The sequence below is a fragment of the Mytilus edulis genome, chromosome 1 (genome assembly GCF_963676685.1).
Source record: "Mytilus edulis chromosome 1, xbMytEdul2.2, whole genome shotgun sequence".
NCBI classification, from domain to species: domain Eukaryota; kingdom Metazoa; phylum Mollusca; class Bivalvia; order Mytilida; family Mytilidae; genus Mytilus; species Mytilus edulis.
In genome coordinates, this window is record NC_092344.1 from 121,248,202 (window position 1) to 121,360,985 (window position 112,784).

Here is a 112,784-nt window from a genome sequence, read left to right on the forward strand (position 1 = left end):
CCATAGAGCAAATTACATGGATGATTAATATTGACCATTTGGTATATAGCTGTGTTCTAAATGATACGTACATGAAGGTCCTAAATTAATTTGTTGAATGAAATCAAATCTTTAAATACTAATGGGTGTCGTAGGAGGTCGACCGGAATTTTTAGCTCGGATTTCTTGGCATGTAACAGATAGAAAACTCAGGATTAGAATTCATAGAACAAAAAAGGGGCAGTGGAAAATATTTCATGTATATTTTGAACACAGAGAGAATTACCCAGGCACCCTTTGCCGTAAAACTTTCTTTTTCTTATTTGTGCCTTCGGACTTGGGCTATTTCTTTCTTTGCGGGCGTATACTCCAAGCAAACAACATGCATGTGTATAACGGCACTTTAGATTTTCGTATTAAATAAAGAAAGTTGCTGGTCCGGCGCATGAACAGATTGGTAAGAAAGCAAGGTTTTAATTTTAATTAGATTGGAAAGCTTAATTCAAGGGTTGAAAATAGAGAGCACAAAAGGGGGGGTAGTCCACAGGGAATGTTTTTAAAACAGTTAAATCGATTTCAAGCAGGGATTCCAGTGCTTCTTTGGGAATGAAAAACTTGTTATTACTCTTAGTCAAAATATTGTTGCTGAAATGAACACAAGCTATTCTCAATTCCATTATTTTTCTCCTGTCGTTCATACCTAAATATGCGAAATCTTGTAGCGACAACTTACAAATTAAGTCAGGAGTTATTTTTCCTTGTGAAAAATGCCAACTGGGGAACGTCAACCACACCGATTTAAAACTGCTTCCATTTCTTCCATTTTAATTCAATCACGTAAACTTTAAGGTGTTCATGAATAAAACGTCCGTTAAAAATATCCGCGTTCGTTTTTTTCCGACAATTTCCGTTATTGACTTCCCGACTTTTACTAAATCATCATAATGATAAAACCACTGAACATAAAGTTGAACGAACCGAATATAATACCAATGCTTTTACTGAATATAATGAATAATCTACTGAATATAAAGAAAGCGGGACTACTGAAGGTATTACATAATGTACTGCAAATAATATTGAATCTACTGAACATAGTGTCGAAAGTACTGAACATAATGAAAAATGTACTGAATATAACGTCAGAAGTACCGAACATAATTTAAATACCACTGCATATAATAATGAAACGACTGAACATAATAACCAAAGCACCGAACATAATGTCAAAACTACTGAACATAATGTAATAACTACTGAACATAATGTAATAACTACTGAACATAATATACATACTACTGAACATAATGCATAAAGCACCGAACATATTAAACAATCAACATCAGAAGACAGTCTATATTTATCTGCTGCTTCTATTTACAACATTGTGAGAAGATCAAGCACAACAAACGATGTATTTGATGAAATAAAAACAGGTTATATGTTTTAATGGTTCAATGTATCCAGAATATCATTAAGGTAGATACTACAAACTATAAAGATACGCACCAAATAAGGATTAATACCATATCTTATATGATGTCAACAAAACAAGATGTAAATAATCTGAAAAACTCAACATTAACAAACAAACCACAAATGTGAAATGTTCACAAATTATTTAAAATAAACGCAATATATTAATATCAATATATTAAATGCAATATCAATAAAATATTTCTAAGCGTTTGTACTTGTAACAACATTATCTAACACGTAACACATGTAAAACTGTTACATTCATTTTGATATAAGTTAACTTACATACTAACTGTATGTACCATTTTACAAATCAAATTATCACGTGATTATTATGCATCAATAAACTTTTTTAATTCTTCTGTAATAATCAGTAACTACTTTCATATTTTGCAAATCAACTACATTTTCTATCACTGACACAGCCTATCATAATTAATGAACAGAATGTCAGGCCGTTTTGATACTACTTTTAAAGTTTTCTCTATAACTACTGTCTTCTAACTATGACGGTAATAATGATATACTTGGTAAAAATAAAAATAATCTTTGGAAATATGTTTTTTGTTCCATCATACTTTTCAATCTAGTTTTAACATTTTTTTACTGTTGTCAAAATATATTAAAAACATATTACTTATAAACAAAACAAACCACAAATAGCAATATATTATGGATATTGTGTATAAGTCTTTTTAAAATTAAGTTCAATTCTAATATCAATTAAACAGAACATCAAACAGTTAATTGCACTTTGCAGTAAATTTGTAAATAGGTATTTATAAATTCATTTTATGACATTGCATGTGTTAAAATGATGCATGCATTTATAATCATTATCAATTGTTATTTATGACCTTTCATGATGAACATGGAACCTTTGGTTTTTATTTGACTACCTCTGAAATCATATTTGTATTCATTTAAATAATAGAACAAATACCGACAAATCATGATTATTTGTCGATGAAACCCTGAAACCTTACCCTGCATACATAATTAGTAAAAGGGGGACGAAAGATACCAAAGGGACAGTCAAACTCATAATAGTAAAAGTTTATACCACAGTGTCATTATCTGATATATTGCAAAGGTATACCTAATGATGCATAGAACTTTTCCCTATAGTATGAAACATTGCATTCGAATGGCAGTTGGTATAAAAGTATAAATAATATATAAAAAACCGGTTTGAGTAATATTGTTACTGTCATGTGTATAGAATTATAATGATACAATGTTATTAGTTTATTTATTTTTGCTTGTCTTTTTCAGTTTTCTTGAACAATCCCTTTCTAAATATAGAACTACCAGACGACTTTCTATCTCCGCCTTTTGCCAAAGGCGCAGTTTCAGGTACAGGCGATTTTCTATACACAATTAGATAGTTATAAACGTTTGAGAGATTCCTGGATTCTCCATCCCTTAGGCGAGCATATATTGCCAACATGTAATTGCCAGTCTCAGGGAGAGTAACTTTAAAGAAAGTTTTCTCTGGATTTGATTCTTGTCTTGCCATTGCCACTTGATCACGAATATCACCACCAGGTTCACGAAGAAACTGATGAGAAACGGAAACTGATCGTGGAACAAACACTTCAATTGTAATTTGATTTGATTCTGAACACTCTATTTTTGGTTCGCTATGAGAAACAGTTCTCATTCCAAGCTCTTCAAACATAGGAGAGGGTCCCCATTGGGAATCACGTTTCGGGGTTGTTTTCGGTCTAATCTTTGGAATTTCCACCGGTTCCGTCACCTTTAAACAATTCAAGAGATATTTAAATGCATGTGAAAGTTTTTTGTCGTGAGAATCAAGCGGTCTAGCGTACACATCTATTCCATATTGTCCCGTTTGGGGAGGAGATACTGTAATTCTCAATGTTGTACCCTTCTCTACTGTATGGTGTACGAAGGGATCCAAAGCCTTACTTTCAACTGAGTTCATTCTCAACTTGATTACAAATTGTAATGGCTTTGTCAACTTAAACACTAAATCCACTGTTTCATTGACATTAACAATTCCACCCTTCGGATTATCTGGGGTATCTTTTAATTGGGTATCAATTACTTCTGTGTCTGATTTCAAAGATGTTGTTTCGCTGGAGTCGTCTGAAATAGTTTCATGATCTTTGTCTTGATGCTTAACTGATATAGCTTTGATTCCAAAGTGCCGTTTTCCCTTTTTGGGACCCCATTCACCTGCAGCACATTCCGGTAATGGATGCATTTTACCAACAAGAGTTTTGCAAACGATTTTAAATTTACAAGCACACTTCAATCTAAATGATGATACTACACCATCAGAGGCATTACCTTTTGGACCTTCTGCTTCATCAAGTCGATTGGCAAACACTTCAAAGAAGTATTCGCCTGGCGTTGGCACGTGCACGCTAAACATTACTGTGTTATCAATCATTGTCATGTATACAAACCGTTCTAAGTAAGCACCACGGTAACCAGCCTCGTGTCGACGTTCCCTGTCCGCAAAGCGTAACTGGTAGAAAAATACAATATCATTTTCAAGTTTTTCATTGACCTTAAGTCTGACATCACATCCTCCTCTGTCCGATGTTTCAACCACTGCCTTCAATCCTCGGTCAAAATGCATCCCAAAATGGAAGAATACAGATCGGACAAAGGGAAGCTCTTCAAATTCCTCTTTGGTTATTGGTTTTTCCAATAATTGCCACTCTGGCTCATTAGGCCAGAATTCTTGAATGAATTCATCAGGATCTGTAAGGAAGTAGTGCTCGTCATACTGATATCGTATTGTGTCATTCACCTTTGTATCGTCACCTTTACCATTTTCTGTCGCATCTCCATTTTCTCCATCGTTTTCTCCATCTATCTTCTGTTTCTCAGCTTCTTTTCTCTCCTGTTCCCTCTTTTCAGCTTCCTTTCTTTCTTGTTCTTTTTTCTCTGCTTCTTTTCTCTCCTTCTCTTTTTCTCTTGGAGAATCTTGTTTTTTCTTATCTTTGTTCAGAACCAAGTGTCTATAATAACAAAACAAAATTATAGCTGTGTCATTATCGAAATTAGATTTTAAGGTTAAGGTAATTTGTAAAACGTAAGACGAAACTGCTTAATTGAAAATCGACCAGTGAAGGATATTTGTGTTAGCAACATTATTTCAAGATATTGTTACATTCACGCAATCAAGCATTTATTTTGGACATATTAATTGCATGGATATTGAAATATTATTGATTTCATAACAAAGCAGGAAGATATGAATTAATTTTTCGTCAATAAAGACAATAGTATTTCTAGCAGCACTAATTCCTTCATTAAGAGGCAGATCCATATACACTCAGCTCATGGACAACATTTTTTCTCGACCTTGGGTCCAATAACTAAATATGTTTGATTTGTAGTTTTATCGACTATGTCCTTTTCCCGATTGTGACGTTTTCACTGAGTGTGAACTCGCATTGTGGTTGATACATGCACAGAAAGATACACTTATCATGTCAACACATTTTGTCTTGATCTTTTTGGAATTTATACAAGTGTACCAAATTTTGTTTGTTTCTTTGATACGAATCTTTTTAATCAATTTAAGACGTTTGAACATCGGTAAACTACTGTTGCCTTAATATATCAAACTCGTTAAGTTGTCTGTCCACAAATTTTGAAACCATTATTTTTTAGAATATAGTAGAATAAGTTTGTATGAAACTATCATACTCTATGTTTAACATTGTGAATATGGAAAAATCTGTTTTAATGGCTGCAAATCATATTTTGATTTTAAAACACAAACTGTACTTGTATGTTTTTAATTTCATTTCTAATCCAACTTTAGACGAAATTACATCGAATAGTGTCATGTTGTAATGCAAATTGGTCTAATTTAACATCCCACGTACCTAGCACCCCAGTTACACTGTACTAATCTCCAGTCACCATCTATAAGCACAGCATTCCAGGTATTCTGAAAACTTTCTGGTTCTATTTTCATACCTGGTTCATAACCAACACTTTTAGAATGACCCTTTATCTCTTTACAGTGTAAACCCGCATAACTACAATGGACAAATATATAAACTTCTTTAGATTTTATTTATTTGTTTAATTCGTTCCTTTACGATCGGAGAACAATATATTATTGCAAATCAAATGCTGATAACAAATTAACTGATCTACAAAAATGTTCATGATAAAAATTGGATGAAAATATGTGTAGATCTGCATTATAGATGGCCTCCATTAAGTATTAGCCAGAACAAACGCATGTATTGAAAATATATACCTCGCTTTGATAGGTGAATGATCAATCCCGTTATGAAATTAACAATAGATTGGTTGTTTTTAATGACTCTTGCACTATTGGCTATTGACAGTCAGTTTTTATAAATAGAGGAAGATGGAGCACCAGGTTAAAACTACCGATTTTGTTGGGAAATACGAACATCCATTCAATTAATATCAGAGTCGATCGGAACTTCTGAAGAGCGGAATCCCTTTATTTTTGACATTTTTACCTGTTATGTTTGTTTTGTTCACACTTTGCTGTCAATAGAATGGAGTTATATGCTAATGTCATACAAGTAAGAGGTTACGCTAGCTTTATAATCAAGGATAAATCCACAATTACAAGTACATACCTATAACAAGTCAGAAATATGGCAGTTTTTGAGATTATATCATTTGATTAGGGACTTTCCGTTTGAGATTTATTTTGGAGGTCGGTAATTTTGTTATTTGAAAAATAAAACATCAAAGTTGACAGGCAACAGATCACTGTATAAGAACTACTACGACCACTGAGGCCAAGGTTCTTTATTAAATAATCACAAATATATCTGGTTTTGGTGATTGAATAAACATCATGTTATATTGGGGCTAATTTTTTTTAAATTAACATCAGTCCTATTAGACATATCAGCGACATTGTAATTAGCCACTCACCTGCACAATCGCATGAACAAAACATGGTATGTTTCTGTTCCAAACTTAATGCCCTTTAACAATCCCAAAGGAGTATTGGAATCTATTGCTTCTTCAAATTCCATGATATTTAAATCCTTCACAGTTATCCATCTATAGATTGCCCTGTAAGAGGAAAGACTTAATGTATCTTGATCCACAAAAAGAGATTTGTTTAACTTTATTCATAAAAAAACCTATGTTATCTTCGATAATAGTATTTATTAAAAGACCATACAGACTTGACTATGCTTGTCAGAAAGACTTTTGGCAATTTTTAGATGAAAAGGGGCTATGTGTGCTTGATATGATAAGTTTTTCTCAAATTAAAGGAAACAGTGGATACCAAGGATCTAAAAAGAAAATCAATTAGCAAATCAGTATGAAGGGAACGGAAAATGATATCGACACTGAAAAACAATTTTAGGTCCTTTAGCTGTGATGAGCTATATAACGATAGATACCTTGCTTTGTCGATGTCATTTGGTAGATTTCCTGTCATTTTCTCCATCATGTCTGTATATGTCAGATGATCATCTTTTGCCACCTAAAAGACGGGGGAAAAAAGAAGCATGAACCCCTGTTGTTAAACATGGTTGTAGCATAATGTCAATTAAAAAGTGATGAATTCTGGCATTACACTTGGAAGAGAAATCATTTTGAAACACATCTTTGCTTAGACATTCAGAAAATGATATACTAACAGTCACAAAACTATTGCTTAAATATTCAGAAGATATGCTTACTTATAAAACGAAATATCAAAAAGGATTAAACTAAATCTAGACTATAAAATTCAGAACAAACCTGAATAACTTGGTTGTCGATTTCGTTGAACACACTAACATCTGAAAACAGATCTTTTTTCCTACAACTTGGTGGATGGGGCGGTGGTAATTCTGTAGTTGTGACTTCTAAGTTTAAAGCTTCCATAACATTTTCTATAACATCAGGCTCAGAAATGTCTCCATTTGTAGGCTAAATTAAAAAAAAAACAAATGAATAAACTATGATTCAAATGAGATTGTTAAACAGAAAGATGGCATTCAGATAGATGTACAAGTTGTGTCATATAGTTAAAAATACAGCTGTAAATTCGAATTATGTACTGGTATGTAGCATTCCTATAGATGTTCAAGTTTATGAATGTACAAGTGTGTGACATTCAGATTGATATACAGGTGTGTGACATTGAGATGAATGTATAGGTGTGTGACATTCAGATGGATGTACAGGTGTGTGACATTCAGATGGATGTACAGGTGTGTGACCTTCAGATGGATTTACAGGTGTATGACATTCAGATGGATGTACAAGTGTATTACATTCAGATGGATGTACAGGTGTTTGACATTCAGATGGATGTACAGGTGTATGACCTTCAGATAGATGTACAGGTGTGCGACATTCAGATGGATGTACAGGTGTGTGACATTCAGATGGATTTACAGAATGTCACAGATGGATGTACAGGTGTGTAACATTCAGATGGATGTACATGTGCGATATTCAGATGGATGTACAGATGTGTGACCTTCAGATGGATGTACAGGTGCGTGACATTCAGATGGATGTACAGGTGTGTGACATTCAGATGAATGGACAGGTGTATGACATTCAGATGGATGTTCAGGTGTATGACCTACAGATGGTTGTACAGGTGTATGACATTCAGAGGGATGTAAAGGTGTGTGACATTCAGATGGATGTTCAGGTGTGTGACATTCAGATGGATGTACAGGTGTGTGACATTGAGAAGGTTGTGCAGGTTTGTGACATTCAGATCGATGTACAGGTGTATGAAATTCAGATGGATGTACAGGTATGTGACATTCAGATGGATGTACAGGTGTAAGACATTCAGATGGTTGTACTAGTATGTGATATTCAGATGGATGTACAGGTGTATGACATTAAGATGGATGTACAGGTGTATGACATTGAGATGGTTGTACAGGTGTGGGACATTCAGATGGATGTACAGGTGTGTGACATTCAGATGGATGTACAGGTGTGTGACATTGAGATGGATGATAGGTGGGTAAGGGAGCTACCATTTGATTTTTATGGGGGCCTAGGATGAAATTTGAAAAAAATAGGCAGGACAGGAGTTTTGAGTAAAAAAAAAAGGCAGGATGAGACACTTTGCAAAAAAAAAGGCAGGATGACAATTTAGGTAAAAAAAATCAGGATAAACTATTAAAAAAAAAAGGCAGGACCGAATAGAGTGAAAAATAAAAAGGCAGGACAGAGTTTACAACTAAAAAAAATGCAGGAATTTTTTTTTCATCCTAGCCCCCCCCCATAAAAATCAAATGGTAGCTCCCTAACATTCAGATGGATGTACAGGTGTGCGACATTCAGATGAATGTACAGGTGTGTGACATTCAGATGAATGTACAGGTGTGTGACATTCAGATGATGTACGGGTGTGTGACATTCAGATGGATGTACAGGTGTGTGACATTGAGATGGTTGTGCCGGTGTATTGGATTCAGATGGATGTACAGGTGTGTGAAATTCAGATGGATGTACAGGTGTGTGACATTCAGATGGATGTACAGGTGTGCGACATTCAGATGGATGGACAGGTGTATTGGATTCAGATGGATGTTCAGGTGCGTGACATTCAGATGGATGTACAGGGGTATTGCATTCAGATTGATGTATAGGTGTGTAACATTGAGATGGATGTTCAGGGGTATTGCATTTAGATTGATGTATAGGTGCGTGACATTGAGATGGATGTTCAGTGGTATGGCATTCAGATTGATGTATAGGTGTGTAACTTTGAGATGGATGTTCAGGGGTATTGCATTCAGATTGATGTATATGTGTGTAACATCGAGATGGATTTTCAGGGGTATTGCATTCAGATTGATGTATAGGTGTGTAACATTCAGATGGATATTCAGGGGTATTGCATTCAGATTGATGTATAGGTGTGTAACATTGAGATGGATGTTCAGGGGTATTGCATTTAGATTGATGTATAGGTGTGTAACATTGAGATGGATGTTCAGTGGTATGGCATTCAGATTGATGTATAGGTGTGTAACTTTGAGATGGATGTTCAGGGGTATTGCATTCAGATTGATGTATATGTGTGTAACATCGAGATGGATTTTCAGGGGTATTGCATTCAGATTGATGTATAGGTGTGTAACATTCAGATGGATGTTCAGGGGTATTGCATTCAGATTGATGTATAGGTGTGTAACATCGAGATGGATGTTCAGGGTTATTGCATTCAGATTGATGTATAGGTGTGTAACATTCAGATGGATGTACAGGTGTGTGACATTCAGATGAATGTACAGGTGTATGACCTTCAGACGGATGTACAGGTGAATGACATTCAGATTGATGTACAGGTGTGTGATATTCAGAGGGATCAATAGGTGTATTAAGTCAGACATTCTCGTAGTCATCTACCTTTGGTAAAGTAAATATAAGTATCACTTCATTTGTTCTTGTTATTTTATAAACAGACAAATACAAATAAGATAAACAAACACATACCAGTTCTTGAGCCACTTCCTGTTTTAATTCTTCTTGTTTTGCGGCCAACAGCTGTAACATTTGCTGACTCTGTTTTTCAACCAAATGCGCCATTTTTCTTTGTTCTTTTTCTCGTACACGTATTGTCATGTTTTGTCTCTTTTCTGCCTTTTTTCTTTCTATTATATTTCCCAATTCTCTTTTCTGGTTTTCAAAGTTAACAGTCATCAGCTATAATGAAAATATAAACATAATTGCTATAACTGTTGATAACGTTTATGTGTTCTTCTGAAAATATAAAAAGAAGATGTGGTATGATTGCCAATGAAACAACTCTCCACACGAGACCAAAAGGACACAAAATTAACAACTATAGGTCACCGTACGGCTTTCAACAATGAGCAAAGCCCATATCGCATAATCAGCTATAAAAGGCCCCGAAATTAAATGAAAATGTCTTAGAATGCTGTTCTCCTTTACTTATCTTATTTCATTTTCATTAGCAGTATTAACCTTTTCAAGTGATTGAAAAGGAACTGGAGAAAACATTCAGTTCATACTTTGTCAACAACAAAGTGCTTTAAATTTGTTTTAAATACTACTGATATTCAATATTGCTGTTTTATTATTGGCAATGACACAAGGGGAGATATCAGAAAGCAAATCTGTCTCCTAGGGGAGGAATGGGGTTATTGATGTCAATCCAAATATCCTCCTAAATATAACATTGAGAATAAAGAATGTGACGGGATCGCTTCATCCTCCCCTTTCTACGGGTAAACAAACATACTTGCAAATCAAATCTATGTATCTAGGGAAGAATTATAAGTATTTTGTTATCATATTTAGCCTATTTTGTGCAACAGACAAATAAACTCTTCAGGTCAAGTAAGGAATGTGTAATACACTAAGTAAATTGGATAAAAGGTTTCACTGTTTACTGTAGCCGAATCAAAGTGAATATCATTTTATTTTAAAGACATCTTATCTCAAGTTTTTATCTGAATTGTTGTTAATTGAATTCCTCTATATCACAGATACCGTATACATTTGCTTATATTAGTAAAAGGAGTTACTCTTACTGGGATCCCGTAAAGGTGAAAATAGACAAACAAATTCTCACGCTCTCTTGGATATTCCTGTCAAACTAAAATATGACAGCTAAATAAAATACCAATTTGTCATTTGGTTTTTGAAGTTCTTATCATATCAACAATGTTCATTCAATAGTTTTATTTGTTTATGTTTAAATGATATATCATTATGTGATATCCTCGCCTTGTAAGGCACTCCTAACCAGATGTTACAACTGTCCCTACCCTCGCAAGTTAAGCAATCCTACGCAAACTGTTAAAGCTGAAAACTGAAAACTGCAGCTTTCAAATGCCAATTACTTGCAATGCTGCAATAACATGTTCCTACGAGGGTTCGACTTTGGTGATCCTTTTAAAAAGTTTAAAAAGCTTACAAATATTATGTTCGAAAAAAAAGTTTCAGATCTACAGCTCCGTGAAGACCTCATGATCAATGTACATTTAAGAGTTAGTAGTCTCCCTCAAAATGTTCCCCTTTATACTTGAGGATTCTATTTATTTCAATCTTAAACATTTTAAAGTACCTTTTTCTCTGAATCTCTAAGCTTTTTACTTTTTTTGCCCATTTCTTTGTCAAATTTCTCCGTCAGCTCTTTCAGTCTGACTTCCCATTCCTTCTTTATTTCCTCTGAAAGCTTATTATTTTCTTCTGATCGTTTTTTCATCATTTCATCTATCACGGCATCTTCCTCTTTTCTCAGTTCTTCTTCTAATTTCTTCTGTGCATCTATGAGGCGTTGTCGCTTTTTGTACTAAAAGAACAAAAGTAATAAACCAATATTTAATTCAATTCGAAAGTGTTCTATGTTTTCATGTAGTTATATAGTTGCTCTATGTTGGTTATTTTTATCGTGCTCTTTTAATTTATTTATGTTTGGGAGAAAAAAAGTGTGAACAATTATTTATACAAAGGATAACACACTACATTTAGGTGTATTCTGCTTTACCCTTTTCCTATGCTATATTTGTTTTGGGGCAATACGAGTTTTAAAATGAACGATTGCTAGATCTTTAATTTTTTGATTGATTAATCCAAAAAACATCATCCTCAATCGTATAAGAAATTCGGCTGCCAAAATGATACCATAGCATGACATGGTGTATTATAACCAGCATTATACAATAGCATGACATGGTGTACAACAGGTTATAAAAGTTCTAAGTTACTGTTAACATTCTTCAAACAGAATTTTCTTTTTCAGCGATTGTAAAGTTTATATAGTTTTTCTTAACTTATTTTGTCTATTGGTCTTTTATAATCCCCTTAACATGTTAATGTACGTGGTCCTGTGTATGTCTCTGTAGTAATTATTTTTTGTAAATAACATCTGGAATATGGTGTTAGTCGCAGTTCAATCAATCATGGCGTCTGAAACTACTTTACAATTTTTCTAGACGGGGCGAGTCAGACTTTTGACATATTGATCAGACAACTCTATGTTTTTTGTAGACCTCATATCTAGATTTTAAAAACGAAATGCCAATACGACAGATAGCAACACGACGGGTGACACATGTGGAGCAGGATCTGCTTACCCTTCCGGAGCACCTGAGACCACCCCTAGTTTTTGGTGGGGTTCGTGTTGCTTATTCTCCTCTTATATTTAATGCGTTTCCCTCGGTTTTAGTTTGTTACCCCGATTTTGTTTTTTATCCATGGATTTATGAGTTTTGAACAGCGGTATACTGTTGCCTTTATTTATTCTATAGTTTTCTATGTTGTGTCATGTGAACTATTGTTTGTCTGTTTATATTTTTCATTTTAAGCCATGGCGTTGTCAGTTTATTTTCGATTTATGAGTTTGACTGTCCCGCTGGTATCTTTCGTCCCTTTTTTAGCAACCAAAAGAAACCTCTGAATAACAGGCTTCTCGGTGACTTGGGACAGGCAGATGAAGTATGTGGCGGGGGATGAGCTATATTATATTCAAATTCTTTTTAGTAATAGTACAACTTGGCAAGTTGCATTCAAACGAAATAATAGTTCACAATATTCTGGTCATAAAAAATAAATACTTTTAAAAGTGCGCGAAACACATTATTTAGCAAGTTCAAAAATTGTTTCTAATAGTACATTATCCTCTGTTATACAGCAACTACATAACAAATTATAATATGCACTGTTTAGTATTTAAATATCAACCTATTAAATTGTGGTCTTACAAAACTTATCATACGGACGAAATAAGGTTTTAAAAATGAAGTGTATTTTAAATTACATCTTGAATTATCGTCGTCTATCATTTATCAATTACTTATTCAACGTCTATACTGTGCAGAAAAAAAGTAAAATATACGTGATCGAAGATTTTTGTCTTCTGACATTATAAGAATAGCCTACACCTACCCACATGATAATAATCGGGAGCTTAAGTATATATAAATAATTTCAATATTTTACGCAAATGGTCTTTTATGTTAAGCTATTTGTTCATTTGATCTGTCTAGGTTGAACCGCCCACCCGTGCATGACAAGTATTTAAATTTTAAAAGACGTAAAATAAATCTCAGTTAACATCTCTTAAAATCTTTTTAAAATCTTGACATAGTTATGTAAAATTTAGCTCGAATCCGCCCACTACACATAGTTTTTATATTGTTATTATGATTAAGAGTATTACTAATTAAATCAAAATAAACGTTGTGTTTTCATATAATTATTTGACTCATTAACACACCCTAATATCGACTATAGCTGTGACAGATTCGATAGGATTTTGTCTTCTTATTCAAAACAATTGTTTTTGTATGTCGTCTACAGCAGCTTTTCTCTCCAACTAGTTCTGAAACCCTACTGTCAGACGTCTCAGTAAACCCAGACTAAAACATCTTTGGCAATAATAATCAAGTAATCCATTTTGACCTTTTTAAACTAAAAACGCTTTTTAAGAAATGGCCCTAGTCATTTCGGGACTTTTATATCTGACATAATATGGGTTTTGTTCATTATTGGAGGTCCTATATAGACAACGTCCTTTTTTCTCTGCTGTAAAATTTTTTGTGTTGGTAATCTGCATGTTAATACTGGTGTATATCAAAAAAAATATATATAAGGAAACTGATTCTACCTCATTGTTATTTGGTTACGTTTGTCACAAATTGTTTGGGGTCTCGTCTAAGTAGTCGAATATAAAAAAAAAGATGCGGTATGATTACCAATGAGACAACTCTCAACAAGATACCAAAATGACACAGACATAGTCATTAACAACTATAGGTCACCGTACGGCCTTCAGCATACCGCATAGTCAGCTATACCGCATAGCCAGCTACAAAAGGCCCCGAAATGACAATGTAAAACAATTCCAACGAGAAAAATAACGGCCTTATTTATGTACAAAAAATGAACAAAAACAAATATTTAACACATAAACAGACGACAACCACTAAATTACAGGCTCCTGACTTGGGATAGGCACATACATACATAATGTGGCGGGGTTAAACATGTTAGCGGGATCCAAACTCTCCCCTAACATGGGACAGTGGTATAACAGTACAACATATGAACGAACTGTATAGAGCAGAAGGCTGAACTCATCAGATGGACAAAAATACAAGTGGTCGTGGCCGGGTACTTGTACATCCCAACAACAAAAAGACACTAGGTATAGACATGCGAGTACTCGCAGTTAATTACATCTAGTTCAAAGCCACTAACTAATGAAAAAAATCATGCATCTAAGACCAAATTACCAATCCGTACACATCCAACAACCAATGGATTTAGTGTAAAAGACGTCATAAACAGTCAGAAAAAAAAACACGACCTTGTTATTTGTTATTCTCTGACTGTACTACTGTATTACTAGCCAGTTAACACTTCGGTTGTGAGTTCGAATCCCGCACAGGACAGGGGCACTCGACTCCCAATTTTAATTGACTAGGATTGTCATTTTTCCTACAGAAGGGCACTCCAGATTCCTCCATCAATAAAATTTGACAGCCACGAAAAAGCACAACAGTGATAAAAGTGACGTAAAACTCAATAATATATCAATCATAATTCATTTCAACTTTGTTATTCGTAATTCAGTTATAAAATTCTCTAAATAAAACTGTATCCATCGTGATAGAAAAAATAAGGATTTTCAGCGTTAAATTCTAGGATAAAACTGGAGAGAGCTTTGTTTTTGTTTTGTTCATTGATCAAATATAAAATTGTGCTATTTGAAAGTTTAATTTTCTCAAATGCAGTGATGCATTTCATTTTATCAAGTAATTAAACTTCATAAATTAACTTTATGCGCACTGAATAAAACAGATGTTTTAACAACATTTCAAGATATGTATTTTTGTTAAACAAGTTTCAACTAGAAAAGGTTTTGTTTGTGTAAAAATCATGCTCGTAGACTTCTTCTGTGCATGCAAGATTCGAGCCTAGATACAAGAGATCTAATATCACACAGCTAGTTTGTAAAGGGGATAGATAGGTAGCTGATTCTTTATTCAACCTTAAGTGTCTATCACCATAGTACATTCTACAAAGTTTATTGACTTATCACAAACATGGTATAAATGGGTCTCAACTTAACAACTAATTTGATGAAGAAAAAAATTATAAAAAAATGCCCACACCCACGTTCACAAAATATATATGTCAATAGTTCGACCCTTCAATAAAACCATTGACGAGGGCTGGTGAATACATATAATTTAGTGTTAGAACAACGAACTGTTTACCCATGAAAAGATCAGATAAAATTGTATCATCCTTTTCATGTCTATTCATTGTCCAATGGGTAAGAAAAAAGATAAATCCAAAATAAAAGAAAACAAATCGAATAAGTATCCTAATCTTTATCTTTGCACTAAGATTTACCAGTTTGAATGATACGACACTATAAGACATATAACAATAAAGACCGATTTTTAATTTATTGTCCGTCTTCTATTGTCGTTCTCTCAAAGGGGTGAAACTTAACGCGAAGAGAATAATAACTCAATCAAAACAGCCTTGGTGTCGAAAGATTATGTATGACTTACTGGTATACTAAACAATACCATAAAAGTTCCCAAATAGTTTTAACTCCTAGTAGTTTAAACATTTAATGAACATCTACAAATGGCCCAATAAATCATTAAAAATCAAGTGGTGGTCAAGAAAACGAAATCAGTATGGTTTTACTTGTTTACTGATTTTTAGCTTTTCGATCATTGTATATTCAGGCCAAAAAAAACAAGACTGTAATATGGACGACCGATAAAAAGGAACGACCATGGCGTATTTATCGGGCCATAAGTTCACCAACGGAACATTCCGGTGGGCCCCGACTTCTTAAATCCCAACACAAGCTTTGGAGTTATCTTCTCTGAACATATTTGAGATGCGCAACAGGGAAACTGGCTTCTGGAATGACGATGATAGCGAGATACAACACGACTGGTTGTAGAAATAGGCGATGCCAATGATAGAGACTGACTAGGACCTAGTCACTTGCCTTAGAGTGCTCGCTTTCACTCCACTTTTAGAATTAGGCACATATCCCGGTTTGCAGTAATAAAGAATTTAATGATTTCTGAATGGAATAAAAGTAATTTTACAAATATAGCGGATGTTGCCAGATGCCCCACTCTAACTGGAGTAAAAACTTCCGAAAACAGAATAAAATTAAGAGTTTTGCTAGGTTACGATTTCACAATAGAGACGAGATTATCGTATGACACTTAAAACACAAAAGATTAACAAAGGAAGTTAATGAATGGCGGATTACAGACATGTTAGGACTAAGTAATTCTGACATAATAAATAGAAATTATTTGACAATAAGAATGCTTATAATTAAAACATATATAATAAAACGTTTTATAAGGATTCTTAACCAACTTGAAAGTAAATGCAATTAAATTAAAGGACAAATATTGCAAATCAAAAAGTTTGATGAAATAATAATTAGTTTAACATTAAAAGTAGTAAAAATCTATGACCGATAGTTTATCTGGTACAGTCCAAAATTGCATTATACAAAAAACAATACTCTTCAGAACAGACAAACGGACCTTGTCTTATAGCACGTGGTATTCAGGTAAAGATGAAAAAAGAGTAGGGATACATAATCGTGTTCTTCGTACGGGTACAAGTAAAGATGAAAGGGGAGAAGGGCTACTAAAACATGTTTTCTGTACAGACACGGATTACGATAACAAAAAAAAGGTGTAAATATAGGCGGATCTAGGGAGCCCGGGACCCCTTTTCGTGAGAAATATTTGGTTGATAGTATATGGAATCACAGACTCATGACTGGAGCGGATCCCACTTAGGTCAGTCAGTGCCTCCCCCCTTTATAGAAAGTTCTGTATGATACATCCGCCACTGGCAAACACTCAAAAGCATGTTCTCCGTACGGACAAGGTAAGGATAAGATGGCAGTAGCGCATCAATAAGGATATATTAAGTAAATATAAAAGGTAGTCGGTTAACAAAAAGGATATAAACAGGTAAAGATATAAAGGAAGTATGGCTACTTCAAATGTTCTTCGCACGGTCCTTTGTGGTACAAGTACTTAGGAGTACAGAGAGTAAAAGTAAAACCTAACACATACATATCTAGGCATCGATGCATGCAAACATCTACATTTAACTAAGTAAACGCACAATCCACCTCAATTGACATTTAAGATAAATTGTTTATCCCCGAGCCATTATTTTAATGAACTTGTATTGCTGATATTTTACTTAATACAGTTTTGTACCTGAGACTGAGGTAAACGACATTAGGATATTATTGCAACGTTTAAAGAATGACTGCATTGAAATTCACATTAAAATTTTAGGTCTTTCATTTCTTTTCGTCAGTAAATGACATTGGTTTATGTGATTCAATCTTGCGGCTTGTCAATAAAATCATATTGATTTCAGATCATTTTAGGTCATGTAATGGACTTTTTATGTAGATTTAAAGACTTTCTAATACGGTTATTTTCAATCTATACATTAAATATCATTTTGTTTTATAAATGAAAATCGACATAATGTTATATGTCAACCTTTTTCTTCTTTGTGAATAGAAAACTACCTGTAAATCGGTCAAAAGGTGAAATTATAATGACACTTGTATGACAAAAAATGTCGAAGATTCTTAAAACGGTAGGATAACGATTTTAAGTTTTCAAAAAGTATGCTATAATTTTGTGGCTATGTACTAGACGACATTAACCTGATTTTTAATATGCTTTCTCACAGTTTTACAGCCCGTTAGAGGACACATCAAATCGAATAACTTGGTTTAAGTCTAAAAAGTTAAATCACAAAAATACTGAACTCCGAGGAAAATTCAAAACGGAAAGTCCCTAATCAAATGATAAAACACATCAAACGAATGGACAACAACTGTCATATTCCTGACTTGGTACAGGCATTCAAATGTAGAAAATAGTGGATTAAACCTGAGGAGCAGTCAAGATGACAAATTGACTCTTCAAGATGCGTCCTAAAAGATTGAACAAAAAGGGATGGCAAACCAAGACTTCAAGGCACCATCAAGAATATTGATGATACCGGATAGGATGGCAAATTGCGACTTCAGGGCACCACTGAGAAAATCAAATAGGATTGGATATCAAAATTTAACTTCTAGACACCACATTACATCTATGCTTCAAAATACCACATTTCAATTCAAGGTACCAATTAGAAGATCAAACTGGACAGGATGGTAACCCGATACTTCAAGACACCACACAGAAGATTTAACCGGACAGGATGGCAAACTGAGAATTCAAGGCATTACTTAGAAGATCAAACCGGACAGCATGACAAACCGATACTTTAACACACCACACAGAAGACAAAACCGGGGAGGATTGCAAACCGATACTTCAGACACCACTAAGAATATTATTCAACCAGACAGGATGACAAAATGAGAATTCAAGGCACCACCTAGATGATTAAACCATGTTGGCAAATTGCGACTATAAGGCACCGTGGAAAAAAAAGATAGAATGGAAATCAGAGACTTCAAGACACCACCAAAGTGATTAAACCAGTCAAGATGGCAAATCGTGACTTCAAACTGAAGCCTCAAATTCACAATGATAATATAAAAACTCCACAAAACCTTAACATATGTTCAAAAGGTGTTCCATTTCTTTTTTTCAAGGATAATCTTACAGGCATTCAATTAAACGGGTATCATGTGGCCTTTTTCACTTATTCAATAGAAGACATTCATGTGAGATTTAATATTTTATACCAACAGACGTCAGCTGATAAAAGGTGGAAAAACAAGTATTGAGAGTAAGATTTAAATGGAATGATATAATGCAAGGCCATTTCATACAATCATGTACTTATAACTGACCATGCATGGTCAAGAGTAAAAGATTTTAGATTTTAGAATTATAATAAGCAAAGTCGTGTCATAATAGTGTATTTGTAGCAGGTCACATTCAAAAATGTTTACTATAATATATAGAACTTGTGAAAACGTGTTACAATTGATTGTTGGTTGCTTAACGTCCAGTGGCAAATATTTCATTCATGTTCAGGACGAAAAAAACGTGTTAGAAAACCATGTTCAAAATGTATGATCTCAATTGCGTATTGATGAAAACCAATGTAACATCTGATTTATGTAATAAAACCAAAATCAGACCTTAACTCTTATGGTGTATCTCTCGATTTTTCTGGTGATAAACCTAGATAAAGACTAAGTAATTTTATGCAAATTAACTGGAAGATAACCCAACATCTATGGAGCAAAATATCTTATATATAAAAAAAAAGACTGTCTCTGAAAAAACTAAAATAGGAATTCTTTGTGATGTGAAAATGCATCAATTTATCCATTCCTGGTGCTTGTGTGTTTCTTGCAACTCAATTTTCTGTATAAGGGCATCTCTAATGTTTCATGAGTTACTGTCAATAATTAGGACGCAGTGTAGTGTGTAACACTAATGGTGTGGTATGTAAGTTATATTAGCTTACTCATTCTAGTTACCGGTTTTATATATTTTCGATATCATATTTAATGGATGAATGCACATCAGTTTTATAGCCTACTAACAATGGAAATATCATATGCAAGGAAGAAAAACATTAAAATACATACCCGGAACATATTACTTTATATACCTAAACGTAACTTCTGTAATATGTCTTGAACAATACAAGTCCATTGAGGAAAAGTTGATATATACAACATTTATAAATAATCGAAAATTACAAATAAGTTTGTTTGCTTTACTCTAAGACAATAATAGAGATATGTGAGTGTAATGTATTTTTGGTTGTGTGAACAATGTTTATTTTATCTTGTCCTACAGAATTAGACGCTACCAGAAATACTGACAGTTTACCCTTCTAAAGCACGTGAAATAATCCCAGTTATTAGCACTATTGTCTTATTATATTCGTGTTCACGTCTCATGTTTCCTGTTTGGTAATTTGTCTTTGTTTTTCCCCCCTTATTTTATCTTTCACTTCTTGGTATGATCTTTCTATAATGTTGTTATAAACTAAACAAGTAATGTATCTGTTAGTAATGTGGTAGTTAAAAGTTAGCTTTTCGGAAGCTACAAAGTGTCATTTGACATTTTTTACCTGTTTTCCTTACTGATGGAATACATCATGAAGTACTTGGTTGCTATTGACAAATTTTAAGACACTTCGACGGCAGTTTATGTTTTTCGTGAGTTGCACTTGACCTGTTGACCAATATTTCCATTGTGGGAAGATTATAGGTTGATAGTGTTGGACAAGTTACATGTATCTGTTTTTACTATTTTTGAAAATAAGTGAGGTCTGTCATAAAATTGTAGGTATACCAATGGTTCAAAAGCTCAATTACCGTGAAGTATTCGTTTTCTTTTTAGTGCATCACTCCATCAACATAAAGATAATAACGTGCATGGCAATTATTAGGATAAAACTTGTACACAAATGTGGTTTTAGATGTGGAGATGTATAAATATTTTCAATACTTACTATATTTGGAGGAAAGTGATGTTTGTCATGTGGGAATTGGTTGCCTCTAGTCAACAGCTGAGCATCTATGGCACCTTTGATATGCAATGCATTGGAATCGATATTTGCGATTGGTTCTATCACTTTAGAATTTCTTGTACTGGGTGCCGACACTGCTGTTCTGATGGCCATTGCTTGGTAATCAAAACTTGGATTTCTTATTGTACCCGCTTTTCTAATCTGCGGATTTAGTTTTCTCGAATGTTTTTTGTAGTTAGTCTGGACGTCCACTGCCTGTTTAATTCCAAGGGCATTTTTATCGTACTTCGCTGCGCCAACACGAGGAACATGTGCATGGCAGTAAATCTCACGGTCATTGGCTTCAAGCTGGTTCGAAAAATAATTTTTGATGTTCAGATGGGTGCCACAATCCACACATTTGAAACATGCCTTATGAAATAAAACGTCGTGGACAGGCCCCATTTTCTCTGCTTGATAAACTGACCCCTTGCACCTGTGGCATGATTTAGGGTTTAGTATTGGTGCCTGAAATATCGATGAAAGTCTGCGATATCCTCTTTCCTCCGAAGCAGTTGTCATTTTCAATTAGTTTGTAGCACCAGAACAGTAGATGGCAACGGTGTAAACGTCAGTGTAATCCAATATTCTATGTCCCTACCTGCATGAGAATAAAAAAACAATCAAACAACAGTATTTAACTTAATTCCACCACATGTTAATCCATTTATCAATTAGTCACATAGAAAATTTGACAATATATCTATCAGACACCCGTACACGGGATCCATGATTAGTAACAATGAATATACCTGTACAGGTATGACAGGTAAATAATTGAAGCGTGACGCTACCACGGTCGATAAACATCAAAGGTAAACAAAAAAATCGTACAGCATATACAAAACTGTTTACTTTCGATTATACTGTATGAACATTATAATTGTTCCGAATTAAAATTTGATTCAACGAAATTATGAAAATAAGTTTTCAACAGTTATTACCAGTTTCACAGTTGTAAACTGTTAAAAAAACAATATTAAAGTAAGTAACAGCTGTCACACCTGTCGTTCTACAGGAAAATGTATGAATAAAATACTTCTGCAATTTCACATCATAATAAAAGTTGAACAGCCAGATATCATGGTGACTTAGCTATCTACATACAGACTTACACCTAGAGCACGAGACATTCCGTTGAAGATTTCGTCCCTTAAGTACCTTGTTATAATCATTATCGACTATTTACAACACTAGTTGTTTTATACCTAGATTAAGCTACTTACAATACCTACTTCGTTCTGCACAGGGTCAGAACTTACACTTAAACGTTCATTGACAAAGAAAATCATAACTCGTAAACAGAGATACCAGCATGTCAATAAGAAAAATGGTTAATGTGCAATAACTCTCTCAGAATTACTAACAACTGTCTCAAAATTTTCATCAAACACTATGATAGTTCAGTCGATTAATTGTTTTGGAATTGGTACGCTATTTTCGCTAACTAGAAAATATGGCATGGTTTGAACTTTTATTCACCTTTTACTAAGTGCTAATCGAAAAAATATTGATTACTGTTTCGTCCCATTAGCGTAACAGGAATTATTCACCTCACAATTCACAATCGTTAGGACTAGGAATGCAAAAGTAAAATTAATTCTGGGTTTTACCGTATACTATTATTATCATTTTCGAAATCGTTTCCGTAAAAAGACTACAATAAACCTGTAATATCGGGTAAAAAGCAGAAGATTAAAACGGGAAGATAAAAGATTTATGTCGGAGAAAATCTGACAACAATATGTAAAAAAAACAGCCGACAAAAAGTATAAACACTAAAAAAAACCCAGAAAACAACAGTCTATAAAAACTACACAAAAAATAACAGTCTATAAACACTACACGAAAAACAACAGTCTATAAACACTACACACAAAACAACAGCATGCAAACACTTAAAAGAAAACAAAAGTCGACACACACAACTAGGAAAAAACAACTACAGAGAAAACAACAGCCTTAAAACACTGCAGAGAAAACAACAGCCTTAAAACACTACAGAGAAAACAACAGCCTTAAACACTACAGAGAAAACAACAGCCTTAAAACACTACAGAGAAATAACAGCCTTAAAGCACTACAGAGGAAATAACAGCCTTAAAACACTACAGAGAAAACAACAGCCTTAAACACTACAGTGAAAACAACAGCCTTAAAACACTACAGAGAAAACAACAGCCTTAAAACACTACAGAGAAAACAACAGCCTTAAAACACTACAGAGAAATAACAGCCTTAAAGCACTACAGAGGAAATAACAGCCTTAAAACACTACAGAGAAAACAACAGCCTTAAAACACTACAGAGAAAACAACAGTCTTAAAACACTACAGAGAAAACAACAGCCTTAAACACTACAAAGAAAACAACAGTCTTAAAACACTACAGAGACAACAACAGCCTTAAAGCACTACCGAGAAAATAACAGCCTTAAAACACTACAGAGAAAATAACATCCTTAAAACACTACAGAAAAAACAACAGTCTTAAAACACTACAGAGAAAACAACAGTCTTAAAACACTACAGAGAAAACAACAGCCTACAAACACTACAGAGAAAACAACAGTCTTAAAACACTACAGAGAAATAACAGCCTTAAAACACTACAGAGAAAACAACAGCCTTAAAACACTACAGAGAAAACAACAGCCTTAAACACTACAGAGAAAACAACAGCCTTAAAACACTACAGAGAAATAACAGCCTTAAAATACTACAGAGAAATAACCGCCTTAAAACACTACAGAGAAAACAACAGCCTTAAAACACTACAGAGAAAACAACAGCCTTAAAACACTACAGAGAAAACAACAGCCTTTAACATTACAGAGAAAACAACAGTCTTAAAACACTACAGAAAAAAACAACAGCCTTAAACACTACAGAGAAAACAACAGCCTTAAAACACTACAGAGAAAACAACAGTCTTAAAACACTACAGAGAAAGCAACAGCCTTAAACACTACAGAGAAAACAACAGCCTTAAAACACTACAGAGAAATAACAGTCTTAAAACACTACAGAGAAAACAACAGCATTAAAACACTACAGAGAAAACAACAGTCTTGAAACACTACAGAGAAAACAACAGCCATAAAACACTACAGAGAAAACAACAGCCTTAAAACACTACAGAGAAATAACAGTCTGAAAACACTATAGAGAAAACAACCGCCTTAAAACACTACTGAAAAAACAACAGTCTTAAAACACTACAGAGAAAACAACAGCCATAAAACACTACAGAGAAAACAACAGCCTTAAACACTACAGAGAAAACAACAGCCTTAAAACACTACAGAGAAATAACAGCCTTAAAATACTACAGAGAAATAACCGCCTTAAAACACTACAGAGAAAACAACAGCCTTTAACATTACAAAGAAAACAACAGTCTTAAAACACTACAAAAAAAACAACAGCCTTAAACACTACAGAGAAAACAACAGCCTTAAAACACTACAGAGAAAACAACAGTCTTAAAACACTACAGAGAAAGCAACTGCCTTAAACACTACAGAGAAAACAACAGCCTTAAAACACTACAGAGAAATAACAGTCTTAAATACTACAGAGAAAACAACAGCATTAAAACACTACAGAGAAAACAACAGTCTTGAAACACTACAGAGAAAACAACAGCCATAAAACACTACAGAGAAAACAACAGCCTTAAAACACTACAGAGAAATAACAGTCTTAAAACACTATAGAGAAAACAACCGCCTTAAAACACTACTGAAAAAACAACAGTCTTAAAACACTACAGAGAAAACAACAGCCTTAAAACACTTCAGAGAAAACAACAGCCTTAAAACACTACAGAGAAATAACAGCCTTAAAATACTACAGACAAATAACCGCCTTAAAACACTACAGAGAAAACAACAGCCTTAAAACACTACAGAGAAAACAACAGCCTTTATCATTACAGAGAAAACAACAGTCTTAAAACACTACAGAGAAAACAACAGCCTATGACACTACTCAGTTAACAACATAATATAAACACTACATAAAAAAATAGCCTACTACACAGAAAAACTGTATAGAAAGACACTACACAAAAAAAATAGCCTACTACACAGAATAAACTGTCTAGAAAGGCACTACACAAAAAAATAGCCTACTACACAGAAAAAACTGTCTAGAAAGGGTCTACACAGAAAAAAGTTTTCAAACACGTCACAGCCTACAAACACTGCAAAAAACCAGCCTATAAACACTGCACAAGTAACAACAGCCTACAACCAATACACAGAAAACAACAGCCTACAACCAATACACAGAAAACAACAACCTACAACCAATACACAGAAAACAACAGCCTACAACAGCCTACAACCAATACACAGAAAACAACAGCCTACAACCAATACACAGAATACAACAGCCTACAACAGCCTACAACCAATACACAGAATACAACAGCCTACAACCATTACACAGAAAACAACAGCCTACAACAGCCTACAACCAATACACAGAAAACAACAGCCTAGGCTACAACAGCCTACAACCAATACACAGAAAACAACAACCAACAACCAATACACAGAAAACAACAGCCTACAACCAATACACAGAAAACAACAGCCTACAACCAATACACAGAAAACAACAACCAACAACCAATACACAGAAAACAACAGCATACAACCAATACACAGAAAACAACAGCCTACAACCAATACACAGAAAACAACAACCAACAATCAATACACAGAAAACAACAGCCTACAACCAATACACAGAAAACAACAGCCTACAACCAATACACAGAAAACAACAGCCTACAACCAATACACAGAAAACAACAGCCTACAACCAATACACAGAAAACAACAACCAACAACCAATACACAGAAAACAATAGCCTTAAAAATCTACACTAAAACAAATCAGCCTACAAACACTACACAGACATCAACAGCCTAAAACATTATACAGAAACAACACGTACAGATCACTTAACCCATATTTTGTACTGAATCACATTTCTGAAGACGACAGCTAACTTTACAAGGAAATCAACAGTCTACAAGACCACATTATATAACAGGGCCTTGATAAATTGGAATTGTGGGCCAAAAACTGCAGTATGAAACATTTTGATATCTTGTCTATGAACGAAACACGTAGTAACTTTTACAAACTAATCAAACAAACGCTCTATACGAAAAGAAGTAAACGCCGACCCATACATTTATCGTTTCTCGTTTTTTATATAGATTAGACCGTTGGTTTTCCCGCTTGAATGGTTTTACACTAGTAATTTTGGGGCCCTTTATAGCTTTTTGTTCGGTGTGAGCCAAGGCTTCGTGTTGAAGGCCGTACATTGACCTATAATGGTTTACTTTTATAAATTGTTATTTGGATAGAGAGTTGTCTCATTGGCACTCACACCACATCTTCCTATATCTATTGGACTCCAAATTATCAGACGACCGAAAATGGAAAACACACATAGTAAACGCAAGCAAAAAAAGCAAGTTTCATAAGACGCAATCTAAAATATTGACCAGAATAATAATGCAAAAACGCATACATATATGTCTCTAATAATGTAAACCATGAAATATCGAATGAGACTATACACACAAAAGACAAGTACAATTGATACAAAGGGATTTACGTTACATCATTAGAAATAATAAATCAAGATGTGACAGATGCATCACAGAAATGAATCAAAATTAAAACTTCATGTGATAGATATTTTACGATTTTCAAGAGCATTTGGCAATCCAAAGACAAGGTACGGTTTGTCATATCTAGTGTTGTCACAATCTACGGCATAATTGTCTCTGTTTGAACAGTCATAATGTTTTCGATTCCCTGGATCCCTGCTTGACAATAGGTGTCCCGTGATACAAAGCAGAGATTGAGTCAGGATACCAGGCTATACGTATACTTCAAACGATAAAGCTAGGCAAAATGCATAACATTAAAATTTATCAAAATTGATAAAAATGTGTGATGATTAACAACGAGATATCATGAGAGACTTTGATCAGCGACATTTTATTTGATGTTGTCAACTTCCTGCGGGTCTGGATATACAAGGCAATACACATGATTTAACACTTTGACAATTTAATCATTTAAGGTAATTGTTTCTAGTTATGTTCACGAATAAATACTAAAAATATACATTTTGCAGGGGAAAATAAAAATGATAAAATGCCAAAATGCTCAATGATTTTTATAAATTTAACTTGTTTAGAAGTATACGGTAGTTTATTTTTGAGATATATATGTCATATATAAGTTTTGCATCAAGTACTTCAGATTTTGTCTACAACTTATCCTCTAATACGACAATATGATAATAAATGAATTATTATCACAAAGAAAATAAACCATAAGTTCAATTTTACTCGTCAAAACGGTTTTTAAGATAACGAGTTTTTAAATTAAGATATATGCTTCTTTTACTCAGCATGTAAACGTTATATTTATTTCAGGACGTATTAAACACGAAAATGCGGTGTGGTCTTTCAATTCCTGAATGATTAAAACTAAAATTATCAATATTAACCAGTTATGGAATAGTTAGTAAACCTTGATCAGACCGAATCTTATACACAACAGAAACCAGACTCCATCATGAAGTTTACTTTTCTTCACACAATAGACAAGGCCTATGCAGGGATAGCCATTGTCATGTCAACATTATCCATCTTGTCTTGTTTCATTATCATTGCCGTCCTCATATCTTGTAAATCACTGCGTACTAATGGACGAACTTTGTTAATATGTCTGACAGTGGCCAATTTTGTGTCCTGTGTCGGCAGTATTGTTGCTGCGGGGGTATCAGTGTTCACACCAGAACTAACATGGAGCAACTTTCCCGTCTGTGCCGCTGCTAGCGCAATCTCTATAGTGTCTAATGTGTGTGCCTATCTGTGGACATGTGCTATAAGTTTATATGTTTATCTGTGCATCAGCTGGAAGAAAGACGTTCTTGCCGACAAACTGAGAGGGGTTTTCCATCTTGTCTGCTGGGGATTTCCAGGTAATTATCCCAACATTATACTATTATTAGTATGATTCAATTTAGATTTATTGCTGTAATATTTAGTACACTTTCCCTTTATGTGAAAATTAAGTGCAAATGACAACAGATATGAGTATTCAAACGAAGTTTTAAAAATATTCAAATCAATATAAATTTAAGGAGAGGTGATATGATTGCCAATGAGATAACTATCCACCAAAGTTCAAATGAAGGCGACATAAACAATTTTAGGCAAACTGTTTAAAAAAAATGAAATCAGTGATGACTATGTTTGATATAAAATGATATTTCCATTACTATACTGAGAATGAAAATGTATAATATTGATATGATTGCACTTTTTTTAAGTCGCTGTAATGGTAATAGCCACTGCCTCAGATGTGATAGGATTTAACTTTGGCAAAGCAAAGGTTGAGCGTCGACCTCCATGGTGTTGGATAGACCGAGAGACAGAGAAATTTGAGATGTGGGAATTAGTTACAGGATTGGGGTGGAGGATAGCTACCATCATTATATGCACTGCACTTTACAGTTTTGTACAATTCTCGCTTTCTGTCCAGGTGAGCATACCCACATTTTAGATAAATACAAATAGAAAATAGTTAAAGTAATTTGGTTTTTTTTTCAAGGATCTTTTTATATTGGTTTTCGATCAGATTGACCTTTAAATATTTTTTATTTTGATACACAATTTAAAATATGCATAAGATTGACTAGGCCGTCATCGAAGTGATGGTTCTACGTCAAAGTTGCATTTTATAGTTTAAGTTAATAACCTTTTTATTTGCTCAAACAGACAAATACTTATGAAGTCTTCCCCTTCACATAATATAACAATTATAATAATTATTCAGGAAAATCCACAAAACAAGAAAATATTGAATTAATTAACCAAGATTTATAATGTAATGACGCTATAATGATAATTTAGAAATATTAGTAAAAGTGCAGTTTTCAGTCCATAATTCTTTTGTGAAACCATCTTGTACAGCCATAAAACTACAATATTTTTAGAGATGCTCTCTTCAATCTCATCAACTTTTAAGTTGTTTCCTTGTTGTTCACATAGTTTTCCAATACAAAAAATCTTAAAAATCGATACTTGTAAAGCAAAGAAAATCAAGCAAAATTGAAAATATAATGTTACTAATATGTTTCATTCTTGTATAATTAAACCAGTTTTTTGAGACGTTTCGGCCATTTGCCATCTTCAGTTCTTTATTTTTCCTCACAACTAAAAAAAAAGTTTTAGGTTAAGATGTCACTCGTAGTATTAGAATTGTGAAGTTAGCCAATAATCCATAATCTATACTAATACCTATTGTCTTTTTATGTGTTAAATTCCGTTTATTATCACAACAGACAACTATAATGCTCACACCAAGCGACTGGCATTGTCATAAATGCTGACATTAAGCTCTTACAGTGTTTTTTTTAACTTATTTTGACATCATGTTTATATATAAATCTATTGGTAATTGTTGCTAAAAGTGTTTTTTTTTTATTATAAAAAGTTGTTTTGTTAAAAAAAAAATGAGTTCTGGGTCACCCTTGAAATCGTGACACGTTTCTACACCGATATTATAGGTTTCATCTGAGACTACTATAACACATATGTGTTATAGTAGTCTCAGGTTTCATCGACTTTGACTTTTAATTGTATCAATGTGGCCTCTTTTGTCTCGTATTGAATTGCTTCACTTTGAAAACTCGGCAAATGTGAAATATTTATCTATTTTCGTGAACACCGTTTGACATAGTCATGTAAGGGCACATTTAAAATTATGTGTATGGTAACTTTGATGTGCATAAAATTTTGGGCCCAAAACAGCCAACTCTTCTTTACAACCGGTGTGCCTTTCGTATATATTTAAAAGATCAAGTTCAAATCAAATTTTAACAATATATCAAATTATAGGAGGATACTGTTGTATGTTTTGACCCTTGGGTACCTAGTTACATATATATAAGCTTTTCATAAAATACATTAAAACTGCACATATAATTTCCATTAAGCAGGGAAAACCAGACGAAGAACAAATCGATGAGTTTGAGGAAGACTTGACACTTAGAATACAGAAAGCAAACCGAAAATTAAGACATATACCGTTGATTTTTGTTGTGCTTAATGCATGGGGTGCCTGGCAAGAAATGGCGTCTGCCCTCTCTACAACGGCTAGTTGGCTTGTATTAATGCAGGTAATACGATCGTTAATTTTGACAGAACTTGACCTCTATTCGATACATTTTTTCTTGGCTTGCCTTGTGTAGCTAGCGAGTAATTAAACTTGCTCGTATCAATATGTCAAAAGAACACTTTTGCCAGAAGCGAACACATGACCATAATTGTTCTGACAACAAGAAATTATCACTTAAAGTTTTTGAGACAAGAAGTGTTAATACATCATACACATAATATATTTTTCCTCATCACCCGCTTGTTTTGCAATAAAAAGCATGCTTAAAGTGTGTATAGTGACAGTGTGGCAAGAAATGCCACCTGGATAGCCTGTATTGGGACAAACATTAAATTGTAGTGTTTCATAGTTGCAGTACCTTACGAGTCTAATTGATTAAGTTAGGGCGGACATTTCCATATGTACACGTTTGTTTGCAATAGGGGTGCAAGCTAAGTGTAAAGTAAAGGAAAGTGATGCAATCAATTGTTTTGTACTTTTAAAAGGTAAGTTAATGCTGATGACATATATTAAATGGTATCATATATGTTTAATTTCTTCATATTTTTAATAGACTCTGGAGTTTCTTTATCATTACCCAAAACTCAATAGAGGGACTATGCACTTTATACATTTTAGAAATATGATATAGACCCTATTTGTATACAATATTGACGTGCAGTAATTATGATAGCTGGCATGTATGTTTAAAATAAATTCATATTAAAAAAAAAAAAATAACCACCAATAATTGACTATCAACAATAACAACATATGGTCAAGATACACAGGCACTTGTCTCTGAAGAAAATACCTTTAACAGGCTATAATTATTTGAACTTGGAATTATTTTTAATTATGGAATTTGCATAATTTTTTGTGCTTGAAATTTTTAATAAATTCCATGTTTATTCTGTTCTGTGCTGTGCACAATACTTTCTATTACCAGTGGCGGATCCAGAAATTTTCATAAGTGGGGGCCCACTGACTGACCTAAGAGGGGGCCCGCTCCAGTCACGCTTCATTGATTCCCTATATAAGCAACCAAATTTTTCCCCAAAAAGGGGGGGGGGGGCCTGGGCCCCCCCTAAATCCGCCTCTGATTACAGAGAAGATAGTACCGATTTTGTAATAGAATGCACTGTGCCGTGCACAACACTATCTATACAAAATACGTTGTATGGAAAGTGTTATAAACCGCTTAAACCATTATAATACCAAATAAACATGGAATTTGTTAAAAATTTCAAGCACAAGAATTAATGCAATTTCCATAATTAAAAATATTTCCAAGTTAAAAAATAGCCTGTTTTATATGAATGATCCTATATATACTCTAGTAAGGTGATAATCCAGACATCTTTAAAAGGGGACTCCAACCTAGGAAAAAAGGGGTCTGGTTTCAAACCAAATGTCTCCATTCAAAATCATTGATCGTAAAAAAGGGGTTCCAACCCTCTGACTCCTCCGCGGGGTTCCGCCACTGATAAAAACAACTAGATTAAAGTACATAGGTAATTTTTTTCAGAGACAAGTGGATGTGTCAAAATAGCATCAAGTTTTATTATGATCGTTCAGAAACTCAAAATCTATGTTTTGTCACTATTGATGTGTAATTTATGTCTACATATTTTACAGGTTATAGGAGACCATTCTCAGGCATTAGTCAATGTTATTTTGTTGTGCTTCCTGTCAAAAGATGTCCGTACAAAACTGAACATAAAATGTCAAAGTATCAGACATTTGTTTTCAAAGAAAACATCAGGACTTCGACCATTGGAATTAGAAGAACTCAGATCAGATAGCAATCAATTAATGGATGAAATTGAACTAAATGAAGAACACGATCAGGTCCAAGGTTGACAAAACAACAGAAGAGTTATCTTTCCATACAATGAAAAGATGCATGACGTCAACGTTATTCTGACTATTTGCTTGTACACAGTCAATGATATGTATAACATGTTTGGCACTGAACAACCAATAAATCAACCAACCATTGTACTCTACAAAATAATCAACTCAGTACAATAAGCAACATATGCAAGATAATTTATAAAGATGACTTAAATTGTTCTGTATGCAAATTACAAGCTGACAATATAATTTAATGATTTGCTAATCAAGTCTATACAATGACATTTTGAATATAAAGTTTACCAAAGGAAGTTGAATGAAACTCCCTTGCATGGTGCAAACATTGTTAGATCTCCCTCATATTAGTGGTTGAGTTTAACATTGATGAGATATCAACACAGATTCAATCCCCCCCCCCCCCCCCCCCCCCCCCCCCCAAAAAAAACCAACCCCAAACCAAACCATAACAAACCACAACAACAAACAAATCCAAAACAAAACAAAGCTAGAGGGCAATATAGAGTCTTCAGCACTGTAATTCAGGTGTAGAATAGCAGTGAATAAAAGGTGTAGAATTTTAATTAGGCCAGCAAAGGAGAAGGTTCACGAAGGGTTAAAATTGGCCCTTAATTTTTAATGTTTTTTTTTAAATCAGGCCAAACAATTACAAATTTCAAATAGAAATACTTTTGATAATACAGTTAAGACAAAAATGTATTTTTGGCACCTTCCTTTGAAAAATTTGAAGCTATGACCCCTTAAATATACATTATTTGTATTTTAGGTCAAGTTTGGTCAATTTTGTCCAAAATTTTAATTGTTTTTGGCATAATTAACCGTGGCCGCCATCCACGATCCAAAAAGGTTTTATACTGATGAATTCTATATCACATTTGGAATCTTTTGGTTACAAAATATTTTGGATCGTAGGTGGCGGCCAAATTTTTCCTAAAGCTTTTAGGTCTGAAAATTGCCTCAAATCATCATAATTTGACAAAATGTCCAAAATGGGCCCAATTTGGAGAGTATTATGTACTTTTATGAAAAGAACTGATTTATTGAGCATTATACCTTTTGAAATAGACCCATTTACGTACCAATTTTTGAACTTTTTGTTGTTTTATGATAAAGTTGATGTTTTAGGTTATTTTGGGCCATAAGTAAACCCTGTCCTTTGGATGCATAAATTCAACTTATAAGAGAAATGTCAAATAATAAACAAATTAGTGTGATCTCAGGTTGTTATTACTCATGCATATTGATTCAATGATAGACTATAAATTTTTGATAGGTTTTTGATATTTTACAGTCATATATTAAGGGGAGATAACTCCCAATTTTATTATTAAGGAAGCTTGTAGCAGATAAAAGTCAGTGATACCGTTTTTTCCTTTTGATATTTTGAAAGCATTTTATATGAGCTATCTTCTAGATTTATTTTATTTTAATTTAAAAATTCTGTCATTTAGTTTACCGTCTATTCAAATTATGATGCTTCATCTCATTACTGGTATATTCAATACAAAATGTGAAATAACTCAGTGGTTGTTTCTTACTATGTAACATATTGTTTTTCGTTTAATATTTTGTACATAAATTATTTCTTGTTTAAATCGTTTTATACTTATCATTTCGGGACCTTTATAATTGACCATTTGGTATGGGTTTTACTCCTTTTTGAAGACCGTACAGTGAACTATAGTTATAAATCTCTATGTCATTTGGTCTCTGGAGAGTAGATAATCATACCATATATTCTTATTTTTATATTGACAATAAGGTAAACAGTTTTTGGTTTATTTCTTGAGATCTTGAAGATGTATTGGTATTGGAAGGTTTGTAGTGTATATTCTGATGTCTATTTTTTTATGGGCCTATTGAACAAGTGGTCTAAGTTGTTCATCCTTAGGGTCCCTAGTCTGTCAACACTGAGGTTGTGAGTTCCAACCCCACTCTAGGGAGGTGAGCTCGAGATTTTAATTGACTAGGATTGCATCTTTTCCTCTCACAACAAAATAAGGGCAACATGAAATAGACAAGAACCCTGTAATAGTGTCTCTTGTGGAGAGTTGTCTCATTGGCAATCATACCACATCTTCTTTTTTTATATTAAACACCCAAATCTATTTTTGGAATACAGAATTGTTGTGATATTTTCTCAATGATGCTCTATCTCTCTATATATATATATGTGATAACAAGATTACCAATGCTCTTAAATTATAGCATCTAACTGCTATGTGATAGGTGACTGATTTACCACATGGTTTAGAGAGATAGCACAGAAACTGCTGAAAAATGGTTGTAAAATTATTTTATTTAAAAAAATTCAACTTAAAAATATATAAAAAATACATTTTGAGAGATCATTTCTTACTTTCCTTGAATGTCAATTTATGCTGCAAAATTAGACATAAAACTTATTTCAGAAATAATAAAAAATAATAATTATAAAACAAGAAATTGAAAGAAACACTATATTCCACACACATTCTAACACACACTATGTAACTGACATACCAAAACAATAAATTAAAGGTTTCCTTTTAAATAATATTTGTTGAGTTTTATGTGTTCATCCAACTCAATCTCAAATGGAAATCTAGATGATGTCAAAATTCATTATACTACATAATGTATATGCATATAAAATGATCATAATTTGGTATGAACGACATTTTGATTTTTTCTTTAAATTATGAGGTATAAAAGTTTATAAAAATAATTCTATTGCATTTTTAGTATGCACAAGGGGAAATTGTTGTAAAACAAATACATTCTCAATTTTAAAATACCTAAAAAGATGAATAAAAGATGTGGACATTAATTCTATATGAGACAGTAACCTCAAAACACAAAACCTATAGGCGTCCTAAGTTCACCTTTAAAAACTGTATAAAGCCTTGTTTGGGACAGAAACTAATGAAGTGGATTTCTGATGTGAGGAATGAGTAAAGGTCAGGTAGAATATTAAATCAGATGAGATATACAGCATTATCATCCTATACCCCAAATAATATCACACGACAATTCAACTTAGCTGCCATTTAATGAACACATGTGCATAAAACAAATAATTTAAAAATCACGTATTTTCAACAACTTTCTCCCACAACTTACACATTACATAATATCTAAAGATTAACCAAAAAAACTAGTAGTTCACAGACAAGTATACTACATCATTCTTTAATTAATCTGTTTATGTGTTAATGTACCAAAAATCAATATGACCTTTTATTTAACAAATAAACACCATTATATTTTAGAATCAACTTTCATATTGACTTCTGTAAATGATTACGTCATAACCATGAATAGAAATAAACATCTAATCTCACTTTTATACCACATGTACTCAAAACTAAACAATTAACCTTTGAAGTAACTTCTCACAGCACATGTACATCATACAAATTTAAATATCAACCCTTAAATAAATTAACATTAATAATCTCCTATACTTGTCTGCATCATTCTTTTGTGTAGATCTAGTTTATGGTAAAACCTGAGAACTTCCGAATTAGCTTTCACACAACTTTTCTCAAAGTCCAATACTCGTAAACCTTCTAGACACTTGGCACGAGACAGTGCTACGTATGATTGTCCACATTCAAACACACGAGACAGAGATATTTCTACACAATCTAATGTCATTCCCTGCAAAAGAAAAAAAAAACTGTAGTTATACAAGAACTCAGAAAGTTTTCTATTTATTTTTTTAAAGAATAGTTCATTATCAAATATCAATATACAAGATATGTACCTGATTATGAAAAACTGATGACTTACAAATTCTAAGACATTTTGTACAACAAAAAATGCAAACTTTGTAGAAGCTTTTGCAAATAGAACCAAACAATAAATGACATTATAAAAGATACATGCATCTTCTTATTTTCTTATCCATTAAAATGTAAGGGCAATATTTTCAATTACCAAAAAATGGTGGTATTCTGATGATGATTATTATTTTGTTGATTTTGGTTTCCATATTTTATGTGTTTTTAGGTATTTTTTTGGTTGATTGCTTATTACAATTTTGGAGGATTTCTAAGAACACCACTGATAGTAATTACATGTGTATATAGCACATCAAATTATTTTCAGTTTCTTGAATGCTCCTTTTAGTGACCAATACTTACTTGACTTTTATGAATGGAGATGGCCCATGCTAATTTTAATGGAATCTGTTTCCTTGTAGATATATTTCCTCCACTGAACTTGAATGACCATCTTATAGGTTTAATTTCTTCCTCCATTCCACATCTAAACTTCACAATGGGATAACCTGAAAATAATGTATAATATTAAACTAATGAGTCTAATCTGTCATATAACAAATGATATATATTATCAAAATTAATATCTAAATGTGAGTTCAAAGAGTTTGTGTTTATGCAGAAGTGTTTTAGCTATGTGTTAACTGAGATATTTACCATGATGAATCTTTTGCTTATTATTTCGAATTTCTCATATTTTGACAATGTCTTGATGCTTTGTCATGAGTTAGTCAACTAGATATGTTCCTGGCACTTTTTCATATGCTAGTTAACTAGCTATGTATTTGACACTTTGACATGTGTTAGTTAACTAGATATGTACCTGTCACTCAGTCATGTGCTAGATATATAGATATATACCTGTCATTCAGTCATGTGCTAGTTAGGCAAATAAAAAAGTATGTGTGGTTCCAATTACATCTTAAAAAAAATTAAGGGTAGGTAGGTAGGGATTTTTTTTTAATTTTATGTTTTATTTTTACATTGACTCTATGTGAGCAACATTATGACTTTAACAGTGCTTAATGCCAAATGGCAAAAACAACTTTAGGGTAGGCTATTTTAGAAACTAAAAAGTAGGGTAGGTAGGGTAACTGGAACCACACATATTTTTATTTGGCCTTAACTAGATATGCAACTGACACACTTGTCATGTATTAGTTAACCCAATGTCTTGATGCTTTGTCATGAGCTAGTCAACTTGATATGTTCCTGATACTTTGTCATATGCTAGTTAACTAGATATGAACCTGACACTCTGGCTCTGTCTTGAGCTAGTTAACAAGATATATTACTGTCACTCCGTCATGTGTTAGTTAACTAGATATGTTCCTGACACTCTGTCATGTGCTAGTTAACTAGATATGTTCCTGACACTCTCTTCATGCTCAAGTTTACTAGATAAATTCATGACACTGTGTCATGTGCAAGTTTACTAGATAATTTTATATGTACTTGACTGTCTATCATGTACTAGAACTAATATTTTTACAGGTTACTGTAGAATTTAAAATTTATGCAAATCTTTAAAAGTAGAACCATGACTAAGAGGACCTGCCCATATAATCTCAATGGAAATGAAATGTGCCAATGCTAATACAACTGCTTAACAAATGCCATTGGATTATCATTAGTTGTTCCTCTTTAAGCTGACCAAATTACAAAATACAAAAACACCACCAAATCCCCAGAAACAGCACTTTTAAGTCACATCCATGACTTCATGGAGACAAGACAAATATTGAAGCTCCATTACTAATTTATCATTTAATTATGTTACTCGGTGAATAGATGCACTCTATCTGGAGTCATCACACATCATATTCTGTTTCTGTCTTAGATGTAATCATCTATTTCATTTAACAAATTCAAAATTTAATATGCAAAAAAAAAAATATTGAAGGTTGTAAGGCTATTTTGACAGACACAAAATTATCCTACAGCCAGACATCACAAGAAAAATTAAAACAATTTCACTAAAAAAATACACACAACTGGTTCTGTACTTGGTCAAACATGGCTTTTCCCTTGACCTAAATTTACATAATTCTTATCTTAAAGAACAAATTTTCTCATGACTTGTTAAGCCAGTTATCTTAACTAGGAACAGGAAACATCAGAATTGTACAACAAAACTGAATCCCTGCAATCAAATATTTACCTAAAGCAGTAAATGTTTACAGTTAATGATAGTATCATCAGTATGTTAATTACAAGGTAAATATATTTCAATCTTGAAACAAAATAAGACACTTTACTGTTAGATATTATACCACATAGCCAATACAGACAACGGATGGTAAATAACTTATTTCAACCACATGTCATGCTCTGAACCTTACTTGTATTTTAATCTTTGATCCTCCTTTAACACTCTAGATACTATTAAGATTTCTCATATTGTATACAAACCCAAGGCTACCATGACCTAATTGCATTACTCACCTGTTTTTTTACCTGGTAATTATGATATCACAGGTGAATGAATTAAAACAATGTTTTTATAGATGCAGCATTGTCATCATTTTTCTGTTATGTATCAGAATGCAATTTATTTAAAAATGGAAGAAGACATATTACATTTGTATTGATGTTATCTTTTTTTTTTACTTAGATTATATTAATTTAGATTTTGAGAGATGTTGCAGGATTAAAATAGTATCAAGGTTGACTTTCCTTTCCAATATTCATGTAATGAGAGTTGCATAAAAGTGAAATGACATAAAATTTCAAAGAAAATGTTTAGGAGAGTTATGATTAATATTGTAATAATAAAGTACAACTCCTAGGGGAGAACCTGATCAACAAAAGGATAAAGATTTAAATCTAAGATAGACAAGAGTGCACATTCTGAAATGTCTCGCCTTCTTTACTAACCATTGATATTATGTTGATAGTCCTAAATATAGAGTATCACATAAACTTAACATGATCGAAGAAAATAAGGTCAAGTTCATATAAACCAAACAAGAAATACAATGGTTCAATACACTAAATATAATTGACCTGTTGCTTATAGTTTCTAAGAAACAAATTAACCAAGAAAACTGAACATTGACCAATGAACCATGAATTTGAGGTCAAGGTCATATAAACCATGCCAGACAGACATGTACAGCTTACAATCCTTCCATACAACAAATATAGTTGACCTATTGCTTAAAGTTAAAGAAAACAGACCAAAACACAAAAATTTGTAAGGGTTCCGGGGAACTCAGTGTCTCGCCTACTTTTGCTGTTAATCGCAGGCTCAACAAAAATGAGAAAAAAAATTGATAAAAATATTCCTCTTGATACTATCTTTTGTTTGTAAGAAGCTTCAGTCCAAGTTTGGTAAAAATCAAGGATAGTTTATGAATCTGATAAATGTTTTAAAAACTTGAACTGCACTGTTTGTAATATTAATTGAAAAATAAAGTCCATTTATAAGTAAAATAGAACAACATTTTTACTAATTTTCCTTCTAGATACTAGCTTTTGATCATAAACAAGCTTCTGTTCAATTTTGGTAGAAATCCAGGGTAGTTTAAGAAAGTTATTAAAATTTCAAAAACTCTAACCACAGAGTGAATATTTGTGGACGCTGCCACCGACGGAACGTAGGATCGCTATATCTTGCTTTTTCAACTAAAGCCGAAGGCACCACTAAAAGAGACCAAAACTCAAAAACTTAACTTTGACAATGAAAATGAGGCCAAAATCAGGGGACAACTGCCATGTACACCTTATAATCCTTCCATACATCAAATAAACTAGATCTATTGCTTATAGTATCTGAGATAGTGACGATACTACCAAAACTTAACATTATTCACCGATCAATGAAATGAATGAAGTCAAGGTCAAGTGAAAACTGTTTGATGGACACGAGGACCATGCAAGGTATGCACATACCAAATAAAATTATCCTATTACTCATAATGAGAGAAAAATTAACATTACAAAAAAACTTCTTTTTTTTTTTCAAGTAGTCACTAAACCATGGAAACTTCATTACATAATGCATCTATATACAAAGTATGAAACATCCACAAAAAAAAAGTGGATAATTATCTATCAAAGTTTCCTAGTGATCGCTTTCTAAAATTTTTCCTTCCTCAGCTCATTACTGATGACCTTTGTTCTGCTTCACCATTGACCCAAACAGGAAGTTGCCTAAATGACTGGGTTTTTTTCCTGATTCGACTAAATAGCGATAAGCTGTATTACTGTTGCCAATAATTGCTACACTTCATTTGAAATTTAATGGATAGTTGTCTCATTGACAATCATATTACATCTCTCTGGTTCCATACAATCTGTCTGAGAAGCGGTTATAGTCCTGCATATAAAGTGCATGTTCCAATGATGCTCTTGATCAAACTTTGGAATGTATTCAATCCATTTTCAGACTAAGCAACAAAAAGCTTTGATCCATGTCAATGTTTTCAAAGTTTTAACATATTGCAAATAAAAGACATAAGGTAGAATCTTACAACCTTGGATATATACAGTATCTATTGTAATTATTAAACTTTCCTTCAATATTACAAAGTTATAATCAGAATAACTCTAATTCTCAATTGTTTCAAATATATGTAATTTAACGGTACCCAAATTGCACCAAGTACCCAAATTGCAACTATTTAGCAAAAATTGCAGCAGGAATTGTACAAGATTTCCTAGAGACTAAACAATTTGTATCTTTATGATTTGATACTATACACGTCTTTCAACATAGGTAGAAATATTTAGATATACACAAAACGTTCACAGTATTTATCAACAGATAGAGTGTTTACTGAAAAAGCAAAATGTCATTTTTTTTAAATTAGCAAATTCAATATGTGACAAGTATCCATTCCTTAAAAAATGAAGAGTAAACATGGACTAATATCCAATTGTTCAAAATATTTGAAGAAATTAAACAAAAGCTCCTGTTAATCGACCTTTGACGACCCGAATTTAAGCATGGATGAAATTTGGGTACTCCTCATTACAGAACCATTGATGGTTTGGAGGTCAGTTCAGACCAATTTTTCTATGATTCCATATGGATTCAAAATTAAATTGGTGAAACCATAGAGTAAATAAATGATACATCTACAAAATAAACACATAATGAAAACTTTTTTCTAAAGCATGAATAAATGTAGGTTAAAAAAATGTCAAAATATGTACAATTTGGGTACCCCTGCTTTAAAAAAACATACAACATGTTTTCATTGGCTACTGTATTTTCACAAATCAAACATACCATCATTATCTTTCTGATATCCTATAACGATTCCTCTAGCTCCATTTACAAGTCCTTTCTGTACATCTAAATTTTTTGTTAACATAACCTGAAAACAAAACTAAATGTGTGGGAATGAAATGAAAAGCCCCTTATCACAATGAAGAAAAGATTGATCTGTAACTTTGTAGAAGACTCACATACTAAAAAAAAGGGTCAATATGTGAAGGAGTTAGGAAACAAGAATGTGTCCTAAGTACACGGATGCCCCACTCACACCATCATTTTCCATGTTCCATGGACTGTGAAATTGGGTAAAAAATCTAATTTGGCATTAAAATTAGAAAGATCATACCATATAGGGAACATGTGTACTAAGTTTCTAGTTGTTTGGTCTTCAATTTCATCAAAAACTACCTTGACCAAAAACTTTAACCTGAAACTCCCACTTTCATTTTCTATGTTCAGTGGACCATGAAATTGGGGTCAAAAGTCTAATTTGGCTTTAAAATTAGAAAGATCATATCATAAGCAACAAGTGTACTAAGTTTCAAGTTGATTGGACTTCAGCTTCATTAAAAAACTACCTTGACTAAAAACTTTAACCTGAAATGGGGCAATCGGACGCACAGACGAACGAATGGATGGACGAACAGAGGCACAGACCAGAAAACATAATGCCCCTCTACTATCGTAGGTGGGGCATAAAAAAGTCTATATATGTAATGTAAGGAAATAACACTTTTTTGTCATATATTAATTAAATAAAACTTATATTGGATTTGCTACATTAACTCTATGTTGATTCATGGGTCTAGCAACCTTCTTTAAATGTTAGAAGCTGGTCATGATTGACTGTAACTCCTTTTTTAGCACAGCTGAAGTTTCTATACTGTAATGGTATAATTTAGTCTAAAGGGAGATAATCAAAATTTTTAATTTTGAAAAAGTACCATTTCAACCCAAACATACACAAATTACCTGTGATAGCCCAGGTCATTTTACATTAAATGTTTACCTGTGCTCCAATCTTTAGATTTAGTTTGTCTGGTACTGGACACATGCCATTTATCTGTTGTGTATAAACAGAATCACTATCTGTAGATGTAAACAACTTAGATTCTCCTACAAAGAGGTAAAAAAGTTTACCATTTCAATAAGCTATCAAATAAACTCATCATAAATACCAGGATTGAAAGTTTATATTTGCACCAGAGGAATGTTTTGTCTACAAAAGACTCAGTGACTTAAAAAAGCCAAATAAAGTATGAAACTTTTACTTACATTTTCTTTTCAAATTAAGTCATACATTAAATTATTACATTAGAATAAAAAATTTGTAAGGGTTCTGCGGAACCCAGTGTCTCGCCTACTTTTGCTGTAAATCGCAGGTTCGACAAAAATGAGGAAAAAAATCAATAAAAATATTCCTCTTGATACTATCTTATGATTGTAAGAAGCTTCTGTCCAAGTTTGGTAAAAATTTAGGATAGTTAATGAATCTAATAAATGTTTTGAAAACTTTAACTGCGGACTTTATGTAATGTTAACTGGAAGAAAATCTAAGTCCATTTAAAAGTAAAATACAGAAAAATATGGAGTTATCTTTTTACAAAATTTACTTCTGGATACTATCTTATGATCATAAATAAGCTTCTGTCCAAGTTTGGTACAAACCAAGGATAGTTTAAGAAAGTTATTAAAATTTAAAAAACTTTAACCACAGAGGGAATGTAATGTTTCCCCACAGAAAAACTAAGTCTATTTAAAAGTAAAATACAGAAAAAATGGATTTATTTTTTTACAAAATTTACTTCTGGATACTATCTTATGATCATAAACAAGCTTTTGTCTAAGTTTGGTACAAACCAAGGATAGTTAAAGAAAGTTATTAAAACTTTAAAAACTTTAACCACAGAGTGAATGTAATGTTTCCCCGCAGAAATAACTAAGTCCATTTATAAGTAAAATACGGAAAAAATGGATTTATTTTTTTACAAAATTTACTTCTGGATACTATCTTATGATCATAAACAAGCTTTTGTCCAAGTTTGGTACAAACCAAGGATAGTTTAAGAAAGTTATTAAAACTTTAAAAACTTTAACCACAGAGTGAATGTAATGTTTCCCCGCAGAAATAACTAAGTCCATTTATAAGTTAAATACGGAAAAAATGGAAAATTATTTTTACAAAATTTACATCTGGATACTATCATATGATCATAAACAAGCTTCTATCCAAGTTTGGTAGAAATCCAGTATAGTTTAAGAAAGTTATTAAAATTTCAAAAACTTTAACCACAGAGTGAATATTGTGGATGCCGCCGACGACGATGGAATGTAGGATCGCTTAGTCTCGCTTTTTCGACTAAAGTCAAAGGCTCAACAAAAAGCTGTATGATTTAATAAGTTACTGTATGTTCATCTGTTTTCTATTAGTAAAACAAAGGAGGAGGTGTGCTTAGATACATTTTGATCCAAAAACTATGTAAAAAAATAACCAAAATCTATTCTGGAAAACATGGAGAAGGACCTCTTTTCTGATGTTAGAACTGCATTTTATTTTTTCATTTAGCATAACCTAAACTTATAGAAACAAATGTTTACAATTTATGACAAAAATAAGCAAAGACCCATTGAAACAACATCTGATAAACAAATTAAATAATACTTTTAGATATTTGGATGATATTTTTGCTCTCAATAATGATGACTTCAGTATGTATCTTGATATCTATATCACTAATGGAAAGCTGAATACTAAAATTTATGATAAAAGAGATGATTTTTCATTTCCTATCGTTAATTATCCGTTTTTAGATGGTGACGTTCCCTTGTCACCATCTTACGGTGTTTATATATCTCAACTTGTATGATTCGCTCGTGTATGTAACAATGTTTTAGATTTTAACAAGAGAAATTTATGTATTACTGAAAAATTATTACACCAGGGTTTTCGATATCACAAACTAGTCAAAACATTAACTAAATTTTATCATCGGTATAAGGACATCATTCGTAAATATAGCTCAACATGCAGACTTCTTATACGTTCAGGTATTTCACATCCAATTTTTTATGGAAATATTCTTTATAAAGCACAAAGGTGTCAGTATTCACCTCAAAGACTACCAAAACCTTTGAATAGACTAATTAAGAAGGGATATAGTTACGATACTGTTGTCAGGTCATTAAAGATTGCATATTTTGGCGTTAATATAATTGATTCACTTATAGGGTCTTTTCATCAGAACTAAACACATTTATTCAAAAACCAGTTGTTGGAATGACACGGGTTATGTTCTTCTCATATATGTTATGATGGTATGATACTAAACCCCTAACGGGAAGGATTGTGCCTGATGTTCATATGATGAAATCATAATCTTTCAGTCAGTTTAATTGAAGTCTGGAGCTGGCATGTCAGTTAACTGCTAGTAGTCTGTTGTTATTTATGTATTACTGTCATTTTGTTTAGGCTTAAATTAAAATATTGTTTGTTTGCAGTTTACCGACCGAACCTTGAAAATCCTCCCGACTGTGAAAATTTTATTGCTTTAAATTTGAAGAAATTTTTTTTTTAATACATCTATTGACGCGATCCGGAACTTTGGGTCCTTTCCAGAAATGATTTAAAGTCTGGGTCAATTACGCATTTCAAGTTCGGTTTTTCTTAGCTTCCCGTCAAGCGTTCATGTGACCATTTAATGATAAAGCACATGGAAATTGTTTACAGGTATCCATGAAGTCACGGAGGAGTACTTTACGCTGTCGTCTCGTGTCAATTTTAAGACAAATAACAAACAAAAGTTTATTATAGTAAACTGTTTATACAGATTCAGGCACATGTAATGATGTGTGATGATATCATTGACGATGATGCAGCGGATATTCATAACTGACACGATAACCATTCTGTCTCAAACAAATCGGTATAGAATCTGTGGAGCCTGACTTTATGGAACCAATTTCTACAAATCGTTGTGAAGACGACAAAGATGAAACCACTCCTCCGTGACTTAAATCTTCATGGATATCTGTAAACACCCCTGTACGGAGGAAGGGCTCATTTGAAATGTTAATGGATATAGATCATGCCAAATCAATAAGAAGCAACCCTAACTACACAAAGATGTAGAGAAAATGAATGGTTAGCTTGAAAAATAAATATACTCTCTATATTAAATCTATCTTCGATTGCAATGAGTATGCTTCTTTAGGATAAGGGGGGCTGCCCCACTAATTGCAATTATTCTCTTTCTTACAATATTAAATGTACCCAAACTGTGTGGCCTGTGTGATTTCAATTAAAACATGTCCTCAGGAGCTATGCTGCAAATTTTTTTTATGCATTAAAAACATTTCAGTACAGACCATTTACTTTTAATGGGGTGCTATGGATTTCACCCCAAACTTTAGATTTCTTTGGTTTTCATTAAAGCCTGGCAAAAATATAACCTTATCACATATAATTAAATATTGATAGAAATATGAAAACAGTCGAATGTCTTAATACTTTTTTTTCAAGTTGCCTTTTTTTCAATTGGGGAAGATTCAATGGTTATTTTTTTTTATTAAAAATACACTCTTTAATACATTGTCTTATAAATCTTTAATATCTACATTTTTCTGATGAAAATACTCATGAAAACATTCTCATATTCTAGTCAAGAAGCATACATGTCTGAATATATTTCTTTAAAACAGTTGAGTTCTAGTCATAATAACATTCCTTGTTTATAAGTGTTCCAGTATTTAATAATTATACCATATTTTATGTCATAAATTGGATAATGACACTATGTTAAAGTTTCAGTTTTGGTTAAAAAGTTTTTTATCTGAAAATGCCTGTTCATTTGATGTTGGTTTTCAGCATGTCCAGTGTTTGTTGTTTTAAAATGTTTTTTTTTCTTCACAAGAAACTTGGTTTAGTGTACATGTAATTGCTTGTTTAAACTATTTTGGCTGATAAAATAAAATATTTTTCCTACCTACCGACCCTTCAGTCTGAAGGTACAGTCGGAAAACTGCAAACAAACATATTTTTAAGGTTGGCCTTATTTTCTTTGGTTACATCTTCTGATATCAGACTCGGACTTCTCTTGAACTGAATTTTAATGTGCGTATTGTTATGCGTTTACTTTTCTACATTGGTTAGAGGTATAGGGGGAGGGTTGAGATCTCACAAACATGATTAACCCCGCAGCATTTTTGCGCCTGTCCCAAGTCAGGAGCCTCTGGCCTTTGTTAGTCTTGTATTATTTTAATTTTAGTTTCTTGTGTACAATTTGGAAATTAGTATGGTATTCATTATCACTGGACTAGTATATATTTGTTTAGGGGCCAGCTGAAGGACGCCTCCGGATGCGGGAATTTCTCGATACATTGAAGACCTGTTGGTGACCCTCTGCTGTTGTTTTTTATTTGGTCGGGTTGTTGTCTCTTTGACACATTCCCCATTTCCATTCTCAATTTTATATTAAAGAAATTTATCCTGTTGAACTTACTTTAAATAAAGCTAATACTAACAATGACCACTGCCCTTTCCTCGATCTTGATATCTATATCACTAACGGAAAGCTGAATACTAAAATTTATGATAAAAGAGATGATTTTTCATTTCCTATCGTTAATTATCCATTTTTAGATGGTGACGTTCCCTTGTCACCATCTTACGGTGTTTATATATCTCAACTTGTACGATTCGCTCGTGTATGTAACAATGTTTTAGATTTTAACAAGAGAAATTTATGTATTACTGAAAAATTATTACACCAGGGTTTTCGATATCACAAACTAGTCAAAACATTTACTAAATTTTATCATCGGTATAAGGACATCATTCGTAAATATAGCTCAACATGCAGACTTCTTATACGTTCAGGTATTTCACATCCAATTTTTTATGGAAATATTCTTTATAAAGCACAAAGGTGTCAGTATTCACCTCAAAAACTAACAAAACCTTTGAATAGACTAATTAAGAAGGGATATAGTTACGATACTGTTGTCAGGTCATTAAAGATTGCATATTTTGGCGTTAATATTGATTCACTTATAGGGTCTTTTCATCGGAACTAAACACATTTATTCAAAAACCAGTTGTTGGAATGATACGGGTTAAGTTCTTCTCATATATGTTATGATGGTATGATACTAAACCCCTAACGGGAAGGATTGTGCCTGATGTTCATATGGTAAAATCATAATCTTTCAGTCAGTTTAATTGAAGTCTGGAGCTGGCATGTCAGTTAACTGCTAGTAGTCTGTTGTTATTTATGTATTATTGTCATTTTGTTTATTTTCTTTGGTTACATCTTCTGACATCAGACTCAGACTTCTCTTGAACTGAATTTTAATGTGCGTATTGTTATGCATTTACTTTTCTACATTGGCTAGAGGTATAGGGGGATGGTTGAGATCTCCCAAACATGTTAACCCCGCCACATTTTTGCGCCTGTCCCAAGTCAGGAGCCTCTGGCCTTTGTTAGTCTTGTATTATTTTAATTTTAGTTTCTTGTGTGCAGTTTGGAAATTAGTATAGTGTTCATTATCACTGATCTAGTATATATTTGTTTAGGAGCCAGTTGAAGGACGCCTCCGGGGGCGGGAATTTCTCGCTACATTGAAGACCTGTTGGTGACCTTCTGCTGTTGTTTTTTTCTATGGTCGGGTTGTTGTCTCTTTGGAACATTCCCCATTTCCATTCTCAATTTTATATGAAATCTAAAATTAAAAGTTCAAACATACCATTTAATTTTTGTAGATGATGCTCATTTATCTGGTTGACATCCTCTTTATGTGTACACAATCTGGTTGCTAGGATACCATCTCTCTGTATGTTTTGTTTTGCTGTAGCTCTCAAGGTCGTGTAGACATAGTCAGGACACCTATAAGAATAGTACATAGATGTCAACAGATACAATCAAACACTTGATACAACAATCTCAAGATTTAAATCTACAAAGCTTTATAAATACAATAGTTTTAATGCAATACTGTTAACGTTGAAATCCAAGGGACTGACAAAAGAATTTGAATTAAGACTTATCCAAGGTTTAACTCATCCAAGTTCATATGTGTCACCAAAAATTTAGAATGCATGAAATACCTACGAGGTTTGTTTAAACTAGATATATTTTTTTTTTTAGATATGATAATTTATGATTGAGTAATCAATTTTCCTAACATTCATCAGTCACTATTAATTATGGAATCTTGAATATAAAATCTTTTTTTACCTCCATTTTGTCAAGTTCCCCCACAAGATTCTTGAAAGAAAAGGTAGAGGGTATTGTAGAAAAGATATTCCAATGATATTCTGTGCAAAACAAATAAATTGTTGGCAGTTCATGCAGTTAGACCATCTAAGTATTTTCTATTGTCATACTACAAACCTTCCTAGCCTAATTTGTTGAAGAACATCTATAAATGATTTATCTGACTGTCTTCTTACTTCTGTTAGTTCTATATTCATCTGAATACATTTCTTCCAAGCCTGAGTCTGAAATTATTAAACAATAATCTGAATACATTTCTTCCAAGCCTGAGTCTGAAATTATTAAACAATAATCTGAATACATTTCTTGAAGCCTGAGTCTGAAATTATTCAAAAAATACTTCTATATTTATAACTAATGTTTCAAAGTTCAATAGGTGTCTCTTAGTTATTTTTATGGGTCAGTTTCTTGCATCTGGGTTTTTACTGTAAGCCAAGCTCTTAATCAAAATCCATCCTTTAACCTTTATGTTGATTATGAGAACAGATCAAAAGTCATATAAGTTTTTGAAGTGCATGTAAGACAATGAAGTCCTTTCAGCAGAATCATTTATTATTCATTAACACACAGTATAAGAGAGATTATTTAACATGATGCTATTTCTTGAACTGAGCTCTACCTGAAAACAGAAATTGACTTTTTCTTTGCCTTTGGTAACAGGAGGTAACTGAAGAAAATCTCCACACATTATCAGCTGTATTCCACCAAAAGGTTGGTCATTCCTTCTTATCACTCTGTTAACAAACAATGTGCAGCTAGATTATTCAAACGTTCAAAAGAAGTTTACCTATACATTACCTCAATTTAACTTATTTTCAATCATATACAATGCAGTAAACTTAAACAATCTTATCGTGTAGACAAATTTTCTTTAAATACTAATTTTCTTAAGTAAAGAACCAAAATGTAATACATACATGTACTAAAAATAAATGAAGGAATGGTTGTATATACACAATATTTATTACATATACTACATAAATAAGGTGCTGAGCAAAACCAACAACAACAATTTATGAACCTTTGTTAGCACAGTCACATATATGTAACCCACGCCCAACATTGTCATGTGGTAAACATAATCTTCAAAGACTCATAACTCCTACAAAAGTCTACTGTTAAAAGTTTCTTGTTGATTTACACATCTACTTATCTACAAAGTTTCATGAAATTCTGTTTTGTAGTGTCAGAGAAGTTGTGATGACCAACTGTTACAGAAGTATATTTAGACCAATATTTTCAGTTCAATTGAACATGACTTCTAAAAAGAGAATTGAATACTAATTTTCTACATAGTTTGTCGAAATTCTGTAACTTTTTTTCAGAGAAGTTGCAATGACAAGAACAGGACTGACTAAACGAAGAACAATCCAAAATCCTTGGACCCTTTGCATGGGGTATAATTAGATAACCAATATTATTTCACATGACTTATTTACAGGAAATGTTCATTATCCCATGTAGGAACCACTGAGACTTATTTATAATCTCACTTTATGTTAAAGTTACCTAGCAACAGCTTCTAATTTTTCAAAGAATTCTCCATCCACCATAGATATTTCATCAATAACTAAATGTTTACATTTCCTCCATTGCTGAGCTACCTGTGCTCGTGATGCTAGTTGTACACAATGCTCTAATGTACCCCTTCCTGATCCAATACCTACAAAATAAAACATAACTTGACAAATGACAGCATTTATCTTATTAATAAGAACAAGAGTTTAAATTTATAATCAGCTGAGTTTATGAATATTTTTTAATGCAATTGTATAATACAAATGTATACTATTTCAGGAAAGCCAATATTAATTCTTTGCTGAGCTACCTGTGTTCGGGATGCTAATTGTACACAATGCTCCAATGTACCCCTTCCTGATCCAATACCTACAAAAATTACACAATACGGGAGAAATTACAACATTTATTTTGTTGTTAAAAATAAATTGTATGATGTATGGTATAAATAATTTAACAACTTGTAAGTATATATAAGCTATCAAATGACTTTCTAGTGCAATGTCTAGCTGACTAAGTTTATAATCAGCTGAGTCAATTAATATTGTGTTTATAATGCAATTGTTTATTTCAGGAGAGCCACTATTATTTCATTTTTAGATCAAATAAATTATTATTGCAAACATTTCACATTACTCCTTTTATAAACTTTTTTTGACAATTGGTGTATTTGCACTTCAGGCCATATTTAGTGTTTATATAAAATGAACAGCTGGGAAAATGATACGTATACCCCTTGCAATTCTTGCCGCAATAACATATATAGATGTCATCTTGTTAGAAATTAGAAAAATGGTGCTGTATAAAAATGTGTCCCTAAAAAAATCAAATCTTAAGTTAAAAAATGTTAAAATGGCTTTATATATATGTTGCTAATATTTCATCGTTATATTTTAATTACTTACCTGCAAATGCATGTAGAGTTGTCCCCCCTATATGGCAGGCAGCAACACCAGTACTAGCTGTGGCAAATGTATGCTGCGGTGGCAAAGTTCCTAAAATACATGTTTTTTTCAATTAGATATAGAAGTTTTCCTACCCTTGTTCAATTCATCAACAATGCTACATTCTTCATGAAAAGAATCTTTTAAATTCTTAAATATGTTACCGGTACATATATATACAAATATACGAGACAGATTCATTTAAATTTAACATTAGATTTAATAAACAAATCTTGCATTTCATAGTATCTTTATTTTTGGGATAAAAAACAGTACAGGACAAAGCAGAGGTTACCTTAATTATAAGTCATTCGCTTATTATTTCATCAATAATAATACATGTATTGTAATTGTTTGCACTGTCAATTATGATATATGATGAATGAAAAAAATTATGGTGTGTTAAGATATATTTTTGTACAAATGTAATTTTGATTTTGTTACATTTATAATGTACCAGCATGACCAGTAGTTTGATAATCATTCATATCAAGCATGTCAAGTGTAGCAGAATGATTTAAAAAATTTTGTCACATGATTTCTTATGGCAGTCAGGACAGACTATACATGCTATATTTATGATATAACAAATGCAAATGTACATTGTATGTATCTCAATTTCCAAGATATAACTTTCAACAATCTCTATTCATACCATTTACTTTGTCTTGACCAGTTTTAGTAAATACCTATTATTCTTTTCATGAGAAATGACTTCCCAGTACCAGCACTCCCTGTAAAGAATACACTCCTTCCTTTAGATACTGCCTCTAATACAGATGACTGTTCTTTACTTAGTTTGACTGGAATAACTGATCTTGGTACTGCTGTTACTAGTTTTCTGGCCATTTTAACTCCCTTAGGAGGGTGATTTTCCTTGTTATCATCTACTCTTTTCCTCTTTCCTTTAGGTGTGAACAAGTCTTTCTCCAGCTCTTTAGCCCTAGCTTCATGTACAGTATGAACATCCTTCATAGTCAGAGGGCTTATTTCATCAAAAGTTCTATGACGCTCTGATAATAATTTCTTTCGATCAGATATGAATCCTTTCTGTTTACCAACTTCTAACTTTGTATGCATTGTTCTTAAGAACATCAACAGTTTATCTGGAGGACAGTTGGACAACATAAATTGGATATTCCGATCTGGTATTCTGACTGTGGCCTTCCCATCTTTGGCAAACTTTTTGAAAAGTTTGATTTCTCTTAATGCATATTTGATATCTTTTTTACCATAATCAACTCTAAGTGTAACATCATTGAATTCGTTACGACCTAATGATAACGACAAACTTTTATAAGGTGTGCGTTTAATAACATCTCCTGTTTTTGTCAAGTCTTCTACAACTACAGAGCAGGTTAGCAGATTCATATCCATGATGCTTTGTGGCTTTCTATAACATAAAGTAAAGAATGAACACATGTAGTGAAATAAAATACAATTTAAGAATTTATTTTTCTTTTACTAACCATTAACTACACTAGCTGCTAAGCACATGACTAGTAGCTATATAGACATTTAACTTTTATGAGAGTAAGTTTGCATTAAACTTTGTACATTTTTATCGAGTATCATAAATTCAAGACTTGCTTTACAGATTCTGACAAACATGCATAACAGAGTAATTTTTAGCGTACATTTAGCAACACCCCCTTATTGTCAGATCCTAACTTTGACCTTTGTCAAAATTTTGTTCCAGAGTTTTAATATAATTAATGTTTAAAAAATCATTTTAAGGGCATACCATACAGTTACAGGGGAGGTAATGACATTGCTAAAGTAAATTGTTATTTTTGCGACGTCAAACTATGACTTATCAGGAAAAGATGCAGTTTTCAGCTGATTTTTATCATTCAAACTCATTTAACTTGAAAACGAGTTCATGGACCCCTCTTTTTTAAAATGTCATTTGGTTTGATTACGCGAGAAAATTATGTGTGCCAATTTTCATGAAAGCGTAAATAGTGCACTTTTTTTTTAATTTGATAAATATCATGAATATACAGCTAAAAAATTATGTTTTTTTCTACATTCATGAACATTTGATAAATATGAGTTATTTCTGAATAAAAAATGTATAAATTTTTAGGGTACTTATAAAATACAGAAATTACAAATTATTTATTAAAAAACATTTTGTGTTTATCTTTCAAACAAAAAAGTAATGTTTTTTTTTCGAAAGGGAAAAGATGGCCACAAATCCGAGTTTTGAGCAAATATACAAAATTTCAACCTCATTTTACTCAAAAAATAGCACATGAAGGTATATTTTTTATTACATATTTGATTTAATTAGGTAAAAAATAGTCTATATGGATTTTTTTTTATCAAAATGTAAATACGGGATCAAAACTGTATCGTATGCCCTTATTCGCATGATAAGTCTTTTCTCCAGTTTAAGCTTTAACAATGTTTAATGTGTTTGATATTTTATATAGGAGTCAAATCTTTTTGATGTATACATTTTAACAGTATTTCATGATTTTATGAAAAATTTTGTTTACAAATTTTTTGATTCTTCATTAAATCAATATTAGATAGTCATACTACATGTACATGATGTATACTAGTCCAAATGATTATGACTTTTTCCATTTGATAGGCTATTTTATTTTTTTGCAAGTGGGAGTAAGCCTTGAAAGCAACAAAAGTGCACACGCTGAAATGTCTCGCCTTCTTTACTTACATGTATCATTGATATTATGTTGATAGTCCTTGATATCAACATGATAAAGCTTTATTACAACTGTCACATAAACTTAACATTAACCAAGAAAACTAAACATTGAACAATGAACCATGAAAATGAGGTAAAGGTCAGATGAACCATGCCAGGCAGGCATGTACAGCTAACAATTCTTCCATACAACAAATATAGTTGACCTATTGCTTCTAGTTTAAGAAAAACAGACCATTAAAACACAAAAACTTAACACTGAGCAATGAACCATGAAAATGAGGTCAAGGTCAAATAAAACTGTGCGACTGACATATACATGCAGATCGTAAAATATTTCCATACACCAAATATAGTTGACCTACAATGTATTGCATATAGTATAAGAAAAAAAAGACCAAAACTTAAAAACTTAACTTTGACCACTAAACCATGAAAATGAGGTCAAGGTCAGATAACACCTGCCTGAGTGCCAGCTAGACATGAACACATTACAATCATTCCATACACCAAATATAGTAAACCTATTGCATACAGTATAAGAAAAACAGACCAAAACACAAACACTTTACTATAACCACTGAAACATAAAAATGAGGTCAAGGTCAGATGACACCTGCCAGTTGGACATGTACACCTTATAGTCCTTCCATGCATATACACCAAATATACTAGACCTATTGCTTATAGTATCTGAGATATGGACTTGACCACCAAAACTTAACCTTGTTCAGTGAATCATGAAATGAGGCTGAGGTCAAGCGAAAACTGTCTGACGGGCATGAGGACCTTGCAAGGTTTGCACATACCAAACATAGTAATCCAATTACTTATAAGAAAGAATTTAAAATTACAAAAAATCTAGCTTTCTTTTTAAGTAGTCACTGAAACAAAAAAATGAGGTCAAAGACATTGGACATGCGACTGATGGAAACTTTGTAACATGAGGCATCTATATAAAAAGTATGAAGCATCCCGGTCTTCCACCTTTTAAAATATAAAGCTTTTAAGAAGATTGCTAACACCGTCGCTGCCAGATCGCTATTCCTATGTCGAGCTTTCTGGGACAAAGTTTCGCAGACTCAACAAAAAATAGAACATGTAGAATAGCCTGTTACATCATAATTTTTTGGACTACATGTTGATGTATACATGCTACAATGCTGTAATAATTCTATATGCAGGTAAATTAAAAATTGAAGTTATTTATGATATATACATGTATATCACTTGTCTTCTGTAGCTCTCTACATTTTCAAGTCTTTGGAACCTGATGAACATCATGTTCAGTAGTTGTTGTTTATTGATGTGGTTCATAAGTGTTTCTCATTTTTTTATACAGATTCATGTGTAAGACCGTTAGTTTTTCCGTTTGGATGGTTTTATACTAGTCATTTTGGGGACCTTATAGCTTGGTGTTAGATGTGAGGATGTGAGCTGAGGCTCTGTGTAAAAGTGTGTAACTGTTGAAGTCCGAACTTTTACCAATAATGGTTTATCATTTACAAATTGTGACTTGGACGGAGAGTTGTCTCATTGGCACTCATACCACATCTTCTTATACATGTATCTATTAGGCTATTAAAATATGAAATCAGAAGACCTGGTTTTAACTTGTAGTGCTAAATTACATTTTACCTGTACATGTATTCAAACTATCAATTATTGAGTTCCAGTACTGTTAGTCAGAGATTACTCTGACGTCCAACAATTGTAAAACTTTTGTCAAAAAAAGATATCTTTTCAAGACATCATAATTATTTGGACTACAGTACGCTGGAGCCTACTAGTCTCAGAGTATGTTAAACATTTTGGTGACCATTTCTTCTCTCTACCGTCTAGTTAAAGCTAGAAATATACAGACTAAATGAATTAGTACCTTCGATGATGTACAATACACCTTCAAAAAGGTTTCTGTCAAATTTTGACATCATAATAGAAAATATCTGACGCCACAATGGAAAAGTGATTGTTGTATGACCTCAAAAGTTCAAGCAGACAGTTTCTGGGGTCAAGCCGGAATAGCAATAAGGTGTATTGTTGTATTTTGAGTTTATGCCCCATGAGCTGTTGACGGTCCATGTTGAGTCCAAATTATTATGACGTCTTGCGAGGCAGAAGGCGTCCAAGAAAAAAAATAGCCTTGCATGTTTATATATACATGATATAATACGATAATAAACATAAAAATATCGTATTTGTCAAAATTATTTACTATGAACTGAAGCATTGTGCCTTTTGGCGAATGATTGACTCTTATATCAGTATTTATACTATGCCAATAAAAAGTGTGTTGTTAAATTGCTGAAGCTTATATTAAACACTACCTGAACACCTAGTTCGCGTCTGTAAGTTTTCATAACAAGTGCGAGGATTCGAAATGAATGCTAGTCAATTCGTTCCAAGTCCGATTCGTTCCAAGCCAGTTCGTTCCAGATTTGGACAATTCGTACCAAGTCAATTGTCAATTCGTTCCAACTGATTTATTTCATTATTAATCAGACTTAACAATGTGTTCCACCTTATTAAGTTCATTATTAAATCAGACTTAACAATTTGTTCCAACTTTTTTATAATGTATATGTCCCTATATCACTGTATTTTTGTAAATCAACCTACAGTGCACGGCAAAAATCGGCAATTCCTTGTCCATTTTTTCTGTATATTTCATATAAAAGATAATTTCTCAATAACACATGTTCATCCTAACAGTTCATAAGATAATTGTTCAATAGTCTTTCAGTATTTCACATATTTCATTTTGCTGGTCAACGGATGGCACAATGATAAGTGCAACAGATGTCATCAGCTGGGTAACTGTAATTTTCTGGCTTCTATAGCTGTCCCAAAGCTCCATCATCTTGGACTGTGATCTGTTTGTGGCAGCTGCTTACTTTTTTTTCGGTTTCGTACAAGGACACTGAGTAAATTTTTATATTGTACCTACACAACCAGTGCTAATGAGTAATAACGATGCACGTAAGCAAAACATAGCAAATGTGGTATGTCAGCCTTCAATTATTATTGACAAGCGTTTATGACCCAAAGTACGATATTATTCTTTTGATGAATGCATTAACAACTGTTATGCGCACATCATTGAAATACAATAATCAATTATAATGATTACTATTTCTTTGAAAATATCATTAGTTAGTCACTTTATTCATTTTTTAAATATTAAATTTGTCATGAAATAGTTACCTTAATAATTATCAATATATTATCATGCCCAATATATCGTTCTTCCCAATTAATAAACCATAGAATTTTTTAGATACTTATTTATATTCATTTTTTATAAGTACAGCATTAAAAATTAAAATAATAAGTCTATTTAAATGGTTAATATTGTTTAATACTGTTCTTGAATAAGTTGGAACGAACTGAGCAGTTTTTGGAAAAGTTGGAACGAACTGACCAAGCAACTTGGGACGAATTTGTTGGTACGAATCAGAGTTGGAACGAATCATCCAGATACCTTCAAAATTAGTTGTTCTCGGAGTTTATTATTTATGAGAAGAAAACTCCCGAAAGAATGATTATCCAATTGGAATTTTTGTTAAATTCGACCAATCACAAAGTGGTTCTTTTCAGGACTATTTTCAAAATGAAAGTGAAAGAAGATAAATTTTGCTGATTTTTTTTGGGTAAAAATATTGTATACATGTATTAAAAAATGTCATTTTAAATTGTCAGTTTCATATAGATGTAATACAGAATAGAATAGAATAGAATAGAATATTTTTATTAACCCAAATTGAAATTAGGGCCCCCAGGAGGGCATATCATACAGACAATATTATTATAAACAATAACATGAAATACACAAACAATGAAAGATCACAATCACAATCACAACATATAATGGGAACTAGAAATACAACATTTGTTTTGCTTGTTCATTTGTATAAATGTTTTAATATATGTACTTTTTTTTGTACATAAATAAACAATGATAAATAAATATTTTCTAGTTAGCTAGAGTTTCATAGATTCTAACTGACATACAAGTCATAACTTAACAAAAAAACAAGCATGCAAGAATTTAAATTTCAAAATCTAAAAACTAAAAATTCCCTTTGCCAATTATGCCATAAACATGGATATTTGATATGAATTCTGTCATTCATTGGATTTTCATTCTTTGTTTGTTATAATCATTAATCATTATGCCCGCAGTGCCCAAAATTGGCTAATAAAATTTATCTTATCTTATCTTATACTGGCCCTGCAACATACAAATTCAGATTCAGAAAATGAAGCACTATTTATGATTACAGTGTTTTGCCCCAAGCCCTTACAATTTTATGGCTTCAATCACCATCCAAGGTCTGACCAGTTACTGGTTTTGGAATAAATGTGCTGGTCTGTAATTACAGAATGAATTATGACATCATTTTCTTGGAAGAAGAAAACAGGCAGTAGTGTAAAGCGATCTGTATCAACAGCATTTGAGGAAGACACTAAAGATGACAATGAACAGTTAGAAGGTGTTGATTGGCTGACACTTGTTCCTCACAGAAAAATTGTTTGTCTTGAAGATGCGTTATCTAAAAGTGCCAGACTTAAAAATGAAGGGTCATTACTGGCTGAATCTGAAAGGTAAAATTGCAAGATTTAGTCTGAGATAGGTCGGGCATCCCACAGCTTTTGTTTGGTAAATATTGCATAAATTGCAGTCAATAATAGATGAAGCTACTAAGCCTTTTAGTTCAATGGCTTGATAGTTATATCTTCCAAGCCTCATCTTGAGAGTTCAAATAACGTAAAGCATTGTGGTAAACACTTTTGAGATTATATTCATGCCCATGTCAAGCTATTGATTTATAACAATATAAACAACTATTAATGTTACAAAAGGATGTGTATTTGTTTAACCATACTTGTCAAGATCTTTTTTTTTTTTTTATAAAAAATTACATACAAGATGAGTATGGTGGTTATATCTATCTGATCAAAAAAAGTTTGAGTGCAAATACAACTATCAAATGATGTGGATGTTAGCAATTATAGGCAACTGTACAGACTTCAACAATTAGACAGACCAATATTTTACAGTCAGCTATAAAAGGCCTGATATATGCATGATATGTGCAACAATTCAAACTAAAAAAATAACATCCTGATTTATAACAGAACATTTTACAAAATAACAGATACAATGTATAACAGATATGAACGAACAACAACAACTGAACTACTGTCTCCAGACTTGGGACAGGCACATAAAAAATATGACAAGGCTGAACATGTGTGTAAGCACTCAACAGCCCCAAATTTGGAACAGTGGTGTAACTGCACAACATAAGAACAAACTAAAAATCAGTTGCAGTTGGCTTTATTGATATACAAAGATGGAGATATGGTATGATTGCCAATGAGGCAACTATCCATGTGACTAAAGTTCAAATGAAGTAAGTTGATTTCAAAAAGAAAACAATGCTTAACTTTCAGCAATGTTTGGTGTTCAAAACAACTTTGATTTAGGCATTGCTTGGGCTTTTAGATATCAGAATAGTCCTAAAATATACTAGAAAATGATAAAAAAAACATTAGTGGCTGAATTTGAAAGGGGTTTTAGAAAGAAAACCAAGACTATAGAACAGAGATAAAGATGAATTAGTTGCTAAATTTTGACAGATTTTATTGGATGAATTGTAAGACATAATAGTGTCCTGGGAAATAGTGTCCATATGGACACTTTTTCCTAGAATTTAGGTATTCAATAATGTCCATTGCCATGGAATATTGTCCTCTAAGTGGACACATTGTCATAGCAATATCTATGAAATAGTGTCCACTCGACTACAAAATGTTATGAAATAGTTGCTATAAGAATCATGTATGTTTATTTCCATAAATATTTTAGAATAAAAAGAAAGAAGGGATTTCATTTATATTTTTACTGAGTTTTGTTTTTTGTTTTTTACTATTTAATTTGTAAAGAGACAATAAAACAACTTGAGAACAAAAAGAAAATAAAGGTGGCATGTTTGGCCTTTTTCTATAACTGATACAATAATGATTTTTTGTGATTTTTAAACTAACTTGTACACTTATAGGTACTGGGAAGCTATTAAGAAATGGGACGAGGCCATACAGTTTACACCTGAAGATGAAACAATCTATGAAATGAAAGCTCAGGTATGTTATTTTAATGTTAATTCTATATATGTGTAAAAACAATTATTTTCTAATCATGAATTAAATTGAACAGCTAACATCTCTGTTCTTTGGTCTCTAGTTGATAGTTATATTATTGGAAATCATACCACATCATCTTATTTTTATACAGATTAAAGTATAGTACATGATTTATATAGATTCCCCAAAGGTTGTAAATAATATGTGATATTACTTCTATCAGGAGTTAAGGTATATTGTTTCTCAATAGCAGAAAGATTGAGTTGGTTATTTTTCTCCAGTATGTTTTAAAAAACCCATATTTAGATAGGACTAGGTTGTTAACATTGATGTGATGTCATAATGAATTAGCTTCCAATCACAGCATATAATGATACTGTTTTATTGTGTCTCACAGAACTATTTAATACCACTAGGCTATAACTGTATAGAGGATTTAGAGGTAAAAAGAGTAGGATCAATGCTTTAAGACAAATGAGATGTTATAAAGTCTCACATAACTAATTAATACCACTAGGCTATAACTGTATAGGGGATTTAGAGATAAAAAGAGTAGGAACAATGCTTTAAGACAAATGAGATGTTATAAAGTCTCACATAACTAATTAATACCACTAGGCTATAACTGTATAGGGGATTTAGAGATAAAAAGAGTAGGAACAATGCTTTAAGACAAATGAGATGTTATAAAGTCTCACATAACTAATTAATACCACCAGGCTATTACTGTATAGGGGATTTAGAGATAAAAAGAGTAGGAACAATGCTTTAAGACAAATGAGATGTTATAAAGTCTCACAGAACTAATTAATACCACCAGGCTATTACTGTATAGGGGATTTAGAGATAAAAAGAGTAGGAACAATGCTTTAAGACAAATGAGATGTTATAAAGTCTCACAGAACTAATTAATACCACCAGGCTATTACTGTATAGGGGATTTAGAGATAAAAAGAGTAGGATCAATGCTTTAAGACAAATGAGATGTTATAAAGTCTCACAGAACTAAATAATACCACCAGGCTATTACTGTATAGGGGATTTAGAGATAAAAAGAGTAGGAACAATGCTTTAAGACAAATGAGATGTTATAAAGTCTCACAGAACTAATTAATACCACCAGGCTATTACTGTATAGGGGATTTAGAGATAAAAAGAGTAGAAACAATGCTTTAAGACAAATGAGATGTTATAAAGTCTCACATAACTAATTAATACCACCAGGCTATTACTGTATAGGGGATTTAGAGATAAAAAGAGTAGGATCTATGCTTTAAGACAAATGAGATGTTATAAAATGAAGGGAATGTGAAAAACATTTGTTGCAGGATAAAATAATTTGTATCTAATAGGAAATATTGATACATTTCTGATGAAGCCTTTTACAGTACTATAATCTGAACTCAGTCACATACATTCTAAAGTAACAGTAAACACATTTCTTTATTTCTATTGCTCTTTCATTTACAGTAGATTGGATTGCAAGACCATGAATCCATTTTGTTATTTACAATAAGGTCTTAATTTCCTTGCAGCTTATATATCCTGTTGATTATGACTCGTTTGAAATACTTCTGAGAAATATTCAAAATGCAACAACAGGCGCACTACATAGAATATCAATTGTAACTTCACTTTCTGATTGGTAAATGATTGTATGGCCTGCAGTTTCATACATTGAATACATTTATGTTTAAAACTATTTATTAATTGAAGTTGGTTTTCTATACAAAAAGAAAAGTAGTAAACTTAGTTGAAGTTGTAACCAGCTTAGATGCTAATATTAACCCTTAATCAAATTTAATAGTCCTAGATTGTTTTGACGTCTAGGTCCCACAGCATCACCTACTCCCTAAAGATGCTATCAATGTTCAGAGTAAACTCAGACTAATGTATAACTGTCTTTTCACAGGTTTTATTAGCATTATGTGAAGTTTTTCCTGCCCTAGCTATGGCTGAAAAGGTTGTGAAATTAAAACCAACATGGTGGACTGGTTATCAGACATTAGGGCGTGCCCAGCTCGGTCTTGGGGAAGTCAGACAGGTATAATACAATGCTTTGTTTTTAAGGTCAGACATTAGGGCGTGCCCAGCTAGGCCTGGGTGAAGTCAGACAGGTATAATACAATACTTTGTTTTTAAAGTCAGACATTAGGGCATGCCCAGCTAGGCCTGGTGAAGTCAGACAGGTATAATACAATACTTTGTTTTTAAAGTCAGACATTAGGGCGTGCCCAGCTCGGTCTTGGGGAAGTCAGACAGGTATAATACAATACTTTGTTTTTAAAGTCAGACATCAGAGCGTGCCCAGCTAGGCCTGGTGAAGTCAGACAGGTATCATACAATGCTTTGTTTTTAAAGTCAGAAATTAGGGTGTGCCCAGCTAGATCTGGGGGAAGTCAGACTGGTATAATACAATGCTTTGTTTTTAAAGTCAGACATCAGGGTGTGCCCAGCTAGGCCTGGGGGAAGTCAGACAGGTATAATACAATACTTTGTTTCTGAAGTCAGACATTAGGGCGTGCCCAGCTAGGCCTGGGGAAGTCAGACAGGTATAATACAATACTTTGTTTTTAAAGTCAGACATTAGGGCATGCCCAGCTTGGTCTTGGGGAAGTCAGACAGGTATAATACAATACTTTGTTTTTAAAGTCAGACATCAGAGCGTGCCCAGCTAGGCCTGGTGAAGTCAGACAGGTATCATACAATGCTTTGTTTTTAAAGTCAGAAATTAGGGTGTGCCCAGCTAGGTCTCGGGGAAGTCAGACTGGTATAATACAATACTTTGTTTTTAAAGTCAGACATTAGGGCGTGCCCAGCTTGGTCTGGGTGAAGTCAGAAAGGTATAATACAATACTTTGTTTTTAAAGTCAGACATTAGGGCGTGCCCAGCTAGGTCTGGGTGAAGTCAGACAGGTATAATACAATACTTTGTTTCTGAAGTCAGACATTAGGGCGTGCCCAGCTAGGCCTGGGGAAGTCAGACAGGTATAATACAATGCTTTGTTTTTAAAGTCAGACATTAGGGCATGCCCAGCTTGGTATGGGTGAAGTCAGACAAGTGTAATACAATACTTTGTTTTTAAAGTCAGACATTAGGGCATGCCCAGCTTGTTCTGGGTGAAGTCAGACAAGTGTAATACAATACTTTGTTTTTAAAGTCAGACATTAGGGCGTGCCCAGCTAGGTCTGGGTGAAGTCAGACAGGTATAATACAATACTTTGTTTTTAAAGTCAGACATTAGGGTGGCCCAGCTAGGTCTGGGTGAAGTCAGACAGGTATAACACAATACTTTGTTTTGTTGTAAAAAAATAATAAGATTGTGATATTCTGTTGACAATGATTATAATTAATTTGTCAAACAAATAGAAATTACAGAAACACATTTATTGGTGTTTTATTTACATACATAGAAACCAACTGCTTACATATTGAAAGTTTAGTCTGTATCTCAGATTCTCTAAGCATTTGGTTTATAGGTAAGCTAATCATAGATAACATGAAAAAAATTTGTATGCCAGACACATGTTTCCTCTAAAAGACTGATCAGTGATGCTCAAATCAAAGGATTTCAAGGTGTACATGTTTATCAGGTATGTTTCATTTGATCTTGACACCATTTATATACTAGATCACTGAATCAGGCTCACACATGTTTTTGGTTTATATATTTACATATTTCTTTCAGAAAATTTAAGCTGTAGTTTTAACTAACTAACTTATCCTCTTCATGCTGACTGGCATATAAGGCTGGTAACAGGTCTCTCCACTGTTGTCTGTCCTTTGCAATCTTCTCCATTGTCCTTCGTCATGTTTCTTTTGGTCTTCCTGTGTTTCTTTTACCTTCGAATGGTGTCCATTTCAGAGTTTTTTAGGTGATGTTATCCTGGTCTTTTCTTTAGGTTTGTCCTATTGATCTGAATCTCCGTTTTATGGTTGTCATTAGATCTTTTTGTCCTATTCTTTTGTACAGTTCTTTTTTTGATATCTGCTGGCCAATATATCTTGCATATTTTCCTAAAACATTTGGTGTGGAATCCAGAGAGTCTTTGGCTGTCTTTCTGTGTTATTCTCCAGCATTCTGCACCATACAATAAGGTAGAAAGAACATTATTCTGGTAGATCTTTATTTTTGTTTTTTTTCAGTTATGTTGCCTGTTCGTCATATTTTGTTTAGTTGGTGAAAAGATGCCCTGGCCTTTTGGAGTCTGTTTGAGATGTCTTTTTCTGTTGCATTGTTTTTGCTGAGAATACTGCCCAAATAGTTAAAGTTGTCTACTTCCTCTAGTAGTTCACCACTGGTTTATCGCATTGAAGGTAGGTGTAAGTTGCATTGTTTTTGTTTTCTTCTTGCTGATGTTCAATCCAGTTTGGTGTGTTTGCCTAGATCTAGGGTTTTCTTTTGTAGATGGTCAGCATTGCTTGAAAGTAGAGCTATATCATCTGCAAATTCAAGATCTTCCAGCATTGATCATGTTGATGTAAAGTAAGTTCCACCTAATTCCACAAATTGTATTTCATATTGCTTGCCTCATTACCCAATCACTAATGACAAGGAAAAGCAGTTCAACCACAATTTATTTATGGAATGATAAGGTATAAGTTTAATTTGGCAGGTTTCATGAACTTTCATCTGAATTTTTAACCCTTTTTCATTGTTCATTGGTCAAGGTTAATTGTTCATTGCTTAGTCAGTTTATACGATTCTTTAAACAATACATTTGGTTTTTGAGGGGAATGTAGGGTGTACAGTTTATCTGGCAGGATACATTATTTTGTTTTTCATATACTTCAATTTGTTTATGGACTCATCACAAGATGTGTGTGTTCATCTGGCAGGATTGATAGAAACATTCTGTCATTGCATAACAAAAATATTGCCACTTAGTAGGAAATAATATGTCACTCGTGTAAGCCTGAAAGGAAGTAGGAAAAACCAGTTGTAAATAATTTTAATTGTATATTATTGCGAATGTTTTAAATGTAATTTGTAAATAGCCAAGAGAGAACTTTCTGTGTTGCCCGACACTGCGTAAAGTTTTTACACGGAACAAATAACATTCAGCATTGAATCTGGTTCCTGACCTGGAAGAAGATACATTGAATCTGGTTCCTGACCTGGAAGAAGATACATTGAATCTGGTTCCTGACCTGGAAGAAGATACATTGAATCTGGTTCCTGACCTGGAAGAAGATACATTGAATCTGGTTCCTGACCTGGAAGAAGATACATTGAATCTGATTCCTGACCTGGAAGAAGATACATTGAATCTGGTTCCTGACCTGGAAGAAGATCATTGAATCTGGTTCCTGACCTGGAAGAAGATCATTGAATCTGGTACCTGACCTGGAAGAAGATACATTGAATCTGGTTCCTGACCTGGAAGAAGATACATTGAATCTGGTTCCTGACCTGGAAGAAGATACATTGAATCTGGTTCCTGACATGGAAGAAGATACATTCACCAGAGAGACAGAGCAATACACACACATTACAATGTTAAAAACAGAAGGCATTTATATTTACAATCTCCCAATATTTTTAATTAAGAGACTGGTACCCCGCTACTTGAGGTATATTATACCCATTGAATCTTTTTAAGAAAAGCTGGATCCATAAGAATAATAGAAGTTTCTATATTGAAGGTTAATATACAATATGTTTTATGGGAATTAATGCTATGAAATAATTATTTCAGGCAATAAAGAGTTTCTCAAGGGCAGTACATTTAAATCCAGCTGATGAAGAGTTATGGAAGGAAGACTTTTTATGGTCATTCTCATTACTAAAACAAAAAGCTGATCAACAGAAAATGTTACAACAAGAAATGGATAATTCTAAAGTGAAACTAACAGAACTGAGTGATGAAGACACTGACATAGTGACAGAAATTAGTGAGGAGAAACAAGGAACAAGTGAGAAAAATACAAGTTTATCTACAATTGATAAACATCCACCTGAACCAGAAATAAAATATCTACCTCAGAATTATGTACATATGAGAGATAAATGATACATATGAGATTGGTTATTTTACTTGTAAATCTTTTGATGAAAGAAATGAAGTGATATTTACCCATACTCAAGGGTTGACTGTACTTCCATTCCACAGTAAAAACCCTTGTCAAGTGGAGTGTCAGTTTGATATAGAAATATGCAGCCCTTCCCATCAAGAATATGGATGTTATATCATTTGTCCCATTTATGATGAATGCCAAGCTCCTTGCACCTTAAAAAGCTGTGCAACAATTACTGTATATTCAGAAATTATTTTGTACATTTATTATTGTGATTTTTGAGAAATAAACAATAATGTAAGAAATTGAGATTGATAAATGTAATTTAAGGAAATTTTTTATTAGATATCTGAATATAATTTTTGGCTCACCCTGGCTTTTCTCATCACTTTTTTATCCGGCTTTTATCCTTGTCTGTTAACTTTTACAAAAATCTTCTGAAACTACTAGGCCAAAGGAGTAGGTTCAGTAAGACCCCTTTTTGGTCCCAAAAAGTAGCAGTTTTACAAAATTGTTAAAATGTAAACCTTTAGTTATTTATTATACAATAGAATGCTTCTGCTACATAAATATGGGCTGTTTTTGACAATACAATGCACATGTATCCGGTACTAGTCTCGTGATCGTATAATTGTAGTTTGCGTTGTGTTTTGAATAGAGAAAAAGACGTCTATACAAATGGATGATTTAATGCTGGTAAGATGCAATGACGTTAATACATAGCAACCATGACGTTACATATAGAGAGCGGTAACGCGTATAAGTACATGTATGAATCCCGCGTAATGTGATTGTCTCTATTTATCCTCGACATACTCGGGGCCGGGAATTTGTGCAATTAAAGTCTCAATGAGCAATTTATCTAAATTACGATATTTATCTATAAAATGAAAAGAAATGAAATATTTGAAACTTTAAAGTCTATAAATCACATTTAAAACTATCTCTGAATCAAGTTGCGATTGAAAATTGTTCTCAATTATAATTACAGTCTCTGATTGCGGTTTTGTAAACGAACACTCCTTCTAAGTATTTGCGATTCATCATTGTCGGTTTTTTTTAACGCGATGATGAGGTATGTAGTGTATGCGCTGTGAGTCCTCCTTCTCTTCTATCTTTTCGATGAAACCACGTTTTTTCTGCTTTGTACAGGATGAAAATTCTTTGATGTTCTGTTTTTCCGTGTTAAGTTTGTCGTTTTCTTGTATACCAAGGGACTTCAATTTCCAAAATCTCTCAATATCGTAGTCCTCTTTTGTGTGACTAGATAATATATGCATCATGTGTGAATCGCGTTGTACTCTTGTACATGTAAGTGGTCCAGATAACAAATATCCTATTTTTGAGCTCATCGCTGTCGGTCCGTCGCCTCGAACGATATCATCCATGATTGCATCCCAGTAATGGTCTGCTCCAATGAGTAAAGAAATATCAAAGCTGTTATCCTCTGATAACGGGTGGGCTAGTTTTAGTCCTTTCAAATAATGTAGTTGCTGCGAAATGTACCTGCGGTTATTCTGAATCGGCGCTGCTATGGTAGGTACAATCAATACCTGTAAAGGTATTTTCTCTCCTGAGTCGGCTTCTAAAAACACTGTGGCTTTATTCATGTGACGAACGTTCTTGTCCGAATTTCCGAAGTCGGATATGTTGAGGGTTTCCTTTCCGTCTGGCTTGACGTTCAACTTGTCGGCTATTTCCTGCGTCATAAATGATCGTTGTGCTCCTTCGTCGAAAAGGATGTGAGCGTCGGCGCACTGATTCTGTGACCATATTGGGGCTATTGCTGTTTTCAAAAAGACGGTCGAATTTTCCTGTTTAGCAGATGTATCCATGATTGGCGTGCTGTTTTCTGTATTACTTGTAACATTCTGACTCTGTGAATTTTGAACTGAAGTTTCATTGCATAAACTAGTGTGGTGCTTACGTTGACATTTACGGCATGTGTTTTTCGACCTACATTCTGATATTCTATGGTTACCTAAACAATTGAAACATAGGTTTCTCTTCTTAACAATCTCCATTCTTGATTTGCTGTCGGTGAACTTTTCACAGTCTGCAGGGAAATGTTGATCATTGCAATAAGTGCACATTTTACTTTGAGAATAGTTTATAGATTTTGATTTATTTACGTAATACCCATTTTTCTTACTAATTCCGGCATGGAAACTTGCGGTAGGTATATCATAAGATTCACTCCCATCAGTGCTAGCTTCTTGAATAGATATTTCCCGTTGTATTGCCTTTCTTAGATTTCCAAGGGTCCAGTCGTCGTTTCCGTTTTCTCTTGTGATATTACTTTTAACGCTAATAGGGAGCTTACCAAGCGTAACTGGGATTAACAGGGAACCATACATATCTTGGCACTGTCCTAAAGATTCTAGTCCACGGATATAAACCTCTGACTTATCCGAAAAATTACGGATACTATCTAATGTGTATGAGGGTGCTGGCAAATCTAAAAAAACTCAGGCCAATCAACACGGCTGACATGGCTAAAAATAGAACATAGGGGTAAAATGCATTTATGTCTATTACTTTTAGAACAGTTATAAATAGAGAAAATCTGAAAGAAACAAAAATGTTCAGAATAATGAACTCTCCTACCAATTGTCCATAGATGTCAAAACTATAAGATAAATTCTTATAGGAGCTATTGGCAATAAATGACAAATTTTACCTTTTTTTTTCATTTTTGCCTTTTATCATGAAAACTAAGATATTTAGAGAGAAAACATTTTTTTTCGGTTATGCCTTATATGATTTAAATTATAATAGTTAAATTAACACTTTAAATCACACGAATGGTTAAGCATTCAAGATCTATTAAAAAAAAGTCAAATTTTGCCAATTTAGTTAGTGGACTGTCACTCTTCATAGGTGTGAATGCTCTTAAATGAGTTTTTTTTTACTCTTTGTTATGACGTCTATTCTTGTCTACGATGTTGGAGAGTGTCCTTTGTTTGATATGCACATAGACTAAGGTGAGTGACATAGGTTCGTCAGAGGCTGTAGTTGTTATTGTCATATCCAGTCACCCAATCGCGTTGCATTATGAGCATTTATAAATATGTCTTATCGCCCAACTAGATTACCCTGATGTTTTGCGTTTAAAATATCGTGCCCTTAATCCAGGTTGATTGTGATTGCAGAGCATCAATCATTCATTTGTCCTCGTACTGAAATATTTCCTGTCAAAAAAATATTATTTTCCTTGTGAAACCAATTTGATCCGACCAAAATGATGATGTGCAGATTTTTCTAAAACAAAAGAAAAATCACTACGTGACATAAATACAGCACAAACAAACGCAAGAACATTTATAACAGAGAAAAGCACAAACAAATAATATGGTTATCCTTTTTATTATAATGGAGAGTCCTCTTGGAAGTATAAACATGCTTCATACAAAAAGCAAACGTGCTTTTAAAACCCTACAAAATTACAAAAAAAAACAGTCAGTTCTGTTAGTAACAAATTTTTACAATTCGACAATATCCGTATTTCAAATCCAGTTGTGCAGTACTAGCTACTGGTTTGGTTTGTATAACGAATAAAAGCACATAAAACATTCGAAACGGTAAAACATAACAAAAGGAAACCAGAATGTATCCGAGTTTTCTATATGTATACTACTATAGTATGCTGGATTTTCAAATTTGTAGACATATTGAACCACGATGAAAGTATCTGAAATCCAATAACCGAAATTAATAAAGCCAATTAATAGACATACATATTTCACTGAGAAATACCGTGATCTTGTACATATAATCGTGTATTTTTTCATCTGTAAAATATATACGGTTTGAAGATACAGAACAATAATCCTTAAGATACCTTTTATAATGTATAAACTTCGATATTTTGTGACAACTGGAAGTATTTTAGTCATTAAGTACAGAGTATAGTATCCCGTCGTTATTATAAAGCTAAGAATCAACAGAACATTTCCTATGTCGTATGAAGAATTCTCAATACGCGGCCTACACTGATGTAGTACTGCATGAAAACACACAACAAGAGCAAGTAGTAACACAGTATGTTCGAGTATGGTAGTTATTGAGGACATCCAGAAAAAATCAGCTCCCATTACCCCGAATAATCTGAGTACTTCAATAACTAGTCTAGGTAAAGATATAAGGCCACTTATTAGTATAATACAATATGTTAACACTAACTTTCGTGCAATTAGTCTACGCGTGACCCTTGTTTGGATTTGTAACAATGCTGTCATTTCCGACGTTTCATAAGTAGCATTGTTGTCCTCATTTATGTTACATCGCCTATTCGATGTCCTTGGCCATATTCCAGACAAAAATATCAAGCATAGTAGCGGGTACTCAGCGAGCATGGGTTCTGTAAAAGGACTAACGTTATGTAACAGTTGACGTATTGAAAAAGATGTGTTGCTTTCTGTACATCGATACGTTGTGTTTTGAGAAGTGTCCGAAACATTTTGTCTGCTTGTAGCATGGTACGTCCACGACGAAATATTTGTGACAACAATAATGATCAAACCATAAAAGGTAAACAAAGAATTGACGAATTGGTATTTTGAAAAATGATAGATAAAACATGTTTGTACCACATAAAACGAAAGACACGAAATATCATATAATACTGCTCCTTCTATACTGTCGTTGAAACGGACAAACACTTTACATTCAACATGGAAAGCTATCTTGAGGATACGAAACACTACGCATCCAAGACAAAACAAACATAAGAATTTTAATTTAAGGGATTTGCTTTTATCGTGATACTCAGGATCTAAAATATATCTCTTTCGTATTTGTTCTCGTATCCCAACTGAGATACAGGACAAAATTCCAATGCAGTTCAAAACAATCAGAAATGGTCGGGATATCTCAGGTGCTGTGCTGCTGTTTTGCTCAAACGTGTTGCAAATGTACATTACTTCAGCCAGCATGACTACTAAACTCGTTAGCATTATTAATCCTGAAATACTTCCATCATGGGATATGTAATTCTGGTGTATTATGTTTTTACAGTTTCCAGCTGTCATGGGAAGAATGAATATGGCTTTACACCAGTCTTTAGCTTTGTTCATCCTGAAGATCTAGTTTCCTTCTACAAATATACAATGGATGTTTATACATTATATCTTACAAAGATATCTTATGATTGAGCAAACCCACAATAATTTGGGATGATATATGGTCTTTTGGAAGGGTAACGAGATTTTGCTCTACAGGTGGCAACCGACATACCTTATGGTAATTTGAAGTAAGTACAAATTCGGCGAGAGCCTCGTTCGGGGATGTCATATTTCAGGGGATTGTAGAAACAATCATTTGATCATATCCGTGACAATCTGTGACACATATATTCAATAACAACTCGTGATTACGCCGTCCGTTTAATATTCAAAGAATGAGACAAAGTCACCGTTACCTGCCTTGCAAATTTAGATTCAGTCAAAATGTCATAATCGGGAGCAAGAAATCGTCGGACCACCGTATTGGTATCCAAAGATCTAAGAGCGGGAAATATATCGGTAGTGAGATGAATCACCGACACATCAAACGATTCGTGATGGTTAGTGAACTTATGTTGTTTCCATTTTAGTCGTTCTTCATAATTTTGTTATGACAGTTTTTTGTAAGGAGCACACCCCTGTTGACAAAGTCCTTTTTGGAGGGATCTAACACTAGCATAAGGAGAATAATAGCATAATAGAGAAGGAATAAGATGGCCGCCAAGATAGAAAGGAGTTGAACTTCAGCTCTGCAGTATTTGGCATTTTTAAGCTGGATTTTGATGAAGAATTCTATTGAAAGTTATATCATTATATTCAGAATTGTTTGGACTTAATAGAAATCAAGTTATTTTGAAATTTCCTTGTTGGATGGACTTGTATTAGTGAAAATAAAATTTTGGATTCAGTGGAATTTACTAATATTGTATTTTGAACTGTTGTTTAAAATATAGAAAGTATGCCTGGGGATAGTAATCAGAAAGGTGTTAAAACTGTACAAACAATGTTGGCAGCTAAAAAGCCTGGAGCTAAAGAATCTTCACAAGAAAAACCACCAAAGCAGAACAAACGAACTCATTCAGATGTAGCAGATGAAAGTTTGGAATGTACTGATAGTATGACTAGTATTCAAACTACTCTTAGTGAAATCAAAAAGGCCCTTCAGGTAACAGTTACTAAAGATGATTTAAGTAGTGCATTTAATTGCTTGGTTCAACAAAAAGACTTAAAAGATATTGTTACCAACATTGTTAAACAGTTATTATTAACTTTTGAAAAGAATTTGTCAGAGAAAATTGAGGCAAAAGTAAGGGAGACAACTGGAAAGTTACAAGATCAGATGGATTCTCTGATGATAGACAATGAAAACCTGAGAGAACGTGTGAGGGCAAAAGATAAATCTATAGAGAAATTAGAAGAACAAGTAAGTGATAACAACAATAGAGCAATTGATGCCATAAAGCTTGGAAACTATAATGAACAGTATAGTAGAAAGCATAACATCAGAATGCTTAACTACCCAGAAAGGCCCCATGAGGTATTGAGAGATGAGTTTGTCAATATGGTGAACAAAGAGTTGAAGGTAGATATTAAACCTGATGATGTACAGGCATTGTTAAAGTGCGCAATACTGAACTGAAAATTAAAATTATGAGACAGAAGAGAGGACTAAAAAATGACATCAAGTTCCATGATGATATTACACAGCGTAACCTAGGACTTATGACAAGATTAAAAAATGGTGAACATTTTGAAAACGTCTGGTTTTATAATTGCAATGTCTATGCCAAGCAACAGGATGGAAGTAGAATTAGATTTGACTTATTTGACAATATTGAACAAAAACTGAAAAACAAAAACAAAAAAGGTCATTAGACATTCATTTCTTTATTTGATACATTGCTTAATATTTCATCACTGTAAAAAATTTGAAAGATAGTAATATAATTAAAACAATCTGGGCTGTGCATTATTATCAATTTATTTATTTATAATGACTCTCTCTGAATTTGATTTAAATAATTTTAATTCATATTTGATTCAAAGTACTTTTTTTTATATATAATTCTATTTATTTTGTTTGTGTGAACCCTCCTTAATTTGAAGATAAATGTATATTTATTAAAGGGAGATAACTCAAAATATTTTACAAATCAAAGGGAGATAACAAAAATCTTTTATTCTTTTTACTTGTCATGAATCTCTCAACTAAATATACTAATTAATACATTGTCTTTACAATACAACTTTCTTTATATCGTAAATAATTAAAATGCCATACTGATAATGAAATTTTGTTGTACAAAAATGACTTTACAGGTACCTATGCCAAAGTGTCATAATGTGTGTATGATTGTATAAACTATGATTGTGTATTTGTTTTTAAGTTACAATGTATCTGCTCAATTTTGAAATGTTGTTTTGTTTTATATGATAATGGATAATATTGTAACAGTGTTGTCTATGAATGTAAGGGGTCTTTTTTCTAATTCAAAAAAGAGAACAGATGTTTTTGATTGGGCGAAGGGCAAAAATGCTTCAGTAATTTGCTTTCAAGAAACCCATAGTAATAAAGATATTGAAAAAAAATGGGAAGAGGAATGGGAAAATAAATGTTTTTTCAGTCATCATAGTAACAAAAGTGCAGGTGTCAGTATTATGTTTAAAATAGGTCTTGATTTTGAAGTGCATAATTCTATTATTGATATAGATGGTCGTTATATTATTTTAGATTTATCCTTGTCAAATCAACGCATTACTCTTGTTTGTTTGTATGGATTTAATACTGATGAACCTTCATTTTTTAATGACATATATAAGAAAATGGCAACATTTTCAAATACTAGCTTTTTATTATGTGGGGACTGGAATGTTGTACAAGATACAAACATAGACACTTACAATATTATTCATAATAGAAACCCAAACTCACGAAAAAAGATTGAAGAAATAGTAGAAAGTCTTGAGTTATTAGATCCTTGGCTGACTTGTTATCCAAACGATAGAAAATATACATGGCGTCAATGCTCACCCATAAAACAAAGTCGGCTTGATTTTTTTCTAGTCACAGAGGATCTGTTTTCACTCATGAAAAATACTAGCATTATTCCTGGGTATAAGACAGATCATTCTGCTATTACTTTCACCTTTTCTGCCAGTTTAGCAAAGCGGGGAAAGGGATATTGGAAATTTAACTCCCAACTGTTACGAGATTTAGACTATATCAAAAAAGTTAAAACATGTATAAATGAGAGTATTTTAGAATATTATGAATCAGGCAACATAGATGATCCTTTAAATGTTAAACTCTCATGCAATGATCAAGTATTTTTTGAGTTAATAAAAATGAAAATTAGATCTTTGACTATTGGTTACAGTATTCAAAAAGCGAGAGAGGAAAAAGCTGCAACACTTTTACTTGAAAATGACATTCAAAATTTGGAAAATTGTATGAACATATCTCCTGATGGTCAAATTCATGCAGCTTTAAACCAGAAAAAGTAAGAATTAGAAAATATTAGAGAAAAAAAATTTGAAGGTGTTTTTTTAAGATCCCACGCTAACTGGCAAGAGAATGGGGAAAAGTGTTCAGAGTTTTTTTGTAAATTAGAAAAGAAAAATTTTATTAAAAAAACGATAACTGAGCTCATAGACGAAAAAGGAAAACATATCTCAGATCAATCTAGAGTTTTACAAAAAGAAATGAATTTTTTAAAAACATTATACTCAAGTAAAAATCTGGAATGTGATGATGAATCCTTTTTCAAGCACAATGTTAAACTCACAGAAGATGAGAAGGATTTGTGTGAGGGTAATATTTCTTTTAAAGAATGTGCAGAATCACTAAAATCTATGTCAAATGGAAAGAGTCCAGGCTCAGATGGGTAGAATTTTACAAAGTCTTTTGGCGAGATATTGGACCTTTTCTTTTTAGATCGTTACATTTTGGCTATGAAAATGGGGAATTTTCTAAATTTCAGTATCAAAGTGTCATTACATGTATTCCAAAAGAAGAGAAAGATAGACGTTATTTAGCTAATTGGCGCCCAATTAGCCTTATGAATACTGACACCAAGATTGCTTCTGCTGTGATTGCTAATAGAATAAAACCTGTTTTACCATCTATTATCAGTGACTGTCAGAAAGGCTTTATAAAGGATAGATTTATGGGTGAGAATACGCGTTTATTGTATGATTTGATGCACTATTTAGAAAAACATAACAAAACTGGTCTTTTACTACTAGTAGATTTTGAAAAGGCTTTTGACTCTATTGAATGGTCTTTTTTGAAAAAAGCATTGAAGAGTTTCAATTTTGGACCATCTATATGCAAATGGTTTGAAGTATTTTATTTGAAAGCATCAAGTTGTGTTATAAATAATGGCCATCTTTCAAGCTTCTTTAATTTGGAGAGAAGCTGTAGACAAGGTGACCCCCTCTCCCCTTACCTTTTTATTATAGGCGTTGAGCTACTTTCTATGAAAATAAGGTCAAACCCCAAAATAAAGGGAACTTTTGTTCATGAAAATGAATCCCTTTTGAGTCAATATGCTGATGACACTTTCCTTGTTTTAGATGGAACTGAAACCTCTTTGAGAGAGACTTTAAATTGTTTTGACTCTTTCCAAAAAGTATCTGGGTTAAAAATTAATTCTTCTAAAACTAAAGCTGTTTGGGTTGGGAATAAAAAGTATTCAGATCTGATTCTCTGTCCTGATTTAAAACTTCAGTGGTGCTCTTCAAATTTTAAGCTTTTGGGAATTGAATTCTCTTTAGATCTTGACAGTATGCCAGAAATTAATTTCTCCAAAAAGATAAAGGAAGTGTCAGGCATTGGCAACATAGAAAATTAACCCTAATGGGAAAGATTACTGTTATTAAGACTTTGGCACTTCCAAAATTAATTCACCTGTTGACTGCACTACCCAACTTGCCAGAGTCAAAATTAAATGAATTGAATACTTTATTCTTTCAATTCATATGGAATGGAAAACCTGATCGAATTAGACGAAGTACTTTAATTGGAGATATTCCACAAGGAGGTTTAAATATGATTAATATCCATTATTTTAATATATACCTTAAGATTGGCTGGATAAAGAGGTTTTCATCCAATTTATATGGTAGTTGGCAATCATTGTTATTAAAAAGCCTTGAACAGTATGGTGGAGAAAGAGTATTGCATTTTGAAAAGGAGAAACTCAGAGAAATCTCTGATAGTCTTAGCAATCCTTTTTGGAAGGATGTATTTTTTAGCTTTCATGTCGCAAGGCCTGCTACCAATATCTCTGTTCAAGATATTTTGTCATTAGATATTTTAAATTTTGCACCTGTAGTAGATTTTCCGTACTTTATTCAGTGGCAGAGAAGGGGAGTGCAGTCTTTGTTTGACCTTATTAACTTAGAGACTAAGGACTTTTATAATTTTGATCAGATAGGACAAGACTTCAAACAAATAATTTTCTAAAGTATTATGGTCTCATTGCAAAGATTCCAAAGTACATGAGAGAACATATTAAAGAAAACATTGCTCATGTAAATTTTGAAACTTTTAACTGTATTGATAATTTTTTGGAAAGATTATTGTGTAACAAAAAGGCAAAGTTTGTATACAAAGATCTTGTTGACAGAAATGTGCAACTGCCAACAGAAAAGTTCTTACAATGGGAGCAATTACTAGGTATTGAAATTGCAGATTGGTCAAAATATTATATTATTTTAAGAAAATCATGTAAAGACACTTATTTATGAACTTTTCAATACAAATTTTTACATAGAATAATTGCAACAAACACTTTCTTGTATAAAGTTAAACTTAAAGATTCAAAGCTTTGTACTTTTTGTAAGATTTCTGATGAAACCATGGAGCATTTATTCTATGAATGTCCAATAACACATTTTATATGGCAATCTTTTTCACAAAAATTGAAAAGATATTTTGTGAACTTTACATTATCTAAGAAGCACATTTTTCTTGGTCTTCAAAATGAGAGTTTACTGTTGAATTTGATCATTATTATTGCAAAGAACTATATATACAAATGTAAGTTGTATGAAAAGAAACCAAGTATTATAGGACTATTAGCAAAAATAAGAAAATATCAGGAAAATGAACATTATATAGCAAAGAAAAATGGTACCACACCTTATTTTCAAAAATTCTGGGCCCCAGTAGATTACATTTTTACTGATTAGTAATAATTACTTTTGATTCAAATCATATAAAATAAAAAAAAAATGAAACTTAATTTATAAAGAGCAGATCTTTACAAGGATAACATTTTTCTTTGCAATACACAAGTTGATATATATGTTTTGTTAACGCAATTGCGAGAGTGTGTGTGTGTATGTGTGTGTGTTTCTTTTCCCCTTTTTATTATAATGTTAATATTCAAATAATATATATTCACAGTAGAAGAAAAAAAATGTAGTCAATTTTTTGTTGTATATATTAAACCCCTTAACACCATAGTCAGGTGGTGATGTAAAGGGATTGTAAAAGCCTGACTACTGAAAAACAAATAAAAAAAAAAAAAAAATATTAAAAAAAAAAAACAAAAAACAAAAAAAAAACACTAGCATAACGTATTAATTAACTGAGTTATACAAACGCCATACGATGGAGCAGAGAAGGGTATGTTACTGCTGAAAAATTTGAAATTTGAAAAGCTGAAATTTTCACGTGTGTCATAGATTTTAGTTTAAAGTCGTTCATCTTTGTCAAAGTTCAGGAGAAGATTTCGATGTAGATCGGAATCAGGCTTTCTACTCTATGTAGCACCCGTTATTAATTCATTATGATATGAGATTTGAGCACTCATTGAAATATGGATAATTGAGAAACAGAACGTTATACTTCATCAGTATATTTGGAATTAAATAAGATACTAGTAACTTTGCAAGATACTTTTTCATTGTGTTTTTGTAAAGGTTCTCAATGTGATATCCAGTGAACGAAAACAAAAGAATAGTCAATAATAAAAACTACTGGTGACGAGACTGAATACAAGTTATTTCTCAAAAATAATTACACATTTTAAAGAAATTATTTGTTAAACTAAGTTATCTTAAAAATAATTTTGGGTTCAGTATCAATTGCGATAATTGCTTTATAAGCTTATAAAACTGAAATTTAAAAAATGCCAAAATTTGCTGCATATTTATATATAAAAAAAAGATATGAACATACAAAATCTTTTGGGTCACCAATTTTCGCAGTGTTCCAAATAGAAATTAGCATGTTACAATTTCCCCAAAAAATGTGATTGCATGTGTTCGCTATCTATATATGCACTTGAAATTAAAGATACTACCGACGCAGTTAGATCTGCTTCATATTTAGACCTTTTCTCCAAATGACTACTGATGGTAGGTTGAATACCAAAATTTATGACAAACGCAATGATTTTAATTTTCCTATAGTCAACTTTCCATTTCTGTGTAGCAACATCCTAGCAGCACCAGCATATGGAGTATATGTGTCTCAATTGATACGTTACTCTAGTGCTAGCCATAAGTTCGTTGATTTTGTTGTACGAGGAATACTGCTTTCTCAAAAGTTGCTAAGACAGGGCTATGAATCAATCAAATTAAGGTCATCACTCAAGAAATTTTACGGTCGCCATCATGAGCTGATTGGCCATTATGACAAAAGTGTGTCAGAAATCATATATGATATTCTTCCTAAGTCATATAACCTTCCATCATTACCGAACTGAACAAAGAAATAACATGACGGGTGCCGTATACGGTGCAGGAAATGCTTACCCTTCCGGAGCACCCGATTTCACTCCCGGTTTTGTTTCTTATTTATTATTTATTACTCTTGATGTAAATGTCCTTTGGTTTTGTGAGTCTTTGTTTACTCCTTGGTTTTGATTGTTATTGTCTTCGTTATATATAACTATATCGGTTTACAAGATAGTCGACAGTCTTCGGAGGTCATCTCGATAGATAACTATATTGTGTCTGGTCTACAACACGAACTTTTTATAATTTGGTTAAACGTTTTAATATGTTATAGATAAAATATGAGACTAAAGGGTCTTCAACATAGCTAGAAAATACCGCAACCGGAGGAGGGCTTCACCAGGCCAGAAATAAAATGGCGTACTAGTTCAGTGAAATTGGCGTCAAACCAAAATCACAGAAACTTGATTCAACTGTCTTTGAGGAGTCTTTTAAAGACGAAACGCGCGTCTGGCGTACACAATTTCAATCTTGTTATAAATAAAGAGTTTAGTATGGAAGGCTTTGAATAGGCCCGCCAGTAAAGTCAAGAAAAAAAGGTTTGTCTTATGAGTACGGCATCTTCATTTCACGTTTATATGTTTGTATATTTTGCCTCTAGACGTTGATAAAACAGCATCAGCTGACATATTAGTAAGCAAAACAGTCGGAAACATACTTACTCTCACTTTCTTCAAGGATATATGTATATTCCTATGCCTTTGTAAATATAAAATGAATATTTCATGCCAACATTTCATTTGTACATGTATTCAATATTGTTCTATCAACATATAACGTCCAAATAATATTGTGCTAATTCAGAAGTGAACATTAACAATTATACACTTCCTTGTCAGTGATACTTCAGTCTTTTGTGAATTGTGCTTCCTTATAACAAAATAGTATATTCTTTCTTAAGTAACTTATAATTTTACCACTAATTCATCTTTCACACTTATTAGTCAGAATAATTTAATTCGTCTGAATGCAGTTCGAAATAAAAAGAGAAGGCTAATGGAGAAAAATGGGCGTCATAATTCGCAAAACTGACCGACAAACTGTCCAATTATTTGTATGCATCTGCACACATGAGACACTGGCCTTAAGAATAAAAACCACATTCCACATATGTCACGGTTTATTGGCGTCAGAAAAGGATTGATAAACTGACTTAATTGTTTTGTTATAAGTTAGGCAGCTATAGTTTCCTCATTTATATGGTTTCATATTTTTCATGTCGGGCCTTTTATGGCCGACTATACAGTTTTTGGCTTTCTCATCGTTGAAAGCCATACAGTTGCCTATAATTTGCTTAGATCAACTTCGTTTTAACTTTGGTGGATAGTTGTCTCATTGACAATCATACCGCATCTTCTTAATTTTATATTAATCAAACATGACATAGCAGTATGATTATGCAGGACTTTAAAAAATCCTGTAAAACGCTTAATTGCGATTTTATTACACGCTAACGTACAACGGTATGGCGTGAAGTGCAATGGTAAAACATGCTACAGTTGTTGTCCATCCGAGCTTTTGATTTTGCCATTTGATTAGAAACTTTCCAATTTGAATTTTCCTCGGAGCCCCATGTTTTTGTGATATTACTTTATGCTACAGTTCGATGGTGTAATGGGAATGAAATTTAGGCAATGGTTTTCATTTGTTGCTATGCTCCTATTAATGTTTTTGTTTCTTTTGTTTGTTTATATGTTAATGAGTTGTCTTTCTCTTTTGAATGGTTGTAAACGGGTCATTGTGTTGCTCTATATTTGATATGCAGCGTGGGATAATTCTTCAGGTGGAATGCCATACGGTTATTTGTCGCAAACGCCAACGAAATTTGGTCTTAGATGGATAGTTGTGTCATTGAAAATCAAACCACATCCTATTATTATTTTTAAAGTACGATATTTGTGAAAAAAATTTGTGTTATGGTTGCTTACAGTACCTTGTATATACTTTATAAAGCTGTCTCAATCCATTATGTACTATCATATTATTTTTTATTGATCTCTGTGCGGATAGATATCAAAGGTACCTGGATTTTAATTTAATACGCCAGACGCGCGTTTCGTCTCAATAAGACTCATCAGTGACGCTCAGATCAAAATAGTTATAAAGCCAAACAAATACAAAGTTGAAGTGCGTTGCGTTCCCAAAGTCCCAAAATGTTGTGCCAAATACTGCTAAGGTAATCTTTGCCTTAGATTGCATAAGAAAATCCCTAATTTTTCAAAAAATTTAAAGTTTGTAAACAGGAAATTTATAAAAATGACCATATAATTGATATTCATGTCAACACCGAGGTGCTGACTACTGGGCTGGTGGGTCTTGCATTGCAGGACCTTGATTTAAAACATCTGACATGTAACTGTTCTCGTCTTATATTTACAGCCCCTTTAGCCGTATTGTTAATCTGGATTTAAACATAATTCAGCATGAATATTAACGAAAGGTGATATCTCATGGACCTAAGTTTAGAGAACCCACACACATCAATTGGAACCATAACTTCAAAACAATTGTGGATTCCACTAATGACTACAGTAGAATGAGTCAAAACAATCAGGTCGTTAATAAAACGTCATATTCATAAGTGGAAAACTGTGTTGAGACCAAAGTCCGTTTTCAGGCTATTAAATGTCTATCATCTCTTCCCGATAAGAATGTTGTTGTTCCTGCAGACACAGCTTTAATCATATTGTCCTTGTATGTAAATCGTACTACTATTAGCACTGATGTAATCCCATATACAAAAAATATATCATTTTACAAGGATGTGATTTTGGCAAATCATAAGTTCTTCATAGCTTCAATGGACATTACATTAAACATCAACTCGGATGACTTACCGTCTTTGTATTGGATACAAAAGATTCACAAAATCGAATACACGCAACGGTACATTTCAAGTTCACTTGCATGTTCTTTGTCCATTAGATTGATACAAACCATGTCTGCAGTAAAATAGGGTCTTCCAAAATACTGTGAAACTGTTTACTCGTGCAGTGGTATAAACCATTTGTGGATGCTAAAAAACTCTCGGGTGCCACATGTGAAGCAGGATCTACTTACCCTTCGGGAGCACTTGAGATCACCCGGAGTTTTTGGTGGGGTTCGTCTTGCTCAGCCTTTAGTTTCTATGTTGTGTCTAGTGTACTATTATTTATCTGTTTGTCTTTTTATTTTTTAGACATGGCGTTGTCAGTTTATTTTCAATCTATGAGTAAGACTGTCCCTCTGGTATCTTTCGCCTCTCTTTTAAGAACTTCTGGAAAATTTATATCTCGATCTTTCTCTGAAACCACTTCTTTCACAACTTTACATTTTTCAACCCTGAGTGTTTGAAATTTTTACCTATAATGTCTGTTTGTTTTGTTCACACATCACGTAATGGAATTTTATGGAACTGTGGAAATGAAAGGTCTAGATAGTTAAACAAGGTTTAATCCATTATTTTCTAAATAAGAAAATGTTATATAGTCCAATTCTATGTATGGTGGCGTTAGCTTTTTGTGGTAGTTCAGAGGTGCTGTTGTTCCGTTGTTTTCCTCTTATAGTTGATGTGTTTCCCTCGATTTAAGTTTATTACCCGGATTTGGTTTTGCTTTAAAGAATTATAACTTTTGAACATAGGTATACTACTGTTGCCTTTATTTATAGACATACATTCAGACCAATTACTTCTTTATGATTGAGTATTCGGCCTTTTTGGAGGGAATATATATCATCCATTTTTTTTTACTGTGGAAGGATATGGATTTCAAATTCGTGGTCTGCTTTGCACTTTCTTTAAGTAGAGTAACCAATATATATCACATACATACAAACCTTTCCAAGTTTTGCTGCAGGCGTGAGTAGATAAAACGCGCGTCTAGAGTAAGTTATGATAGTAAAGCTGGTATCTCTGATTAGTTCTATCATACTAGTAATCAATAATTCCTTTTGGGAGTGTGCTAACAACACAGAATCGCATCAAGCTGAAGTTAGCACATGTTCAAAGATTCAAACACCCTTTAAAATTTCACAGAGAAGCATTCAATTTTAAAAACTATGTTTAAAAGCATATTTCATTAAATATTATCAGCATTTTCATGTCAGTGCTTACTGCTGGCTGGATATTTAATGTTTTTCATTTTCAGGCCAATATCAAAATATACAAAACTAATTAGGGACTGTACAACGAATAAAAACACATAAAACATTCGAATCTGTGAAACATAACAAAAGGAAACAAGACTTTTTCAGTGATTTCGATATGAAAATTGCTGTAGTAAACTGGATTTTGGAATTTATATATATATTGTACCACGATGAAAGTACTAGAAATCTAATAACCAAAGTTGATAAGTCCAACTAATAAACATATATGATTCACTGAGAAATACCTTGATCTTGTATATGTTATCGTGCATTTTTTCATCTGTAAAATGTATACAGTATGTAGGTATAGGACGATAATCCTTAAAATGCCTTTTACAATGAATAAACTTCGATATTTCGTGACGATTGGAAGTATTTTAGCCATTAAGTACAGAGTATAGTATCCCGTCGTTAAGATAAAGCTAAGAATCAACAGAACGTTTCCGATGTCGTATAAAGAATTCTCAATATGCGGAATACACTGGTGTTGTACTGCACGAAAACACACCGCAAGAGCAAGTAGTAACACAATACATTCGAATATGGTAGTTATAGATAAAATCCAAAATAAATCAGGTCCTATTAACCCCAATAATCTGAGTACTTCAATGATTAGTCTAGGTAAAGATATTATGCCACTTATTAGTATGATACAGTATGTAAACACTTGTTTTCGTGGAACAGTGGTTGGTCTACGCGTCACGCTGGTTTTGCTTTGCAATAATGCTGTAATTTCTGACGTTTCACAAGAAACATTGTTGTCGTCTTTTATGCAACCTGGTGTATGCGATGTTCTCGGCCATATTCCTGACAAAAATATCAAGCACAGAAGCGGGTACTCAGCGAGCATGGGTTCTATAAAAGGACTGACTTTATGTAATAGATGACGAATGGAAAGAGATGAGTTGTTATTTACGCATCGATAGGTACTGTTTTGAGAAATGTCCGAAAAGTTTTGACTGCTTGAGGCAAGGTACGTCCACGAAGAAATATTTGTGACCACAATTATAATCAAACCATAAAAGGTAAACAAAGAACTGACCAATTGGTATTTAGAAAAATAAAAGATAAAAACATGTTTTAACCACATAAAATGAAAGACACGAAATATTATATAAAACGGCTTCTTCCAGACTGTCGTTGATATGGAAAAAAAACTTACATTCAACATGGAATGCGATCTTGAGGATACGATACAGTACACATCCAAGACAAAACAAAAATAGAAATTTCAGTTTAAGGGATTTGTTTTTATCATGAGATTCCGTATCTAAGGTAGCACTCCACAGTTAGGTGTGTAGTTTCGCATTTTGGCCCCTGTGGATTTTTCAAATATGAGAGCTAGTGTGCAATAAATTCATTTTTGGATAGCTGAGTATTAAAATAGCCTTTGTATTGGGTTTATATGAACATCAAGATTATGTAATGTATGTAATATAGGCTGTTTTATGTATGACAGTCCGTATTTGCATGTCCCTACCTTACATTGGTCCGGCAATTATTGTAATGTTTTTTTCCAACTTTTTATCGCACGAATTTTGTGATTTGATTTTACGAAAAAATGAGGCGAAAGACACCCATTGGCAAAATCAAATAACAAAACGCATCAAAAACGAATGGATAAAATATATCTTTTTTGGATTTTTTTCTCGTATCCCAACTAAATGCAAGATACAATTCCGATGCTGTTCAAGACAATCAGAAGAGGTCGCGTTATCACAGGTGCTATGCTGTTTTTTTCTTCAAACGTGTTGCAAATGTATATTACTTCGGCTAGTAAGACTATCAAACTAATTAGAATGATTAATCCCGCGATACTGCCATCATGAGGGATGTTATATCGGTGTGTTTTGTTTTTCAAGTTTTCCGCTGTGAGGGGAAGAATGCATATCGCTTTACACCAGTCTTTGGCTTTGTTCATTCTGATGATCTAGCCTACAAATATACATTTATTAGTTTCCCTCAAATTATATAAGTAAGACAGCGGTTTAACATAAAAAAAGAAAGTTAAACATAAAAAATCAAAAAGACAATTAATATATAAATACTTAAATGGGAAAACAATAAACTGTACGATGATAGCTTTGCTGTGAATTAAAGTTTCATTTGGCTTATAAGTCTTACTAATTATAATAAAAAATGTACTAAAAATGTGTCAAAATATTACAAAATTGTAGTATTCAGCTATATTTGAGCATTTCAATTCTACCATGCATTATGAGACTTAATTATTATTGTTAGTAACTTGAAATACACATATGTGATATAAAATGAATAGATCTATAATAGACCTGGTGTAAAGAAAGATACTTTTAGAAAATCCTTATATTTTCGTAAAATTCAAAATTTTGTAAACAGGAAATTTATAAAAATGACCACAAATCAATAATGTGGTCATTTTTATAAATTTCCTGTTTACAAAACTTTGAATTTTACGAAAAACTAAGGATTTTCTTATCCCAGGCATTGATTACCTTAGCCGTATTTGGCACAACTTTTTGGAATTTTAGTTCATCAATGATTTTCAACTTTGTAATTGTTTGGCTTTATAAATATTTTGATATGAGCGTCACTGATGAGTCGTATGTAGACGAAACGCGCGTCTGGCGTACTAACTTATAATCCTGGTACCTTTGATAACTATTCTTGTACGGTATCATTATTTTACGTTTACCTGTAAATTTGTGTCCTGTATAAGTATGTATTTTTTGCCGCTAGACGTTAACAAACAGCACCAGCTGACATATCCATAAGCCAAAACAGACTAAACCATACTTACCTTTGATAGTTACGAGTGTATGTGTATACATCTATGCCATTATACATAGACTATATCCGATCTACAAATTATGACCAAATAATATTACATGCTAGTTCAGTATTGAAAATTAACTATTGTACACTTCCCTGTCAGTGATACTTTAGTTTTTTGTTCAATAGTATTTCCTTGTGATAACTTTAAATATTTTTCATTTTAGTAGTTTACAATTTAGCCACAATTTCACGGCTCATTGGTAGTGTTTCCTTGTTCCTGAAAGTGACTCACAAGACTTTTTAAGAAATAATTTATGGTGTCAGTATACATTCAAGCCCCCGTGAATTACTTAGATTCTGATAGGAAAAATACGGCAATTCTTTTGGATGGAAGCGCTCTTGGTGAAGGCAAATATTTGCTATTCCCATAAATAAACGCACCATTAAATTCACATAAAAGAACGGAGCAAACTAAATTAGTGACATTCTTCAACCATTCACAATAACGTATTCAGATAGGTTTGAATGAATTAAAATGCTAATTTTAAATTACTTATATATCTTATATGTGTAGGAATCAAATCTATGGAGGGTTCCAAAATCTATGGCAGATTCCTTATCTTTGACAAATGTGACGTTTTAAACGCCAACCAACTCAAATTTATGGCAGATTTTGAAATTGCGTAATAATTCGGGGAAAAATCCCGTCACAATTGAAAAGCGCCATACCGGCTATTTAATCGTTGCCACTGCTAACGATGGCGGGACCCATATATATTTAAATACCTGATATAGGTATTTCCTTCTACAACAATTTGCGTTTGGTAACAAGGAAGATGACTTTTACCACCTATTATCCAGAATAGGAACAAAATGTGCTGTACAGGCCGAATCATGCGATGAATACGGGCACCACTGTTTTTTTTTTCTTTTTCTTTTGAATTCGTGTGATTTGGTAAAGATAGTTGATCATCCATTTCATTTATTAATTTTTAGTTCGGATCTATGAACCTTACACGATATATTTAGTTTACAGTTTATTCCAGAAGAAACATCGACATAGCTAGATAATACTATTATCTAATTACTACTATAATTTGATATTAATTAATATTGTAATTTTCACTGTTAATAATAAATGTTAGATAGTCATACAAATCTAATCTTGAATTCCATACAAATTCTGGGAACTCGTTTTACAAATTCTAATTTGACGTCATTTTTAGCGTTACACTGGGGTTAGGCTGACACGGCTGTGTATTTTTGTAATGTGTCCGTTTTTATTCTATAGCTAGTCACCACTTCAGTTTAATCATGTAGAGATCTATTTTATAATCTTTTTCTAAAATTTACTGTTCACAAAGGTATGAATTATTCTAAATTCTAAATAAGAATGATGTTCTTGTCCCAGGCGTATTGGTTACAACTTTTTAAGAATTTTGACCTCAGTGCTTTTCAACTTTGTACTTCTTTTGGCTTTTAAACTTAGTAATTCTTGTGTGGACGTGGTGCACGTTAGGCGTATTTAAATTTTGACCTGGTACCCTTTGTTGGCTATAATTCATTTAATTTCTCCAATGTATGTGTATTGCAGTCCTGTCATATAATGTTGTCATTTTAATGTTATATTTAACATCACCATGGAAGCAGGAGGAGTGGCATGCCACAAAACCAGGTTCAATCCACCATTTTTATTTAAAATGCCCTGTACTAAGTAAAGGGAAATGGCTATTGTTATATTACAGTTCGTTTGTGTGTGTGTTACATTTTAATGTTGTGTTTCGGTTATGTCGTAGTTCTCTTATATTATATGCGTTTCCCTCAGTTTTAGTTTGTAACCCGGATTTGTTTTTTCTCTATCGATTTATGAATTTCGAACAGCGGTATACTACTGTTGCCTTTATTGATAAGGAAATATTAAACTTCTCAATGATCAAAATTAGTGTGTGTCAAACTGCTATATAACCAATTATTTTTGTCAGGGAAAGTGATTGGTTCAAATTTTTTGAGAAATTTTTATATTTTTTTCAAAGGGTCAAAGTAAATATTTTGTTAAAACTTTATGAAAATTAAACGAGCCAAATTAATTTGAGTCAAGGTGTTGGATACCACCTTAAGGGACTTACTAGTTGCTCTAATGAGTGGGTTAAAAAATGTTTTTTTTTGCGGGGCACATCATTGCAATGTGCCATCATGATTTAATTATGGAAATATAAAAAAGAAGATGTGGTATGATTGCCAATGAGACAACTGTATAGAAAGTTTTTTCAAAAATGTTTATAAACATGCTCCTGTTGTCGCACATTTCCACTTTTTCCACATGTCATTGATCGTATATGTACTGCATTGTTCTCCATTTGCACGACATTTGGAAACAACAAAAATCCGCCATAGATGAGGAAATTACAAATCTTGACATAGATTTATGATTGTAAAACATCTGCAATAAATTTGGGATGACATGACGTCATATTTGCCATAAATTAAGAATCTGCCACAGATTTGGAACCCACCATAGATTTGAGTCCTATATATTTATATATGAAAAAAACGTATAACACAAGTTATAAGCGTTTGTGTTTCTTTGTCGTGATGATTTTCACAAGCGTGTATTTTCCCGTAAAATGTACTCATTAGGAACATACCTGCTTAACATATATATATATAATCAAGTTGCCCTTGAGAGGTTCATAGGTTCCAAACAATTGTTATTGATGTAAATTTGTTGTACTAATTTTAAGTTGTAACGTATTCTTTCAACAATAGTTTATGACACCTTTCTTTTCATTGTAATTTCATTTGAAGCACATGCAAATAAAAAAAGCTGTAGTTTGTAGTTGAAGATGTGTTTAATTTTTATTTTCAGACGCAACTTATAAAACTATATTATAAAAATTATGACCTGTACAAAGAATAAAAGCACATGAAACATTCAAATCTGTAAAATAAAACAAAAGGAACACAGAAGATGTCAGTATTTTCTATCGGCATATTACGGTAGTAAGGATCTCGGAATTTCTTTTCATATTGAGCCACGATGAAAGTATCAGAAAACCAATAACCAAAATTGATTAGTCCAATAAATAGACATGCATCATGAACTGAGAAATACTGTGATCTTGAAGATGATATTGAATATTTTGTCATCTGTAAAATATACACGGTTTGGAGATACAGGACAATAATCCTCAAACTGTCTTTAAAAATGAATAAACCTCGATATTGTTTGAAAATGGGAAGAATTTGCATCATTAAAGGCAGAATGAAATATCCTGTTGCTATTATAAAGCTAAGAATCAACAGAACATTTCCCATGTCATATGATGTATGCTCTTTACGTGGTTTTTGACGTCGCACTGAATGAAAACAAACCGCAATAGCAAGAAGTTGCACAGTATATTCGAGTGTTGTAGTTATAGAGGAAATCCAGAAAAAACGATCCCCTAAATCTCCAAATATTCTCAGAAGTTCAGTAACTAGTTTAGGTAAATAAATCATGCCGCTTATCAGTACCGTACATAAGGTTACCCATACCTTTCGTGGAACAGGGACAGGTCTTCGCGATACGCTACTTTGGTTTTGTATCAATGTTGTCATTTCTGACGCTTCCATCGATTCATTACAATCTTCTATATTACAATGCGAATTCGTTGTACTTGGCCACATTTCTGACAAAAATATTAAGCACAGCAGTGGGTACTCGGCTAGCATGGGTTCAGTAAAAGGTCTTGCATTTTGAAAAAGATTATCCAAAGAAAGAGATGAGTTACTTTCCCGGCATCGATCTGTGATGTTTTTAGGCGAACCTCTTAAAAGATCGTGTTCTCCAGTAGCTTGGTATATCCACGAGGAAATATTTGTTACTACAATAATGACCAAACCATGTAAGGTAAACAAAGAATTGACGAACTTGTATTTAGAAAAAAAATAGACAAAGCCTGTCTGTACTAGATAGAAGGAAAGACATGAAACATCATATAAAACAGCTCCTTCCACACTATCATGGATTCGGACATACACCTTGCATTTAACATGAACAGCTATTTTTATGGTACGATATACTACACATCCCAAGCAAAACAAACATAAAAATTTCAACTTTGGGGATTGGCTTTTATCATGAGATTGAAGGTTTAAAATATATCTCTTTCTTATTTGTTCTCGTATTCCAACTGATATACATGACAAAATTCCTATGCAGTTCAATACAGTCATTAGTTGTTGGGAGTTATCAGGTGCTGTTTTGTTTGTTTCCTTAAACGAACGACAAATGTACATCATTTCACCCAACATGACTATTAAACTGGTGAGCATGATTAATCCTGAAATACTTCCATCATGGGAGATATGATCTCGTTTGATTTTGCAGTTCCCAGCTGTCAGGGGGAGAATAAATATCGATTTACACCAGTCTTTCGCGTTGTTCATTCTGAATTAATAGTTAGTACCTGTAAAAACATACAATATTGTTAATGGAACTTCGCATGAGATATAGAGCACTGTTTGTTGATGTCTTAATTTATTAAATCGTCTAACTGTCTGATTTATAGACTATACAAAGTTTCTCCTAGAACGTTTTTCATGTTTTCCTCGTAGTTCGGTATAAGGCCTTTGAAAATAGTTGTATTAGATACTTTAGGAGTGTCAAAAATGATCATATTGGTGATTTCGAATTTGTTCAAAGTTTTTTTTTCTACCCGATATATATATAATCTTTCAGTCAGTTTAGTTGAAGTCTGGAGCTGGCATGTCAGTTAACTGCTAGTAGTCTGTTGTTATTTATGTATTATTGTCATTTTGTTTATTTTCTTTGGTTACATCTTCTAACATCAGACTCGGATTTCTCTTGAACTGAATTTTAATGTGCGTATTGTTATGCGTTTACTTTACTACATTGTTTAGAGGTATAGGTGGAGGGTTGAGATCTCACAAACATGTTTAACCCAGCCGCATTTTTTGCGCCTGTCCCAAGTCAGGAGCCTCTGGTCTTTGTTAGTCTTGTATTATTTTAATTTTAGTTTCTTGTGTACAATTTGGAAATTAGTATGGCGTTCATTATCACTGGACTAGTATATATTTGTTTAGGGGCCAGCTGAAGGACGCCTCCGGGTGCGGGAATTTCTAGCTACATTGAAGACCTGTTGGTGACCCTCTGCTGTTGTTTTTTTTATTTGGGCGGGTTGTTGTCTCTTTGACACATTCCCCATTTCCATTCTCAATTTTATACCTCTCTGCCACATAATCTCGTTTAAGAAAAATATCCAATACCTAATTAAATAGGCATTTAAAATATCACAATGCTAAAAATATGTTCGAACTCTTTTTTGTGTCATTTTCTAGAAGCAAAGAACAAGTCAGAGAACTGTATCAACTGGACCTACTTTGATATGATGACTAGAGATTTCGTATATTGTCATGTTATCCGAATTCTATATGGAACTAGCTGTGTACTATCTATTTTTTCGAATTAATATAATTGGTTCACACATACGGTTTTTACATAGGAAATAAACACATTTATTCTACAACCAGTTGTTGGAATGATATGGTTTATGTGTGTGTATTTTTGTGTGTTGGATTATGTTGGTTAATGTAATGTATCTTTTTTTTCTGTAATTAGTTAATACTTCAGTTTAATCATCTATATCTATTATAAAGCCATTTTATAAAATTTACTGTTTTCAAAAGTATAAATTATTCTAGTTGATAAGGATGTTCTTATCCCAAGCAGAAAACCCTAGCCGTATTGGGGACAACTTTATTGAACTTTTGGTTCTCATTGCTGTTCTACTTAATACTTGTTTTGGCTGTCCAACTTTTGTATCTGGACGTCACTATTTAGTCTTTTGTGGACGTAACGCACTTCTGGCTTATTAAATTTTAAATCTGGTGCCTTTTGTTAGCTTTTATTCCATTGTTTCTTTGTCCTATATGTTCTCCTATTTATTTGTATTGTAGTCCTGTTATGTAATGTTGTCATTTTAATGTTATATTCAACAATTTCAACATTGCAATTAAAGCGGGAGGTTTGGCATGTCACAAAACCAACCCACCATTTTTTATTTCTTTTTAAATGTCCTGTACCAAGTCAGGAATATGGCCGTTGTTATATTATAGTTCGTTTCTGTGTGTGTTACATTTTAACGTTGTATTTCTGTTGTTTCGTTTGTTTTCTCTTATATTTGAGTGTGAATTCACATTATTATAAGACGTGTCACGGTACTTTTCTATCCCAAAATCATGTATTCAGTTTTGATGTTATATTTATTATTCTGATCGGATTTTGTCTAATATTTAGTTATTTTCTGTGTGTGTTACATTTTATTGTTGTGTCGTTGTTCCCCTCTTATATTTAATGCGTGTCCCTCAGTTTTAGTTTGTAACCCGGATTTGTTTTTTTCTATCGATTTATAAGTTTCGAACAGCGGTATATTATTGTTGCCTTTATCTATGTTCGTTTTATTTATTTTTATAGTATGATACTAAACTCCTATAATCTATTAATTCAGTTCAATGCTACACACATAGTGGCAAAAGAAAGTTCCGTTGCGAAATTACAAATAAACTGACATATGTTTGTAGGATATTGTTTTCATCATTAACCAACATGAATTTATTTTTTTCTCAAAGACAGAACATATCTTTTCTTTAAATTGCATCTGCATTTAGCTAAAGTTGTTCTTCATAGACATTTATAGTTACTATTTACCTGATTATTTACCTGACTTTACCTGACTATTTACCTGATTTGTTATCACATAAGGTAGCACTCCACAGTTAGAAAATAAAATTAAAAATGAGCCACAATTTTTTTTATCATCTCCTATTCCTGGATTTCTAATACATTAACCTAACTGTTTGTGTTGTACATGTGCATATGTATGTAATCAGTATATTTCATAGATTTGATTTTCAAAAGTTGAAAGAGTGAAAATTAATTCCTATTATGTGTATCCATGGCAACATTCTGCATTTATTTACCATAAAATATTGCAAAAAGGGGGGTGGACATGTCACATATCCCCCAAAAATTTTGATCAAACTAGAATTTCAATGCCTTTGAGTGATACCTTTTTAGAAACTGATTTCATAAATCTTCCTAATGATCAAATAAAAAATGGGTGTCTTTCGCCTCATTTTTTCGTAAAATCCAATCACAAAGTTCGTGCGATAAAAAGTTGGAAATAAACATTGCAATAAATGCCGGACCAATGTATGGTAGGGACATGCAAATACGGACTGTCATACAGAAAACAGCCTATATTACATACATTACATAATCATGATGTTCATATAAACCCAATACAAAGGCTATTTTAATACTCAGCTATCCAAAAATGAATTTTATTGCACACTAGCTCTCATATTTGAAAAATCCACAGGGGCCAAAATGCGAAACTACACACCTAACTGTGGAGTGCTACCTTAAGGGAAAATTTTTCCCGTCCTGCCTCAATTTTTATTATATTTTCTGTGTTCTACTAGCGGTTACGATGAAAATGGTACCTTAGTTTTTAAAATTGGTTCAGTAATAATGATTTTATGAAGGTTAGCAGTTGATGTTGAAACGCGACAAAAAGTGATTTAAAAATAAATGCTGGATCATAGTGAAAAACTTCAAGTCTGTCTCATTTTTGGGGTAAATTTCTAAAACTTTTCCCATTATCTTATTTAAAATCATAAAATTACCTTCAAAGAGGACAAATTGTACAATTTTCAGGTATTTGAAAGCACTTATAGGTCAATTTTGCTGTAAATAGCATACCTAACCTTGGTTTAGAAGCTCTCAAGCAGGGTATAAATTTCTAGCAGTACTGGCATCATTAAATTTAATTAATGCCAAATTATAATCTAAAATCCTGCTAAAAATGTTTATTTGATTTATTCGCATTCAAAAATATAAAGCGATACATTCTGAGGATATCATATAAAGCGCAATATTTGGTTACAATGGTGAAGCTAATTAAGTACAAATTTAAGACCGCAACATGTCTAAGTGTCAAAATGTGTATATTTGGTTGCTAAGGACAGTAAACAATAAAATAAACATAAATTGCATTCATAGCAGATTTTTTACCTTCAGCACTAAAACAAGAACACAAAAGACTAAAGATTTGTGGTAAGTGTTATCTTAAAAAGTGCATTTCTGTGCTTTCTGATGTGCCATAAGGTAGCACTCCACAGTTAGAAAATAAAATTAAAAATGAGCCACAATTTTTTTTATCATCTCCTATTCCTGGATTTCTAATACATTAACCTAACTGTTTGTGTTGTACATGTGCATATGTATGTAATCAGTATATTTCATAGATTTGATTTTCAAAAGTTGAAAGAGTGAAAATTAATTCCTATTATGTGTATCCATGGCAACATTCTGCATTTATTTACCATAAAATATTGCAAAAAGGGGGGTGGACATGTCACATATCCCCCAAAAATTTTGATCAAACTAGAATTTCAATGCCTTTGAGTGATACCTTTTTAGAAACTGATTTCATAAATCTTCCTAATGATCAAATAAAAAATGGGTGTCTTTCGCCTCATTTTTTCGTAAAATCCAATCACAAAGTTCGTGCGATAAAAAGTTGGAAATAAACATTGCAATAAATGCCGGACCAATGTATGGTAGGGACATGCAAATACGGACTGTCATACAGAAAACAGCCTATATTACATACATTACATAATCATGATGTTCATATAAACCCAATACAAAGGCTATTTTAATACTCAGCTATCCAAAAATGAATTTTATTGCACACTAGCTCTCATATTTGAAAAATCCACAGGGGCCAAAATGCGAAACTACACACCTAACTGTGGAGTGCTACCTAAGCAACACGACGGGTGCCACATATGGAGCAGGATCTGCTTACCCTTCCGGAGCACATGAGATCACCTGTGGTTTTTGGTGGGGTTCGTGTTGTTTATTCTTTAGTTTTCTATGTTGTGTCATGTGTTGTATTGTTTGTCTGCTTGTCTTTTTCATTTTTAGCCATGGCGTTGTCAGTTTATTTTCGAGTTTGACTGTCCCTCTTTTATAGTTAATTACACAAAGTGCAGTTTTCAGCTATCTTAGAGCATTTTTAAAATACTTTGATGATAAACATATGCATGATATACGTTATTTATCTTACAAATGTATATCCACTTATATGCAGAACTATAGATTATAGCGCAATGAAAAATTGTTTGATCAAGTCGCATATGGTAGTGAAACATTTCATCCTTTATTATCGTAATTTACGCTAAATTGCATACGTGAATTTTTTTTTATTTTAGAATTAAACGATGTCACATTTGTAGCGTGCATACTAATAACTTGTGTTAACTGTTATTTACGTTTCAAGTGGACCAATTGTGAGCATTAAGTTACAAATGCAATGACAACCTACTTTGTATTTGATATTGTTCCTTCAGCACATACGACCCAGATAATATTGAGCAAGTAAAGGATATTGAAAATTACGGTTAAAGCTTGTTAAATTTCCTTGTCAGTTATATGTTCTCTATTCTTTTGTGAAAAAACTTCCCTATGACAATTGTTTTAAATCCAAAACATAGAACAAACATAGAGGAGCTGAATAAACCTGGAAGGACCAAAAGAAAAGTCAGACAATCTATCAGAACTGATTGAGATACAGTCCTTAAAGGGGCACTAGCTGTCAAATTCATGGTCACCGATTTGACTCAAATTCTTATATTTGATTTATAACAATGTAAAACATTTATCCAAACTATCAAAAGTCTAAAATAAACAGTTTACATAGCATGGGGTAGATAATATATAGGTTCGTTTCGTGTGTATTTCAGTCCAGACGCCATCTAATTAACTACCGATTTGACCTCAGATGACCATATAAGCGATGCAAACATGAATAAAGATATGAATAGATTAAACCAACACGTGCAATTGGATTTTTTTTTAGGTCTGTTTGATTTTATTTCATAGATTAAAAATAGATGTTTCTCATTGTTTTTAACCGTATAAGAATGATTTTATGTGCATCGAATTAGTAATCAAATGATTTACCGTAGTTTCACTTTCATTGTTGACATTCTTTTTCTTTAAATAACCAGTACACGTACAATCCATGCGTTGTCAATTTCTAGTTATGGGGTTAAATTGAAGTTCACATGAATACGGATTTAAAGAGGTCGACTCATTCACTTGCAAGTGAATTACTAATTACCAATGTTCCTTAGCGTAATTTGACAAAATTTAACCTTTTTGGCTGCAAAAAGCGAATTGTTATTTCACAATTTCACTTTCATTATTGATTGAACAGAAAAAATCAAACTTTAGATTTTTTATATATCTCGTAGCTAGTGCCCCTTTAATATACAATTATTTCTTAATTTTATGACAGCAAATTTGAATAAATAAATATCCGTATTTGTAAACAGGTACAGAACAATTTTACATATATCCATAAAATATATTATTAATGTCAATGAGAAAATTCCGTCCTTCTCTACTTTGGTATTAAAACAAGATGAAAATCTCATCTTTACACTGGATACTTAAAGCTTATAAAAATCATATCTGCCTTATTTAGACATTCAACCAACTATTTGTGTAAAGTTCTTACCGCCATCCTTTTAAACGTAAAACGTATTGTGATGAGGTATAAATAACCAGCGGTGTCCATTAGATTCATAAAATGTCAAAGAGATCTACTCCAAAATTGCCAATCACATTGGTTGACCGTCACTATAACAATTTGGTTTACCGATATGGTGTCTTATCAATATGTTGGTGTCTCATCAATGTGTTGATGTTACTATTGACATGTTTTGGCGATGTTAAATCTTAATGATATCTGTTTAGTCGTCTGATTCGTATTTTAGCGGTTGTGTTCTAAACCATATCGTAATATATTGACCGAGTGTTAATTCGTATGGTGGGTGATGTAGGAGAAACTAAAGTAAACGTATACGTGATTCGTTTTATAAATGTATAATGACATATGTAATACCAACTTACTTTGAATTTAGTATTTCTCCATCTACACGTACGGCCCAATAGATATTGTGTAAGTACGGATAGTGAAAATTATGGTTAAAATTTAAAACATTTCCTTGTCAATTATTCTTCATTCTTTTGTTGACAAATTGTTTCAAGGTTTATCATCTTAGAACAAAACTAACCACTGTAGCTTATGATTTATGCCATGTTTAGATTTGATTTTGGAAGGACGTATTTAGTTCGACAGAGCAACACGAACCCTATCAGAAACTGGAGGGGATCAAAATGTGGTTTAAAATGTATATCAAATGGAGTAAAAGGAAAAAAAACCCATGTCGACTGATTAAGATATACTGATTTAGATTAAATATGGTTTTTATGACCTTGAACTCATTTTTTTTTACCATTTTAAATGTATGTGATAGTTGTAATAAAGCTTTATATTTACGTCTATCAACATGATATCAATGGTTAATAAAGAAGGCGAGACATTTCAGCGTGTGCACTCTTGTTTCCACTTAGTTGACGTTTTCATATTCAACCTGAAACTGTTACGGTACTTTTCAATCCCAAATTCATGTATTTAGTTTTGATGTTTTATTTGTCATTCTAATCCAATTTTGTCAAATGTCTTAACGTTTGTAGTTGTAAATCTTTTTTTTTCTGTTGTATTTGTGTGTTGTGGTATAAGTAATTAATCACCCAGTTCATTTATTAGATTTTAGTTTGGGTGAACGAAATGTATACAATATATTGGGTTTACAGTTTGATTCAGAAAAAAACACCGACATAGCTAGATATTACAATTAATTATTTAATTACTACAATTTGATATTAATAAGTATTGTTATTTTCATTATGATTAATAAATGTTATTCCAGTATTTGAATTCTATCCTAATTCTATCTTTCCTATCTTTTTTTGGGGAATTTATTTTCAGAAATTCAAATGTGACGTCATTTTGTGCGTTAGTCACAACTTCGGTTTTATCATGTATATCTATTACATAGTAATTTTATAAAAAAAGTTACTGTTTGCAAAAGTATGAATTATTCTTAATAATAAGGATGTTCTTATCCCAGGTAGAATACCCTAGCCGAATTAGGCACAACTTTTTGGAACTTTTGGTCCTCTATGTTCTTCAACTTTGTATCTGTTTTGGCTTTCGAACATTTTTCATATGAGCGTCACTGGTTAGTCTTATGAAGACGAAACTCGCGTCTGGCGAATTAAATTTTAAACCTAGTACCTTTTGTGAGCTATTATGCGAGTGTTTCTATGTCCTGTCATTTAATGTTGTCATTTTAATGTTATATTTAACATTGCCATAAAAGCGAGAGGTTTGGCATGTCACAAAACCAGCTTCAACCCACCATTTTTTTTCTCAAAATGACTTGTTCCTAATCAAGAAGATGACCATTGTTATATTATAGTTCGTTTCTCTGTGTGTTACATTTTAAGGTTGTGTTTCTGTTGTGTCGTTGTTCTCCTCTTATATTTAAGTGTTTCCCTCAGTTTTAGTTTGCAACCCGGATTGGCTTTTTTTTCTCTCAATCGATTTATGATTTTCAAACAGCGGTATACTACTGTTGCTTTTATCTATCTTATATACAACTATTACTGAATATTTCACAGGTTTTTCTAATATACAACTATCATTGAATATTAAACATGTTTTTTTTAATGTACTATTACCAGAGGGTTATATTTTTTCGGGTGGGGGTCAATTCGCAACAGCACAGTGTATTGCACAAAATTAAAAAAGGGGGTAAAAAAATTGACTAAAAATTCAAATCATATAACCAATTCTAAGTTCTAAATAATAATAGATTCAGTGATCACTTACATTTAATATATCCAAGTGAACTTGTAATTAAGATACTACCGACACAGATATGTATGCTTCATATTTAGACCTTTTTCCCGAAATGACTACTGATGGTAGGTTATATACCAAAATTTATGACTAACGCGATGATTTTTATTTTCCTATAGTCAATTTTCCATTTCTGTGTAGCAACATCCCAGCGGCACCTGCATATGGAGTATATTTGTCTCGATTAATACGTAACTCTAGAGCTAGCTCAAAGTACGTTGATTTTGTTGAACGAGGAATACTGCTTTCTCAAAAGTTGCAAAAGACAGGGCTATGAATCAATCAAATTGAGGTCATCACTCAAGACATTTTGCGGTCGCCATCATGAGCTGATTGGCCATTATAACAAAAGTGTGTCAGAAATCAAATCTGAAATTCTTCCTCAGTCATAATAACTTTCCATCATTAACGAACTGAACAAAGAAATAAGACGACGGGTGCAGTATACGGTGCAGGAAATGCTTACCCTTCCGGAGCACCTGATTTCACTTCCGGTTTTTAGTGGAGTTCGTGTTGTTTCTTATTGATTATTTATAACTGTTGATGTAAATGTCTTTTGGTTTTGTGAGTCTTTGTTTACTCCTTGGTTTTTGATCGTTATTGTCTTCTTTGACTACAGTTGTTCTGTGTCTGAAACCTATAATGTGTCAAATATTTTATTACAATCACAATTCAGACTTGCATCAAGCGTAAATATTGTGTCCATTTTTGTCCCAACTGTTTAGGGTTGGACCTCTGCGGTCGTACCAGCTGCGATCTATGAAGCAATTTATCATTATTGTGATACTCACCCGGTCGCATTTATTCGAATTTATTTAAACCTCGCAATAATTTTTGAATTTACAGTATCTTATTTGTAAGACAAAATTTCTAACTAGAATACCTTGATTTATGCAGTTGCAACATTGTCCTCTTCAGCCAGGTTGACTATGATTGCAGAGCTGTTCATATACTAAATATGCATGAAATATTTCCCGTCAATAAATTTTTTTTTTTTTGTGAAACCAATTTTACACAACCTGTTTGATAATGTGCAGATTTTTCTTAAACAAAGTTTAATAGAAAAAAAAGTTATTTTATTAAGTGGTTAATATTTTTGACAAGGGATACAAAAATCCTATTTCATATTTGTATTGTCTAATACAATACATTATTGTTTCATTTTGTTTCCAAACTTTTCAGACGTTACAACCAACAAGATATTCAAATACTGTAAATTTGTATATTTCCATCTTGAAAAAACAGATGTTGACAGCCATGTTAATCATATCGAATTCACCTGTGCTTTAGGTAAATTTAACTATACTGTACAATAGTTAGTTTTTCTCTGTTAGTGCATGGCCTGAATGTCTTTACAGTCAACCTGGTATATGTGTGATTATTTCTTTATGTGAACAGAGAGATAATGTTGAATAGTAGCATGGCTATGGTATCTATGGCAGTACTGAGTAAGCGATTTTCGATTCAACCATAATGGATCATGGCAATACTCAAGATTTTTTAGATGGTGCAGAATTCAAAATCAAGAAAATATTGGTCGAATATCTTCCCTATTTTAGATATTCACTTGTATATATGGTTCCTTTTTATATCAAAATGTTTAGAAATTGATATTGATGGTTTAAATGTGAAAAATGTATACCAAATGTAATCAGTTGATAAGAATTGTGAAAATATTTTCTCCGTTTTTTATTCTTTGAATAAAATTTGGTACAAGATGTGGGTTAATATCAAAGATGATTCCCACTCTTGTTTTAATGCAAGTATTCAAATGCATTCCTTATGCAAGTAAGAGTACTGCTACAATACAGAACGATAGTGAACTTTCATTATGTACGAACACTTTCACTGAAAGACAGGTGTGAAAAAAAACAATTTGCTTATTGCTCTACCCTTTCAATGAACAGAAATGTCAAATATATTTTTCTGTGGAAGGACATATTGAAAGAATAAGTGGAGGAATGAGTTCTTATTACAGTTATACCAACCATTTAACTATAATCAAGTGTTCTTCGAAGTATAAACATGTTAACAAAACGTAAGTGCTTCCTACAAAAAACAAACCTAGGTTAAGTGCTTTTAAAATCCTATAAAATTACAAAAAAAGAAGCAGTGAAGTCAGTTAGTAACATCTTTTTATAGTGTCAATGAAATGATATTTCTAGTCAGCTGTACAGTACTGGCTACTGGTTTCGTTTTTAATGTGCTTTACTTTCAGGTTTATATCATAATTCACAATATCAATTAAGACCTGTACAACGAATAAAAACACATAAAACATTCGAATCGGTAAAACATAACGAAAGGAAACCAGAATGTGTCAGTGTTTTCAATATGAATACTGCTGTAGTAATCTGGATTTTGGAATTTGTAGATAAATTGAACCATGATGAAAGTATCTGAAATCCAATAACCGAAATTAATAAGTCCAATTAATAGACATATATAATTCACTGAGAAATACTGTGATCTTGAAGATAGTATTGTGTATTTTGTCATCTGTAATATGTACACAGTTTGGAGATAGAGGACGATTATCCTTAAGATGTCTTTTATAATGAATAAATCTCGAAATGTTGTTACATATGGAAGTATTTTAGCCATTATGTGCAGAGTATAGTATCCCGTCGTTATGATAAAGCTAAGAATCAACAGAACATTTCCAATGTCATATGTAGTATTCTCATTACGCGGCCCACACTGGTGTTGTACTGCACGAAAACATAGCACAAGAGCAAGTAGTAACACAGTATGTTCGAGTATGGTTGTTATAGAGGAAATCCAGAAATAATCAGCTCCCATCACTCCGAATAATCTGAGTACTTCAATAACTAGTCTAGGTAAAGATATCATGACACTTATTAGTATGACACAATATGTTAACACAAATCTTCGTGCTCCAGTGACAGGTCTACGTGATAAGCTGCTTTGACTTTGCAATAATGCTGTCATTTCTGACGTTTCATAAGTACCATTACCGTCCACATCTTTACTACAAGGCTTATTTGATGTCCTCGGCCATAGTCCAGACAAAAATATCAAGCACAGCAGCGGGTACTCAGCGAGCATGGGTTCTGTAAAAGGACTAACGTTTTGTAACAGTTGACGTACGGAAAAAGATGAGTTGCTTTCTAAGCATCGATCTGTGTTATTTTGAGAAGTGTCAGAAAAATTTAGACTGGTTGTAGCATGGTATGTCCACGACGAAATATTTGTGACAACAACTACAATCAAACCATAAAAGGTAAACAAAGAATTGACAAATTGGTATTTACAAAAATAATAGATAAAGAATGTTTGTATTAGATAAAACAAAAGACAAGAAACATCATACAAAACGTTTCCTTCCAGACTATCGCTGATACGGACAAACACCTTGCATTCAACATGGAAAGCTATCTTCAGGATACGATATACTACACAGCCAAAACAAAATAAACATAAAAATTTTAACTTAAGGGATTTGCTTTTATCATGAGTGTCAGTATCTAATATATATCTCTTTTTGATTTGTTCTCGAATCCCAACTGAGATACAGGACAAAATTCCGAGACAGTTTAGTACAATCAGAAGTGGTCTGGATATTTCGGGTGCTGTTCTGCTTTTTTGCTCAAAGGTGTTGCAAATGTACATTATTTCAGCTAGCATGACTACTAAACTGGTTAGCACGATTATTCCAGCAATACTTCCGTCATGGGAAATTGAAGTTTGGTGGGTTTCCTTTTTGCAGTTCCCCGCTGTCAGCGGAAGAATAAATATCGCTCTACACCAGTCTTTGGCTTTATTCATTTTGAAGATCTAGTTACCACCTATAAATATACAATGAACTACAAAATTAAAGAAAGCTGAACTATTTTTCCGTTCCTTTTCATATTTGATTTAGTATACATATATAAAAGACGGATTAGAGAGACAGAATATATCAAGGTGATATTAAAAACTTAAAAATCGAAGTATAACTGACCGCCATGGTAAAAAACGAAAGTCGAAAAGAATGCTTACACAACATTTCATAGGTATATAAAGACCAAGTTATACGAATCTGAACAAACATTTGATATATGTTGCACCCGTCATGTTGCTCATTGCAAGTATTAATTGGTAATAAATCTCAGTTGGTGACGTCAAGTTCGAGTGCAAGATAAGGGGATTGTGAACATAATCATCAGAACTTACAAGTGGTTATCTGTGACCTATACTAAATAAATTCGATCCCTTAGTCAAATAGCCTTTTTTGTAAACAGGTACCTCCTATCAAGTAAATCATGATAGGAAACGCAAACCCTGAAATATTGTATAAACTTGGAGATATATATATATGTATGAGCTGCTGGAATTTCGTTACATAGGAATGGAAAGTTCTCACTTGGGAAGCTGGAATCATACCTTTTGTCGTAAAGTTTTGTTACCAATGTGCCCTTATTTTGAGATGCTAGATGAAAGTCAGGATACGAAGCAGACTGAACTGTATGGGTAGTATCCTTTAATGCAAGGTCGATCGGATAGATGTGACTAGAATAGTCATTGAATTTGAATTATTTAGTAAGTTAACATCATTTTGATAGCTGAACGTGAAGTAAAGGTTATGGTAGCTCATTTTCAGTTTTGAAACTCATATTTGAAATCTGTCTCGCTTCAATGAAGGATAATGTCGACAACAAAAGGAATACAGATGGTTTAGATAAAGATGTCAATCATTTGTTGAAAAATACGTTCTCAAAAAGTAACAAATATGAATATCAAATACAAATCAAGAATCTTAATGACGTCAGTTTCAGAAAGGAAATTTGATAACAAAGTTTGATTTATCCTTTTCTAAATTAAGACATTTATACCAGTAATCCATAAACCAACAATGAAACAACATTTGACTATTCACTAACTCTGTAAGTTATGAATGTAAAATACTTGGGTGAAAAGTAGAGAAGTCAAATATTTTCATATTATTACAAAAGGGGAAATACTTAGATTTATATACTCTTTGAAGCTAGGATAGACAAAATTTCGTTGAGAACTTGATAACACCAGCAATATAACGTTACTTGCAAAGACACCTATGAATTTTTGGTATCCAGTTCAGTGACAGAAGTTTCTTCATACTTTGTCGAATTTCCAACGGTACATAGAGCAGACATGCCATTGTTTAGGATTTCCTCTTTTGTAAATGTTGTGGGTATATGTTGATTTTACAAATAAAATGGCAATATCTAGTTCCGTTATATAACAGTTTATGTAATATGATTTATAATACTAGTATTTTGTTCGGGGCTTAATTTGCATTAATCTAGATGTTTAAAATATTGTTGTATTTGCAACCAGTTTTATTCAGTTGTTTTGGCGTAGAGATGACTTAACCTTACATACATTTATTTTCAATAATGATAAACAATGTACAGTGCATCATAAGCCTATTTGGCTGGCTGAAATTACTAATATATATAGATGTAATTGTTTGTTATAATTCAGGTTGCACTTCTATATCAAAATATTCATTCATTCATTCATATACCTGAGCTCCGACTGAGAAATTTAGGTTATAAATGTTGTTTGTTTTAATTGTTGTTTTAAACTTCTTTATACAGCAGATTTCAGTCAGTATGTTGCTAATGGTAATATCTTTGGTTAGCTTGCTTGTTAGCTGAACCGTGAAGTCATTGTTAGGTAAGGTAAACTTCCCTCCTTTAATAGTAGACTAGCCCAACAGATAAAAAATCTATCTCTCTGTAGGACTAAGCTACTTTAAAAGGAGGGTAGTATACCGTACCTAACAATGACTTCACGGTTCAGCTAACAAGCAAGCTAACCAAAGATATTACCATTAGCTACATACTGACTGAAATCTGCTGTAAGATTAGAATAGAATTGACCATAAGCTAATGGGCACGTATATTAAACTTGTCATTTCATTCATGGTTAATTGAACTTGAATGTTTTTCATAATTTTAAATGTTAATGTATTGCCATTTTGATTTCATCATTTGCATTATACTATCAAATATATAAAAGCGCGACACATCTCTGTGTCAACAGTTTATTTGACAAAAATAACAACAACAAAAAATACTCTAGACAAGCGAGAGTGAATAAAACACAACATATGCAATGTCTTGATGGATTGATTTGGAAGTGTGATTTGTAGGCTGTATGAATTAGGGGTTGACACCATGTATGACGAATACTTGTATGTCAGTAACCGTTTATTCACCTTTAGACCAATTTATTTGAGTATTATTGAATTTCTTTACCATGGTTCCCTTTTATTTTCTTTATAGTATAAAGAGAATATGATAAGATTTCTATTGATACGAATCAGCCGGAGACAAAATGACATAGAAATGCCACAAAATACCCTGATATGACCATGTAAAACAATTTAAACAGTAAAAAAAAGCTAAGATGCATCCGCAATAAACTTTGATAACAAGATTTTTAACAAGTCAACATTGTGAAACGATCTAGTACAAAGAGGAAGGGTATATTTCCCTGTTTTACTTTCATATGATTTTAAACAGAAAGTTGTTCAAAGCTACAGGAAGTTGAACAACAAAAAAGTTTTTGAAGTTAAATACATTTAAACGCCTTTATCCAAAATTAACAATTTGTATTAAAACACAATACAAAGCTTTAATTAAATTTTGCTAAGAATGCTCGTATCATACTTTAATATATAAATATAAAAATATGCCAAAAGCTTACAAAATTGCAGAGTTAAGCTGTCTTTAAGCATTTTACCTGAGATAATCCCCAGTTTTTGGTTGGGATCGTGTTGCTTAGTCATTACTTTTCTGTGTTGTGTCTTATGTGCTGTTGTTTCTCTGTCAGTTTTTTTTCTTTTTTATCCATGGCGTTATATAAAAAAGAAGATGTGGTATGATTGCCAATGAGACAACTATCCACAAAAGACCAAAATGACACAGACATCAACAACTATAGGTCACCGTACGGCCTTCAACAATGAGCAAAGCCCATACCGCATAGTCAGCTATAAAAGGCCCCGATAGGACAATGTAAAACAATTCAAACGAGAAAACTAACGGCATTATTTATGTAAAACAAATGAACGAAAAACAAATATGTAACACATAAACAAACGACAACCACTGAATTACAGGCTCCTGACTTGGGACAGGCACATACATAGATAATATGGCGGGGTTAAACATGTTAGCGGGATCCCAACTCTCCCCTAATCTGGAACAGTGGTATAACAGTACAACATAAGAACATATAAAAATCAGTTGAATAATGCTTAACTCATCAGATGGACAAAAATAAAAGTGGACGTGGCACGGTAATTATACATCCCGACACAAAAAGACACAATGAACAGATCTGAGAGTACTCGCAGTTATCTGACAGCTAGTTCAAAGCCACTAACAACTAATAAAAAAAATCATGCAACTAAGACTAAACCGTTTATTCACCTTTACACCAATTTAATTGAGTATTATTGAATTTCTTTACCATGGTTCCCTTTTATTTTCTTTATAGTATAAAGAGAATATGATAAGATTTCTATTGATACGAATCAGCCGGACACAAAATGACATAGAAATTCTTTAAGTGATATACATCTTTGAACATCGGTATATCGGTAAATAAATGTTGCCTTAATTTACATGTTGTCACCATTTGTATGTTTGCAATACTTGTCACAAGTCGCCCTTTCAACTGCATTGATTGATATCGTATAAGCCGAACAGCCAGAGTCCTTTTAACATTTATGATATAATGATGAAATATAAGTATGACCTGGTAAATATATAGTTTTGCTAACTTACTTTGTGTCCAATATTGTTCAATCTACACTTAGGTCCCAGGAATAATTTGATAGTTTTGAAAGTGAAATTTACAATAAATATTTGTAGAACTAAAAGTTTCCTTGTCATTATTATGCATTCTTTTGTTTTGTTTAAGGTTCTTCCTTATATCACCATTAACACGCTAAACTTTAGTCATAAACAATTTATATCCTAATTCAGCTTTGATGATTATAATTTAAAGGATGTATTTAGTTCGTTTTAATGAAGTCCAAAAAAAACCAAGGAGGTTATTGAAGTGTAATAGGCGTCCATGTTTGGTCGCAAAACTGACAGACATACAGTCATTTCAATATGTGTTCATATGTTACTTCAAAAATCAAACTTGCTTTGGCTTAAATCGAACAGCAAGCGAAATAAAAAAAAACCTAAAATAACTACTGTAAAACAATACCAACAGGAAAACCAACGGCTAAATCTATATCTATATAAAAAACGAGAACAAGAAAAAAGTAAAATCACACAAATACTGAACTCAGAGGAAAATCAATTCGGAAAGTCCATAATCACATGGCAAAATCAAATAACAAAACGCATCAAAAACGAATGGACAAGAACTGTCATATTCCTGACTTGGTACAGGATATACACACATATATGTATATATATTACACTGTGAAACTACCTCTTTACAACTGGGGCAAGTGCCAGCTTGTTACTCGTCATCAATACATAGTAAATATAAACAATATCACATGATTGTAATAAAACATTGTACAAGACTTTTGCAAATATTTTAAAGTTAAAAAATTACATTAAAGTTAAAATAGCATAATACATTTGCTATTTCGTGAAATTACATTACAGTAACAAGCTCATATTCATATATTGTTTGAAACATATAAAAGATATCAAAAAAGATCAAAGCCACAATTGTAACCAGGTTCGATCCATTTTTTTCTGAACAAAAGATAGGAATATGGCAGTTGTTATCTATTAGTTCGTTTCTATGTATGTTGCATTGTCGTTTGTTTTTGTTGCTCTTCAGTGTTCTGCTGTTTCGTTGTTTTTCCTCTTAAAGTTCATGTGTTTCCCTCGGTTTTAGTTTGTTACCCGTATTTGTTTTCACTCAATCGATTTATATATGACTTTTGGACAGCAATTAACTAAGTGAGTGATAATTTGCAGCTGTATTCTATTTATATAAATATATCACTATACATTATACAAATTAAGACCTGTACAAAGAATAAAAACACATAAAACATTCGAATCTGTAAAATAGAACGAAAGAATACCAGAAAATATCAGTGTTTTCTATATGTACACTACGGTAGTAAGGATTGCTATATTTGTAGGCATATTAAACTAAGATGAAAGTATCTGAAAACCAATAACCAACATTGATAAGTCCGATAAATGGACATTTATAATGAATTGATGAATAATGTGATCTGGAGGATGTTATTGTGTATTCTGTCATCTGTAAAATATAAACGGTTTGGAGATATAGAACCATTATCGATAAAATGTCTTCTATAATAAATAAACTTCGATATTTTGTGAAAGGGGGGAAGTATTTGTATCATTAAGAATGAAGTATGGTATTCTGTCGTTATGATAAAACTAAGAATCAACAGAACATTTCCCATATCATATGAGGTATTCGCTTTACGCGGCCTACATTGACGTTTCACTTCATGAAAACACCACACAAGAACAAGGAAAAGCACAGTTTTTTTTCGAGTGTTGTAGTTAAAGAGGAAATCCAGACAAAATCAGCTCCTAAATCTCCAAATATTCTCAGAAGTTCAGTAACTAGTTTAGGTAAATATGTTATTCCGCTTATTGGTATAGCACAGTATTTTATCCATAACTTTTGTGGAACAGTGGCTGGTCAACGCGTGATGCTACTTTGGCTTTGTAACAATGTTGTCATTTCATTCGCTTCATTCGATTCATAACAATCCTCTTCTATATGAAATGGCTTATTTGTTGTCCTCGGTCATATTCCAGACAGAAACATTAGGCATAAAAGCGGGTATTCGGTGAGCAATTGTTCTGTAAAAAGTCTTGCATTTTGAAAAAGATGACCTACAGAAAAAGAAGAGTTACTGTTGGAGCATCGATCTGTGTTGTTTTCTGGGGAATTACTCAAAAGACCGTGTTCACTATTAGCAGGGTGGGTCCACGAAGAAATATTTGCTTCTACAATTTTGACCAAACCATAATATGTAAACAAAGAATTGGCTAATTTATACTTACAGAAATAATAGATAAATCCTGTCTGTACCAGATCAAATGAAATACACGAAATATCATATAAAATGTCTCCTTTAAGACTAGCGTTTGTACGGACATATACCTAACATTCAACGTGAAAAGCTATCTTAAGGATACGAAACACTACACAGCCAAGACAAAACAAACATAAAAATTTCAGTTTAAGGGATCTATTTTTATCATGAGAATCATAATCTAAAGTGTATATCTCTTTCTGATTTGTTCTCGTATTCTAACTGCGATACAAGACTAAATTCTTATGTAGTACAATACAATGAGAAGCATTCTGGAGAAAAGAGGTGCTGTTATGTTTTTTTTCTGATACGTATGAGAAATGTAAATTATTTCAGCTAGCATGACTACTAAACTAATTAGCACAATTATTTCCGATAGTTATCAAAGGTACCAGGATTATACTTAAGTACGCCAGACGCGCGTTTCGTCTACATAAGACTCATCAGTGACGCTCATATCAAAATATTTATAAAGCCAAACAAGTACAAAGTTGAAGAGCATTGAGGATACAAAATTCCAAAAAGTTGTGCCAAATACGGCTAAGGAAATCTGTGCCTGGGATAAGAAAATCCTAAGTTTTTAGAAAAATTTAAACTTTTGTAAACAGGAAATTTATAAAAAAAAAAATGACCACATTATTGATATTCATGTCAACACCGAAGTGTTGACTACTGCCTACTGGGCTGGTGATACCCTCGGGGACGAAATGTCCACCAGCAGTGGCATCGACCCAGTTGTGTAAATAGTTATCAAAGGTACCAGGATTATACTTTAGTACGCCAGACGCGCGTTTCGCCTACATAAGACTCATGATACTTCCATCATGAGAGATGGCATTCTGGGATATTTTATTTCTCATGTTCCCCGATGTCAGGGGAAGGATAAATATTGATTTACACCAGTCTTTTGCTTTATTCATTCTGAGTGTATAGTCACTACCTGAAAAAAATACAATTTATTAAAAGTATAGAGCTTTAAATAGGAATACTTAGAATACTTTTCCACCTCAGGCATAGATTACCTTAGCTGTATTTGGCAAAACTTTTAGGAATTTTGGTCCTCAATGCTCTTCAACTTCGTACTTTATTTGGCCTTTTTCACCTTTTTGGATTCGAGCGTCACTGATGAGTCTTTTGTAGACGAAACGCGCGTCTGGCGTATATACTAAATTTAGTCCTGGTATCTATGATGAGTTTATTTAGACCACTCTACCAACTTCGGAAATTTGTTTTGCATGCACACGTATGAAAATTGCGGTTTTTATCCAATGCAATCATAGGTTGAAACGTTGTTTTCTTCGTTTGGGCTTGTATTATATTTTCCTTCGAGTTTATATGACCCCTTTCATCATATTTCGAGTCTTCAATATCAAAGAGTCAATCCTAAATTGAAGTAAATTATATGGCCTTCTAAATACCGATTCGATTCCTAACATCACTGAAATAACATTAAAACTGTCGAAATCCGCATATAGTGTACTATCTTTGTACCTTTTGTTTGCTGTATACTATACTTGCTGCAATTCTATTGTTTTGTACTAGTTATTAACATTTAGACCCCCTCTACAAAAAATTGTTTTTTGCATGCTCGCGTATAAAAACTGCGGTTTTTATCGATCGGAATCATATACACTGGTATTAAAGAGATAATAGTAACTGCAATTACGATTATCCCAATATGGCGACGGTAGATATAGGTAAAATCTTTACACTCATTTTTCTTAAATGTAGCATGCTTTTGTCAATAGTTACTCAGCTGCAAGGTTTATCTATACCAGTACATCATATTTGAATCGTAAAGGTGCACTGGATTAGTCTTAGCGCTTTGAAAATTACCGTCGAAAAATTCGGGATGATAATCGTAACTCGGAAACAAAGATAATCGTAATTATGGTATTTAAAAATGGAAAGATAATCGTAACTGGAAAGTGTTTTATTGATATTGACACTTAAAACATATATCTATTAGCATATAACGAAGTTATGTCGATGAATTATTTACGAAACGTTCCAACATCTTATGACATTTCTTTTTATGCATATATTATTAACAGTTCTTAGGAAAACAGCTACATATGTGTATTAATTTATGTTTTTTGATTGAGTTAAGTCTGCCAATTGATATTTTAACGTGTGTTTTTCTATGTTGTGATGTTATGCTATTTTTTTTTTTACACTAGTAATTTTAAGGCCCTTTATAGCTTGTTGTTCGGTGTGAGCCAAGGCTCCGTGTTAAAGGCCGTACATTGACCTATAATGGTTTACCTTTTTATAAATTGTTATTTGGATAGAGAGTTGCATGTCTCATTGGCACTCACACCACATCTTCCTATATCTACATACTAGTATATCATAAAATTTAGTTTTTTTAATAAATAATGCCGTTAGTTTTTCTCGTCTAAAGTGTTTTACATTGTCATTTCGGAGCCTTTTATAGCTGTCTATGCCGTATGGGCTTTGCTCATAGTTGAAGGCCGTACGGTGACCTATTTTTGTTAATATCTGAGTCATGTTGGTCTCTTTTGGAAAGTTGCCTCGTTGTTAATCATACCATATTATTTTCGCATTTTAGCTACTTCATGACTGTCATTGAAATTTTGATATCTCAGAAAATAACTATAAACAACACAAATTTAATTTTGAATTATAACAATATGACATCCTTTAAACAGTTAATGCTATATAAGAATAGAGAAAGGTTGGGATTTTTTGTGTATTATGAAATTAAGTAACGTGGAGTTCTTTGACAAACATGGATTTGTGTTCTCTAATAGTTTGGCCAAAAGCCCGAAAATGAAGAATTGAAGTTGATGTGGCTTTAAATTGTCTTACAAGGAATACTTATTCAAAGAATGACTGCAAAGTGGAAAATAAAATAACGCATATTCCGCAATATTAGAAACAAACTAATTCAAAAATTCATAAATACTCGGTATATGAAAAGTATGATGCATACATATGCATGGAAGATATTGTAGAGACAAATATTGAAGGTACTAAAATAGGAACATTTTTGTATTTGCATACTTGCCATACAATAAGTTATTTTCTATTAAATGAAAACAAAAATTAGCCTAACCTAATTGTCATGTATTTTTCTGAAGCACAAAATATTTGTTGTAAAATCTATAAAAATCTTTGTAATTAAACAAGTTCCGACTGTGATGATGTACATGTTATGCCTTCTGATGTAATTTATCAATATACATATTTGTGTGTGTTTTTTTCAGTCCGTCAAGTGCTTCGTATTAAGACTATAGCTAAGGCTAAAAAAAACAAAAAACAAAAGTAACTATAAACAAAAGTAAAAATAAACAAAAGTAACAATAAACAAGAGTAACAATAAACAATAGTAACAATAAACAATAGTAACAATAAACAATAGTAACAATAAACAAAAGTAACAATAAACAATAGTAACAATAAAATGTAACTATTTTAGATCTTTGTTTAAAGAAACGTCCTAAAATACATGGGTATTTGATCAAAACATTTGAAGTGAATTTTTAAAATCATATATTATATCAGGATAAACTTGAAAAAAGGGAATCAAAGGGGAAAAACTGGACGGCTATATTTATTGAATTATAAGGAAAAGGGAAATATGAACACTCATATCTACCGATAAAGGTATCAACTGTTAAATCCGATAATGCAGTTATAAAGTTATTGACGGAAACTTTTGTTCATTTCGCGCAGAATTTTAATATAAACGTGATATTGGAGGCAAAACATATATATGACATATGAAAATGTGGTATACGTGACTTTCATTTTGAGCAATGAATTGAAAGGATTGCACTTTTGGGATATGGGATATAGCTAATCCCCCCTCCCCCTCCCCCCTAAAAAAAACCAAACAAAAACGGACTTAAACGCGCACACAACATTGAAACTTTGAAAAAAATCAAAATATCTACTTACCACAATAGCTGTCTCGACAGCTGCTTCATTTTCCGTATCTTTAACAGGTACATGTATATATCAAAAGGTTCACCAGCTAATAGAAATTTATTATAGGATATGCATGTCACTTGATGATCGCTGTATAACATCTCTTATATTATGTGATACCTCGAAAGCTTTTGATAGGGTATGGCATAGTGGCCTCTTAATAAAACTAAAAGCGTATGGTATTGATGGAAATCTGTATAAATGGTTTGAAAGTTATATTTCAAATAGAAAACAAAGCGTTTTCGTTTCAAATGCCTATTCGCCTTTTGATAATACTAATGCAGGAGTTCCGCAATGCTCTGTATTAGGTCCCCTACTATTTCTTATTTATGTAAATGACATAGCTGATAATTTTACAAGTCTAACTCGATTGTTTGCTGATGATACATCTCTTTCTTATTCCAGCAATAACCCTTACACTATAGAGGATGTCTTAAACAGCGATTTAGAACAAATTTCAGTATGGTCTAAAGATTTGCCTATTAACTTTAACCCTAATAAGACAAAGGCTATGATATTCTCCTGCCATACTTCCCCAGATGATATTGAAATAGAATTTCAAAACCAATTAGTAGAATTTGTCTCCTGTCATAAACACTTAGGGATTACTTTTGATTCCAATGATAAATTCCATACACATATAGAAAATATTTTAAAGTGTGCAAGCACGAGATTAAATGTT

General features: G+C 32.7%; 8 protein-coding genes and 1 long non-coding RNA gene across 13 annotated transcripts; 3 read left to right on the plus strand and 6 right to left on the minus strand.

Annotated features, from left to right (window-relative positions):
* Positions 1-1,396: 1,396 nt before the first annotated feature.
* On the minus strand, positions 1,397-21,849 carry LOC139504484 (hillarin-like). The gene is made up of 8 exons (XM_071294591.1): positions 20,914-21,849; positions 11,510-11,737; positions 9,913-10,122; positions 7,198-7,368; positions 6,855-6,937; positions 6,373-6,516; positions 5,331-5,486; positions 1,397-4,454 (listed from the first exon to the last, which is right to left on the minus strand). Exons 1-8 carry the CDS (start codon positions 21,490-21,492, stop codon positions 2,711-2,713), a joined length of 3,315 nt encoding a protein of 1,104 aa, XP_071150692.1. The 5' UTR covers positions 21,493-21,849; the 3' UTR covers positions 1,397-2,710.
* Positions 21,713-25,913, plus strand: LOC139503874 (putative uncharacterized protein DDB_G0293878). The gene is made up of 2 exons (XM_071293891.1): positions 21,713-21,730; positions 25,113-25,913. The coding sequence occupies exons 1-2, from the start codon at positions 21,713-21,715 to the stop codon at positions 25,911-25,913; spliced, it is 819 nt and encodes a 272-aa protein (XP_071149992.1).
* An 882-nt stretch (positions 25,914-26,795) lies between these two features.
* LOC139504492 (G-protein coupled receptor 157-like) lies at positions 26,796-32,302 on the plus strand. Of its 2 annotated transcripts, XM_071294609.1 has the most exons (5): positions 26,796-27,084; positions 27,443-27,993; positions 28,345-28,556; positions 30,016-30,195; positions 31,812-32,302. In XM_071294609.1, the coding sequence occupies exons 2-5, from the start codon at positions 27,585-27,587 to the stop codon at positions 32,034-32,036; spliced, it is 1,026 nt and encodes a 341-aa protein (XP_071150710.1). In that variant the 5' UTR covers positions 26,796-27,084; positions 27,443-27,584; the 3' UTR covers positions 32,037-32,302. The 2 variants fall into 2 exon arrangements, with proteins under 2 accessions (XP_071150710.1, XP_071150703.1); XM_071294602.1 differs by lacking the exon at positions 26,796-27,084 and having other exon boundaries at positions 27,449-27,993; positions 30,013-30,195; positions 31,812-32,295.
* A 2,025-nt stretch (positions 32,303-34,327) lies between these two features.
* LOC139504510 (ATP-dependent DNA helicase PIF1-like) lies at positions 34,328-55,828 on the minus strand. 2 transcript variants are annotated; one of them, XM_071294624.1, is made up of 11 exons: positions 55,774-55,828; positions 51,459-52,162; positions 50,731-50,820; positions 49,817-49,970; positions 48,927-49,041; positions 48,425-48,531; positions 47,778-47,917; positions 42,046-42,152; positions 41,049-41,136; positions 36,176-36,321; positions 34,328-35,690 (listed from the first exon to the last, which is right to left on the minus strand). In XM_071294624.1, exons 2-11 carry the CDS (start codon positions 52,144-52,146, stop codon positions 35,478-35,480), a joined length of 1,848 nt encoding a protein of 615 aa, XP_071150725.1. In that variant the 5' UTR covers positions 52,147-52,162; positions 55,774-55,828; the 3' UTR covers positions 34,328-35,477. The 2 variants fall into 2 exon arrangements, with proteins under 2 accessions (XP_071150725.1, XP_071150718.1); XM_071294617.1 differs by lacking the exon at positions 55,774-55,828 and adding an exon at positions 55,085-55,108.
* A 1,190-nt stretch (positions 55,829-57,018) lies between these two features.
* Positions 57,019-65,619, plus strand: LOC139504240 (tetratricopeptide repeat protein 33-like). Of its 3 annotated transcripts, none has more exons than XM_071294322.1 (6): positions 57,019-57,096; positions 57,829-58,051; positions 59,512-59,593; positions 61,506-61,617; positions 62,490-62,509; positions 65,294-65,619. In XM_071294322.1, exons 2-6 carry the CDS (start codon positions 57,837-57,839, stop codon positions 65,606-65,608), a joined length of 744 nt encoding a protein of 247 aa, XP_071150423.1. In that variant the 5' UTR covers positions 57,019-57,096; positions 57,829-57,836; the 3' UTR covers positions 65,609-65,619. The 3 variants fall into 3 exon arrangements, with proteins under 3 accessions (XP_071150423.1, XP_071150417.1, XP_071150411.1); XM_071294316.1 differs by lacking the exon at positions 62,490-62,509 and adding an exon at positions 62,781-62,800; XM_071294310.1 differs by lacking the exon at positions 62,490-62,509 and having other exon boundaries at positions 61,506-61,637.
* A 1,036-nt stretch (positions 65,620-66,655) lies between these two features.
* Positions 66,656-67,969, minus strand: LOC139503943 (uncharacterized). Its single transcript, XM_071294002.1, has one exon. The coding sequence runs from the start codon at positions 67,967-67,969 to the stop codon at positions 66,656-66,658; it is 1,314 nt and encodes a 437-aa protein (XP_071150103.1).
* A 990-nt stretch (positions 67,970-68,959) lies between these two features.
* Positions 68,960-79,172, minus strand: LOC139504262 (uncharacterized). The gene is made up of 2 exons (XR_011659232.1): positions 79,027-79,172; positions 68,960-70,707 (listed from the first exon to the last, which is right to left on the minus strand). It is a non-coding gene; the product is annotated as an uncharacterized lncRNA (long non-coding RNA).
* A 2,810-nt stretch (positions 79,173-81,982) lies between these two features.
* LOC139504269 (uncharacterized) lies at positions 81,983-83,967 on the minus strand. The gene has a single exon (XM_071294338.1). It carries the CDS (start codon positions 83,661-83,663, stop codon positions 82,680-82,682), a length of 984 nt encoding a protein of 327 aa, XP_071150439.1. The 5' UTR covers positions 83,664-83,967; the 3' UTR covers positions 81,983-82,679.
* Positions 83,968-88,141: 4,174 nt separating this feature from the next.
* On the minus strand, positions 88,142-89,688 carry LOC139504019 (uncharacterized). Its single transcript, XM_071294103.1, has one exon. It carries the CDS (start codon positions 89,672-89,674, stop codon positions 88,142-88,144), a length of 1,533 nt encoding a protein of 510 aa, XP_071150204.1. The 5' UTR covers positions 89,675-89,688.
* Positions 89,689-112,784: the final 23,096 nt, after the last annotated feature.

Bases quoted from the DNA above. Each gene is read 5' to 3' on its own strand.
- LOC139504484 (XM_071294591.1), bottom strand. From the start codon at position 21,492: ATGACAACTGCTTCGGAGGAAAGAGGATATCGCAGACTTTCATCGATA. The intron at 7,369-9,912 runs GTATGTGTTTGT...TTTTTAATTTAG, and splicing joins AGGAAGTGGCTCAAGAACTG to CCTACAAATGGAGACATTTC. The intron at 5,487-6,372 runs GTGAGTGGCTAA...TGTCCATTGTAG, and splicing joins TTGTTCATGCGATTGTGCAG to TTATGCGGGTTTACACTGTA.
- LOC139504492 (XM_071294602.1), top strand. From the start codon at position 27,585: ATGAAGTTTACTTTTCTTCACACAATAGACAAGGCCTATGCAGGGATA. The intron at 28,557-30,012 runs GTGAGCATACCC...ATTTCCATTAAG, and splicing joins AATTCTCGCTTTCTGTCCAG to CAGGGAAAACCAGACGAAGA. The intron at 30,196-31,811 runs GTAATACGATCG...CATATTTTACAG, and splicing joins GTTGGCTTGTATTAATGCAG to GTTATAGGAGACCATTCTCA.
- LOC139504510 (XM_071294617.1), bottom strand. The intron at 50,821-51,458 runs GTATTTACTAAA...CATGTATTTTAG, and splicing joins TCTCATGAAAAGAATAATAG to GAACTTTGCCACCGCAGCAT. The intron at 42,153-47,777 runs GTATGTTTGAAC...ACCTCTTTGTAG, and splicing joins TCATCTACAAAAATTAAATG to GAGAATCTAAGTTGTTTACA.
- LOC139504240 (XM_071294310.1), top strand. From the start codon at position 57,837: ATGACATCATTTTCTTGGAAGAAGAAAACAGGCAGTAGTGTAAAGCGA. The intron at 59,594-61,505 runs GTATGTTATTTT...GTCTTTTCACAG, and splicing joins TCTATGAAATGAAAGCTCAG to GTTTTATTAGCATTATGTGA. The intron at 61,638-65,293 runs GTATAATACAAT...TAATTATTTCAG, and splicing joins GTCTTGGGGAAGTCAGACAG to GCAATAAAGAGTTTCTCAAG.
- LOC139503943 (XM_071294002.1), bottom strand. From the start codon at position 67,969: ATGTATGGTTCCCTGTTAATCCCAGTTACGCTTGGTAAGCTCCCTATT.
- LOC139504269 (XM_071294338.1), bottom strand. From the start codon at position 83,663: ATGTTGAATGTAAGTTTTTTTTCCATATCAACGACAGTCTGGAAGAAG.
- LOC139504019 (XM_071294103.1), bottom strand. From the start codon at position 89,674: ATGAACAACGCGAAAGACTGGTGTAAATCGATATTTATTCTCCCCCTG.